Raw genomic sequence first — 144,179 nt, forward strand, 5'->3', positions numbered from 1 at the left:
CAATGACAAAAAAAAGTATGTGAACCCTTTGGATTTCTGCATAAATTTGACATAGATGAAGATCAGATACAAAGTCACAACAATAGACAAACACAGTGTTCTTAAACTAATAACACACAAATTATTGTATTTTTCTTGTCTATATTGAATACATAATTTAAACATTCAAAGTGTAGGTTGGAAAAAGTATGTGAACCCCTAGGCTAATGACTTCTCCAAAAGCTAATTAGAGTCAGGAGTCAACTAACCTGGAGTCGAATCAATGAGACGAGATTGGATATTTTGGTTAGAGCTGCCCTTGCCCCATTAAAAACACTCACAAAATTTGAGTTTGCTATTCACAAGTAGCATTGTCTGATGTGAACCATGCCTCAACCAGAAGAGATCTCAGAAGACCTAAGATTAAGAATTGTTTCCTTGCATGAAGCTGGAAAGGGTTACAAAAGTATCTCTAAAAGTCAGTCCACAGTAAGACAATTTGTCTATAAATGGAGAAATTTCAGCACTGTTGCTACTCCCAAGGAGTGGCCGTCCTGCAAAGATGACTGCAATAACAGCGCAGAATGCTCAATGAGGTTACAGTTTCTCAGTCGCTTTGGTGCATTTTTCACATCATCCCTAACATGTGCAAAATAATAAGTGCATTTCTCAGAACAATTTGTACAAACTGCAATATACAATAGATATGTTTCTAAAGCTAGTCAGTCACTAAAAATCCTTAGTACATCTCTCAAAAGTAAATATTCATGCCAATGATCATGTCAGTGTCATCAGAATGATAAGTCATTGAGTCATTGTTCACGAACAAGGTCGTCAAAATGTTTAGGCATGTTGTCAATGTAACTGTGTAATTTGACAGTATTACCTGATGTAAACTTAGGCTACAGTTTGGATGACAGTTACTGTATTGAAAATGCACAAGGCTGCACTTCTATGGCATATATCAATTTCAACAGTACTATTTACATATTACTGTATGTGGGTTATTGATTGAAAGAGACTGGACAACCCAAGGGGCACAAAGGAAAACAAACAAAATTAGAAAGAAACACAGGAAACCACCCCTAAGGCACAACTTTGCCCGCAGCACTGTTGTGCTGTCTCTACACATCCAGATGTTCCTGTCTGTCGGCCCACATATTCTCATCCACATCACACCGGATATTTTCCCTTCCAGTGCAATGTGTAAAGAATCTTTTGGAATGCCTTATCCATCCTCTGCAGGCGTCTACTGTGATGTCCTCACATGCTGCATCCATTGCAGCCAGCAGGGTCATCTGTGTGTGGCTGACGATCGTACACCTTCCACCTCCATGCTGAAAATAACTCCTCAATTGGGTTAAGGAATGATGAATAAGGTGGGAGGAATTCTTTGAGCATCCTCGGGTGGGTCACAAACCATTGCCTTATGATGTTTGATCGATGTAAACTCACATTATCACAAATGACCACATACTTTGGCAAATCCTCTCTAAACAGACCCCTCTCATCATCAGGGATGAGAGCCCTGTAGAGAGTCTCTAAAAAGTTGAGTAGATGCTGGGTGTTGTATGGCCCTATAAGGGGGATATGGGTTAGGACACCATGCTCCGAAATAGCAGCACACATGGTGATATTTCCTCCCCGTTGGCCTGGCAAATCCACAGTAGCTCTGTGACCGATGATATTCCGACCCCGCCTTCTGCATTTGGTCAGGTTGAAGCCAGCCTCATCCACGTATACAAAGTTGTGAGAGGGTTCACTTGATTCCAACTCCATTATACGCTATATCCCAGAACACAGTTGAATTTGTTTTGGTAAGGAAGAGTGACATAAAATGTACATATATTGCATGTTCCTTCCACAGCAATGGAAATGTGTGCAGTATATGCTTACTGTACTATGTATCACTAGAAAATGTTGCTGTAAAGTAGTTACATAGATATATGTTTTACCTGTACATACTGGTACCGTAGCTCCTTAACTCTGTCCTCATTCCTTTGGAATGGAACACAGTACAGCTGTTTCATACTCATCTGGTTTCTATGCAGCACCCTGTCGATGGTTGAGATGCTAACCGTATGGATGTTTTCAAAGACATCGTTGTCTTCTATAATGGTCCTTTGTATTTCCCTGAGTCTCATGGCATTGTTTTCTAGGACTATGGTGCAAATAGCCTCCTCCTGTTGAGGTGTGAAAAGGCGTCCTCTGCCACCGGTTTGAGGTAATCTTGCAGTCCTATGTGGGGAAAAATGCAGTGATGCACACTTTCACATAGACAAAAACTATGCGAACACACATTTTACTGTAAAACATACAGGTGGGTGCATGTAAGGTGCAGTATGTATCTGTATAGAGTATATTTCTGTATGCTGTGAAATACAAGTGGACTACTGTAATATGAAGCATTGTAGGAAGTATACAGTATACTGCTTATATACAGTAACAGTGCACTGTACATTGGTGGACATACCTGTTCTCTCTTCTAAACGTTTGAACTATTGAGGACACGGTTGATCTCCCAATATTCGGCTGCACCCTTCGACCCGCCTCAGCCATTGTAAGGCCATGATTGACAACATAGTCTACAATAGTGGCCCTTATGTCATCAGATATGCGCCTATGTCCTCTTCTGCCTCTTCCTCTGTTTTGCCTTCCACCACGCATCCTTGCTCCTCTTCTTCCTCCTCTTGGCTGTTGACCCTGTTCGTTTCCAGGTCCATCCATTATTGGAAAATTGCAACTCTGTGTTGTGGTCTGTCTATATATGCTTGCCAATTGATTCTTCATGAAATGCACCTTTGAGAAATTTAGACAACTGGTTGATTGTTGGTTGAACTAACACTTTTACATTCCTTCATGAGTGAGGGTCAATTTCACCTGCACGATTCATCAATTCACGTTTTTGTTCAAAAGGTCTAATAGAAATGTGTAAAACTATGCTTGACAGTTTATGACAAATAGTTCAACAACTTTGCATGTAATGGCTTATGGAAGGAACTAATTTCTAGATGTTTTGAGGGGTAAGACTATTCAACAGAGAACCATCTACTATATTTTGATCAACATGACATGAGCAATTGATAATGTGGAAAAAAGCTGACACTTGTACATTATCAATGGCAATTTGTTCAAAGGAATAAGAAATTGCTTTAATGATGTGCACAAGTGACTAGATGATTTGGAATTTGTACAAGTAGTATCAAGAATTGCACTTTTGATCTAAGAAATGCACGAAAGCGACTGAGAAACTGTAAGAAGAATCCTAGAGTGTTAGTTAAAGATTTACAGAAATCTCTGGAAGATGCTAACATCTCTGTTGACGAGTTTACAATATGTAAAACACTAAACAAGAATGGTGTTCATGGGAGGACACCATGGAAGAAGCCACTGCTGTCAAAAAAACAACTATTTCTGCATGTCTGAAGTTCGCAACAGAGCACCTGGATGTTCCACAGTGGTACTGTCAAAATATTCTGTAGACAGATGAAACTAAAGCTGTGTTGTTTGGAAGGAAGGAACAAAAAAAGGCACAGCATACCAACATCAAAACCTACGGTGGAGAGAGCATCATGGTTTGGGGCTGCTTTGCTGCCTCAGGGCCCGGAGAGCTTGCTATCATCGACGGAAAAATGTATTCCCAAGTTTATCAAGACATTTTGCAGGAGAATGTAAGGCTATCTGTCCACAAGCTTAACAGAAGTTAGGTGATGCAACAGGACAACAACCCAAAAGACAGTAAATCAGTAAATCAACAACAGAATGGCCTGAACAGAAGAAAATACGCCTTCTGGAGTGGCCCAGTCAGTCCTGACCTCAACCCGATTGAGCATGACCTCAAAAGAACGGTTCACACTAGACATCCCAAGAATATTGTGGAACTGAAGCAGTTTTGTAAAGAGGAATTGTCCAAAATTCCTCCTGACCGTTGTGCAGGTCTGATCCGCAACTACAGAAAACGTTTTGTTGAAGTTATTGCTGCCAAAAGAGGGACAACCTGTTATTAAATCAAAGGGTTCACATACTTTTTCCAACCTGCACTGTGAATGTTTACACAGTGTGTTCAATAAAGACATGAACAATATAATTGTTTGTGTGTTATTAGTTTAAGCAGACTGTGTTATTGTTGTGACTTAGATGAAGATCAGATCAAATTGTATGACCAATTTTTGCAGAACTCCAGGTAATTCTAAAGGCTTCACATACTTTTTCTTCCCACTGTAGAATTTAGAAATGTAACCTTTATTTAACTAGGCAAGTCAGTTAAAAACAAAATCTTATTTACAATGACAGCCTACACCGGCCAAACCTGGACAATGCTGGGCCAATTGTGCGCTGCCCTATGGGACTCCCAATCACGGCCGGTTGTGATACGGCCTGGATCGTAGTAAGAAAAGGCTTCAGTTCAATTTAAACCACGTAGCACTTTAAAGCTCATTTAAAGGCAACACTCCAAGGAAATGTATAATATTGTTCGACAACAACTCATTAGTGACACATTACCAAATAGTTCACTGACGGAGTCGCAGGATTCATGAATATGTCAATAAGAAGTTAATTGTAATGAACCTTTACTTACTCAACAATAGAGTTGAAGGTAGTAAGAGGGACAAAGGAGTTAGGTTACATGACAGGCTTGTTACATGAGTAAGTTGGGAAATCAAATGCATTTACTTACACTAAAGCCACTTTACAACAGTCATTTGTTCATAGTTAGTGGACCATTTGTTAATCCAGCTATAATGTAGCTGCTACATTATTATGGTCAAGCATTCTTCTGAAGTATGACCTAATCCTTCATCAGTGATAAATTAGACAAGTTTAGTGCACCTCTGCTTTTACCGTCCTCATTTGCAGACCTGGACTTTTGTGCACTGTCAATAAACTATAACGTTTTAGTAGACAAAATAGGAGCACAACACTTCCTCCAATGAAAACATTATATGGAAATGATATTAATAACATCAACCACTTATTTTACTGTACAGACTGAACATCATAAAACTAACTACATTTTTACGTTGTTTCCCCCTTGCATTGAAGTATGCTGCCTTAATATAATGTGAATAATTGGCACAAACATTAGACAACTGCAGAAGATATGGCAGTATGTATCTAAATGTGCATATTGGGAAGAGTGATGATGATGATGGGACAAAGAGGAATTCTGCTTTCAGACATTGCAGTGTGGGTCATCCTCTACTGCACTTCTTCTATGATGTTTGTTTGTTCATTTGTTTATCTCCAATGTTTCAGTACAAAGAAATTAACTTGTATCAAGTGACCACATATAACGACATCAATATCGAACTTTGTAAATGACAGACATTTCAATAAAACCTCCCACTACAGCGTATGGATCATTCACTCTCTGATGATCCAAAGGGGGGAATATGCATTTTAGGGGCATATTCCCCCCTGTTTGGGGGGAATAACTGTGCAGCTATTGCTGCTCAAATTAAAATAAAGAGCAGGTGGGGTCTTGTGTCCAATGAATGGATAATGCTTGAAAAGCTTGTTGGTGCAGCCTGCTCTCATAGGCTAGACGTAACATAGTAAACGATAAATCCCAGACACTCAAATTAGTATGATACAGGATGTTACGTTTGGTAGGTTTAAGAGGGTTTATGTTTATGTTGGTATCAAACCTTGGGTTGCACTGGCCTATTGCAACTTTCTGCCCTGTTTCTGTGTTGTACATATAACCAACCGGTCTGGAGAGGGTGGGAGAACATGAGAGGCCGAGAGCTCCGAGGGGTCACTCACAATGATTCAACAGGAGGAAGACAATTATCAATAAAAATCCATTATGTTTGGTAGGGTTTCAGAAGACAGAAAGTTACTTAAGTCAAAAATGAAAGGAGGGTGGTTGAATGGATGTATTACGCAAATGTCTAACAACCCGAAGGTTGTGTGTTCGAATCTCGTGATGGACAATTTGAGCTAATTAGCACTTTTGAACTAGTTTGATTGCAAGTTCATATCCCAGAGCTGACAAGGTACAAATCTGTCGTTCTGCCCCTGAACAGGCAGTTAACCCACTGTTCCTAGACCGTCATTGAAAATAAGAATTTGTGACTTGCCTAGTTAAAAAAATAAAATAAAGGTAAAATAACCCTAAACTTAACCACTAGCCTAACTAACGTTTACGACCTATCTAATGTTAGCGATAGCCACCTAGCTAACATTAACCAGAACAAATTGGAATTTGTAACATATTGTACGAATTGCAATTCGTAACATATCATACAAATTGTTATTCGTAACATACCTTACGGAATAGATTATGGACGTCTACACATTAAACCATACCATAAAAAACGTAACATATTCTAAAAGGAGTGTTGGCAAATTTACGTACATATTAATATGAAATTCTCTGAGACCAGGCTGGTTGGTGGATGAAGCTGACATCTCCAATTTACGGTTGAAGTCGGAAGTTTTCATACACTTATGTTGCAGTCATTAAAACTCGTTTTTCAACCACTCCACAAATTTCTGGTTAACAAACTATAGTTTTGCCAAGTTGGTTAGGACATCTACTTTGTGCATGACACAAGTAATTTTTCCAACAATTGTTTACAGACAGATTATTTAACTTATAATTCACTGCATCACAATTCCAGTGGGTCAGAAGTTTACATACACTAAGTTGCCTCTAAACAGCTTGGAAAATTCCAGAAAATTATGTCATGGCTTTTGAAGCTTCTGTTAGGCTAATTGACATCATTTGAGTCAATTGGAGGTGTACCTGTGGATGTATTTCAAGGCCTACCTTCAAACTCAGTGCCTCTTTGCTTGACATCATGGGGAAATCAAAATAAATCAGCCAAGACCTCAGCAAAGAAATTGTAGACCTCCACAAGTCGGGTTCATCCTTAGGAGCAATTTCCAAACGCCTGAAGGTACCATGTTCACTTGCACAAACAATAGTACGCACGTATAAACACCATGGGACCACGCCGTCATACCGCTCAGGAAGGACGCGTTCTGTCTCCTAGAGATGAACGTACTTTGGTGCGAAAAGTGCAAATCAATCCAAGAACAACAGCAAAGAACCTTGTGAAGATGCTGGAGGAAATAGGTACAAAAGTATATATATATACAGTGCCTTGCGAAAGTATTCGGCCCCCTTGAACTTTGCAACCTTTTTCCACATTTCAGGCTTCAAACATAAAGATATAAAACTGTATTTTTTTGTGAAGAATCAACAACAAGTGGGACACAATCATGAAGTGGAACGACATTTATTGGATATTTCAAACTTTTTTAACAAATCAAAAACTGAGAAATTGGGCGTGCAAATTTATTCAGCCCCCTTAAGTTAATACTTTGTAGCGCCACCTTTTGCTGCGATTACAGCTGTAAGTCGCTTGGGGTATGTCTCTATCAGTTTTGCACATCGAGAGACTGACATTTTTTCCCATTCCTCCTTGCAAAACAGCTCGAGCTCAGTGAGGTTGGATGGAGAGCATTTGTGAACAGCAGTTTTCAGTTCTTTCCACAGATTCTCGATTGGATTCAGGTCTGGACTTTGACTTGGCCATTCTAACACCTGGATATGTTTATTTTTGAACCATTCCATTGTAGATTTTGCTTTATGTTTTGGATCATTGTCTTGTTGGAAGACAAATCTCCGTCCCAGTCTCAGGTCTTTTGCAGACTCCATCAGGTTTTCTTGCAGAATGGTCCTGTATTTGGCTCCATCCATCTTCCCATCAATTTTAACCATCTTCCCTGTCCCTGCTGAAGAAAAGCAGGCCCAAACCATGATGCTGCCACCACCATGTTTGACAGTGGGGATGGTGTGTTCAGGGTGTTGCTTTTACGCCAAACATAACGTTTTGCATTGTTGCCAAAAAGTTAAATTTTGGTTTCATCTGACCAGAGCACCTTCTTCCACATGTTTGGTGTGTCTCCCAGATGGCTTGTGGCAAACTTTAAACGACACTTTTTATGGATATCTTTAAGAAATGGCTTTCTTCTTGCCACTCTTCCATAAAGGCCAGATTTGTGCAATATACGACTGATTGTTGTATGTCCTATGGACAGAGTCTCCCACCTCAGCTGTAGATCTCTGCAGTTCATCCAGAGTGATCATGGGCCTCTTGGCTGCATCTCTGATCAGTCTTCTCCTTGTATGAGCTGAAAGTTTAGAGGGACGGCCAGGTCTTGGTAGATTTGCAGTGGTCTGATACTCCTTCCATTTCAATATTATCGCTTGCACAGTGCTCCTTGGGATGTTTAAAGCTTGGGAAATCTTTTTGTATCCAAATCCGGCTTTAAACTTCTTCACAACAGTATCTCGGACCTGCCTGGTGTGTTCCTTGTTCTTCATGATGCTCTCTGCGCTTTTAACGGACCTCTGAGACTATCACAGTGCAGGTGCATTTATACGGAGACTTGATTACACACAGGTGGATTGTATTTATCATCATTAGTCATTTAGGTCAACATTGGATCATTCAGAGATCCTCACTGAACTTCTGGAGAGAGTTTGCTGCACTGAAAGTAAAGGGGCTGAATAATTTTGCACGCCCAATTTTTCAGTTTTTGATTTGTTAAAAAAGTTTGAAATATCCAATAAATGTCGTTCCACTTCATGATTGTGTCCCACTTGTTGTTGATTCTTCACAAAAAAATACAGTTTTATATCTTTATGTTTGAAGCCTGAAATGTGGAAAAAGATTGCAAAGTTCAAGGGGGCCGAATACTTTCGCAAGGCACTGTATATATATATATATATATATATATATATATATATATATATATATATATATATATATATATATATATATATATATATCCACAGTAAAACGAGTCCTATATCGAATTAATCCTGAAAGGCCGCTCAGCAAGGAAGAAGCCACTGCTCCAAAACTGCCATAAAAAAGCCAGACTACGGTTTGCAACTGCACATGGGGACAAACATCGTACTTTTGGAGAAATATCCTCTCTTCTGATGAAACAAAAATAGAACTGTTTGGCCACAATCACCATCGCTATGTTTGGTGGAAAATGGGGTAGCATTGCAAGCCGGAGAACACCATCCCAACCGTGAATGACAGGGGTGGCAGCATCATGTTGTGGGGGTGCTATGCTGCAGGAGGGACTGGTGCACTTCACAAAATAGATGGCATGATGAGGAAGGACAATTATGTGGATATATTGAAGCAACATCTCAAGACATCAGTCAGGAAGTTAAAGCTTGGTCGCATATGGGTCTTCCAAATGGATAATGACCCCAAGCATACTTCCAAAGTTGTGGCAAAATGGCTTAAGGACAACAAAGTCAAGGTATTGGAGTGGCCATCACAAAGCCCTGACCTCAATCCTACAGAAAATTTGTGGGCAGAACTGAAAATGCGTGTGCGAGCAAGGAGGGCTACAAACCTGACTCAGTTACACCAGCTCTGTCAGACGGAATATGCCAAAATTCAAGCTTGTGGAAGGCTACCCGAAACATTTGACCCAAGTTAAACTATTTAAAGGCAATGCAACCAATTACTAATTGAGTGTATGTAAACTCCTGACTCACCGGGAATGTGATGAAAGAAATGAAAGCTGAAATAAATATTTCTCTACTATTATTCTGATATTTCACATTATTAAAATAAAGTGGTGATCCTAACAGACCTAAGACAGGGAATTTTTAGTAGGGTTAAATGTCAGGAATTGTTAAAACTGAGTTTAAATGTATTTGGCTAAGGTGTATGTAAACTTCCGACTTCAACTGTATGGAATTTATGAAACCAACTCATGAAGTGGCACTCCTGATGGTTGACATAGCTTTATTGGGATGTGTTTGTGTCGTTATGACCAGGGGTCGGGTGAGAAATTGATTCATTCATTTTGAACTTGAAGATCTTGCCCCTGTCATTGACTTCCATTGTTTTTTGGTTAGCAGCAGCTAGTTAAAGCGATTGAACAGGATCTTAAAGATGTGTTATAAACGTTTTGTGTAATTTCAGCCTGTAGTTTTGAAAGTAGCGTTCATAACATATCATACGAATTAAATGGATTTTTGTTTTTGTATCCCATACAGTATCTTGACCAAAAGTATGTGGACACCTGCTCGTCAAATATCGCATTCTAAAATGATGACTATTAATATGGAGTTCCCCTTTACTGCTATAATAGCCTCCACTCTTCTGGGAAGGCTTTCCACTAGATGGAACATTGCTGCGGGGACTTGCTCCCTTTCAGTCAATCACAAGAGCATTAGTGAGGTTGAGCACCGATGTTGGACAATTAGGCCTGTCAGTCGACGTTCCAATTCATCCCAAAGGTGTTCGATGGGGTTGAGATCAGGGCTCTGTGCAGGCCAGTCAAGTTCTTCCACACCAATCACCATTTCTGTATGGACCTCGCTATGGGCACGAGGGCATTGCCATCTGCAACAGGACATTGTCATGGTGAAACAAACTCTTGCCACAAAGTTGGAAGCACAGAATAATCTGGAATGTCATTGTTTGCTGTAGTATTAAAGATGTTCCTTCTCTGGAACTAAGGGGCCTAGCCTGAACCATGAAAAACAGACCCAGACCATTATTCCTCCTCCGCCAAACTTTACAGTTGGCACTATGCATTCGGGCAGGTAGCTTCTCCTGGCACCCACCAAACCCAGATTTGTCCATTGAACTGCCAGATGGTGAGGATTAATTAATCAATCATTAACCCATTTCATGGAGCTCCTAACGAACAGTTATTGTGCTGACGTTGCTTCCAGAGGCAGTTTGGAGCGCAGTAGTGAGTGTTGCAACTCACTAACGCTTCAGCTCTCGGCAGTCCCGTTCTGTGAACTTGTGTGGCCTACCACCTCGCGGCTGAGCCGTTGTTGCTCCTAAATGTTTCTATTTCACAATGACAGCACTTACAGTTGACCGGCACAGCTCTAGCAGGGCAGAAATTTGCAGTGGTGCCACGTTGAATGTCTTCAGTATGGCCATTCTACTGCCAATGTCTGCCTAGCTATGGAGATTGCATGGCTGTGTGCTCAATATTTATACACCTGTCAGCTACAAGTGTGGCTGAAATAGTTTGAAGGGGTGCCAACATACTTTTGTGTATGTAGTGTATGTTAGAATTCCCATTCATACAATATGTTACAAAAAATAGAGGTAAGTCCTAGAAAAGTACAGATATGAAGTGAGGTCCAACAACGCACTTTCCTAGAAGGCCTATTGATGTTACTTGTAATATACACCTCGATTAGGCTGATAGAAATCATTATTTTGAGCTTATTTTCAATTGAGCTTCATTATTTCTATATAGCCTACACTTTCTCTTTCTGAACTTCTAACGTGAGTAGGGCGGGTGTGGCTTTGTGACAATGATCACAAGAGCAGCTGCTCCACGATTTGACAGGTCCAACACAGTTCCACCTCCGACACTGCCAAAACATCAGCTATGCATGCGGGTGTCGGCTATCGCCAGATAACGCTCGCGCTTGATCTGATTGAATCTAGGCCTAAATTTAAAAAGTTAACATTTGGAAACAGTGGCCAGGTAAACAAAACCAAAGCATGGATTGCTGTCATACCTTGCTGTCATACCTTGTCCATAGACTGCTGACAGGGTAAGGAAACCAATACGTATTTATTTAATTTGGGTGCACTATCCTTTAACGACTCACAGAACATATTCTGACTGTCTCAGTTTCACAGGCAATTAGCCTGTATTCAGACCCCTTGACTTTTCCACATTTTGTTACGTTACAACCTTATTATAAAATGGATTAAATAGTTTTATCCCTCATCAATCTACACACAATACCCCATAATGACAGAGCAAAAACAGTTTAAGAAAATGTTTTGCACATTTCTAAAAGAAAAAACATTAATATGAAATGTACATAAGTATTCAGACCTTTTACTTAGTACTTTGTTGAAGCACCTTTGGCAGCAATTACAGCCTCGTGTCTTCTTGGGTATGACGCTACAATCATACCTGTATTTGGGGAGTTTCTCCCATTCTTCTCTACAGATCCTCTCAAACTCTGTCAAGTTGGATGAGGATCGTCGCTGCACAGCTATTTTCAGGTCTCTCCAGAGATGTTAGATCAGGTTCAAGTCCGGGCTCTGGACCATTCAAAGACTTGTCCCAAAGCCACTCCTGCGTTGTCTTGTTCACCTCCTGTTGGAAGGTGAACCTTCGCTCCAGTCTGAGGTCCTGGGCATTCTAGAGCAAGTTTTCATCAACAATCTCTCTGTACTTTGCTCCATTCATTCATCTTTACCTTGATCCTGACTAGTCTCCCAGTCCCTGCCTCTGAAAAACATCCCCACAGCATGATGCTGCCACCACCATGCTTCACCGCAGGGATGATGCAAGGTTTCCTCCAGACATGACACTTGACATTCAGGCCAAAGACTTCAATCTTGGTTTCATCAGACCAGAGAATCTTGTTTCTCATGGTATGAGAGTCTTTATGTGCCTTTTGGCAAACTCCAAGCTGGCTGTCATGTGCCTTTTACTGAAGAGTGACTTCCGTCTTGCCGCTCTACCATAAAAGCTTGATTGGTGGAGTACTGCAGAAGGTTGTCCTTCTGGAAGGTTCGTCCATGTCCAGAGGAACTCTGGAGCACTGTCAGAGTGACCATCAGGTTCTTGATCACCTCCGTGACCAAGGCCCTTCTCCCCAGATTTGACCGGGCGGCCAGCTCTAGGAAGAGTCTTGCTGGTTCCAAACTTCTTCCATTTAAGAATGCAGCAAATATTTTTGGGTACAATTCCCCAGATCTGTGCTTTGACACAATCCTGTTTCACACCTCTACGGACAATTCCTTTGACCGCATTGCTTGGTTTTTGACATGCAGTGTCAACTGTGTGACCTTACAGTGCCTTGCGAAAGTATTCGGCCCCCTTGAACTTTGCAACCTTTTGCCACATTTCAGGCTTCAAACATAAAGATATAAAACTGTATTTTTTTGTGAAGAATCAACAACAAGTGGGACACAACCATGAAGTGGAACGACATTTATTGGATATTTCAAACTTTTTTAACAAATCAAAAACTGAGAAATTGGGCGTGCAAATTTATTCAGCCCCCTTAAGTTAATACTTTGTAGCGCCACCTTTTGCTGCGATTACAGCTGTAAGTCGCTTGGGGTATGTCTCTATCAGTTTTGCACATCGAGAGACTGACATTTTTTCCCATTCCTCCTTGCAAAACAGCTCGAGCTCAGTGAGGTTGGATGGAGAGCATTTGTGAACAGCAGTTTTCAGTTCTTTCCACAGATTCTCGATTGGATTCAGGTCTGGACTTTGACTTGGCCATTCTAACACCTGGATATGTTTATTTTTGAACCATTCCATTGTAGATTTTGCTTTATGTTTTGGATCATTGTCTTGTTGGAAGACAAATCTCCGTCCCAGTCTCAGGTCTTTTGCAGACTCCATCAGGTTTTCTTCCAGAATGGTCCTATATTTGGCTCCATCCATCTTCCCATCAATTTTAACCATCTTCCCTGTCCCTGCTGAAGAAAAGCAGGCCCAAACCATGATGCTGCCACCACCATGTTTGACAGTGGGGATGGTGTGTTCAGGGTGTTGCTTTTACGCCAAACATAACGTTTTGCATTGTTGCCAAAAAGTTCCATTTTGGTTTCATCTGACCAGAGCACCTTCTTCCACATGTTTGGTGTGTCTCCCAGGTGGCTTGTGGCAAACTTTAAATAACACTTTTTATGGATATCTTTAAGAAATGGCTTTCTTCTTGCCACTCTTCCATAAAGGCCAGATTTGTGCAATATACGACTGATTGTTGTCCTATGGACAGAGTCTCCCACCTCAGCTGTAGATCTCTGCAGTTCATCCAGAGTGATCATGGGCCTCTTGGCTGCATCTCTGATCAGTCTTCTCCTTGTATGAGCTGAAAGTTTAGAGGGACGGCCAGGTTTTGGTAGATTTGCAGTGGTCTGATACTCCTTCCATTTCAATATTATCGCTTGCACAGTGCTCCTTGGGATGTTTAAAGCTTGGGAAATCTTTTTGTATCCAAATCCGGCTTTAAACAGTATCTCGGACCTGCCTGGTGTGTTCCTTGTTCTTCATGATGCTCTCTGCGCTTTTAACGGACCTCTGAGACTATCACAGTGCAGGTGCATTTATACAGAGACTTGATTACACACAGGTGGATTGTATTTATCATCATTAGTCATTTAGGTCAACATTGGATCATTCAGAGATCCTCACAGAACTTCTGGAGAGAGTTTGCTGCACTGAAAGTAAAGGGGCTGAGTAAAGGGGCTGTTCCACTTCATGATTGTGTCCCACTTGTTGTTGATTCTTCACAAAAAAATACAGTTTTATATCTTTATGTTTGAAGCCTGAAATGTGGCAAAAGGTCGCAAAGTTCAAGGGGGCCGAATACTTTCGCAAGGCACTGTACATTTACTGAACTATTCGCCGCATTTGTTGATAAGGAAATCTGAAAATACTCTGGAAACATTCAGTAACATGATAAGAATATTCTTGAAACATTTTGAGTAGGTGCAACATAAGACCTATAAATGACAAGGGTTTGAGTGAGAGGTCTAACTGGTGTTTCCAAATGGCCACACACCTCTCCAAAGTGTGCACGGCTTCCTAAGTAACTTCAATGCACTTTTATGACTCATAGCACTTCATAGTTGACTTTTCTTTTTCGAGCTCTCCTAGCTGTGCCATTGAGGAACTAGAGCAAGCACACTTGCAGTTGTTTTCTTTGGAACACACCCCTGCCTTCCCGCCTTTACACAATAATTGTTTATGCAATCCAAATACGATCCATTATAAATAGCAATCTGGGTCAGGTGGGTATCATTTGAAAGCCTGTTCTATTGTCAACATGACTAGCTAAACTATAAAATTACAAGACAATTCAGAGAAGTAGATCGTCATTTCGGTGCACATAGAATGGAGTTGAGTTCATTCAGATGTGTGGTCCGCTGAAAAATGTTCTTCACAATAGAACAAACAATACTCATTCTGTTCAGGACAACCCAGGGTATAATGCCATGGCATCTTGTAACTGTTCGTCAATCATAGTGATCATAAACATTGACTCTGTATATGCCAAGTTTTATGATATGGAAGTGAATATTTGGACTCACAGGTGTTTGACTTGCTTGTATGACATCATCAAAGTGGTATTTATTATAATACTCCGTGTTTTAGCTTTCAAAATACATCAAGTCCTCATAATTTAACTTGTTCAGGGACAGAACAACATATTTTTACCTTTGTCAGCTCGGGGATTCGATCTAGCAACCTTTCAGTTACTGGCCCAATGCTCTAACCTGCTGCCCCAAATAGTGTGGTCACTATACCTCAGGTGAGCAAAACCTTGAGACTTCCTTAATAATTGATTATTGACTACTAGACCGAGAACCCTTGTCTTACCAGAGGCGGTTGTTCTGTCTTGCCGATGCACGGAAAAACCAGCCAACTGTATATTATCAATGTTGTCGTTCAGCCACGACTCGGTGAAACATAAGATATTACAGTTTTAATGTCCCGTTGGTAGTTGTCTTGAACGGAGCTCATCTAGTTTATTATTCAATGATTGCACGTTTGCCAATAGTACAGATGGTAGAGAAGGGTTACCCACTTGCAGACAAATTCTCACAATTTGGACCTGCGTCCCCTCCCCTGTATCTGCCTGGTCGGGTATCTGGAGTAACTGCTTTGCATCTGACTCGTTAAAGAAAAAACATTTGTCCAGTTCGAGGTGAGTAATCGCTGTTCTGAAACCCAGAAGCTCGTTTTGGTCATAACAGACAGTGGCAAAAACATTATGTACAAAATAAGTTACAAATAACGTGAAAAAAACCCCACACAAAACAGCACAATTGGTTAAAAGCCCGTAAAATGGCAGCCATCTCCTCTGGCACCATTATGATTATTTTAAATATTTAATAATGTAATTAACTCCTGCAGAATTAAGCAGTTCTTGCAGTAAAATTATACACCAATGTACATTTTGACTCAGGAACAGGAGTGGAGAAATATGATTTAGCAGACCTGAAATTTTATCAGAAACATGTTAGGTCATTTTCAAAGCTTTTAATTCCCGTCAAACTGATGTCATGTGTAAATTTTGCACTGCATTTTCATTTCATCACATAGTGGACAGTTGCAGGTGGGTTATTAGCAATTGAGGGCGGGTGTGGTTAAACAAACAGCTGATTCCACGCATCACTACCGGAGTGCACCTTTAAGCCTACTGTCTAGTAGTGCTTCTACAACTGGGCCTTTAATATGTAGGCAAAATGTATCTTCCAAGTTAGAGAGGACACATCCTCTCTACTATCATCATACACATCCTACCGGCATACCACACACTTGTTTATGCCAGGACAGGAGCAAATGTTTTTAACCTACAAATGGAATAAGCATTTGGTCATGTTCAGGTCAGGAAGAGCTTGCAATTGACCGTTTGGAGCCGACTGAAAGAGACACTGATTTCAAGAAGGAAGGTGAAAGGAATTCAAGTCTTATTTCTGGAGAATACATTTTTTTTACAGGATAGTTTCTTTTACAGTACAACTATAATGGACCTAAACAATATCCTGCAATTTAAAAAAAATATATAAACAATTTAAACCAACACAAAAGACAAACGTAACATAATCCCTTGAGGAATGCACTTTGACTACTCATTCAAGTATCCAACAAAATGTATGTGTAGTTCTAGACATGGTAAAAATAATAAAATAAAATGTTTAAATAAAACTGTATGAGAAACCTGAAGAGGGAGAATTGCTGGTGCTTGTAGACGAGTTGCACATCCATGATTTGATTACAACACACTACACCTGCAATCTACTCCCAAAACTTTATATACATCATCTGTTAAACTTAACACAAAAGGGATCATTCAGTAAGAAACAGGGTTGGGGTCAATTCAACTTTCAAATAAATCAGTACATTTAGAAAGTTAATTCAATTTTTCAATTCCTCAGTTGACGGAATTGAAGCGTGAACTGACCCCAACCCTGAAGAAAAGTCAACTTCTCTGTGCATGACATCAGGATGAAAGCATGACAGAGGTTTCAACCTCCAACATAAAATGTAATACTTAAGCCTACAAGTTTAAACCAAGTCCAACTTGATCCAGAGTGATTGAGCAGTGGTGTTAAAAATTCAGCTAATTACAATCCACAACCAAAACACACATCTATTGCCCTCACTCAGATAGAAGCTAGCCTGATCCCAGGTCTGTTTTTCCTCTCTTGCCAACTCCTATAACAGCTAAAATCGATCTGGGACCAGGCAAATGAAGAGCTTCTTCACACCTTTCTCCTATCATGGTGTAAAGTACATCTCTTTGGTCAGCATTGATACGATGCAGGGGATCTGCTTCTTGGCATCGAAACCAGGAGAGTTTGACGCGGACTCAAACTCTGTCGCCACTTTGTGGTTGACCCGGGTCAGGATGTGTTGGACCTCCAGCTCTTTGCTGTACTTGCCAATCATCTCACACAGCGATTGGATGAACCAGGAGCCAGTCTGAGTGTTCCTCCATGAGTAGTAGCCTGTGGGAAGACGTGTGAGAGTGCATAAGAGTCAAGGGCCTGGTTTGAATAATTCAGAAAATGCATCCTTGCTTGAGATAATAACAGATCTTAATTGGATGGATTGGTAGAAGTAAAAGGGTGGTAGCCTTGCTTTCACAGATCCAACTACTTATAGATCCGTGCATACCTCATGGAAACAAGGCAACTTGACTGGAGAGTGCTTCTATGTATGTATGTGTGTGTGGCTTTGGAACATGTCTTGGACCTGGAGCTGTGGAGTAGGCATAGAGGAAGTCTGCTTCCACAGGGATCCTGGTCGAGCTCCCGTCTGAACTGCTGTCTGCCTCGATGCCCACGTCCAGATCAGTACCTCTGCAAGCCTGCATGTCACACACACAGGGAAACAGTAGACATAGTCACAGTCACACACACACACACAAACGCACAGGCTAACTTTTGAACCATCCCTCACCTCTTGACTTCCGAATCGTACTATCCGGCTCTAACGCTTGTCGGACGTGGCAGGGCTTGCAAACCATTACAGACTACAAAGGGAAGCACAGCCGAGAGCTGCCCAGCAACACAATCCTTCCAGATGAGCTAAACTACTTCCATGCTCGTTTTGAGGCAAATAACTCTGAAACATGCATGAGAGCACCAGCTGTTCGGGAAGACTGTATGATCCCGCTCTCCGCAGCCAATGTGAGTAAAACCTTTAAACAGGTCAACATTCACAAGGCCGCAAGGGCAGACGGATTACCAGGACATGTACTGCGAGCATGCGCTGACCAACTGGCAAGTGTCTTCACTGACATTTTCAACCTCTCCCTGTCAGTCTGTAATACCAACATGTTTTAAGCAGACCACCATAGTGCCCGTGCCCAAGAACACTGAGGTAACCTGCCTAAATGACTACCAACCCGTAGCACTCACGTCTGTAGCCATGAAGTGCTCTAGAAAGGCTGGTCATGGCTCACATCAACACCATTATCCCAGAAACCCTAGACCCACTCAAATTTGCATACTGCCCCAATAGATCCACAGATGATGAATCTCTATTGCACTCCACACTGCCCTTTCCAACCTAGACAAAAGGAACACCTATGTGTTCAGGGTTCAGCTCAGCGTTCAACACCATAGTGCCCTCAAAGCTCATCAATAAGCTAAGGACTCCGAGACTAAACACCTCCCTCTGCAACTGGAACCTGGACTTCCTGACGGGCCTCCCTCAGGTGGGAAGGGTAGGTAACAACACATCAGCCACGCTGATTCTCAACACAGGGGCCCCTCAGGGGTTCGGCTCAGTCAACTCCTGTACTCCCTGTTAACTCATGACTGCATGGACAGGCACAACTCCAACGCCATCATTAAGTTGAAAACCCAACAGTGATATAATTGATCAGCGACAACGACGAGACGGCCTATAGGGAGGAGGTCAGAGACCTGGCCCTGTGGTGCCAGGACAACAACATCTCCCTCAATGTGATCAGGACAAAGGAGATGATTGTGGACTACAGGAAAAAGGAGGACTGAGCAAGCCCCCATTCTCATCAACTGGGCTGCAGTGGAGCAGGTTGAGAGACTCAAGTTCCATGGTGTCCACATCACCAACAAACTAGTGTCGTGTCTTTGGCATCATTAAAAGTGTAGACTTATTTATCAAATAACTCTCTGTAATTATTATTACGTGATTAAACTGATTAATCATGTAACTGTAATTAACTAGGAAGTCAGGGCACCAAGGAAAATATTCAGATTACAAAGTTATAATTTTCCTAATATAACTTTCAGATATTTTAATATCTGATCAATTTGTCTTCGAATTAATGAATTATTATTTACCTCACGTCAGTCTCATTCCAAACGTCGTAAATTGTTGGTTATCTGCACGAACCCGGTCTTCACTATGAGTCATCCATACATCAATTGTCTTAATAAAATATTTATTTACTAAGTACTCACAGAAATGCATAACAAACAGTAGATATGGTTACAAGGAAATGATAGCGGATGTGCCCTAGTGGGCTAAACCGGCATCGCGGCTTGGTGGACAAAAAGTGAAGTGGGGTTCGACTGAGATGAGACACTACAAAGTTGATAATTATAACAATTGAAATGCTAATCCTTTGCACATGAACGCTCACTCATTCGGGAATAATTGCAATCAATATATAGATTTACGCTCAATGTGTCGTCTGGATCTCTGTTGAAAAGTTTGTTTCTGTTGGAAGAGTTTGTCCGCTCTCTCTCTCTGTCGTGGTTAGGATGGATAGTTCAGAGTGACATTCATTCATGTAGTTATAGAATAGATGTTTCGGTGGTTGTCGGTCTTCGCGTTGAATGATACCGAATTCCTAGCTGCAGACTACTAATTAATATCAAAGACTTGTTCTTATTCTGTCGGTATCGATAGTCTAAGAGTTTAACCATGTGGTATGGTTAAAAGATTCAGCCATCTACTCAAACCTTTGCTTATACTCAGGTTTATGGTCTCTACTCAAACCTTGGCCCTCTCGTGGTAAGCTGGTCTGCAACCTTTAGCCATCTCGTAATTGAGGTAAACTCGGTCTCCTCTCAAACCTTGGCCCTATAGGTAAGCTGGTCTGGTGATAGAAAACCTGGGTGGGGGTCTTATTCGGAAGAGCAGAAAAGGGCCTGTCCCAGGACGCCAGACCATAACTGTGCTCATGGGCGGTCCTCTGATTTAGTTAAACTCCAAAGGGAATTGGAGTTTCCTTCATTAAACAGTCCAAAATCACATTACACAATTTCACAAACAGTATCATCCTCACTCATTCATCTTATACAACAATTAGATGTTATCCTCATAACTGAGGCTATTGTATAAACAGCGTTATGGTAATGTGGCCGTATTGTCTCCCAAGAGTTTCACAAAATTGTACCAAATGGACCAGTTCGTAGCTGGATTCTTCACCGATCTTTTATACCTTCTCCAGAACATAAATGTCGTTCAGTTCTCCAGTTCTGTGAGGTGGAAGAAATTACTTTGTTCTCTCTATGAAACTCACTCTCTCTCTATACTGTGGCCATGAGGAGATAATTTCCTCCAGGAATTTACGACCTCTCTGACCACAGCAGCCTGGTTGGAGGAGACAGAGAGAGATGGTGCCGTGGTAGGGGGATGGTGCTCGCGGTGTCGCGGTGTCCAAAGAGGGCAACGTCATGATACTAGCATGGTCCAAGCACACCAAGACAGTCGTGAAGAGGGCACGACAAAACCTATTCCCCCTCAGGAGATTGAAAATATTTGGCAAGGAGTCCTCAAAAAGTTCTACAGCTGCACCATCAAGAGCATGCCTGGTTGCATCACTGACTGGTAATGGCAACTGCTCGGCCTCCGACCGCAAGGCACTACAGAGGGTAGTGCGTACAGCCCAGTACATTACTGGGGCCAAGCTTCTTGCTATCCAGGACCTCTATACCAGGCGGTGTCAGAGGAATGCTCTAAAAATTGTCAAAGACTCCAGCCACCCTAGTCATAGACTCTTCTCTCTGCTACCGCACGGCAAGCGGTACTGGAGAGCCAAGTCTAGGTCCAAGAGGCTTCTAAACAGCTTCTACCCCCAAGCCATAAGACTCCTGAACACCTAATCAAATGGCTATCTGCATAGTACCCCCTCTCTTTAATACCGCTGCTACTCTCTGTTGTTATCATCTATGCATAGTCACTTCAATAACTCTACCTACATTTACATATTACCTACACATTGACTCTGTACCGGTACCTCCCTGTATATAGTCTCGCTATAGTTAAACTGCCTTGTTGGTTATGGGCTCGTAAGTAAGCATTTCACTGTAAGGTCTACACCTGTTGTATTCGGAGCATGTGACTAATAAGATTTGATTTGACTGTGGACGAGACTGACCTGTTTTGTCAGTAGGGGATTAAATTAACCTCTATCTTATACCTTAACTTCATATTGTTGTTCTAGTGCTTTTGTTTCACTTTAATTCCATCTATAAAACAAAAACCCCAAACAGGTGCAACGGCTTTGTAAATCTGCTACTGTGTAGTTTTAAAAGTCGGATCTAGGAATACACGTGATGGCCACAGTACCTGAATGAAGAAGAGTTTGGGCTTGCCCACCAATGAGTTGCAGCGGTCGCCCCGGAACAGGCTGGTGAGGCTCTTGAGCTCGATGGAGGCATCCGTCCCGAAGAACACACTATCGTCCCCGTGACTCAGCAGGACACACACGAACGAGGCGGAGCAGCTGTGGTCCTCCTTGGAGGCTGGAAACACAACATCAAGTTTTAGATTGGTCCTTCACAGAATTGACAAGACACTTTAAAGGAGAAATCTGCTGTTGCTACATCAATTTTTGGACTTAGAAAGAATTGATGTACTCTTAGTTAAACTGTTGTACACCATCAGAACCCAAAATATAAGCTTGCATTACTTCAATGTTTGTAAACAAAGTAAATGTAAACAAATACTGTACAGCATTTTAAAACATGGTTAAAACTAAAATGTTGATATCATGGATGGTCAGTCCTGTCTATGAGTTTGAAAATGGTTACATTTCTTCAGCCTCATCTCTCAGCTTTTTACCAAAACATGGAGGGGTGCGTTTTGTTATTGTTTCAACTGCGGATTGCCCCTTTAAAAGGTAGATGAGCAGTATTGGGACGATTTCCAGAACAACAAGAAGTGGGAAGCGAGACGCTCATTTTCTCCACCATTGTTTTCACACAGCTCACGTTGCAGGTGAGTGAATGAAGTGCAACAGTGCAGATAGTGTGAGAGCGGATAGTTTTGCATCCCGCTCATCTGCAATGTCTTTGGTTAACCCTGTTGATCGTGGCAACATCATATTGTTGATTCTCAGTTCAAGTACAGGAGACCATGTACCTTTACCGGTTTTTATTGTGAATGGGCTGCTTTTAAAACTGAATTTACTGAATGTCTTCTGTGTATGATCTTCATACGAAGACAAACTGTCACGCCCTGGTCTTAGTATTTTGTGTTTTCTTTATTATTTTGGTTAGGTCAGGGTGTGACATGGGTTTATTATGTGGTGTGTTTTGTCTTGGTTTTTTTTGTAGGTATTAGGATTGTGATTAGCAGGGTTATCTAGAATAGTCTATGGCTGTCTGGAGTGGTTCTCAATCAGAGGCAGGTGTTTATCATTGTCTCTGATTGGGAACCATATTTAGGCAGCCATATTCTTTGAGTGTTTCGTGGGTGATTGTTCCTGTCTCTGTGTTTTGTTTGCACCAGTTTAGGCTGTTAGGTTTTCGTGTTACGTTTCTTGTTTTTGTATTGTTTGTTTTTCATCTTTATTAAAGATGTATGAAAATTACCACGCTGCATTTTGGTCCGACTCTCCTTCGACGGAAGAAAACCCTAACACAAACCTCTCTCTGTAGTGGTTGTCAGTGGTGGTGCTGATTTCCGAACATGCTTACCTGTGGTTAAAACATATTTGATCTGGTCCACTGTCTGGTCGTTGTAAATCTTCACCTTATAACCCAGTTTCCCAAACACCTTAATCACATTGCCTGCATCCACATCTGTGCCATTGCGTACATTCATACCTTTAAAAACAAAGTCAAGTTATTAGACTAATTCTATATGCTTTCTGGATATGCAATGTGTCATCATTGTGTACATACAGCCTTTACACAGTAGTGGAAAAAGTACCTGATTCTCATACTTGAGTAAAAGGAAAGATACCTTCATAGAAAATTACTCAAATAAAAGTGAGTCACCCAGTAAAATACTACTTGAGTAAAAGTAAAAAAGTTGTTTTAAATATACTTAAGTATCAAAAGTAAAAATCTAAAAAATGTCAAATTCCTTATATTAAGCAAACCCAATGGAGCCATTTTATTTGTATTTTATTTACAGCTTGCCAGGGGCACACTCCAACAGTCAGACATCATTTTCAAAAAAAGCATGTGTGTGTAGTGAGTCCTCCAGATCAGAGGCAGTTGGGATGACCAGGGATGACCAGGGATGTTCTCTTAATAAGTGCGTGGATTGGCCATTTTCCTGTTCAGCTAAGGATTCAAATGTAACAAATACTTTTGGGTGTCAGGGAAAATTTATGGTGTAAAAAGTACATTATTTTCTTTAGGAATGTAGTGAAGTAAAAGTTGTATAAAATATGAATAGTACAAAAAACTACTTTAGTACTTTAAAGCATTTTTACTTCAGTAATTTAGACCGCTGACTTTACACATATTCTTACAGTAGTAACCCAGCAGACAAAGCTGGGTGAGGTAAAGTCATTACAACCAGTTTACATAATAAAAATATATAAAAAATATTTAACCTTTATTTAACCAGGTAGGCCAGTTGAGAACAAGTTCTCATTAACAACTGCGACCTGGCCAAGATAAAGCAAAGCAGTGCGATAAAAACAACAACACAGAGTTACACATGGAATAAGCAAACATTCAGTCAATAACACAATAGAAAAATCTGTGTGTGCAAATGGAGTAAGGAGGTAAGGCAATAAATAGGCCAAAAGTGGCAAAGTAATTACAATTTAGAAATTTACACAAGAGATATATGTTCAGGAAAACAAAAACAAATATGGGGATGAGGTAGGTAGTTGGTTGGATGGGCTATTTACAGAGGGGCTGTGTACAGCTGCAGCGATCAGTAAACTGCTCTGACAGCTGACACTTAAAGTTAGTAAGGGAGATATAAGTCTCCAACTTCAGTGATTTTTGAAATTCGTTCCAGTCATTGGCAGCAGAGAACTGTAAGGAAAGGCGGCCAAAGGAGGTGTTGGCTTTGGGGATGACCTGTGAAATATACCTGCTGGAGCGTGTGCTACGGGTGGGTGTTGCTATGGTGACCAGTGAGCTGAGATAAGGTTGGGCTTTACCTAGCAAAGACTTATAGATGACCTGGAGCCAATGGGTTTGGCGACGAATATGTAGCGAGGACCATCCAACGAGAGCATACAGGTCGCAGAGGTGGGTAGTATATGGGGCTTTGGTGACACAACGGATGGCACTGTGATAGACTGCATTCAATTTGCTGAGTAGAGTGTTGGAGGCTATTTTGTAAATGACATCGCCGAAGTCAAGGATCTGTTTGATAGTCAGTTTTACGAGGGTATATTTGGCAGCATGAGTGAAGTGCTTTGTTGCGAAATAGGAAGTCGATTCTAGATTTAATTTTGGATTAGAGATGCTTAATGTGAGTCTGGAAGGACAGTTTACAGTCTAGCCAGACACCTAGGTATTTATAGTTGTCCACATATTCTAAATCAGAACCGTCCAGAGTAGTGATGCTAGTTGGGCGGGCGGGTGCGGGCAGCAATCGGGTGAAGAGCGTGTAATTAATTTTACTAGCATTTAAGAGCAGTTGGAGGCCACGGAATGAGTGTTGCATGGCGTTGAAGCTCGTTTGGAGGTTTAACACCGTGTCAAAAGAAGGGCCAGATGTATACAGAATGGTGTCGTCTGTGTAGAGGTGGATCAAAGAATCACCCGCAGCAAGAGCGACATCATTGATATGTACAGAGAAAAGAGTCGGCCCGAGAATTGAATCAGGTTATAATGGTGTAATTTCAACTAGTTTCACCCACTGGGAAGAAGCTGAACAACAAGCTTTATGCAAATACAAAACAGAAGTATTAGTTACATAGACTAGACAAGGTAAAACATCACCCTATGTCTACAAATGAACAAACACAATACCTGTTCTTCTGTCAAAGTTCTTGTTGTTGATGATGATACACTGGCCAATGCTGGGGTAACTGAGACTGTACCTGAAGCAATGGGACTGAGGTTTGGCATCCACCTGCATGGACCCAGAGCCACCACAAGGGCCCTCGCACCTAATAAATAATAAAACAGATGCCACTTAGCAGACACTTTCATCCCAAAGTCCCTTGCAATCTAGTGATTGCATAGCCTACATTTTTGTGTATGCATGTTAACCCTCTGAGAATCGAACCTACGACTTTGTCATTGGTAGCTCTTAACAACTGAGCCACACAGGACTAGTTAGATCACAGCAATACACCAATCTGATACTCTGTAAATCAGATCTCGGACTGGGATTTGAGTAAGGATACACGTGAACTGTTGAAATACTTTTGAGCATCCTTCCCTCCTACTTTCCTCAAAGTAATTACTGATCAGACATGTGGATTGTGTGGAAGCTATGAGGTGGTACCCTTACTTTTCACCTGCAGAATCATCAGATTGGTGATTACTTTAAGGAAGGGCTGAAGAACGCATTTCAAAAGCATTTCCCAGGCAGGCCCTTAACTCAAAATTATCCCTCAAAACCCAGGGATGTTGCCATGTGACTGACTCTGTGCCTTCCCCCTCCCTTGGACTGGTAAGCCATTTCTATGACTAAAAAGAGAAGACGTTTTACATAAGAGATACAATAGATCGCCTATTGTAAAACGTCTATTTTTAGTCATAGATATGGCTGTGTGTGTGTCAACTATAGGCGTGATACAAAAACAATTTTGCCAATTTCCTGTATGTGGTCTAGCTATACTGGCCATGGACCAAATTTGGCATCAGACTCCACGACCATAAGGACCGCAACACGATGATCAAGTAACAATGTAGCCGGATGTCCTGATTTCATTACAATTATTTGTAATAACATTTGAAGGTCCGACTGTCTGGTAAATATCGACACTCAAACCAACTTTACCACGGTTGGCTAGGCTACTTCTTAAAATGCATGCATTGTGATAACAAAGAATCTCACTCTTGTCCATCGCCCCGCCTGGCGTCAATGCAGTCCCCAGCACTCAAATCGTTTGCTACTGACATGGTATTCTGAGAATCGATTTCAAACAAATGTCAGTTATTATATAAAAAATAAAATATCGTAGTTTTGGTCAGACCGTGCAAATTGCCACACTTCTATAAAGCCAATATACTGTATGCGAATGTCTTCCTGGAGTTCTTTGTTACAAACAAGTCAGCAACCAACCAATAGTAGCTTCCGGAGTAAACAATATTAGATTACGTCACCATCAAAACCAATGCAAGGGGGCGTTCGGTTTCACCACCACTCATATGATCCCATCTAAAAAATAATATTAATAATACACGTAACTTGTGGCTCCATATTGGTGGGCTATATGCATTTGTAATATGTAATAGCCATATTGCACGAATTCGGCTTATGAGACAAAAGTACAATGTTCTCAACTATTTGGATAGTAAGTCACACTTGTGGCGCACTAGAAGTACGTCACTTGTCGCAGCAAATCAACGTTTTCAACACGGGTTCCTGCAAGTAGATAGATTCAGTTCCTGCTGTAAATCGAATTCAGTAACGTTAGCTTAGTTTAGCAAACGTTAAGCAGATTTTACATCTTAATATACATTTTAGTGGTACTAGCATTAGCAACATTACTGGTACATATTACACTCAACTCTGGTTAAATGTGTAGTGTGTATGGCTAGTCTGATTTAAATCAGGCTGTAATACACAATTAATTAGTACCAATTCATACACAATTGAATGCTTGTAAACAAAATTATGAATTTCGCGAAAACAATCTTGTCATTCTCATGGCCTGTCAGTCCTTGCATCCAATGTGTCTGAATCTGAATGTTGGCCCTAGCTACATTTCTCCAGCCACATCCCATCCATTCTCTGCTAGGCCTAATAATGATGGGGCTTCACAATCATATTCTTGTGAATGAAAAATCAGAGATGGATCCATAGGTCTATAGTAATGCCTTCAGTATTGATCATTGTTAAAGTTAGATATGAAAAACACTGACACAACTACATTAAAGTATTCAAATAAAAATGTTTTTCTTCTTACATGCAGAAATGACTGGTGGCAGCCTGCATCACATAGAAGATGAACAGGGGTGACTGGGGAAACAGATTGAAGAAGGTGGAACAACTAGCTCAGTCCTTCCAGCAGTGGCCTTTGTCCTCTCGCTTCAAACCAAGGCTGTCCTGGCCATCGCAGCCATCCTCCATATGGAAGCTCTTCCCCCGTCAATGTATGGCTATCACCTTTGCCCAGAGTTGCAGAGAGGTACGCACCGGCATCTCTGCTGTAACGTGGTGCCATATCGGTTTGTGCTGTCATGTTTGACATTGACCATAGGATTTGACAAGACGACACAAACAGATCTGTGAGCAGGCTACTTACTGTATGTCCGGAGGACTTTGTTCCCTTTTGTGTGACGTGTGTGTTTCATTGCACTTCCATGTGTCATAATAACAAAAAAAAAATGACATTTGTTTTCAGCTAACTGTAGTTTTGACTGCCCTCTACTTCAAAGGACGTACACGTGTTTGCACTTGAGAAGGAACAGGCCAAGATGGGTGGGAGGATCTTCCTGGTCACCAGTTACAGTGAGCTATGGCATTACTACAGGTATGTATAAGGTTACACCATTCACTTCAATAGAACTTTATTTATACCTTCAGAGGCAGTTAAGAAATAAGAAAGTCATATTTGTCATAACTGAAGATTGTTAACCAATGGTACTACTTTTCAATTTCAACTGTAATCAGTACCTACAGGCAACCTCTGATGCATTGCTATGAGGTGATCCCAGAGGGGGCTATTCGCGAGCTGTATTTTGACTGGCTTTTTTGTCTTTGATGGGAGGTGCATGGTGGACTCCCTCATCCAAACATTAAATGCTTCCTTCCCTCTCAAGTGCAAAATATACCTGGGTCAAATATGTTGTTTATGCTGTTATTTATGTCATTGTTATGACAATTGACTTTACACTGACATGACACACAATGTTTAGATCAGCCTATTGGCTAGGCAAACTGGCTAAACAAATTCATGGTTTGTGTGGACTCATCAGTCAATCAAGTATGTATTTAGTCTTTAAAAAAAGGGCAATTTATCCATTTATTCTGCAGCCAGTGATGAGTGTGCATAGGAGGGGAAGTGAATTTGAGAATGACGTGAGTGGAGTCACAGAGGACAGTGGCAAAAGGTCTGTCCTTTGATGTTCTAAAACAAATTTCGGTTACACTTTATCTTATAATTCCAAAAGATTTAACGCAATTAGTAACTAAGAAACAAATTCAGAGTTCAGAGACACAAAAATAATAGGTGTCTTTTGGGGTTTAGAAAAGTCAGGTCCATAATTATTGGCAACCCTTGATAAAGATGAGCAAAAAAGACTATAAAATAAATAATACAAATACTGAGATATATTGCATGTTGCAGAAAATGGGGAAATTATATTTTATACTAATACAATTGCTCAGTGAAAGAGTATTTGTTTAACAAGTTATACAACATTTTTCAAATTTAGGGGATCAAAGTAATTGGCACCCCTCTTTTCAATACTCTAGCATCCTCCCCTTGTGAGGATAGCGACACTGAGCCTCATTCTAAAAATGTTTAATAAGATTGGATTGAAGAGGGCAGTCGATAAGAGCAGACAAAGGATATCAAGGACCTTGAAAGATTCTGTATGGAGGAATGGTCTAAGATCCCTCCCAACATGTTCTCCAATCTCATTAAACACTCTCAAAAGGCTCAGTGTTGTTATCCTCACAATGGGAGGGTGCTAGAGTATTGAAAACAGTTGTGCCAATCATTTTGACCCCAATCTTTTTTTATTAAACAAAAATATCTTTCTCTGTGCAGTTGTATTAGTATAAAATAATTTCCCAAAAATGTTGAACATACAATATAGCTCAGTATTTGTATGATTTATTTTATAGTCTTTTTATTGTCATCTTTATCAAGGGTACCAATGATTATGGACCTGACTGTAAATCCCCACAGAAAGAACGGGAGTTGTCCACTTCTTTGTGGGGAGAACACTGGTAGCCTCCCAAAGAGTCTTACATTGAAGGATGACAAACAAAACAATATCTTTCATAGAAGACAGAAAGGCTATTCAGTTCAATAACACCTGTGTTTTTCAGTCAAAACTAGTTTCAGCCAGCAGTTTAACATTGGCAGAGAAATCTCCAGAACTGGGTCAAATACATATGTCATATTCCTTAAAATGCTTGAGGTCAGCTTGACGAAGCCTACATGGCCCAATGGAATAGTCCCAAAAGTGCAAACTCAAAGTTGTGTTCATTCTTGTGTGTACAGTACCAGTCAAAAGTTTGGACACACCTACTCATTCCAGGGTTTTTCTCTATTTTTACTATTGTCTAGAATAATAGTGAAGACATCAAAACTATGAAATAACACATATGGAATCATGTAGTAGCCAAAAAAGTGTTAAACAAATCTAAATATATTTTATATTCTTCAAAGTAGCCACCCTTTGCCTTGATGACAGCAAAGGATGGCATCTAAGGAAGTAAGTTTTCAGCAGCTGTTAGATAAATACTGTATATGTATTATTTTAGATGCACTGTATGTAATAAAACAATCAAACTGCTGCTGAATTACAAAGATATGTAAGTGTATCAAATTAACCAAGTTGTTGTGTTGAAATATAAAAGTTTCCAATATTTTCTCCAACAGGCATATAACGGTGGAACTACTTTGTCTCAGAGCAGTTACTTGTCTACGGCATCCTAAAGTAGAGCTGATGTCAGAGTGTGGACCGGTTCCACAAAAGCAACAACATCATGTGAGTGTCTAGTTTGGAATTGTTGGGATCTATTTGTCTTAGTAGTCCAAAGTGTCATCCTTCTTTCCTCTCATTTTCTCCTTACTGTATTAAGCATTGATCTAGAAGAACTGGACAGGTGAAAGCAAATGGCCCTATAGGTGGCCACCATGTTCTTTCCACCTATCCTGTTCTTTCAGATCAGTGAAGTTGAAGGAGAGGAAGCCATTTAAATGCATCCTGATAAAGCCCTTTGTGAGTGAATCCAGAGAGGAAGAGGCGAAGCGAGATATCTGTCCGTGCGAAAATATAGCGTTAAGCAGTGGAAGTGGGGATTTTTTGTATAGAGGTCAATGGAAGAGTGTTGAGTTTAGTCAACATAAAATGTAATTGCTAATTTGCTACTTGAGTTTTATTTGATCGAATAGAAGTTTCGTAATGTTTTATTTGTTACAAATGTACTGATATACTGTGCATTAGGAAGTATTCAGATCCCTTCCCTTTTTCCACATTTTGTTACATTACAGCCGTATTCTAAAATGGATTAGATTAGAATGTTCCTCATCAATTTACACATAATACCCCATAATGACAAAGTGAAAACAGGTTTTTACAAATTAAAAACAGAAATACCTTATTTAAATACGTTATTTATAAACCCTTTGCCATCCTGTTTCCATTGATCATCCTTGAGATGTTTCTACAAATTAATTGGAGTCCACCTGTGGTAAATTCAATTGATTGGACATGATTTGGAAAGGCACACACCTGTCTATTGTGATTGAAAAATTACATACAGTGGGCCAAAAAAGTATTTAGTCAGCCACCAATTGTGCAAGTTCTCCCACTTAAAAAGATGAGAGAGGCCTGTAATTTTGTTTGAACTTGTTATCAGTATAAAATACACCTGTCCACAACCTCAAACAGTCACACTCCAAACTCCACTATGGCCAAGACCAAAGAGCTGTCAAAGGACACCAGAAACAAAATTGTAGACCTGCACCAGGCTGGGAAGACTGAATCTGCAATAGGTAAGCAGCTTGGTTTGAAGAAATCAACTGTGGGAGCAATTATTAGGAAATGGAAGACATACAAGACCACTGATAATCTCCCTCAATCTGGGGCTCCACGCAAGATCTCAACCCGTGGGGTCAAAATGATCACAAGAGCGGTGAGCAAAAATCTCCCACCTAGTGAATGACCTGCAGAGAGCTGGGACCAAAGTAACAAAGCCTACCATCAGTAACACACTACGCCGCCAGGGACTCAAATCCTGCAGTGCCAGACGTGTCCCCCTGCTTAAGGCAGTACATGTCCAGGCCCATCCGAAGTTTGCTAGAGAGCATTTGGATGATCGAGAAGAAGATTGGGAGAATGTCATATGGTCAGATGAAACCAAAATATAACTTTTTGGTAAAAACCCAACTCGTCGTGTTTGGAGGACAAAGAATGCTGAGTTGCATCCAAAGAACACCATACCTACTGTGAAGCATGGGTGTGGAAACATCATGCTTTGGGGCTGTTTTTCTGCAAAGGGACCAGGATGACTGATCCGTGTAAAGGAAAGAATGAATGGGGCCATGTATTGTGAGATTTTGAGTGAAAACCTCCTTCCATCAGCAAGGGCATTGAAGATGAAACGTGGCTGGGTCTTTCAGCATGACAATGATCCCAAACACACTGCCCGGGCAATGAAGGAGTGGCTTCGTAAGAAGCATTTCAAGGTCCTGGAGTGGCCTAGCCAGTCTCCAGATCTCAACCCCATAGAAAATCTTTGGAGGGAGTTGAAAGTCCGTGTTGCCCAGCAACAGCCCCAAAACATCACTGCTCTAGAGGAGATCTGCATGGAGGAATGGGCCAAAATACCAGCAACAGTGTGTGAAATCCTTGTGAAGACTTACAGATAACGTTTGACCTCTGTCATTGCCAACAAAGGGTATATAACAAAGTATTGAGATAAACTTTTGTTATTGACCAAATACTTATTTTCCACCAGAATTTGCAAATAAATTCATAAAAAATCCTACAATGTGATTTTCTGGATTTTTTTTCTCATTTTGTCTGTCATAGTTGAAGTGTACCTATGATGAAAATTACAGGCCTCTCTCATCTTTTTAAGTGGGAGAACTTGCACAATTGGTGGCTGACTAAATACTTTTTTGCCCCACTGTATGTACCTGGTTTATTTGATATTAATGGTTAACAATTGATATTTAACTAATAGTAAGACATTTCTGTCCTGCTAGTGTCTGTGTATTCATGGGCTCCACTCTAGTTCCCTGCAGCTAATCTGGGCGTATGGTCACTGGAGATGGCTTGAGCTGACAAATGGGTTAAAGACTGCATTACAGAGACAAGAATGGGTTTTACTAGAGATAGCTTAGGAGTAGAACAATCCCTCATTGTCTCAAAATCATCCTTGCATCTGGGAAACTAAGTCAGTAAGACAACAACCCACATGCAGATAACGGCAGGATGAAGCCAGAGTGGTTTAAGATGCTCCTTGATCTGCATAAGGGGGGTTGAACTAACCACGACTGTGCATTGTTAGTGTCAGCTAAATATAGTACTCTGCATTTGTGTAAAGGTTAGGTTACTCGGTCCAACACTCAAGGGTGGGGGGGGGGGGGGGGGTCGACCAGCCTCATTATTGCATTAATTAACCTATATTAAATAAAGATGATTGTTTGAAGAAATTACCAAATCTCTCTCGGTACTGAATTTCCACGACATATAAAATGTCCAACATTTGACAGTGCATGTCAGAGCAAAAATCAAGCCATGAGGTCGAAGGAATTGTCCGTGAAGCTCCAAGACAGGATTGTGTCGAGGCACAGATCTGGGGAAAGGGACCAAAACATTTCTGCAGCATTGAAGGTCCCCAAGAACACAGTGGCCTCCATAATTTTTAAATGGAAGAAGTTAGAAACCACAAAGACTCTTCCTAGAGCTGGCTGCCCCACCAACTTGCGCAATTGGGGGAGAAGGACACCAAGAACCCGATGGTCACTCTAACAGAGCTCCAGAGTACCTCTGTGGAGATGGGAGAACCTTGCAGAAAGATAAGCATCTCTGCAGCACTCCACCAATCATGGAAGCCACTCTTCAGTAAAATGTACATGACAGCACGTTTGGAGTTTGCCAAAAGGCACCTAAAGAACTCTCAGACCATGATAAACAAGATTCTCTGGCCTGATGAAATCAAGATTGAGCTCTGTGGCCTGAATGCCAAACCTGGAAAAAACCTGGCGAATCAAATGTTATTAGTCGCATGCGCCAAATACAACAGGTGTAGTAGACCTTACAGTGAAATGCTTACTTACAAGCCAACAACCAACCAACAATTCAGTTAATAAAATGATGAATAAGAATAAGAAATAAAAGGAACAAGTACAGTGCCTTGCGAAAGTATTCGGCCCCCTTGAACTTTGCGACCTTTTGCCACATTTCAGGCTTCAAACATAAAGATATAAAACTGTATTTTTTTGTGAAGAATCAACAACAAGTGGGACACAATCATGAAGTGGAACGACATTTATAGGATATTTCAAACTTTTTTAACAAATCAAAAACTGAAAAATTGGGCGTGCAAAATTATTCAGCCCCTTTACTTTCAGTGCAGCAAACTCTCTCCAGAAGTTCAGTGAGGATCTCTGAATGATCCAATGTTGACCTAAATGACTAATGATGATAAATACAATCCACCTGTGTGTAATCAAGTCTCCGTATAAATGCACCTGTACTGTGATAGTCTCAGAGGTCCGTTAAAAGCGCAGAGAGCATCATGAAGAACAAGGAACACACCATGCAGGTCCGAGATACTGTTGTGAAGAAGAAGTTTAAAGCCGGATTTGGATACAAAAAGATTTCCCAAGCTTTAAACATCCCAAGTAGCACTGTGCAAGCGATAATATTGAAATGGAAGGAGTATCAGACCACTGCAAATCTACCAAGACCTGGCCGTCCCTCTAAACTTTCAGCTCATACAAGGAGAAGACTGATCAGAGATGCAGCCAAGAGGCCCATGATCACTCTGGATGAACTGCAGAGATCTACAGCTGAGGTGGGAGACTCTGTCCATAGGACAACAATCAGTCGTATATTGCACAAATCTGGCCTTTATGGAAGAGTGGCAAGAAGAAAGCCATTTCTTAAAGATATCCATAAAAATTGTCGTTTAAAGTTTGCCACAAGCCACCTGGGAGACACACCAAACATGTGGAAGAAGGTGCTCTGGTCAGATGAAACCAAAATTGAACTTTTTGGCAACAATGCAAAACGTTATGTTTGGCGTAAAAGCAACACAGCTCATCACCTTGAACACACCATCCCCACTGTCAAACATGGTGGTGGCAGCATCATGGTTTGGGCCTGCTTTTCTTCAGCAGGGACAGGGAAGATGGTTAAAATTGATGGGAAGATGGATGGAGCCAAATACAGGACCATTCTGGAAGAACCTGATGGAGTCTGCAAAAGACCTGAGACTGGGACGGAGATTTGTCTTCCAACAAGACAATGATCCAAAACATAAAGCAAAATCTACAATGGAATGGTTCAAAAATAAACATATCCAGGTGTTAGAATGGCCAAGTCAAAGTCCAGACCTGAATCCAATCGAGAATCTGTGGAAAGAACTGAAAACTGCTGTTCACAAATGCTCTCCATTCAACCTCACTGAGCTCGAGCTGTTTTGCAAGGAGGAATGGGAAAAAATGTCAGTCTCTCGATGTGCAAAACTGAGAGACATACCCCAAGCGACTTACAGCTGTAATTGCAGAAAAAGGTGGCGCTACAAAGTATTAACTTAAGGGGGCTGAATAATTTTGCACGCCCAATTTTTCAGTTTTTGATTTGTTAAAAAAGTTTGAAATATCCAATAAATGTCGTTCCACTTCATGATTGTGTCCCACTTGTTGTTGATTCTTCACAAAAAATACAGTTTTATATCTTTATGTTTGAAGCCTGAAATGTGGCAAAAGGTCGCAAAGTTCAAGGGGGCCGAATACTTTCGCAAGGCACTGTAATTAAAGTGCAGCAGTAAAATAACAATAGCGAGACCATATACAGGAGGTACCGGTACAGAGTCAATTTGCGTGGGCACCGGTTAGTCGAGATAATTGAGGTAATATGTACATGTAGGTAGAGTTATTAACGTGACTATGCATAGATGATAACAGTGAGTATCAGCGGTGTAAAAGAGGGGGGGGGGGCAATGCAAATAGTCTGGGTAGCCATTTGATTAGATGTTCAGCAGTCTTATGGCTTGGGGGTAGAAGCTGTTTAGAAGCTTCTTGGACCGAGACTTGGTGCTCCAGTACCGCTTGCCGTGCGGTAGCAGAGAGAACAGTCTATGACTAGGGCGACTGGAGCCTTTGACAATATTTAGGGCCTTCCTCTGACACCGCCTGGGATAGAGGTCCTGGATGGCAGGAAGCTTGGCCCCAGTGATGTACTGGGCTGTACGCACTACCCTCTGTAGTGCCTTGCGGTCGGAGGCCGAGCAGTTGCCATACCAGGCAGTGATGCAACCAGTCAAGATGCTCTCGATGGTGCAGCTGTACCTTTTGAGGATCTGATGACCCATGCCAAATCTTTTCAGTCATCTGGGGGGGGAATAGGTTTTGTTGTGCCCTCTTCACAAGAGGTGTGCTTGGACCATGTTAGTTTGTTGGTGATGTGGACACCAAGGAACTTTAATCTCTCAACCTGCTCCACTACAGCCCTGTCGATGAGAATGGGGGAGTGCTCGGTCCTCCTTTTCCTGTAGTCCACAATCATCGGTGAAGCATGGTGGTGGCAGCATCATGCTGTGGGGATGTTTTTCAGCGGCAGGGACTGGGAGACTAGTCAGGATCAAGGGAAAGATGAACGGAGCAACGTACAGAGAGTTCCTTGATGAAAACCTGCTCCAGAGCGCTCAGGACCTCAGACTGGGGAGAAGTTTCACCTTCCAACAGGACAATGACCATAAGCACACAGCCAACATAACGCAGGAGTGGCTTCAGGACAGGTCTGAATGTCCTTGAGTGGCCCAGCCAGAGCTCGGACTTGAACCCGATCGAACATCTGGAGAGAACTGAAAATAGCTGTGCAGCGACACTCCCCATCCAACCTGACAGAGCTTGAGAGGATCTGCAGAGAAGAATGGGAGAAATTCCCCAAGTACAGGTGTGCCAAGTTTGTAGCATCATCACCCAAGAAAACTTAAGGCTGCAATCACTGCCAAAGGTGCTTCAACAAACTACTGAGTAAAGGGTCTGAATTCTTATGTAAATGTGATATTTCATTTAGAGGTCGACCGAATAATCGGAATGGCCGATTTAATTAGGGCCGATTTCAAGTTTTCATAACAATTGGAAATCGGTATTTTTGGAACCCAATTTGGCCATTTTTTTTTTTTTTACACCTTTATTTAACTAGGCAAGTCAGTTAAGAACACATTCTTATTTTCAATGACAGCCTAGGAACTGTGGGTTAACTGTCTTGTTCAGCTCGGTGATTCAATCTTGCAACCTTACGGTTAACTAGTCCAACGCTCTAACCACCTGCTTTACATTGCACTCCACGAGGAGACTGCCTGTTACGCGAATGCAGTAAGAAGCCAAGGTAAGTTGCTAGCTAGCATTAAACTTATCTTATAAAAAACAATCAATCAATCATAATCACTAGTTAACTACACATCGTTGATGATATTACTAGTTTATCTAGCGTGTCCTGCGTTGCATATAATCGATGCGGTGCGCATTCGCGAAAAAGACTGTCGTTGCTCCAACGTGTACCTAACCATAAACATCAATGCCTTTCTTAAAATCAATACACAACTATATATTTTTAAACCTGCATATTTAGTTAATATTGCCTGCTAACATGAATTTATTTTAACTAGGGAAAATGAGTCACTTCTCTTGCAAAAGAGTCAGGGTATATGCAGCAGTTTGGGCTGCCTGCCTATTTCTTCCTAACAAAGACAGCCAACTTCACCAAACGGGGGATGATTTAACAAAAGCGCATTTGCGAAAAAAGTACAATCGTTGCACAACTGTACCTAACCATAAACATCAATGCCTTTCTTAAAATCAATACATATTTTTAAACCTGCATATTTAGCTAAAAGAAATCCAGGTTAGCAGGCAATATTAACCAGGTGAAATTGTGTCAGTTCTCTTGCGTTCCATGCACACAGAGTCAGGGTATATGCAAAAGTTTGGGCCGCCTGGCCAGTTGCAAACTAATTTAACATTTAACATAACATTGAAGGTTGTGCAATGTAACGGGAATATTTAGACTTATGGATGCCACCCGTTAGATAAAACACGGAACGGTTTCGTATTTCACTGAAAGAAAAAACGTCTTGTTTTCGAGATGATAGTTTCTGGATTCGACCATATTAATGACCTATGGCTTGTATTTCTGTGTGTTATTATGTTATAATTAAGGTTATGATTTGATAGAGCAGTCTGACTAAGCGGTGGTAGGCAGCAGCAGGCTCGTACGCATTCATTCAAACAGCACTTTTGTGCGTTTTGCCAGCAGCTCTTCACAATGCTTCAAGCATTGAGCTGTTTATGACTTCAAGCCTATCAACACCCGAGATTAGGCTGGTGTAACCGATGTGAAATGGCTAGCTAGTTAAGCGGGGTGTGCGCTAATAGCGTTTCAATCGTCACTCGCTCAGAGACTTGGAGTAGTTGTTCCCCTTGCTCTGCATGGGTAACGCTGCTTCGAGGGTAGCTGTTGTTGATGTGTTCCTGGTTCGAGCCCAGGTAGGAGCGAGGAGAGGGACGGAAGCTATACTGTTACACTGGCAATAGTAAAGTGCCTATAAGAACATCCAATAGTCAAAGGTATATGAAATACAAATTGTATAGAGAGAAATATTCCTATAATAACTACAACCTAAAACTTCTTATCTGGGAATATTGAAGACTCATGTTAAAAGCAACCACCAGCTTTCATATGTTCTCATGTTCTGAGCAAGGAACTTAAACGTTAGATTTCTTACATGGCACATATTGCACTTTTACTTTCTTCTCCAACACTTTGTTTTTGCATTATTTAAATCAAATTGAACATGTTTCATTATTTATTTGAGGCTAAAATAATTTTATTGATGTATTATATTAAGTTAAAATAAGTGTTCATTCAGTATTGTTGTAATTGTCATTATTACAAATATATTTTTTTAATCGGCATCTGCTTTTTTTGGTCCTCCAATAATCGGTCGACCTCTCATTTTTTTATACATTTGTAAACATTCCTAAAAAAAAAACTTTTTGCGCATATATTATGTATAGATTGAGAAAAAACAACAATTTTATCAATTTTAGAATAAGGCTGTAACATAACAAAAACGTTAGCTAACAGTACACTTTAACTTGACATTAGGTTTATGCTGGTTACTACGCGGTACATTTTTTTTAAAAAAACAGCCGCGTTCGACACAATTACCTAAACATACTGATCAGCTCCAATAGATAGCCCAGCGCTATATGGCAAACCAATTCAAACTCATCTCTCGGCATGTCCAGCCCACTCATTATCTCAGCCAATCATGGCTAGCGGGAAGGTTGCTCCTCTTTGTCTGTGAATAAACCAACTAGGCTCCTAATTTAACAATTTTATTCGTATTTACACATGGCATACAAGTTTGATATTAGGCACATGAAATTTCACATGTTCGAGAAGGCATTTCTGCCAAAAAACACATTTTGATTAAAACATTTTTTTAAACATTCAAACAGCCCTCCTGTTAAGTCGTGACTTGCAACATACGCCTAGTTTCCTGAATCGGGTTACAAAGGTGGAAAAAGTCAAGGGGTCTGAATACTTTCCGAATGACAATGCCCCCATTGTTAGAGCACTTAATCCAGTCTCTTGTCAGTATATTGATACACTTTGGTGAATTTCAAATGTTTTCTTGATTCCTCCTTTCCTTGATTCCTCAACCTCCTTCTCAAAATGCATCTGAGGAGAAGATCCTTGGTTCCTCCACTAGGACCTTCTGCAATGTGTTGTGAGGAGGACGCAAGAGAACATAACGAATTTAGGGTAGACTTTTGAGATTATGTTTAGATATTTTATCAAGGTTGAAGATAAATGATTAAACACTTCTACCCAGAAACTTAACCATTAGGGATTAGAGGTTATGTAGCATGAACAAGGTGTAATTAAAAATAATAAACACAGCTCCAACTAGGTTGGAGAGGGGAAGAGAGCAATGCATGTGTGTGCCTTACGAAAACAAAGAGGGTCCTTAACCTATGTTTGAACCGACCCAGCTATAACTCTGGAGAGATAAGATAGGGAGAGCCCCTCCAGGTTTTCCGTATCTGGGGGGGACTGGAACTGTCAGCTAAGTGGTAATAAACTGTGGTGAGACTTCAGTAGAAAAAGAGAGAACCCAAATGTTAGTGTATGTATGTGCGTAGGTTAGAATGGTATATAAACTAATGTACATGGTATTTTGAGCAGAGCTCTTGGAAATAAACGCTACTGATTAATTTTGAGACTGATCTTTGTCGATTTTATGCAAATAAGAACCTTACAAATTCTTAGAAACGGACAAAAGTGTTTTTCTTTGTTACAATTGAATTGGTTAATGAACATATAGGAATTAAATTCCTCTACTAGATGAACACCCTGCTTTTGTCCCCCTGACTTCTCTGGCCTTTCTTCCCCCCAGGATTCTGGTAGATCTTAGAGGTCTGGTACCAGAAGTGTCCCGACCCTGTTTGCAAGAGCTTCCAGTACACGCTGGTTAACACTAAAATAGTATTGACTTTGATTAAATAGAATAGATAGTATATACTAATAATAGTTTTGACACAAGTCATCTTATAACCACAATCGAGAGCCTGTGTTTTAGGTGAATGGTATACCAGTATGTCATTAATTGAAATAACTTTGGAACCCATTATCACAGGACATTTGCGTCAGCTACAATGGTGAGTTCTGCACCTGTTCCCCTCACTGCTACAAAAGTCTGATTCACCTCAGTCACACTTGTTGCCATTTTAATAGAAAATTACATCTCCAGTACCTGACTCTGTTGGGTACCTGACTTCCTCTGGCTACATGAATTGGTAACTCAAAAAAGAATCCCACAGTAACATAAAACATGTAGAAGGTAATAAGTTGTGTGTTTGTTTATTTGGCGGCAGGATGAGGAGGACCAGGCGTATCTGATGGACGATGTGGGGAACATTGAGCTCAGCTAGACACCCCCAGTGGAGAAGTACCAGGTGGGCTCAGCAGCAACACTTCCCCAGGGAGAAGGATGCGATCCTTGGGGAGATGAGCTAGATGACCAGGCCTACCTGGAGGCCCTGGAGGATGTCGAGAGAAGATCAGGCGATTTGGCAGAGGATGATGTCCCAGATGAGCTTCTGCTCCAAACCATGACTGAGTTTCAGTCCCTCAAAGATTTGTGCTTGTCAGGCCACTAAGTGCTAAGTGCATTTTCCTTCAGTTATGTTCATGGAGACAAAAGGTGAGCAGGCTTTTGCTCCAGCTCAGACGGAACCCACCCCATTCAACTACTATGTCTACAGTATATTAACTCAATTACCTTGACTAACCGGTGCCCCAACACATTTACTCTGTACCGATTCCCCCTGTATATAGCCTTGCTTCTTATTTTACTGCTGCTGTTTAATTACTTGTTACTTTTAATTTCTATTTTTTACTTAAAGCATTGTTAGTTAAGGGCTTGTAAGTAAGCGTTTCACTGTAAGGTCTACACTTGTTGTATTTGGCGCATGTGACAAATAAGATTTGATTTGATCCGATTCAAGGGCTTGATGCTTAGTTGAATTAAGCCTGCCAGCCTGTGAATCTCCAGGAGCAGCATGGAAGAATGGATTTCACATGACTGTATCTGTTGGTCACAGATACCTTAAGGTTGTCAGTATCTGGTGTAACCACCATTTGCCTCGCATTAGAGGGCGGTTATACTTGTCCAACAGTTCATTTCTAATTTGAAATACAGTAATTCAGTACAATCCTCAATTACTGGCTGTTAATGCACTTTATAAACAGAGTTTTTTCCCAATGACCTAGGCCTATTCAATGCAAGGTGTGTTATAGCAGGGTTCTCCAACAGGTCGATTGTAAGCTACCAGTTGCTCGCAGCCCACCTGTGAGTAGCTCGCCAAACAATTCTGAAAGTACATGCAATTTTCACGTGTTCCTCGCAAACTGTCAAACAAATCTCACAAGTATCAGACACCACAAGCTCCCAGCTACTATCTAGTCGATGCAACATTGACAGTATCCCACCCCTGGTCAGCCACTACTGGCTTAAAAACCCAAACCTAACAATATCTGCCAAATTAATTTCCAGGAATATTGCTAGTCTGTCAGTGTCGTGCGTTTGTCTGTAGCCAGATATAACTGTCTTGTGGGTTGACAAATACTTTCCCCCAACCCTTCTCAATTAACAGTAGTATATAATTTGTATCAATTACAGTGCCTTGCGAAAGTATTCGGCCCCCTTGAACTTTGCGACCTTTTGCCACATTTCAGGCTTCAAACATAAAGATGTAAAACTGTATTTTTTTGTGAAGAATCAACAACAAGTGGGACAGTATCATGAAGTGGAACGACATTTCTTGGATATTTCAAACTTTTTTAACCTGTTGATCCTATTTGAGACGCAGACGTCTCAACTAGGCACCTGGAAATGCAAATGCGCTACGCTAAATGCTAAATGTACTCGTTAAAACTCAAACGTTCATTAAAACACACATGCAGGGTATTGAATTAAAGCTACACTCGTTGTGAATCTAGCCAACAAGTCAGATTTTTTAAATGCTTTTCGGCGAAAGCATGAGAAGCTATTATCTGATAGCATGCAACACCCCAATATACCTAAAGGGGACGTAAACAAAAGAATTAGCGTAGCCGGCGCTACACAAAACGCAGAAATAAAATATAAAACATTCATTACCTTTGATGATATTCTTTGTTGGCACTCCTATATGTTCCATAAACATCACAATTGGGTATTTTTCCCGATTAAATCCGTCCATGTATGCCCAAAATATCCATTTGTATAGCCTGTCTGGTTCAGGAAAAAAGCTCTCTTCCAACACGCAACATCATTTTTTAAAATTATATAAGTTGCCTATATTCTTTGACAAAACACTTCAACCTACTTTTGTAACCCAACTTTAGGTATTTGTAAACGTTAATAAGCGATCAAATTGATCACTGGGCGATCTGTATTCAATAGCAGCTACTCAAGAAAACAATGTCCCTTTTTCTCTCTTCCAAAATCAATTGCTGTAGGCTGGATGGAATGAAGGATCTATTTGTCATGACACAAAGGATTTTTGTCAATGAAAATTACGTTTTTGGCTACATCGTGTGGAAGCTGTAGGAATTGCAACCTCCGCCCTATTTAATTTGGTGCCCCTTAAACAATACATGCAAGTGGCGCATGGATATTTTTTTCAGTTTTCAGTGACCAGTTTTTCTTGCGCTTTTCGATGAAACACACGCTCTGTTATAGTCACAGCCGTGATTTAACCAGTTTTAGAAACTTCAGAGTGTTTTCTATCCACACATACTCATCATATGCATATACTATATTCCTGGCATGAGTAGCAGGACGCTGAAATGTTGCGTGATTTTTAACAGAATGTTCAAAAAACGAGGGGGTAGACAAATCAAAAACTGAAAAATTGGGCGTGCAAAATTATTCAGCCCCTTTACTTTCAGTGCAGCAAACTCTCTCCAGAAGTTCAGTGAGGATCTCTGAATGATCCAATGTTGACCTAAATGACTAATGATAAATACAATCCACCTGTGTGTAATCAAGTCTCCGTATAAATGCACCTGCACTGTGATAGTCTCAGAGGTCCGTTAAAAGCGCAGAGAGCATCATGAAGAACAAGGAACACACCAGGCAGGTCCGAGATACTGTTGTGAAGTTTAAAGCCGGATTTGGATACAAAAAGATTTCCCAAGCTTTAAACATCCCAAGGAGCACTGTGCAAGCGATAATATTGAAATGGAAGGAGTATCAGACCACTGCAAATCTACCAAGACCTGGCCGTCCCTCTAAACTTTCAGCTCATACAAGGAGAAGACTGATCAGAGATGCAGCCAAGAGACCCATGATCACTCTGGATGAACTGCAGAGATCTACAGCTGAGGTGGGAGACTCTGTCCATAGGACAACAATCAGTCGTATATTGCACAAATCTGGCCTTTATGGAAGAGTGGCAAGAAGAAAGCCATTTCTTAAAAATATCCATAAAAAGTGTTGTTTAAAGTTTGCCACAAGCCACCTGGGAGACACACCAAACATGTGGAAGAAGGTGCTCTGGTCAGATGAAACCAAAATTGAACTTTTTGGCAACAATGCAAAACGTTATGTTTGGCGTAAAAGCAACACAGCTCATCACCCTGAACACACCATCCCCACTGTCAAACATGGTGGTGGCAGCATCATGGTTTGGGCCTGCTTTTCTTCAGCAGGGACAGGGAAGATGGTTAAAATTGATGGGAAGATGGATGGAGCCAAATACAGGACCATTCTGGAAGAAAACCTGATGGAGTCTGCAAAAGACCTGAGACTGGGACGGAGATTTGTCTTCCAACAAGACAATGATCCAAAACATAAAGCAAAATCTACAATGGAATGGTTCAAAAATAAACATATCCAGGTGTTAGAATGGCCAAGTCAAAGTCCAGACCTGAATCCAATCGAGAATCTGTGGAAAGAACTGAAAACTTCTGTTCACAAATGCTCTCCATCCAACCTCACTGAGCTCGAGCTGTTTTGCAAGGAGGAATGGGAAAAAATGTCAGTCTCTCGATGTGCAAAACTGATAGAGACATACCCCAAGCGACTTACAGCTGTAATCGCAGCAAAAGGTGGCGCTACAAAGTATTAACTTAAGGGGGCTGAATAATTTTGCACGCCCAATTTTTCCGTTTTTGATTTGTTAAAGTTTGAAATATCCAATAAATGTCGTTCCACTTCATGATTGTGTCCCACTTGTTGATTCTTCACAAAAAAATACAGTTTTATCTCTTTGTTTGAAGCCTGAAATGTGGCAAAAGGTCGCAAAGTTCAAGGGGGCCGAATACTTTCGCAAGGCACTGTATTTGTTATTTGCAAACTTTGCCATGAAATGAGCAGCAGCAGTACAGAACCGTCGCTAGACCGACACATCCTCACGCTTTAGATGCACAATTAAAGGGTAAATATTTGTTTTCTTCCAGATTTAAGCATTGACATAGAACATACAATTTTGTTGTTTCTCTATGAACAATTGTAATTGAGAATGAAAACAAAAAATCTATAAAAATAATTTAAAATAAAGTAGCTCTCATGGTAGAAAAGGAGGGAGACCCCTGCGATACAGCGTGGCGCACTATAACATACTTTAAGGTAATTTACGGTTAAGCTGGAAATCTCCACAAATGTCTGTGAATATGCTGTTAAAAAGAGCATTATCGGCTGTGTAGGGTGTTGCACAATAATGCACCTTGCATTGAATGCCAGCCCTACTAGTTGTTCTGATAGCGTATAATTGTATATAGCTTGGTAGGATGTTTCTGATAACTGGACATTGATAAACTACCAACTCCTTAACTGTTTTCTGGTACTTGTTTGTTCTGGATTATTTTGTGAGTGATTTTATAATAAACATATGACTGCAAACCATTTATCTGCAAATGGAGTCATCAAGCATGTGTCCACAGGCATGGAAGGAAGCGAAAGTAATTCCACTGCCTAAAAATAGTAGAGCACCCTTTGCTGGCTCTTACAACCGTGCAATCAGTTTGCTGCCTGTTCTAAGTAAACTGATGGAGAGATTTGTGTTTGACCAAATACATTTGACATTTAATCATTTAGCAGACGCTCTTATCCAGAAAGACTTACAGTAGTGAGTGGATATTTCATTTAATTTGTACTGTTTCCCCGTGGAAATCGAACCCACTTTTTCAGAGAACAAGTTAACTTCTGAATTTCAGAAATAGGGCACTCAACTTGTACTGCACTTACTCAAATGAAAGATTGGTTAAAATAAATGAATAAGATAGTTGGAGCTGTATAGTTAGATTTCAGTTCAGCCTTTCTTATTGATCATAAATTGTTATTGAAGAAACTCACTTGCTATGACTTTATATCACCTGCGATCACATGGTTGGAGAGTTGTTTATCCAATAGAACCCAGTGTTCAAGGCAGTTGCCTTGGGCCGTTACGCTTCTCTATTTTTACAAATGATTTGCCACAGGTCTTAAACGAAGCTAAAATTACTATGTATGCGGATGATTCCACACTTAACATGTCAGCACCCAAAGCCAGTGAGCTCACTGACATTAAAGAGTATCAGAATGGGTGGTCTTAAATACATAAAACTAAAGCATTTTATTTGGTTCAGAACCTAAGACCTAAACCTCAACTGAAGTTGCTCAGTGGTGACACCCTTTTATGCACAAGTTGAGGAAGCGAACTCCTAGGTATTATAACATCGGATGTCAATTATCATGGTCAAGTCATATTGACAAAGTTGTGAAGATGGGGAAGGGGTGTGTCTGTTATAAAAATAAGTTAGGAGTTTAATACAAAAATCTAACTGTACTAGTTGTTAAGGCTCTGGTCTTGTCCCACCTTGATTACTGTGTGTCCGGTAATATGGTCAAGTGCGGCAAAGACAGACCTAGCAAAGCTGCAGCTGGCTCAACACAGAGCAGCACATATAGAACTAACACGCCAGTCCATCCTGGTCGAGGGTTCATGAGAAGTATTACTGCAATGAAAACTCCAGATTGTCTTCATAATCATATAACATCCATGTTTATCCCACAAGACATGCCACCAGGGGTCTCTTCACAGTCCCCAAGTCCAAAACGAAATCACGGCAACGCATAGTATTATACAGAGCCATGATCGCATGGAACTCCAAACACTCAAGCAAACAGTAAAATTACCTTTAGGAGCTGGATTAGACATCGTGAGGTAACAACATTGTGTTGTATTTCTTGTGTGACTGTCCTTGTCGATCAGTGTTACTGGCATGTATTTTTTGTGGACCCCAAGAAAAGTAGCAGATGCTTCTACAAAAGCTAATGGGAATCTAAATAAAACCATGCATCTTATAAAGTTTAACATTTTTGTGATGACTTAAATCAGTTACCGTATTGCGTACATCACAAAGAATGTCCGTATACAAAAAAAAAAAAGAAGATGAATCAGAGAGAGCAGGGACAGTGTTTATTTGGTACAGTCAAGTAAATGAAAAAAGGTATGGTTTCTACTCCTGTACAAAACACATCGAAACCGAACACGGTTAAGTCGATTTAAAGAGAGGTCAAGTTCCTAGTATTGGCCATCTGTGACCGTGTCTCGATAACGTGATCCAAGCAGAAACCCAGTACAGAACAATGTTAACAAACAGGTCAATGTGTATCATGAACACTTAATTCATTGTTAAATAACCTGAATTCGCAAAAGGAACCTTGCTAGATTGCAAAGGAGACAAATGTCTATAATGTGGTTCCTTATATAGAGGTAAATGGTTGGTTAGGCCTAACACAAATCACTATTTTTGTCCACAAAAGCAAGCTTGCAAGGGGCCAGTGAGCCATGGCTTGGTACTGGTCTAAACCAGCTTAACCTGATCATTCTCCAGGGTATCCTTCATTAGGCATCAAATGGGAGCAAACATCTTCAAATGGATGGTGAGTGTGCAGTTCAATTGGACAAAGGTCAGTTTTACCACCTCCATTTGAAAACATTGGATGTGTAAGCATGGGCTAGCTAGAGACCTTGCATCATTTCTTACACCCAATTATTCCTTTTATGTGAACGAGTGCACATTTTGGAAAGAGAATCGGAATTGGGCAGCTGGCTACTGATTGTTGACTTCGGAATTACGACCCAGGTTCCATTTGGCCGACAGGACTAAGTGCTGTGGATAGGACAGGTACCAGCGTGTGCATTTTGGCACATTGAGGCCACTGAGTTTTAAGGACACTTACGGAATAAATGTTTCTGTGTAAGAGCAGAAACATCGGTGGCACTTTGCATGTACAATACCAGAACGAAAACACACAACCTAGTTTTTTTTATCCCTGCTGTGTGGGAGGCTTGTTTCCTTTGCCAGGCTTTTGTACCATTAGCGGGTCAGAAAATCACAACACCTTTCTGAATGGACGTCTTCCTACTTGTCGTGTGTGTAAAATAGATCTGGAACTGTTCAGAAAGGTTCAGACTAGGCCTTCTGACAGTACAACATTGGTATGCAGAGAAAGGGAATGCAGAGAAAAAGAAAACATGGCACTTGTCCTGTATCAACCATGACCCATTGATGTCCTCATGATTTTTTCCCCCTTATACAGACACACTACTTACAGTAACATTCAATGATATTAAATATCAAATTAAATTAAGAGACAAACATTAAATAGACTGCTATAAATAGCTATTGTATTTCTCAAGTTGAACAAGGGTGATACTGAAACATCTGCATGGGTGTGGTATTAACATAAAATAATAATCTAAAGTTTGTCAGAATTTAGAGATGATTAGTAAAAATTAGTTAATTGAAACTGACAATTGAGTGATTACCGACCGTGAGATGGCCGAGAAACTCCAAACAGACGACTCGATAGGCACTTGAAATGGATGACAGGAATGGTTGACACAGAGTGTCACATGGACAGTAAGGCATGAATCTCTCCCTCTTTCACTACGGCCTAGATATAAACAAATGTAGATAAACAACCCGGTCTAGGCCTCTAACATAACCGTCTCCCTCCCTCTCCATCGCAAGGGGACCAAAGACACTGTCACAGTAGACAAGGGAGGGCACAACCGTCATCAATCATCACATCCGAGGAGCATTACATTCAAGTGGAGCGGGCTATGGTTTCCAGATGATAGTCACCCTCTGCTTCCCTTTCCCCTCAACCGGGGGTTCACATCTTGATCTTCGCATAGAGCAGGTCAATCTGCTCTTGGAAGTGACTGCGGAGGTCGGTCCTCTTGGCCTTGAGCGTGGGCGTCAGGAGGCCGTTCTGGACAGAGAACATCTCCGTGTGAAGCGAGATATCTCTCACCTGCACGGGACAGAGAGTATGTTCATTATTCCGCTTATTATGTAAGCCGTGTCCCATTGAGATGCAAATGTCGTTGTTTTTTATCCAAGAGTACTCTGGGCTAGAGACAGCATTATAATCATGCACATTTTGGCACCAACATCGCTTGTGAGTGTTATCTTGTCTAAATGGTGCCTAAGGAGAGTGTGGAGATTTAGGAAGGTTGCCTTACCTGCTCAAAAGACTTCAGCCCCCCTTCTTTCCCCAGCCTCAGAATGTCCTCCAGAATGGCATTTTTCAACTCCTGGAAAGACAGGCAATTTAGACAATTCATCTTAATGGCTGTACTTAAAAGGGATCGTTCACTCAAACTATCTTGAAGTATTTTGTTCATTAGTCTATTGTTAATACAATCTCCCCCCCAAAAAATGTGCATGTCAGCAGTCCCATTTTCTTGGACACTTTCAGTACAAACAAAAACTGTGATGAGTGTTTGAGATGAGATTGGCCTTGTTCCGATATCCACGCTAGCATGTCCAATACATTGCTTTATTCTAAGGCTTTACACTCCAAATGAAATTGTATTTGTCACATGCGCCAAATACAACAGGTTTACCGTGAAACGTTTACTTACAAGCCCTTAACAATGCAGTTCAAGAAATAGAGTTAAGAAAATATTTACTACATAACCTCTTGAAACTCTAGGGGCAGTATTTCATTTTGGGATGAAAAACGTTCCCGTTTTAAACAAGATATGTCACATAATTGTCAGCTTTGGAAAGAAAACTGATGTTTCCAAATCTGCAAAGATATTATCTGTGAGTGCCACAGAACTGATGCTACAGGCGAAACCAAGATGAAATTTCAAACAGGAAGTACCCCAGATTTTGGAGGCGCTGTGTTCCAATGTCTCCTTATATGGCTGTGAATGCGCAAGGAATGAGGCTACACTTTGTCGTTTCCCCAAGGTGTTTGCAGCATTGTGACGTATTTGTAGGCACATCATTGGAAAATTGACCATAAGAGACTACATTTACCAGGTGTCCGCCTGGTGTCCTCCGTCGAAACTATCTCCAGGTGCCTGCATGTTTCCATTTTGAAGAGAGGAGAAACTAAACTGCCACGAGTGACTTATCATCGAATAGATATGTGAAAAACACCTTGAGGATTGATTCTAAACAACGTTTGCCATGTTTCTGTCGATATTATGGAGTTAATTTGGAAAAAAAGTTTGCGTTTTAATGACTGAATTTTCGGGGGTTTTTCTCAGCCAAACGTGATGAACAAAACGGAGCGATTTCTCCTACACAAATAATATTTTTGGAAAAACTGAACATTTGCTAACTAACTGAGAGTCTCCTCATTGAAAACATCCAAAGTTATTCTAAGGTACATGATTTTATTTGAATGCTTTTCTTGTTTTTGTGAAAATGTTGCCTGCTGAATGCTAGGCTTAATGCTATGCTAGCTATCAATACTCTTACACAAATGCTTGTTTTGCTATGGTTGAAAAGCATATTTTGAAAATCTGAGATGACAGTGTTGTTAACAAAAGGCTAAGCTTGAGAGCCAATATATTTATTTCATTTGCGATTTTCATGAATAGTTAACGTTGCGTTATGCTAATGAGCTTGAGGCTATACTTAAGATCCCGGATACGGGATTGCTCGTCGCTAGAGGATAAACTAAAGAAATAAAATTAAACCAAAATAACGAGGCTATATACAGGGGTTACCGGTACCGAGTCAATGTGCAAGGATATGTACATGTAGGTTGGGGTAAAGTGACTATGCATAGATAAAACAGCAAGTAGCAGCGGTGTAAAAGGGGGGGGGGGGGGTCGTCAATGTAAATGGTCCAGGTGGCCATTTGATGAATTGTTTAGCAGTCTTATAGCTTGGGGGTAGAAGCTGTTAAGGAGCCTCTTGGACCTAGACTCCGGTCTAGGCACTCCGGTATCGCTTGCCGTGAGGTAGCAGAGAGAACAGTATGACTTAGGTGATTGGAGTCTGACAATGTTTTGGGCCTTCCTCTGACACCGCCTAGTATATAGGTCCTGGATTTTTTTTATTTCTTTATCCGTTATTTTACCAGGTAAGTTGACTGAGAACACGTTCTCATTTGCAGCAACGACCTGGGGAATAGTTACAGGGGAGAGGGGGAATAATGAGCCAATTGTAAAATGGGGATTATTAGGTGACCGTGATGGTTTGAGGGCCAGATTGGGAATTTAACCAGGACACCGGGGTTAACACCCCTACTCTTACGATAAGTCCCATGGGATCTTTAATGACCTCAGAGTCAGGACACCCGTTTAATGTCCCATCCAAAAGACGGCACCCAACACAGGGCATTGGGATATTTTTTTAGACCAGAGGAAAGAGTGCCTCCTACTGGCCCTCCAACACCACTTCCAGCAGCATCTGGTCTCCCATCCAAGGGACTGACCAGGACCAACCCTGCTTAGCTTCAGAAGCAAGCCAGCAGTGGTATGCAGGGTGGTATGCTGCTGGATGGCAGGAAGCTTGGGCCCCAGTGATGTACTGGGCCGTATGCATGCACTACACTCTGTTGCGCCTTACGGTCAGATGCCAAACATTTGCCATACCAGGCAGTGATGCAATCGGTCAGGGTTCTCGATGGTGCAGCTGTAGAACGTTGAGGATCTGGGGACCCATACTGAATCTTTTCAGTCTCCTGAGGGGGGAAAAGGCATTGTCGTGCCCTCTTCGACTGTCTTGGTGTGTTTGGTCAATGAGTTACTGTAGAGGCTCTTCAAGCTTCAGTAACATTTTTCTGAGGACAACACTTGAAGTTTAAGAGCGTGGACTGTGGAAATTAGCCACTGAATTCACTGTTAGTTGATGGTAAATCTGCCATAACATTGAAGCTAGCTAACCTTGCTTGCGCACATCTCCAAATAAGAACCCTCGATGCCCTTCTTCTTTGCCCATCCTGGTAAGAAGTCTGGATCAGGCACCACAATGCCCACCAGGCATGCCTGTGCCAAACAAGACATTGTCAAACATTTGTTTTTACAATTCATAAGCATTTATACTAATTTACAAATGTATCAACATTTACAACCAGTGGCTTATACATGAAAGTCATAAGTGTAACCCAAACAAGTTTCAGTTAAATGGTGAATACAGCCACAACAAACGTTATGCACGTTCATACCCAACCACAAACAAAGTGCTTCAATAGAAAGTATTTGGTTTGTCACACACCTGCAAGCTATCACCATGGACAAAGATCTGGGCCACCGGGTCACTCCGGATGTAGATGTTCTCGACCTTCTCCGGGGCAACGTACTCTCCTTGAGCCAGCTTGAAGATGTGCTTCTTCCTGTCCACAATCTTCAGAATGCCATTCTGAAAGTAGAGTAAACAAACTTAACTCTGTAGTGATCAACTACATCAGATTTAGCCCCATTACTACTTTCCTACTCTTAGTCAGTCATATATTGAGGCCCAATAGCAGGGGTGGGCCAGTGTCTGCTCTTTTGCCTGGTACCCATGTCATCATCTAAGCAGGGTCAGTTCTGATTGATCCCTGGATGGGATACCAGATGCTGCTGGCAGTGGTGTTGACGCGCTAAGGCGATCCAATGTCCCAGGGCAGTGAAGGGGACATTGCCCTGCATAGTGTGCCGTCTTTCAGATGGGACGATAAACGGTGTCCTGACCCTCTGGTCATTAAAAATCCCATTGCAATTACCGTAAGAGTAGAGGTGTTAGCCCCATTGTCATGGCTAAATTCTCAACCTGGCCCCATTCCATCATAGCCACCTTATCATCCCCTTATTCCTAATTGGCATATTTCACTCCTCACCTCTCCACCTCATGTGTGGTGAACGTTCTGGCACAACAATTGTCACTGAAAGCCCCACCATCGGACAATTGACAAACGCTGTCTTATAGGCTAGCTCAGTGTTTCCCAATCTTGGTCCTGGGGACCCAAAGAGGTGCACATTTTTGTTTTTGTCCTAGCACTAACACTTGATTCAACTAATCAAGTCAACATCAAGCCTAAAAAAATGACCAGAATTGAGAAACACAGAGGTGGCTGAATGTAGAGTTGACAGTACTTACAGGCAGCCACTTCCCAATATCTCCCGTGTGGAGCCAGCCATCCTGATCCAAGGCCTCCTTCGTCTTCTCCGGGTCATTCAGGTAGCCCTTGAATACGTTTGGTCCTTTTACACACACCTGCGAAGAAGCAGAATTTTATACACAAATAAACATGAGACCAGGCTACACACCCACCTCCTCAAAGGCTATTGATTAAATTGTGAAGTATCAAAGCAAGCTCCCGAGTGGTGCAGTGGTCTAAGGCACTGCATCTCAGTGCAAGAGGCATCACTACAGTCCTTGGTTTGATTAAAGGCTGTATCACATCCGGCCGGGATTGGGAGTCCCTTAGGCCAACGCACAAATGGCCCAGCGTTGTCCGGGTTTGAGCAGGGTAGGCCGTCATTGTAAATAAATGTTCTTAACTTACCTAGGTTAAATAGATGTTAAAGAAAAAAAAATTCAACTGGGACAACCCCCACCCCAATAAAGCAAGCTAGGGAAAACCCCCATCTCAGTATTCCAGTAGGTCCCAATACATGCGTTAAAGAGATCAATGGAAGGCAGACCAAGGACACTGCCATTGGAGGTCATTCAAAAAACCTTATCTAACAATGTGGATATTTGTCAAATCCGTCATGATTAATGTGTTCTAGCAGGCACATAATGTGATTACTAAAATCTGATTTGGTCGTTTTTTCATTGCATAATATTTAGAAGTTGTACAAAAGGGTTTAGAAAACACACTACATGACCAAAGGTACAGTTGAAGTCGGAAGTTTACATACACCTTAGCCAAATACATTTAAACTCAGTTTCACAATTCCTGACATTTAATCCCAGTAAAAATGCCCTGTCTTAGGTCAGTTAGGCTCACCACGTTATTTTAACAATGTGAAATGTCAGAATAATAGTAGAGAGAAGTGAAGATTCCAGCTTTTATTTATTTCATCACATTCCCAGTGGGTCAGAAGTTTACACACACTCAATTAGTATTTGGTAGCATTGCCTTTAAATTGTTTAACTTGGGTCAATGTTTCAGGTAGCATTCCACAAGCTTCCTACAATAATTTGGGTGAATTTTGGCCCATTCCTCCTGACAGAGCTGGTGTAACTGAGTCAGGTTTGTAGGCATCCTTGCTCGCACACGCTTTCTCAGTTCTGCCCACATATTATCTATAGGATTGAGGTCAGGGCTTTGTGATGGCCACTCCAATACCTTGACTTTGTTGTCCTTAAGCCATTTGCCACAACTTTGGAAGTATGCTTGGGGTCATTGTCCATTTGGGAGACACATTTGCGACCTTGAGATGTTGCTTCAAATATATCCACATAATTGTCCTTCCTCATCATACCATCTATTTTGTGAAGTGCACCAGCCCCTCCTGCAGCAAAGCACCCCCACAACATGATGCTGCCACACACGTGCTTCACAGTTGGGATGGTGTTCTTCGGCTTGCAAACCTCCCCTTTTTTTCTCCAAACATAAAAATGGTCATTATGGCCCAACAATTCTATTTTTGTTTCATCAGACAAGAGGATATTTCTCCAAAAAAGTACAATCTTTGTCCCCATGTGCAGTTGCAAACCGTAGTCTGACTTTTTTTAATGGCAGTTTTGGAGCAGTGGCTTCTTCCTTGCTGAGCGGCCTTTCAGGTTATGTCGATATAGGACTTGTTTTACTGTGGATATAGATACTTTTGTACCGGTTTCCTCCAACATCTTCACAAGGTCCTTTGCTGCTGTCCTGGGATTGATTTGCACTTTTCGCACCAAAGTACATTAATCTCTAGGAGACAGAAAGCGTCTCCTTCCTGAGCGGTATGACGGCTGCGTGGTCCCATGGTGTTATACTTGCATACTATTGTTCGTACAGATGAACGTGGTACCTTCAGGCATTTGGAAAGGTTGGCTGATTTTTAAATGTTTTTCCCATGATGTCAAGCAAAGAGGCACTGAGTTTGAAGGTAGGCCTTGAAATACATCCACAGGTATACCTCCAATTGACTCAAATGATGTCAATTAGCCTATCAGAAGCTTCTAAAGCCATGAACATTTCTGGAATTTTCCAAGCTGTTTAAAAGGCACAGTCAACTTAGTGTATGTACATTTCTGACCCACTGGAATTGTGATAGTGAACTATAAGTGAAATAATCTGTCTAAACAATTGTTGGATTACTTGTGTCATGCACAAAGTAGATGTCCTAACCGACTTGCCTTAACTATAGTTTGTTAACAAGAAATGTGTGGAGTGGTTGAAAAACAAGTTAATGACTCCAACCTAAGTGTACGTAAACTTCTGACTTAACTGTATATGGATACCTGTTCGTCAAACATCTCATTACAAAATCATGGACATTAATATGGAGTTGATCCCCCCTTTGATGCTATAACAGCCTTCACTCTTCTGAGAAGGCTTTCCACTAGATTTTGGAACATTGCTACAGGGACTTGCTTCCATTCAGCCACAAGAGCATAAGTGAGGTCAGGCACTAATGTTGGGCAATTCTCCTGGTTGCAGTCGGCCTTCCAATTCATCCCAAGAGTAATTGATAGGGTTTAGTTCAGGTCTCTTTGCAGGCCAGTCAAGTTCTTTCCCACCAAATCGACAAACCATTTCTGTATGGACCCTGCTTTGTCATGCTTAAACAGGAAAAGCCTTCACCAAAACTGTTGCTACAAAGTTGGAAGCACAGAATCGTCATTGTATGCTGTAGCATTCCATTCACTGGATCTAAGGGGTATTAGCCAGAACCATGAAAAACAGCCCCAGACTACTTTTCCTCGCGTTCTCCTGGCATTTGCCAAACCCAAATTCGTCCTTCGGACTGCCAGATGGAAGTGTGATTCATCACTCCAGAGAGAGTTTCCACTGCTCCAGAGTCCAATGGCGGTGAGCTTTACACCACTCCAGCCGACACTAGACATTGCGTGTTGTGACCTTAGGCTAGTGTGCGGCGGCACGGCCATGGAAACCCATTTCATCATCTTGTGCTGATGTTGCGTCCGGAGGCAGCTTGGAACTCGGTAGTGAGGGTTGCAACTGAGGAGAGACGATTTTTACGCACTACGGCGGTCCTGATCTGTGAGCTTGTGTGGCCTACCACGTCGCGGCTGAGCTGTTGTTGCCACTAGGCATTTCCACTTCACAATAGTAGCACTTACAGTTGACTGGGGGCGCTTAAGCAGGGCAGACGTTTTCCGAACTGACTTGTTGGAAAGGTGGCATCCTATGACGGTGCCAAGTTGAAAGTCACTGAGCTCTTCAGTAAGGACATTCTACTGCCAGTGTTTGGCTATGGAGATTGCATGGCTGTGTGCTTGATTTCATACACATGTCAGCAATGGGTGGGACCGAAATAGCTGAATCCACTCATTTGAAGGGGTGTCCACAAACGTTTGTATAAATAGTGTGTGTTTGCTAACTTGGGTAAGTTCGGATAAGCTAGTAGCATAGCTAACCATACAGAAATCGATGGTGATATTTGAAGTCGTTTTTAAGTGTAATGCAGTTGATTGGGGCTAGTGTCTCCTGACCCCTCCTGTCTCAGCCTCCAGTATGCTGCAGTAGTTTGTGTCAGGGGCAAGGGTCAGTCTGTTATATCTGGAGTACTTCTCCTGTCTTATCCGGTGTCCAGTGTGAATTTAAGTATGCTCTCTCTAATACTCTTTTGCGGAGGACCTGAGCCCTAGGACCATGCCTCAGGACTACCTGGCATTATGACTCCTTGCTGTCCCCAGTCAACCTGGCCGTGCTGCTGCTCCAGTTTCAACTGTTCTGCCTACGGCTATGGAACTCTGACCTGTTCACCGGACGTGCTACCTGTCCCAGACCTGCAGTTTTCAACTCTAGAGACAGCAGGAGCGGTAGAGATACTCTTAATGATCAGCTATGAAAAGCCAACTGACATTTACTTCTGAGTTGCTAACTTGTTGCACCCTCGACAACTGTGATTATTATTATTTGACCATGCTGGTCATTTATGGTCATTTGAACATCTTGGCCATGTTCTGTTATAATCTCCACCCGGCACAGCCAGAAGAGGACTGGCCACCCCACATAGCCTGGTTCCTCTCTAGGTTTCTTCCTAGGTTTTGGCCTTTCTAGGTAGTTTTTCCTAGCCACCGTGCTTCTACACCTGCATTGCTTGCTGTTTGGGGTTTTAGGCTGGGTTTCTGTACAGCACTTTGAGATATCAGCTGATGTAAGAAGGCCTATATAAATACATTTGATGATTGGTGACAATGACATGAACATGTATTGGAGTTGATAGGCTAATTTTGATGGGTGGCAATTCTGGCTCTATCCCCACCAGGGGGGACCCATGTGTGTAATTTCCATGGTGTTTACATTGTTTTGGTCAAACTCCAAACATCTCTTTACCGCATGTATTAAAGCCTGCACTTGGCCCTTATCTTTCAATGTTTGCAGATCAGTAAGGTGGAAGCTTTACCACTATAGTGATTATACCCATTCAGACCCTTCAGATATGCTAACATTGACTGGTTAGGGCCAATGGGGAGGGACAGGGAGCAATTTGAGACTGGCTGTTCCAATCAAAGGCACACAAGGTGGGACTTCCAATGGTCTTTACACCTCACCTCTCCTTCCCCATTGGCAGCAAAGTAGTTCATCTCAGTCACATCTGCCAGCTTTACATAGTTGCAGGGCAGTGGAGCCCCCACATGACCTGGGCAGAAAGAGATGCGGTCACATTTCAGTAACACTTTGTCTGTTCTTTCATAATGCCAACATGATCTCATAAGGTTTCATGAAGATTCCAGTGAGCCACAAGACAGAAGTAAAACTGTTGTTGTATAATCAGAGTGTAGAGAGGGTGTAGAGCCATGTGTGACTTGCTTGTTGGATTAAGCATGTGGTGGTATGCGTTGTGTGATGTGGTAGTAATTGAATGTGTCGGTAACGCTTGAATGTGTGTATTACCTGCTGTCCAGTCCCCAGGCACGGACATGGTACACCCAGCTGTGCACTCAGTCTGACCATAGCCTTCGTAAAACTGTCAAGTAGAAGCACCAGACATTGATTTGAAAGCACTAATGGAGTAACTTGTGTTTCTGATGCTAGTATTATCTATCTTCGGCACCACAGCAGGCTGGTTGGATAGGAGGTTGATTCCCAAGCATGACGTGATTGTTTTGACTGAGAAAGAGAACATGATTGAACAAACAGGAAGTGTCAAAAGAGGGAGCTACTTCTCTAGGGTGTTAAACGGGCTACATTCTGATTCTCTACCTTTCTCCCAAAGAGTGCGCCTGTAAACTCCTAAAGGATTTAAAAGGAAAGGACTAGTGTGTTGGATATGGGGGAAATTCCTTCCAGCCATGCTTGTACCAATCCAATGCTTTTAAATGCATTAGGGGGAGTGAATGAGTGCAAACCTCTTTAGAAGGTTAAAGAATTAGAATGCAACCAGGCTCTGCATCCAAATTCTCTGGGAAAGGGGGCATTTGTGCAGTCTTCCCCACACATTTAGAAGCAATGGGTTGGTGGAAGAATTGAACTAGAGAGTTTATCCTTTTGTTCACCTGTTATTTAAATTAGTAAATCAATGATGGGCAGTCTCACCTGACAGCCAAGTGCGGCACGAAGGAACGTCAGGACGGTCGGAGAAACTGGGGCCGCTCCTGTGATCATCAGCCTCACACGACCCCCAAGACTGTTCTGGAGAGCACAAAGGAGAAAAGACGTTATTGACAGCCATGGTTGTACCTCACACAATAGACCAGCGATTCTCAAATTTGGGTTGAGGGAGGTTGAGTGGGTCGCATGTGTCTTGAGTAATTTTCTTTAATATATTTTTGGTAAATTAATGGAAGAAAAAAATACTCCAGCCTGAACTTAAACTAGGAAGAAATTATGACTTTACATTTAAATAATTAGCAGTGCCATTTTTGGTTGATTTTCTGGTCTCAAACCAGTGAGTTAATTAACCTTCATAAAGAACAGTGGCGACCCATTTTGTACCCCACCAGTTCTTTTAACGTTGCCTGTTTTACATTAATACATGTCTCATCTGTTCGCAAACAACTTACATTTTTAAAAAAAAGTTAAAATCATTGAGTTAATAAAGCCGCATACAAAATAGTCTCTTTTTTGCTTTCTGAACACAGCTCCAAAATGCAGGTATTTCAGCCTTGCTCAGTGCTTTCTGTGGTGGTGGGGCAGCCAGCGGAAAATATGGAGTGTAGGGGTTGGTAATGTTCTCTAGTTGCGACATGATTTGCTCAGTGTTCCGTCACTGACAGGGACACTGCGTCCCCGCAAAATCTACAGGGAGTGCTCAAGCCCCTTGGGTGCTGCCATAGAGTTACATTAAAAGTGCCCATCCATGGCGGCTCAAGGTCATAAGCCACAGATAAAAATCACGTTATATTTACCGTAGCTTTGATTGGACTGATCATGTCAACATAAAAGTTTCAATCTTAACTTGCAGTCATCATGAATCAAGTCGACAATCTACTGGGAAATCCATTTAAATCCTTGTTATAGGAAGAGAAATTATAGATAAAAACCTATCGGTGCTCATTGGCCATAAACATTACACAACTCAGTGGCTAACTGAAAGCATTGCAAAGCAATCACTAGCCTGCTATTCAGTGGAGTGGGTGTGGTCCAAATCTGGGTTTAAGGGTCTCTTTTCCAAGCTTAAAAGGATTCAACATTGGCCATGCTGTCAATCCAGCAGGACTTCTGGCGCACTCGGAAATCTCAGACTTCAGTGAGTTCAAGACAACTGGGAACTCTAGAAGAAAGAGAAAAAAAGGCTCCGACTGGGAAAATACGTTTTGAACGGTAATCCAACTCGGAATTTCGAGTCGGGAACTCTGGCATCTTTCTAGAGCTCCAACCTGAAGAACACCGACGTCATGATTCGACCTTGTCGTCACCACAGAAATGTTCCATACACACAAAAAGCTTCGCTCTCAAGTTGTGCAAAAATTAGTTTACATCCCTGTTAGTGAGCATTTCTCCTTCGCCAAGATAATTTATCCACCTGACAGGTGTGGCATATAAAGAATCGGAATAAACAGCATAATCATTACACATGTGCTGAGGCCAAAAGGCCACTAAAATATGCAGTTGAGGGTGTGTGCAATTGGCATGCTGACGGCAGGAATGTCCACCAGAGCTGTTGCCAGAAAATGTAATGTCAATTTCTCTGCCATAAGCCGCATCCAATGTTGTTTTAGAAAATTTGGCAGTACGTACAACAGGACTCACAACCGCAGATCACTTGTAATTTTGCATGTGCATTCCACCCCCCCCAATAAGTTAAGGGTTTTTTATTTTTATTTTTTTTATTTCACCTTTATTTAACCAGGTAGGCAAGTTGAGAACAAGTTCTCATTTACAATTGCGACCTGGCCAAGATAAAGCAAAGCAGTTCGACACATTCAACGACACAGAGTTACACATGGAGTAAAACAAACATACAGTCAATAATACAGTATAAACAAGTCTATATACGATGTGAGCAAATGAGGTGAGATTAAGGGAGGTAAAGGCAAAAAGGCCATGGTGGCAAAGTAAATACAATATAGCAAGTAAAACACTGGAATGGTAGATTTGCAATGGGAGAATGTGCAAAGTAGAAATAAAAATAATGGGGTGCAAAGGAGCAAAATAAATAAATTAATTAAATACAGTAGGGAAAGAGGTAGTTGTTTGGGCTAAATTATAGGTGGACTATGTACAGGTGCAGTAATCTGTGAGCTGCTCTGACAGTTGGTGCTTAAAGCTAGTGAGGGAGATAAGTGTTTCCAGTTTCAGAGATTTTTGTAGTTCATTCCAGTCATTGGCAGCAGAGAACTGGAAGGAGAGGCGGCCAAAGAAAGAATTGGTTTTGGGGGTGACTAGAGAGATATACCTGCTGGAGCGTGTGCTGCAGGTGGGAGATGCAATGGTGACCAGCGAGCTGGGTTGCATTATAATACTTCATACAAAATTTGCCAAATGCTAATGTGTGGCACTTTCTTACTACCAATTGTTTTACCATTAACCCTAGTCTTTACAATACCCACAATCCTAACTAAATTAAAAAAACACCTTAACCCTCACCCAGAACCCGAAACCTAAACTTAGCTCATGTAAGTCGCTACATTAAAGTCAACATTGTCCTTTCTAGCACGATCTGGTTCCTATCCATGGGTACCTGGACTTTTTGGAAGATGAGCTTGTCCCACAAGCTGTCCTTCCTGACCACACCATTCATCATCTCCGCATGCTTCCTCCTGGAGGCAAAAACCAACAGCCACCTCTTCAGTGGCGTGTTGGCCTGTCCGAAGATCTATGAAGGAGAGACAGAAAAAAATCTTAGTTGTCCATCTTGCAAAGGATATTTGTCTCTTACCCTGCTCCCAACCTTGTGCCTCCGTCAAGGGCAAGACTGGAGTGGATGGGTAGCTACAATCTGTAAAGCAGCAGCTCGTTGGTTGACAGTTTAGTTTGCTCTTTTATTGCCCAGCCCAGGATTTGAACCAGCGACTGTCCGGCTACTGGTCCGCCTGTCTGACCTCTGGGCTACATACCGCCCCTTCTCCAAAGAAGAAAGTATTCAACAACATATCAATCTAGGCCACTGAGCTATTTGAAATCTGTAGTTTAATTCAGTCCAACACACCTTTAAATGGTTTTTGAAGCATCTTGATTTACAAACCTTTGCCCACACCCACCCATGCTTTAAATAAGGTTTCGATACACATGTACAACTGTTCTAAGAAATGGTTTGTATTAGTCTTTTGTGTATGTCCAATTCAAATAAATCCAGCTACCGGTACTAAGTGATATGGTCATATTATTGTTGAAAACATCCCTCAGGGTCTACAGTATATCTGACCTTGTCAAACATGCGGTTGAGCAGGCGGGGGACGACAGGGAAGACTGTGGGCTGCAGGGTTTTCAGGTCGTCCATCAGGAGCCGGATGTCCCCCTGAAAGTAGCCAATCCGGGCACCGTGCACCAGGATCACTCCCTGGCGAACGGAGGTGGTGTGAGGGGGAGGCAGACGAAAAGGAAGAGTGTCCGTTAACTGCCAAGTACAGGTGTCAAATATGTTCTTTATATTTTAGGTGATTTTGCTTAGAGTTCGCACTTGTGGCTATTCCATTGGTTCCATGGTACCGGAAAAACTAAATCAAGCTAAGCCCAAGTATGACTTGTGTATTAAACAGGGGCAATTTACAATTGCTACATCAATTTTTTTTCATACCCCATCAGAACCCAAAATATAAGCTTGTTTTACTCTGTAAACAAAGAAAATGTACAATATAGCCACAAAACAAGGCTAAAAGTATAATGTTGATATCACGGATGCTCAATCGTTACATCCAAAGCAATCTATGAATCTGAGAACGATTCAATTTCTACAGCCCCATCCCTCAGCATTTTACAGAACCAGGGGTGGGGAGAAAGCTTTGTTATTGTTTATACTGCTGATTGCCACTTTAAGGTCAAATACACAATATGTATATATCCGAAAGCACACCCTAAAAAAATAATTTAGCATGTTTTTTTCTTTCATACAAAACGTTGTGCACTGGGCCTTCACTAGTCCTGTATTAGCAGACCGATATAACACTCTGTAGCATGGGGCAAAAAATGTTTGTCCCCCCTGTCAAAAAAAAAAAACTCTTAGTATTAACAAGGGTGAAATGAAACGAGGGGTTCCTGCTTCCTCATTCTATCAGTTTCAGTACATACCTCCACCACCCTCTCAAACATGTGTGCTAGAGGTAGGTAGGACATGTGAATGTCGTGGAGGTTCAGCATGCAGTGCACCTACGGAAGACACACACACACATCAGGCATTACATTACCTCAAAAACCTTCTCAAACATGTGGGCCAATGGTAGGAAGGAGATAAGCCCAGCACTAAGGATGTGCTCGAGTATGCTCTGAGTAGACACTGGGCAGAAAAATACATGGAATGGAAAAAAAGAGGGAACAGATAGGACAGACAGGAAAGTCAACACAAAGATTGAGGAACAAAAGCAAGAAAACAAATAACTGGCTTGATTTTAAAGGGCATTTAGCAGGGCGGCGGCAAGGCTTGGAAAATAGCAGCTTTATACAGTGTGGAATACAACAGTACATATTAACATGACACTAATCATAATAAATTTTTTTTACCTTGATTTAACTAGGCAAGTCAGTTAAGAACAAATTCTTATTTAAAATGATGGCCTGGGAACAGTGCGGCACTGTTCAGGGGCAGAACGACATTTTTACCTTGTGAGCTCGGGGATTCAATCTAGCAACCTTTCGATTACCCAATGCTCTAACCACTAAGGTACCAGCCGCCCCATAATAAGTCCCCATTCAAATACGTGATCTGATTGGTCAAAAGACCATGTTGGCAAAATATCAGAATTGGGCAGCCATAGACAATACACGAGCACAAAACTTGATTTGTTGTTTTTATACGTGTCAGCTGCTTGTTATTGCGTTTACACACCTTGCTCAGATTCTCGTGTTAGTTCTCTAACTAAGAAGATTGCAGACCAAGGAGCGTCGGTTTGGAGAACTTTGGGGGTATCTAGGTTGTTAAACTAGTATCCCAATGCCCCAAACAAGGCTTTTCATGAGAACAAACAGTATGCAATCTGCCTTCTGTGAGAATATGCAGTGGCAAAATTTAAAATATGTTGTCATGCAAATCACGTGTCATGATGCCTATATTTTTTGATATTCACAATGCTTACATTTCCTGTGATATGCCATTCGGGGAACAAATTAATCAAAAGGGTGGTTAGTTTACCTCTGTTATCTTGATGAAAGCAGCACAATTGGCGATAACATTGCCATGTGTAAGCATTCCACCCTTTGGGTTTCCTGGGAGTAAAAGAAAACAAGTGACCGTTTATTAAATCTTGATGGTTAGATGCATCATATTTCCAGTACGCAATATCACTAATAAAAGAGTCAATAATTAACGTGGGAATCTCCATTCATGGAAACACAATGAATTAGTACCGTTTTTTATCAACTGGATCATTCTTGTCACGAGGGTCCAAGTGTAACACACATCCTCCTGATCATGCTTGCATATACACAGTGTGTTACTTCACACTTGACTATCATACTATTTGTATTAAATGTTTAACACGACATGTCAGTGTACTGGCCTATTTTTTCTACTGTGTTGCTTTCCAGTAAGACTGTTCATACTTTTACAATGTCTACTCTCCCTACTTTGAAACTTTGAAATCCCTGACTATGAAAAGTCTGACCTTAGCATCTTGAAGTGTTTGAACCCTCTATAGCCATTATGGTTATTTTCTGGCCCTGCTGGTCCTCTATGAACATATTAAAAAAAAACAATCTGGCCTTAAATGGTACTGTTAAATCTCTACCCGGTACAGCCAGAAGAGGACAGGCCACCCCTCGAAGCCTTGTTCCTCTAGGTTTCTTCCTGTTCCTGCCTTCCAAGGAGTTTTTCCTGACCACTGTGCTTCTACCTCTGCATTGCTTACTCTATGGGGTTTCAGGACAGGTATCTCAAATCAATTATTTTATTTGTCACATGCGCCAAATACAACATGTTTAGAGCTTACTGTGAAATGCTTACTTACAAGCCATTAAACCAACAATGCAGTTCAATAAATAGAAGAAAATATTTACTAAATAAACTAAAGAAAGAAATAAAATAAACACAATAATGAGGCTATATACAGTGGGTACCGGTACCAAGTCAATGTGCTGACGACGTCATTTGTACGTAGGTAGGAGTAAAGTGACTATGCATAGATAATAAACAGCGAGTAGCAGCAGTGTAAAAACATAGGGCCTTATAAAATACATTTGTTTTAATGTGGGATATCTACATTGTGAAATACAGATGACATGATCACAAATACATAATGACATGAAAGCAGAATGAATGCACACCACACACACCTGTGGTTCCACTAGTGAAGCAGATGAGTGCCAGGTCATCTGGTGTTGGGGGCTATAGCAGACCACAAAGAGATTTAAGATCTAGTAGCATGTTACTTTAACAGTACAGACATATCAGATAAACAAATAACAAAGACAGAATAATAACCTATTACTTGTTTCTTTGGGAGTCATCAAAATCACCACTGTTTGAATTAATCGCAATATGGCTTTGTGCAGTCCTACTTACCAATGGCTGCTGGTGGTGGGCTTTGCCAACAGCCTGAGGATGACAAAGAAACCATAAAGAAAACACGACACATCATTCAGTTTCATTTACCCCGCATTGAAACATTAACTCGCTGGGATAAGCATAATCAAATAAAACTAGAGAACATTGGAGAAAACCAGCGTGTTCGAGCAGAGTGCTCGTTTTGATCTATGAGCCTCTGGATAAGAGCCTTCGCTAAAACGCGTCTACCCTAAACATAGAAGTTCATGACATTTTAGAGCTTACCTCCACTTCCTTCAGGCTAAGGATCTCGATGCCGCTCTGCTGTCCGCGGGCCACAAGCTCCTTGTCGAAGGCCTCCATGAGCACGATTGTCTTCAATGTGTGCTCCTTGCCGCTCACGCAGTCCAGGATGAGCCGCACTTTGTCCACCAAGTCACAGATCACCGTAGAGATAGCGGCTGAAAACATGGGATGGCACTGGGTTATTTTACTTTTATGGTCAACTGTTATTTTTGAATGCTCTGTGACGGTCGTAATGGTGTGAGGTATAGTCCTGTCTTTTGTCCTGAGAAATGTACTTAGTTACACATAAATGTAATGTTTTTGTAGAATGCCTACAGTGACAACCATGACTTGTCATCTAAATGACAGTTAATGCAGATTACATTTCTTTTATGTTTTCAGTGTTATTGTGAGAGTTCAGTGCTTTATAAACTTATGTTCAAATGATAACTTCCATATCATGAACAAATCTTTGAGGGCCGCCGTGTCTGCTGCTTGATACTGCTTGATACGTTTGCCAGTGTGGAATGTAGCTACTGTAGCCCCTTAGCACACTGTGTAGATCTGGAAGGATTCAATAGGTGTACGATCTATGGTAATAGCCGCACCTTGCTTTCTGAATTGGAACTTCAGCCATAGTACTTGCAGCTCTCCAACCCATTCAGCTCGAAATAACTGCCGTAATATAGCATCTTGAGTGTGTGGTACCCATGAGTAAAATTGCCATAATCTAAGGGGCTTTTCCTGTTCTAGTAATTCTATTTCTATGGAAAAGTCTAGGGGTCGATTTTGGATATCAGGCCGCACTAGTGTGACCTTGTTCCAAATGGCGTTTGTGGTTGCCTTGTGACATACCTTGGTCGATGATGTATTCAATGGCCTCGAGGCCTAGCGTGTCATACAGTGGTACACACACCAGGGAGTATGTGTAACAGGCCAGCTCTGAAATGGTCCACTGTAGGAGAGGACAAGGATAACATCAGTATGGGGGTCAAATTTTCACACCGGATCCGAAATCATTCTTGCTAAAAGTATATACACATTATGTACAATCCATACTATTTATCAGACGGTTTAGTAAATATGTATCCCGTAAGCAACAAATATCAACATATTTATGTACTGAGGTGTCACCTTATCAGACTATAAGCTGTTGTCAAACACACCTGGGTCTGAAAAGACCATGCACTTTCTCAATAGTGTGGAGCAAATTCAGATGAGAAGCCAAAATATGACATCCTGGAAATTCTCTTCCTCAATAGAGCGGAGGAAATTCATACTAGATCCTAGTCAAAAAGTACATTTTTGAAATATTACATGCTAAACTTTATTTTAGTATACACAAGTACAGGTATTCAGACGCAGCCAGTGAATGTAAAAGGGGATGTGCGCACAAGTGAAAGCAAGAGAGTGTAAGAAAGAGGGCGAGAAAGAAGAATTGTTGCTACTCATTCCTCTTACCTCTGGCCTGTTCTGGGAAAAGATGCCAATATGCTTGTCTCCAGTCTGGGAGTGCCCTCTGTGGAGAAGAGCCGAGCCAATGCACTCGGCTTTGTCTGCCACCTTCACAAAACAAATAGCAAAGATGCTCAGCTTTTTCCCCATTTGAACAACTATACCGGTTTGAGGGAATTCACTGATATGAATTTCAAAAAAGGTAAAAAAATATAAAAATTGGCACATCGCTCATTTGTTAATGGCGTATATATCCAATTCAGTTAATTGCTAAAAACTGACTGACTGAAGAATGAACTAATTAACAAAATAAGCTGTAAAATGTCTAAAGTCCGTTGCTCAAAGAGAAACCAACTGCAACTACTTTTTCCATCTAACCAAAAATTGGTAGTATAGCTCACCTCTCGGTATGACAGCCACTTGTAAGGCTGGTTGGGTTTTCTTGATCCTAGACAGGGCCTATCAACTGGAAAGTAAAAGACAGTGCCCTGGTGATAAACTCTGCGGTTCTCTACATGCTTACTAACGGAAAACCATGGTCCTTAAACAATATTCTTCTCACAACTTAATATAAAAGTTTTTGAATTTGTAGATGTGTGTATTGCTAAATATTACTCCAGTGTTACCCCTCAAAACATAAGCATTTTGCTGCACCTGCGATAACGTGCCAATCTGTGTACGTGACCAATACACATTGATTTGATGATAAACCACAAGTCAGTTACAACTAGACCGGGGTTAAAATCCTTATTTGAAATTATTTAAAATACTTTGTCTGTACTTAATTGAGCTTGCCTGGTGCAATGGGACCAATTTGCACATGTGCAAATCCTTCCATCTGGAACTCCAGACAGACAAAAGCAAAGGCTAAAAGTATGTGAAAGATTTCAAATAGTATTTGGTTACAAACCTAGGTCGGCAGGTATGCACCAATTTTGCAGATAATGCACACATCCCAATAGAGTGTGCTGCTAGAAAGAATAGCATGATGCAGACAAAGTTGTAAGAAAGCCTGAAATTTAAAGGTAGGATGTGTATAATATGGTATGTGGTGATTTTCAATTGAATTAGGCACATTATCATTAAATCATTGTTCCCTCGTTTTTGCAATATACAGTGCCTTGCGAAAGTATTCGCCCCCCTTGAACATTGTGACCTTTTGCCACATTTCAGGCTTCAAACAAAGATATAAAACTGTATTTTTTTGTGAAGAATCAACAAGTGGGACACAATCATGAAGTGGAACGACATTTCTTGGATATTTCAAACTTTTTTAACAAATCAAAAACTGAAAAATTGGGCGTGCAAAATTATTCAGCCCCTTTACTTTCAGTGCAGCAAACTCTCTCCAGAAGTTCAGTGAGGATCTCTGAATGATCCAATGTTGACCTAAATGACTAATGATGATAAATACAGTCCACCTGTGTGTAATCAAGTCTCCGTATAAATGCACCTGCACTGTATTAGTCTCAGAGGTCCGTTAAAAGCGCAGAGAGCATCATGAAGAACAAGGAACACACCAGGCAGGTCCGAGATACTGTGAAGAAGTTTAAAGCCGTATTTGGATACAAAAAGATTTCCCAAGCTTTAAACATCCCAAGGAGCACTGTGCAAGCGATAATATTGAAATGGAAGGAGTATCAGACCACTGCAAATCTACCAAGACCTGGCCGTCCCTCTAAACTTTCAGCTCATACAAGGAGAAGACTGATCAGAGATGCAGCCAAGAGGCCCATGATCACTCTGGATGAACTGCAGAGATCTACAGCTGAGGTGGGAGACTGTCCATAGGACAACAATCAGTCGTATATTGCACAAATCTGGCCTTTATGGAAGAGTGGCAAGAAGAAAGCCATTTCTTAAAAGATATCCATAAAAAGTGTTGTTTAAAGTTTGCCACATGCCACCTGGGAGACACACCAAACATGTGGAAGAAGGTACTCTGGTCAGATGAAACCAAAATTGAACTTTTTGGCAACAATGCAAAACGTTCTGTTTGGCGTAAAAGCAACACAGCTGAACACACCATCCCCACTGTCAAACATGGTGGTGGCAGCATCATGGTTTGGGCCTGCTTTTCTTCAGCAGGGACAGGGAAGATGGTTAAAATTGATGGGAAGATGGATGGAGCCAAATACAGGACCATTCTGGAAGAAAACCTGATGGAGTCTGCAAAAGACCTGAGACTGGGATGGAGATTTGTCTTCCAACAAGACAATGATCCAAAACATAAAGCAAAATCTACAATGGAATGGTTCAAAAATAAACATATCCAGGTGTTAGAATGGCCAAGTCAAAGTCCAGACCTGAATCCAATCGAGAATCTGTGGAAAGAACTGAAAACTGCGGTTCACAAATGCTCTCCATCCAACCTCACTGAGCTCGAGCTGTTTTGCAAGGAGGAATGGGAAAAAATGTCAGTCTCTCGATGTGCAAAACTGATAGACATACCCCAAGCGACTTACAGCTGTAATCGCAGCAAAAGGTGGCGCTATAAAGTATTAACTTAAGGGGGCTAAATAATTTTGCACGCCCAATTTTTCAGTTTTTGATTTGTTAAAAAAGTTTGAAATATCCAATAAATGTCGTTCCACTTCATGATTGTGTCCCACTTGTTGATTCTTCGCAAAAAAAATACAGTTTTATATCTTTGTCTGAAAGCCTGAAATGTGGCAAAGTTCAAGGGGGCCGAATACTTTCGCAAGGCACTGTATATACACAGACTATTTGCATCAGCGTACTACACATACAGTTGAAGTCGGAAGTTCATACACTGAGGGTGGAGCCATTAAAAACTTGTTTTTCAACCACTCCACAAATTTCCTGTTAAAACTAGAGTCTGTTAGGACATCAACTTTGTGCATGACACAAATAAATTTTTCCAACAATTGTTTAGACAGATTATTTCACTGTATCACAATTCCAGTGGGTCAGAAGTTTACATATACTAAGTTGACTGTGCCTTTAAACAGCTTGGAAAACTCCAGAAAATGTCATGACTTTAGAAGCTTCTGATAGGCTAATTGACATAATTTGAGTCAATTGGAGGTGTACCTGTGGTTGTATTTCAAGGCCTACCTTTAAACTCTGTGCCCCTTTGCTTGACATCATGGGAAAAATCAAAAGAAATCAGTAAGAAATAAAATAAACACAATAATGAGGCTATATACAGTGGGTACCAGTACCGTCAGAAAAAAAATTGTAGACCTCCACAATCTGGTTCATCCTTGGGAGCAATTTCCAAGCGCATGAAGGTACCACATTCATCTGTCCTAACAAGTACGAAAGTATAAACACCATGGGACCACGCAGCCGTCATTACCGCTCATCCTAGAGATGAACGTACGAAAAGTGCAAATCAATCCCAGAACAGCAGCAAAGGACCTTGGGAAGATGCTGGAGGAAACCGGTACAAAAGTATCTATAGCCACAGTAAAACGAGTCCTATATCGACATAACCTGAAAGGCCGCTCAGCAAGGAGGAAGCCACTGCTCCAAAACCGCACCGGGTGGCAGCATCAGGTTGTGGGGGTGCTTTGTGCGCGAGGGACCGGTGCACTTCAAACTAGATGGCATCATGAGGATGGAAAATTATGTGGATATATTTGAAGCAACATCTCAAGACATCAGTTAGGAAGTTAAAGCTTGGTCACAAATGGGTCTTCCAAATGGACAATGACCCCAAGCATACTTCCAAAGTTGTAGCAAAATGGCTTAAGGACAACAAAGTCAAGGTTTTGGAGTGGCCCACAAAGCCCTGACCTCAATCCTATTGAAAATTTGGTCGGAACTGAAAAAGCATGTGCGAGCTTGGAGGCCTATAAACCTGACTCAGTTACACCAGCTCTGTCAGGAGGAATGGGCCAAAATTCAGCCAAATTATTGTAGGAAGCTTATGGAATGCTACCTGAAACACCAAAGTTAAATTTAAAGGCAATGCTACCAAATACTAAATTGAGTGTGTGTAAACTTCTGACCCACTGGGAATGTGATGAAAGAAATAAAATCTGAAATCTATAATTCTATTATTCTGACATTTCACATTCTTAAAATAACGTGGTGATACTAACTGACCTAAGACAGGGAATTTTTACTAGGATTAAATGTCAGGAATTGTGAAAAAAGTTTAAATGTATTTGACCAAGGTGTATGTAAACTTCAACTGTATATCTCCCTCTCTCAACTGTATATTATTCAAATGAACTATCAAAATATTGATTTACTTATACAGTTGCTTACTTTTAAGAGTATTTGTCCATTTCTGCATACCCGTTGTCCTTTGTCTATAACTCAACTAAATAAAAAATGGTAAAAAAATATATACCCCCACAAACATTGTTTGTGGTTGAGTACTCACTGGACACCCGCATGCCTCGGAGGAATACCTCGTACATGGTCCGTGCGTCACTGTAGTAGTGAGTCATGTGCTCGTCGTTGTTATTCAGAATGGACCGCCTGACGTAACCATCACCCTGTGAGGAGAGCAAGGCATCGTTAAGTTAGGTTTTAAGAATGTTTTGAAATGAAAAAAATCGCGCCCCCCCCCCCCCCAATGAAATAACTGATCCACTTAGAACTGGGGTGGACAGGACAGTCTTACCCTGTGAGGGCTGGTGTGTGTGCAGACTTCTGTTCTAGCCAAGCAGCAAAGCACCTAATTCAAATAATCTTCAATCAAGAATTTGGTTATGATTAGGTGATTAGTAGAATAGTAACTGCTTGGCTGGAACAAAGGCATGCATCCACACCGGTCCTTGCAGGGGGGAGATTTATTGCCCATCACTCAGAGCAGTTTTAATCAATCTTGGTCTTGGTGCCCACAGGGTGTTCCAGCTTTTGTTCCAACACAGTATAAACACACCTGATTCAATTAATCAAAGCCTCGATCCATTGAAATGAAAGTGTTACTGCTGGGCACGAAAAAAAATGCTTGCTCACTGTGTATCCCAAGGACCATGGAAAAAAAGAACTGAAAGAATCGGTTAGTCTGAACAAAGGCAATAACTGTTTTACCACGCTTCTTAACTTTCTGCACTCAAACCAACCACTAACATGTCTTAGCTAAAATAGAGTGTAACTACGTTTGTCATGCTCTATATGTAACCCTTGTGTTAAAATATTGCAAGTGGCATAGCAGCTACACTCAGGAATCACTTTTGGGTAGCTTGCTGAAATGCCCAACATCCAAAAGGCACTCCCCAGATCCTATTTCGGCCACAATGAGACAATTCAGGCTGACTTGACACACACACACTTGGTTATCGTGGTTGTGTGCCATATTTATAATGGCAGTTCAGTCACACGCGCACATTACCTTTCTTATGGATAACCAAAAAAGTATTCTATAAGCAAGAGAATCAGCACATATTTCAGGTTATTTATTTACTTGGCTGCAGAATGGTTTAGTGCAAAACAATGGGTACGGAAGGACCCATGTTAGCATTCTCCAAATAGCATGGGTTCACGTTTTATTAGTCATATGTATGGAAAACATGTTATACATCAAACAAAATGCTTACTTGAAGGTTCCTTCGACATGCAACAATAAAAAACAAGATAATATGAACAGAAAGTAAATGGCATAAAGTATAATACAGGAAGGCAAAATGTATAGTCCATTGTTTACATGTGTATTGGAGAAGGATGGGGCAAGTATATAAATTGAGCAGTATAATAAGAGCCTGGTAGCAGCAGTTGTGATCTGTGAGTGTAGCATGAATATAAACTGCATGAATGGAGCCTACAAAACATTAAGACCTGCTCTAACCATGACAGACTGACCAGGTGAACACTATGATTCTTTATTGAGGTTACTCATTGAATACACTTCAAATCAGTGATGAAGGGGAAGAGACCGGTTAAAGAAGGATTTAAGCTTTGAGACAGAGACATTGATTGTGTATGTCTCCAAGATTGCGCAACAGTCGGACGTGTGTTTTTTTTCTTGTCCCATCCGGTGTATATCGTTTTTCTCTAATATATATATTGTGAACAGAAAGTTCACACACATATATATATATATATATATATATATATATATATATATATATATATATATATATATATATATATATATATATATATATATATATATATATATATATATATATATTAGAGAAAAACGACTAACAATTGGATACCAAGAAATGGTGGGGAAAAAACATAACTACACAATCTCACATTCCATCTACGGACTGAATACTCTCCTGCAACCCGCCTCACCCAATGTGGTACAGATCTGCTATTTTTATACTTTAGAACCGGGAACCCCATCAGAAGCTAGCCAACTAACTAGATACAAGTCAGTTAGCCACTCAGACATCAGCCAGCCTCAACCCGGTCAATTCCTGCCAGTCTGCACAGCACTATATCAACCAAGAGCATATCGGACTGCTTTTCTCCGGATCCCTCCTGCAAGCTCTGAACCGGATCATCACAGCTAGCTAGCTAGCTGCTATCCGAGTGGCTACTACTGGCTAACATCTGTCCCGAAGCAAGCACCAGTTAGCCTGGAGCTAGCCACGAGCTAGGCCCATCTCTCGGCTAGCCAAAGAGGTCAGAGAGCTTGGGCTACAATACCTCTTTGCCAATTGGCATGGACCCTTTTACTGACGACAGAGCCCCACCGATCCATCACGACTGGTCTGCTGACGTAACCGTCAGAGGTGGTTTCAACAGGCTGTTCCGTTGCAACGTCGCCGGATGCCCATCTGCTAGCCCCAGCCTGCTAGTTGTCTGAATCGCCGTGTCTCCAGCTTGCCTAACGTAGTAGTGACTACGGAATTGGCTCCCTGACTAATCTAGTGCAGCTCATTGGACCCAATGATTACTCAGCTACACATGCTTCTCCCTAATGTCAATATGCCTTGTCTAGTGCCATTTTGGTTAGTGATTATGGTCTTATTTCACTGTAGAGCCCCTAGTCCTGCCCAATATGCCTTAGATAGCACTTTTGTTCCACCCCCCACACACGCGGTGACCTCACCTGGCTTAACTGGTGCCTCTAGATACAAAACCTCTCATCACTCAATGCCTAGGTTTACCACCACTGTACTCACTTCCTACCATACCCTTGTATGCCTTGAATCTATTCTTCTGCGTCCAGAAATCTACTCCTTTTACTCTGTTCCGAACGCACTAGACGACCAGTTCTTATAGCCTTTAGCCGTATCCTTACCCTACTCCTCCGGTGATGTAGAGGTTAACCCAAGCCCTGCAGCCACCAGCACCACTCCCCAGGCACTCATTTGTTGACTTCTGTAACCGTAAAAGCCTTGGTCTCCTGCATGTTAACATTAGAAGCCTCCTCCCTAAGTTTGTTTTATTCACTGCTTTAGCACACCTCCGGCCAACCCTCCTGGCCGTGTCTGAATCGTGGCTTAGAAAGGCCACCAAAAATCCTGAACTATAACATCTTCCGACAAGATAACTGCCAAAGGGGGCAGAGTTGCAATCTACTGCAGAGATAGCCTGCAGAGTTCTGTCATACTATCTAGGTCTGTGCCCAAACAATGAGCTTCTACTTTTAAAATTCCACCTTTCCAGAAACATGTCTCCGACCATTGCCGCTTGTTATAGACCCCCTTCAGCCCCCAGTTGTGTCCTGGACACCATGTGTGAATTGATTGCCCCCCCATCTATCTTCAGAGTTCATACTGTTGTTAGGTGACCTAACCTGGAATATGCTTAACACCCGGGTCGTCCTACAATCTAAGCTAGATTCCATCGATCTCACAAATTATTAAGGAACCTACCAGGTACAACCCTAAATCCATAACCATGGGCACCCTCTTAGATATCATCCTGACCAACTTGCCATCTAAATACACCTTTGCTGTCTTCAAACAAGATCTCAGCTTTCACTGCCTCATTGCCCGCGTGCGTAATGGGGCCGCGGTCAAACGACCACCCCTCATCACTGCAAAACTTCAGTGAATAGACCTTTCTAATCGACCTGGCCCGGGTATCCTGGAAGGATATTGACCTCATCCCGTCAGTAGTGGATGCCTGATTACTCTTTTGCAATCTTAAATAATCATGCCCCGTTCAAAAAAAAAATGTAGAACTAAGAGATATATATAGCCCTTGGTTCACTCCTGACTTGACCAGCACAAAAACATCCTGTGGCATTATGCATTAGCATGGCTCTGGCCCCCACGATATGCAACTTTTCAGGGTAGTCAGGAACCAATATACTCAGTCAGTTAGGAAAGCTAAGGCTAGCTTTTTCAAACAGAAATGTTCATCCTGTAGCACTAATTCAAAAAGGTTTTGGGACACTAAAGTCCATGGAGGATAAGAGCATCTCCCAACAGCCCACTGTAGTGAGGCTAGTAAACACTCACCACTGATAAGTCTATGATAATTTCAATAAGCATTTTTCTATGGCTGGCCATGATTGCCACCTGGCTACCCCGGCCAACAGCTCAGCCCCCCCCCCCCCCCCCACCCGATTCTCCTTCACCCAAATCCAGACAGCTGATGTTCTGAAAGAGCTGCAAAATCTGGATCCCTACAAATTAGCTGGACTAGACAATCTGGACTCTCCCTTTCTAACATTATTAGCCGAAGTTGTTGCAACCCCCATTATTAGCCTGTTGCAACCCCTATTACAACCTCTTTTGCATCGTCTGAGATAGCCAAAGATTGGAAAGCTGCAGCGGTCATCCCCCTCTTCAAAAGGGGGAGACACTCGACCAATATCCATCCTGCCTTTCTAAAGTCTTCGAAAGCCAAGTTAACCAGATCACCTTCACTATGCAATCTGGTTTCCGAGCTGGTCATGGGTGCACCTCAGCCACGCTCAAGGTCCTAAATGATATAACCGCAATTGATAAAAGACAGTACTGTGCAGCCGTCTTCGACCTGGCCAAGGCTTTTGACTGTCAATCAGTATTCTTATCGGCAGACTCAGCCTTGGTTTCTCAAATGGCTGCCTTGCATGGTTCACCAACTACGTCGCAGACAGTTCAGTGTGTCAAATGGGAGGGCCTGTTGTCCGGACCTCTGGCAGTCTATGGGGGTGCCACAGGGTTCAATTCTCAGTCCGACTCTTCTGTGTGTGTGTGTGTGTGTGTGTGTGTGTGTGTGTGTATATCAATGAAGTCGCTCGTTGCTGGTGATTCACCTCTACACAGACGACACTATTCTGTACACATCTCTCCCTTTCAAAATAATGGTTGGTACGGAGGAATTGGAATGGCATCAAAACACATGGAAGCTGTGTTTAATGAACTTCATACCATTATTCTGCGCCAGCCATTACCACAAGCCCGTCCTCCCCAATTAACTGTGCCCTAGACACTGAGCCATGGCCAGTTTTGTATTTGGTTAACTTCATATGGCTGCAGGGGCAGTATTGAGTAGCTTGGATGAAAAGGTGCCCATTGTAAATGGCCAGCTCCTCAGTCTCCGTTGCTAATATATGCATTTTATTATTGGATAGAAAACGCAAGTTTCCAAAACTGTCAAAATATTGTATGTGAGTATAACAACTGATATTGCAGGGGAAACCCTGAGGAAAATCAAAACAGGAAGTGGCTTCTATTTTGAAAACTCCATGTTCCATAGCCTCCCTTTGCTCCATTTAAAAAAGGTATATCAACCAGATTATTTTCCCCATCGCGTCCTCAAGGTGTCAATTTCAGGCTTTTATTTTGAAAAATTAGCCAGAACGATAACATCGTGTCAAGTGGTCACATGAGTTTTGCTTGCGCAACAGAATTTGGACAGCCATTGTTTTCCCCTCTCCTGTGAAAGACATTTGCGGTTGATATATTATCGATCATATATTTAAAAAAACCTGAGGATTGATTATAAAAAACATTGACATGTTTCTGTGGACATAATGGAACCTAATTTGGAATTTGTCTGCGTTGTCGTGACCGCTCTTTCCTGTGGATTTGACCATAACGCGACAAACTGAGGTATTTTGGATATAAAAATCATCTTTATGGAACATTTGTTGTCTAACTGGGAGTCTCGTGAGTGAAAACCATTAATTTGATTGCTTTTCTGATTTGTGACTGAGCTACATGATGCTAAGTGTACTTAATGTTTTATTGTGCGATCGATAAACTTAAACGCTTGGATTGCTTTCGCTGTAAAGCATAATTTCAAAATCTGACACGACAGGTGGATTAACAAAAGGCTAAACTGTGATTTCCTATATTGCACTTGTGATTTCATGAATAAATATTTATAGTGATATTTATTGTATGTAGCGCTATGCTATTCAGCGGTTGTTGATGACACTTAACCCGATAGGGGGATTGCAGCCATAACAGGTTAAGGTCTGAATTGTTGTGTAATTGATCCTAGATCTGTTCCTACAGGGAACTTCTACCCAGAGTGAAACGGGAGGCTGATACAATTATCTTCCACAGTAAAAAAAACAAAACAACGGAGTACCATAGAGCTCGCACATAGCACGACAATGTAACCTAGCCCACTAAGCCAGGCTAACCAATGACAGAAGACTGTTGGACTACAGACACAGCTAAGGAAACTGCACTACAGACCTGTTAGGTCACTCAACTCCTTAAATGCAAGACAAACAAATCAGTTTCAAAAATGTACATTGGTATGTGTCCTTATAGGGTATTTTGTGTAGATTGTTGAGGATTTTTAAAATTTATTTAATACATTTTAGAATAATGCTGTAATGAAACAAAATGTGGAAAAGAGGTCTGAATATTTTACAAAGGCACTGTATATACACGCAAAAATGTGTGGACACCCCTTCAAATGAGTGGATTTGGCTAGTTCAGCCACACCCGTTGCTGACAGGTGTAGAAGAAAAAAAAAACTAATCGAGCACAGCCATGCAATATCCATAGCCAAACATTGTCAGTGACTTAATTTAGGGATAGGTCGACAACATCCGGCGAAAATTGGACGGCGCGCAATTCAAATAAATAATTGTAATATTAAAGCATATATAATATATAATTATATATTATATAATTTAAAAGCTTACATTCTTGTTACAGCGAAAGCATACCATGCGATTGTCAGAGGACGGTGCCCCACATCCCCCCAAAAATTCAACAAGCACAGGCTTTAAAAAGAAATTACAAATAACAATTAAATAAACACTGCTCAAAAAAACTAAGGGAACACTAAAATAACACATCCTAGATCTGAATGAAATATTCTTAAATACTTTTCTTTACATAGTTGAATGTGCTGACAAATCACAAATTATCAATGGAAATCAAATTTATCAACCAAAGGAGGTCTGGATTTGGAGTCACACTCAAAATTAAAGTGGAAAACCACACTACAGGCTGATCCAACTTTGATGTAATGGCCTTAAAAACAAGTCAAAATGAGGCTCAGTAGTGTGTGTGGCCTCCACGTGCCTATATGACCTCCCTACAACGCCTGGGCATGCTCCTGATGAGGTGGCGGATGATCTCCTGACAGACCTGGACTAAAGCATCCGCCAACTCCTGGACAGTCTGTGGCGTTGGTGGATGGAGCGAGACATGATGTCCCAGATGTGCTCAATTGGATTCAGGTCTGGGGAACGGGCGGGCCAGTCCATAAGCATCAATGCCTTCCTCTTGCAGGAACTGCTGACACACTCCAGCCACATGAGGTCTAGCATTGTCTTGCATTAGGAGGAACCCAGGGCCAACCGCACCAGCATATGGTCTCACAAGGGTTCTGAGGATCTCATCTCGGTACCTAATGGCAGTCAGGCTACCTCTGGCGAGCACATGGAGGGCTGTGCGGCCCCCCAAAGAAATGCCACCCCACACCATGACTGACCCACTGCCAAACCGGTCATGCTGGAGGATGTTGCAGGCAGAAGAACGTTCTCCACGGCATCTCCAAACTGTCACGTCTGTCACGTGCTCAGTGTGAACCTGCACAGGGCGCCAGAGGCGAATTTGCCAATCTTGGTGTTCTCTGGCAAATGCCAAACGTCCTGCACGGTGTTGGGCTGTAAGCACAACCCCCACCTGGGGACGGCGGGCCCTCATACCACCCTCATGGAGTCTGCTCAAATGGTCAGAAACATGCACATTTGTGGCATGCTGGAGGTAATTTCGCAGGGCTCTAGGCAGTGCTCCTCCTGCTCCTCCTTGCAAAGGCGCAGGTAGCGGTCCTGCTGCTCGGTTGTTGCCTTCCTACGGCCTCCTCCACGTCTCCTGATGTACTGGCCTGTCTCCTGGTAGCGCCTCCATGCTGACAGACACAGCAAACCTTGCCACAGCTCGCATTGATGTGCCATCCCGGATGAGCTGCACTACCTGAGCCACTTGTGTGAGTTGTAGACTCCATCTCATGCTACCACTAGAGTGAAAGCACCGCCAGCATTCAAAAGTGACCAAAACATCAGTCAGGAAGCATAGGAACTAAGAAGTGTTCACCACCTGCAGAACCACTCCTTTATTGGGGATGTCTTGCTAATTGCCTATAATTTCCACCTGTTGTCTATTCCATTTGCACAACAGCATGTGAAATTTATTGTCAGTGTTGCTTCCTAAGTGGACAGTTTGATTTCACAGAAGTGTGATTGACTTGGAGTTACATTGTGTTGTTTAAGTGTTCCCTTTATTTTTTTGAGCAGTGTAGCTTCCTTTTGATAATCTTCCTGTTTGCAATACCAAGGGTCCCAGCTACAACATGGTCATTTTGTTAGATAAAATCCTTCTTTATATCCCAAAAAGTATGTTTAGTTGGCGCCATCGATTTCAGTAATTCACTCGTTCAACATGCAGACAAAAAGCTACCACTGAACTTAGTTCAAACAAGTCTAGCTACATTTTTATTCCATCCTCAGGTCTCCTAAAATGTAAATAAACTATAATATTTCATACGGAGAGTAGTATGTTCAAAAGAAAATAACAATTAGTAAGCGCGCGTCCTCTTCCTCACACGCCAACAGACTGGTATTGTACTGGGAGTCTATGTACAAAAACTCAATTCTTGCTAGTTTTTGAAGAAACAAGCCTGAAACCTTAACTTCTTGGTGACAGGGGGATTCCTGATGAAGATCAAAGGTAAGTGAATATTTATAAATGCTATTTCTGACTAAATGTTGACTACACAATGGCGGATATCTTTTTGTCCGAATGCTGTACTCCGATTATTGCATGGTTTGCTTTTTCCGTAAATTGTTTTTGAAATCTGACACAGCGGTTGTATTAAGGAGAAGTATCTAATTCCATGTATAACACTTGTATTTTCATCAACATTTATGATGAGTCTTTCTGTAAATTGATGTGGCTCTCCGCAAAAATCACTGGATGTTTTAGAACTACTGAACATAACGCACCAATGTAAAATGAGATTTTTTGATACAAATATGCACTTTAGCGAACAAAATATACATGTATTGTGTAACATGAAGTCCTATGAGTGTCATCTGATGAAGATCAAAGGTAAGTGATTCATTTTCTCTGCTTTTTGTGACTCCTCTCTTTGGCTGGAAAAACACAAGCCTAAGATCACCATGTGCAATGCCCTGGTCAATACTCAGAAACCCATTTCATGAAGCTCCTAACGAACGGTTCTTGTGCTGGCGTTGCTTCGAGGCAATTTGAAACTTGGTAGTGAGTGTTGCAACCCACAAGTGGTGTAAAGCTCACCGCCATCGGACTCTGGAGCAGTGAAAACACATTCTCTGGAGTGATGAATCACCCTTCACCATCTGTCAGTCTGCCTAATTGTCCAACATCAGTGCCCGACCTCACCAGTGCTTGTGGCTGAATGGAAGCAAGTCCCTGCAGCAATGTTCCAAGATCTAGTGGAAAGCCTTCCCAGAAGAACAGAGATGAAGGGGGAACCAACTCCATATTAATGCTTATGACTTTTGAATGCGATGTAGTGCAATTCAAATCAGTCCTGCAGCATTAGGTAGCCTAGTGGTTAGAGCATTGGGCCAGTAACCGAAAGGTTGCGCGATCGAATCCAAGCTGACAAGGTAAAAAAAAAAAAAGTCGTTCTTCCCATGAACAAGGCCGTTAACCCACTGTTCCCAGGACGTAATTGTAAATAAGAATTTGTTCTTAAACTTGCCAAGTTAAAAACATTTTTTTTTGCATGATGAGGGCGGGAGAACTGTAGTGTGTACATCAAAAACTTGAATGCAAACTCCTCTCTATCGATACCAACTCCTCATTCCCGATCATTTCCCTCCAGGGACCAGAAATTGGCCCAGGTACTCCGACACCAGCTTCCCCAACACCAGCTTCCCCCTTCGGGCCGGTCATGCCAAATAATGTCCCCTGGCCAAATAGTGTCCCCCTCTACGTCACAATGGGATTCGATGAGTTCAAACTTCTGTTCCTAGGGCTGTTGCAAGAAATTGCAACATTCTGACTGGATTACGTAATGAACCAAAGCGTCCGTTGCTATGCTGGTTGCTTGGTTACCTCATAGCGGTCGCGAAGGAAGGTGGTTCTACTTCACCTCAGAAGCACTCGATCAGTCCGCGCAAAATTATTACGAGCTGTTTTTAAATAGACTATATTGGCATTGCTAGTTACTTATTTACCTCAGCTAAATAACTAAACATCTGTCTGGCTAAGTTGGCTTGCTAGCTGTTATTGTAGCCGCTTTCTGTTCGTATTATAGTAGCTTGCACTTTAAATGGCATCCCGTGTGGAGATTCTTTCATCTTTCCAACTGGGCGAAGTCACGTAAACTCACTTTTGTACATCGCCTTGGTCCGTACAATTGACCTTATTTTTAAATCGCCCCAAAAACGTAATACTTCCAGATCAACTGTAATGTCAATAGCATTGTAAAGCACAATTTCTCCCCTTTCCAACAGAATCAATTACATGGCCCCCACGCTGCCCGTTTCTGCAGGACTCAAGGCAATGAGCCCCGTTGTGTCTTTTTAAAAATGGCGGGTGGGGAAGAGAAACTAATGCGTGATAGTGAGAAGGAAAGAAATTGCTTTTTTCCCCCCCACTCGATCTGTCCAACTTATCACTTTATCGCCTCTAAAATGTAAATAAAAACACGATAAAGACATTATATAATGTGTCATTACATACCTATTGGAAGGTTTGTCGAATTTGAAATCTGGTTTAGGGCGGTGCTAAAGTGATCTTAGAAGTAAACCGCGGCTCTGAGAATGACGATCGCATGCTATGACGCAAAAAATTACTATCCCCCTTACCCCAGTCACTGTCCATTTCTTGTTTTTAAAGGATGAGAGGAGTGCTACACCTGGTGGAGAGAGATTGTAAGACAGAAATATTTGCTTTATGTGTGTTGTACGTTACGGCATGAAACGTCACGATGTAATGGAGGGTCAGTTCTCAACTTTTCTCCAATACTATAGAGCCATTACCATGTCCATCAACGCTTGAATAGAAACCTAGTTCACACCCCCAATTGTGAAGTCAACAGTCGCTACAGTCCCATTAGTTTTCTTTGTAGCCTCCTTTGAATGTTGCGGTTTCGCACATTTGTACGCAACCTTACTTAGAAATTTGTATTTCAACAACTCGTCTTCAAACTTGTTAGGCAATCACATGTACCTATGGGGGATGGATGGCCAGCCACACAGGAGGGTGATTTTCACTAAGGAGAAGGAGGCTGTGCTGACAGATGCATGCTGGACATTTTATGAAATATATTTGTTATCAATCAAGATGAGACTGAACATCAAGAAGGCACAGGATAAGCAGAGTTAAAGACTTGGTTTGGAAGAAGGAAGGACGAAAGGAAGGCGAGACCTGGGAAACCTCGCTGCTCCTTAGCTCCAAGCTGGGGTCATCATTCGTTAAAGTAAATATTTAAAATTCTCAGATAATAACTATTTGAATTTGCACACAAAATAACCTGAAGCTAGTTTTGGTTTTCCTAACACTGACATTTCTCTTCATAACGGCTACCTCGGTGGAAGCCAAAAACATTCTCCAGTTGGGCGGTCGAACACAAAGCCCTGACGCCCTACATGTCGGTGAAGCCAGTGAGACAAAGTATGTTAAGCTTTGGTTGACATATGAGAAAGCAAGAAATGGTAGTTATGCTGAGCTCATAAAAATTTACCTCAAATCTCCCCAAATGACTTTAGGACAGTCAACTGTCCGAGCCACCCAGGAGGTGTCCCATCCACCAGAGCCAGTGAGTTCGGATCAGTCTGATTCTCTGTGCTCTAAGTCAGAAGGGGACCAGCTTGAGGTAGGCAATACTTTCAAAATCTGTTGAAAAGTACATCTCCCCTTCATAACACTGCACTAATCCGTCAAATGTTCTTCCAGGTGGCTTGCGTCAGACTGGAGGAACAGGGGCGGTTAAGTCCAGACTAGAAGACACTAGTGAGGTTCACATCACTAGTGTCCAACAGGGACAGGTAAGGCCAGCTGCTCTCTGTGTGTGTGTGTGTGGGGGGGGGGGGGGGTGTCATTCTTCCATCACACTCCTGGTTAGACAATTTTACAATTGATAATGCTCAAGCTCTTTTGTAGGTGCAGTATCCAGAATTAGGAGGCCTCCTCACAGTGAGCGGCATCACCATGCTGTCAGCAGTACCAACACTGGCTCAGGGGTTTGTCCAGATAGTCAATCTCAAGGCTAACCACTGGGTCACAGTAAATAACCTTCGCTGCCAGGTAGGTATGTGGTGGTGTATGACTCCAGTGGTTACAACACCACCCCAGAGTTTCTCACAACTCACCTCTCCCTTATCTTTTCCAGGGACCTCTGACTGTGGAGTGGCTGAGTCCAGTAGAAGGGGGCACATATTGTGGGCTGTTTGCTATTGCAAACACTTACTCTCTGCAGAGATGAGGAACGCTCCATGGCACGATACCATCAGAACACTCGTTTTCAGGCTGGGCACATGGCACCATTTCCCAGTCCCGATTCCATTCCCCGTCCAGGAGATGCGGTAAGTATTTTCATGTGTGTTGTCACATCTTGTCAATGTGAGTGAATGTCTGTTCATCGTCCGTCATCGGTTTTGTCTGATATTTCCCCCACACTTGTTTTCACTGCTTGGCCAGCTCTCCACCTCAAGACAGTAGGTATTTTACTACATTGCATCTTGTATGTTATTGTAAATAACCTGTTGTATTGTATAAAGATGTGTTTTATTGCAGACATTGGCTGTGAAGTTGGTAAGTATATAGCATATGTATTTGTCTTGTATTCTAAGTAACGTTTACAAGCATGTAAATATTTGTATATTTTTCCATTTGTTTGCTGATAAATATTTGAAACTTGCTCAAATTGGCTGTAACTGCACACATTTGCGTATTCATTGCAAGTAAAATTCTCAATTGACAGTTCAATTGCCCAATTACTTACTGGTCCTTAACCCCTTCTCCCTAACCATTCATCTTTTGTGTCCAATTCCAAATTAACATTAGGCCAAGGTTGGTATGGAATTGGACATTGGTTTCTAGTTAGTGTTTGCATATCTGGAGGTTCTAGATTTGTGGATGTATTATGGCATAAGTCTCCCGGAGTCCATTACACAGCGGGGTTGACTCATCACCATATTGCTACACCTATCCAAGCCCCATCAGGTCAATCACTTCAAAGATTAGGGGGTTAAAGGCCTCAATTATAAACTAAATAATTATCTTGGCCTGTACCTTGACGAGGTGAGAGGGCTTCCAACTAAACCAGGCCCATGTTATTGAACCCATGACTGAGATTGGCTGCCTGTCGAGGGCAAGTGACAGGAAGAACTAGCTGCAGCACCTGATCAAGCAATCTCGATTCTGCCCCTTTCCTCATCCTTTAACTCTCCTCTCCCTGCAGATTAAATTCTACATCTGGTGACTTCTGATTGCCCAACAATCTTCCCATCCCATCATCTAAAGCTACTGTTAATGTCATGTTCTCTCTGCTAATGAAGTTTGATAGCCATATCATACAGGGCACATAATGTGAAATACACTGAACTAAAAACCACTAGCACTGCAAACACTCAGAACAAAGAGAGCAGGAGTGCTCCCTTCCAAGACTGCATGTTGAAAACAAGTGACAGGCAGAACCTCCCAACCACACAGCACCCACGCCTTTATTCCACACATCAGAATGCAGTATTTCAGTCTGATTGCCACAAAAAAAAATCTAAAAATAAGAGAACTGTACCCCAAAAAAAACGATTAAAGTTTGTATTAAAATCAGGTTGCCAGGTTGGTCTTCAAAGCGGTTTCAGAAGGTGTTCATTATTGTAAGGCATCTTTTGATGGTATTTATTTGTTCCACATTATTCCTTGTTGTATCCTAGTACACATACATATTCAACAAGGGTGTACCAATGAGCTATGAGAGAGAAGAAAAAAAGGAAAAAAATCAAGACTACTGAAATTATATTATTTCAGTGTAAACAAGGGCATGTTAAAATAAAAGATTGACAGCCAGAGTGTATGAATCAAATAGATTTGAATATGGAGTGGAAATTAGCCGACTGATCTGTAAGGTAAGTAACATTAACGTGTCAAGCAGATTACATTTGGCCATTTCTGAAATGTGGCAACGTTCAAGACATGGATTTCATGTAGTAATGTTAAGGTACCAAAAAGTAGCTAAAATTTTTTTTGGGGGGGGTTTAAACAGCAGAATTGTGGAAATCAGCCTTGTTTGCATAGCGATGATGAAAAGAATGTCATTTAGGCTTTAATGAGATCCAAAATCATTAGGTCGTCACACCGTTGATATAGCAACAGACGCTACTAGTTTGTTCAATCCCATTGTGACAGAGGGGGACATTATTTGGCCTGACAGGCCCCTACTATTAACCAAACTGGGATCATTCTATGCAAAAATATTTACACATGGACTGGTCCATATTAAGCCTGTGGACATCTGGCATTTGTCTTAATTGCCCTATAGCCAGTCCATTCTTGCAGCCGTGAACCACAGAGCAAAAATATACTCCACTACCATGTGCTCTGCGAAGTTGGTCACTGCTGCACTAGGCAACACAGCAAGCCTGCTTTTCATTGCAGAAAGTTCTCCTAGCCCATTCCCCCTTTGAGGATCTGAAATGACTCAATAAAGCTAGCCTACCTGGGGTGGCTGAGGTTAGAGAAACTGGTCACCTTCCACCTCACAGTGAATGAGTGTGAAGGGGCAAGATCTGCTTTTCAGATTTAAAAGGATCGCTTTCACCAGTCAAGTTGTAGCTGGGTGAAGTGAGAAGGGGTGGCTAATACTCTGGAATGGAACACAGCCTAGACTGTTGCCATGGTGATGAAGGGGCCCATACTGACAAGCCCAGTCACATCCTTGTGGTCTCTCTGGGTGAAGTTTCCTCAAGGCACAGATCTAGGATCAGCTTCTTTCACCCAATCCTAACCTTAAATATTTGTATGGAAAATGCTAAACTGACCCAAGATCAGCGTCTAGAATAGGGTAACTGTAAATCATTAGGGTTTGTGTAGTGTGTGTTCAAAGCCACTGCTACTTCTCAAACAAGCAGAAAATAGACATAACATTTTCCAACTTTTTAAAAAAACAGGCCATTTCAAAACTTCACTTATAAACAGGCAGTAGATGCTAGACGAGAAGACTGTCCATTCCTGTATTTTCCATTAGTCATGAATCATGATGAGTATCTGTCTGCATAATGACTTTGTACTGTACGTCAAATAGAGGACTGGCTGAAAGGACAAAGACACTAGTTACACCACGCACACACACAACGCAGTTCTATTACACATTTTCCTTGTCTTCAGCACACAAAGAAAAATAAGAGATGAGGACTGGAGGAATGCAGTGCTGGCACAGCGAAGAACTTCGTGTTTACGTCGGCCAGAACAGCTTTCTCAAGTCCTCCCACTGCCAGCACCGGGGTGGGGTGTGTGCGCTCACACACACACACACACTAATCTCACTTCTTAAACAAGATAAATACAGGGACTTACTTGGTATCCAATCAAATCAGGGGAGTCCATTAAAATGCGTCAATCTGTACTGGTGCTCATGCAGACATTTAGTGACTCACTCAAAAATGTAAATAGTCAGACTACATGCTCAGACAAGCACAATTGTTGTCTGGCCTCCTACTCCGTTACTGAGATGGAATATTTTGAAAGTTGAAATGGAAAAATCTGGTCCAAACGCTTCAAAGTGTTGTTAACAAAATTAACCTGTATATTAACCTGTGCAGACAAACAGGACTAAACACATGGGACACATTGTCCAAAATACCCATGTTAACTGTCAACTGTTGAACTTCCTTAAACCAAGTTAACATTAGAACACTCTTCAGAAAAGCACACAAGAATAACTTACTGTGGACAAGTACAATGCCATACAGTAATGAAGACTAATGCATCTATAGACAGTTCTTGTAACATGTAGCCTTTTTTTGTTGACAAATCCATAGCTGTTATTTCCTCATCACTTCCTCCTATGCGGTTACACAAGTTGTCTTAGAAACTAAGGAAACCTATGCTCTTTGGACTTGTGCTGGAACATTAATATGTGCAATCTGGGATTTGAACATAAATAAAACTAAAGTAACGAAAGCATTCCCTTACCGTCATGGCCACTGACTGCATGTTGAGGTCGCAGGGCGGCTTGAGGGCCTTGGGCCGCGTGGCGTACCAGTAGGTGGTGAGGGCGGCAAGGGCGCCCACGCCCATCAGGATGTTGGCGGGCAGGCTGTGCATGTACTGGCACACATCCTCCAGCTCTGGGATCTGCAGCTGTCTCAGGAGGTCCTGGGCTTGCATCACGTCTGTTGTCTAGAGAGAATTTATTTTTAAATGACAGTGTAACACTTACATATCTGTAGTCTTTGGGCACGAGGGAGAAAGTTACATTTCCATACTAGACACCACCCATCTCCCTAGCTACCCCGTCAATATATAAGAGATGAAAGAACTGCATAGGGGAAAGCAATAATCGCCACAGGATGACTAGTGCCCAGTTCCTTTCTCCCACCCTGTACACTGAGGATATTTTGGGTGACATGTTTGACTGCAAGGAGCTTTGGTTGAGGGTGGAGCTACACTATTATTGCCAACATAGTTTGTACCCATCTTAACCCCTTGGTTCTGCAAACATTAAAATAGCAGGTACTAGTGAAAGTGGTTGGTCCTATTATTCTCAAATAGCTTATTTTTTGTCCACTCACCTACAATAACTAGACGTCTGAAAGCGACAGTAATAGTAGGCTTTCTTCATCTCATGCAATCTTAGACCAGTGCAGCTGACGGAAATAACACTAGAGGAAACCACTTCAGAACATTGAGACAGAGGGCCACACATTTCATGTGAAACGTACACAAGATGTGAGAGAAAGGGTTTAGTGCAACACCTCAAACTGAAACCAAGTAAACCAAATATAGCTCCTCGTATTATATTATTTTCCCATCGCCATACACTTGACTTGCAAACATAACGAATGCCTTAAGGGAGGTAATCTGACACTCAAAACAATCCTGAACACAGGTTTCCATGACAATATCAGCACACCGACACATCTCGTTTTAGTGGGGAAGTAAGACATGGTGACATTTCCTGTTTGAGGTGTTTTGATAGTGAGCCCACTGGAATCCTCTCTTCCCTGCACACAAGGCCAGGGCCCTGTATAAACACTTCCTTGAAGTCAGCATTGATCTCATAATACAGCACGGTTTAATTGATCCAAGCAAAGAGGGTGGGATTGATAGTCCAGGGCGTGATGCAAAAACTGTAAGGGGGTGTGGATACTTTCTACAGCATGGATCACCAACAAGAACCAGCCGCAGGTCGATTGTTTCTTGAGCGACTCGTCGGGGACTGGAGCATAAAAATTTTTTTTGTAAATTGACCACGAAGCCCAAACAGTTATTTTACTAAAACATTTCAAACCTTGCTTACATTTGTATGCGATCTCGCTATTGAAGGTGGGAATACTTGGGAGCAGATTACAAAATTAAAATAGATTGTGTTGTTAAGTCTTATGAGCAAAAAATGAAATGGCTAAAAAAATATATTTTATAACAGTATTACCGTCAGGAAGTATTTTATAGTACAAGGTTCTGAGGCTCTAGTCACTCAGTCGCCACATGGAGACCAGTGTGACCGTCACAGGTCACCTCAACATGTTCTCTCAATGTCAACATCTCTTCTGTCAATACAATAGTCAGCCAAACTGAATGTTGCATTACTTGTTTATACATCACCTTTTAGCATTAAAACCGTCGAGGGTCTTTAAAACTAAAGACGACTACACATCTACTCTCATTTTAGTTCAATTGTGACAGAATATTTTTTGACGAGCCTGTTGCTCTTAAAAAGCACTTTATAGGACAGAGGTGTTTTACCATTGTAACTGCACTACAGTCTCAGAGTCTTCATCCTGTCCTACCATATCCTCCATAACAAATGGCACAATTACAGAAATCAGAGAGAGCGATAGAGAAACAGGAAAGAGTGAATAGGTCGCCCTATGCTCTTTGTCCCCAGACTGCCTGCCACTATTGATGACTGAGAAGGGTTATTTCAACAGGGAGCTGGCTCAATTTTGACTTCCAACAACAGTGGCAGTCACATTTAGCCTAAGGCATTTTTCTAAATATAAAAGATTTGCTTCGTTCACATTTCCGAGTCAAAATTAGTGGGAGGAATAATTTCTAATCAAACTTTCATCTAATACTTCACCTGGTTATGAATCATGAGTCAAAAAGCAATTCATCACTTGAAATGCAAATAATCACTTGAAATAGACCTTAATCTTTATTTCAAGTCAATTTAAGTCAAATGACTAAGATGCTGTCCTGAGGTTAAGCAGAGGGCTCATCAAATTATTAAAACACTTCAGTACATACATTTCCACCCTTGGTACAAAAACCTGTTCAACCTCTCTTGGCCCTTAGGCTGCTGCCCATAGGCCTTACATTTGACTTCACACTTTTTTTATTATCCCTCAAACAATATGTCCCAAGAGGCTTTGTTCTAACTTGATCCCTGCTGTCGATATCAGACCAATAAAACGTCACACTTGGAAGACTTGCTGATCGTAAAGTTTCACAATTAATAACCAAATGTGCGATGATGCATAAGGTTTAACAGATAATTTGATAATGATAAAGGATGAAAGTGTGGCCCATATAGAAATACCAAAATCAGTAGTGTATGTGTAAAGCCTGTTCCATTGACCAAAATTATGTTCTAACTAATCATTTTACGTTAGGTTTGTCGCATCACACGACTTAACTAGCCAAATGAGATGACTACACTTGATCAATTCCAAGCATGAATACAATTACTAAAACTCCAGTTCTTTGAAGCTGTAATACTAGGAACTAGGTGGCTAATGCCGAGGTGACAAAAACCCTGAGAGATTCACATTATGCGATAATCATTGAAAAATAGCCACAAAAAGAAAAAGACAAGTAACTGCTTTGTATCAGCATAGCATACAGTAGAGGTACCTTTCTTTACCTTGTGTCCCTGAAGTAGTAGCAGTTGCTCCCAGAGGGGACTGAGCTACAGTAGACCTCTTAGTTCTCACAACTATGAATAGTAGGGCGACGCCCCCTTTCAAACAGGGGGGGTTGCCTAAGCAACCAAAGTCTCAAATCAGAGACTGTTTACTTATAGCTAAACTGACAGCTTGGGGTTAGTTAGCCTAACTTGCTGATATACATCTGTCAAGTGACAGTGTGCCCCATTTGTGGTAAGCCATTGGGTGCATTATTTGCTGATGTTTGCTACAACACTGAGCTAAAACAAGGAGCAGCAACGTTTCATCACGTTGTAAAGAGTCCATGTTACCGTGGAAATGGACTCAACCACACGTCTTGTCTTTAATGCCTGGCCATCTTCAGTCACTACATTACTAGTCATCACTAGACCCTGGTTTGTTCCCAGGCTGTGTCACAACCGGCCCTGATCGGGAGTCCCATAGGGCGCTGCACAATTGGCCCAGCATCATCCGGGTTAGGGGAGGGTTTGGCCGGGGGGAAATAGGCCTTCATTGTAAATAAGAATTTGTTCTTAACTGGACTTATCAAGTTATGTATTTAAAACACGTATTATTTTTATTTTCATGTCTTCATCCATTATCGTCGGTTACACGATTACTGTGGCAGCCCTAACCATGAAAGCCCTAATAGATCCCCATCATAGTGATTTGAGGATTTAGTCCAGAATGTTAATGGCAGATCCATCACATCTGAAACATGTTAATTACGAAGAATCTAATCTCACGTAAACTGGCTCTGAGGTAGACCATTCCCGCACTGGTAGCTTGGCACACACACACACTGCCAGTGACAGGGAAATGAGATTGTAACAAGGAAGAGGTAAATGTTGCTGTATTTACAGAACAACCTCCAGATATGGAACACCTTTCAGGTCAAACAAAATGGTGGAATTCTTAAGACTAGGGCAAACAAGGAACAGTTTGTAACTAACCACAGCCGAATGCTCGATATACTTAAAACCATTGACATCTCCCTCTCAGCCCCCCTCTGATATCATTGTTTCCATACCAACCTGCCCACACTCCGAAGTGTGTGGTATGTGCATACAAGCGTCTGTATATGCATGTATATACTCCCCCCACACACACGGTGCATGTGTGTGCTCGTCTCATTCAGCTGGCCGGGGAGAGCAGGGAAAAGGGACACGGCACAGGCGTCACATGGCTTGGCTGGGACTCGTTTCCAGGCTAAAGGTAAACCCTCCACTGCTGCTCCCCCTCCAGCCAGCCCCTCCATAATAGGCCTGGGAAGATGACAGGCCAATGGCAGCGCTCGGCCACCAGTCACCCCACTCAGCCAGAAAACGGAAGTGTGGGGGCCACAATCCAGCTGGATTTTGGCCCCCCCAGGCCCAGCTAAAAAGAAAGTGGTTGTCATTTCAGGGCAAGTCAAGTGCATGAGTCAGACTAGCTAGGTTTATGCAGAAACATTCTTGGAGATCCCTGGATATGTGATGTTAAAAGATGGAGTATTACTTATTAGCTACTTTCACTTAGTTCCTAACTTGCTTAAAAAGAAAAGTGGTTAACCTGAGCCATGTTCAAAATAAAATAGTTTTAAAAGGTTGTTAAACGGTAGGCTACTTTGAAAATGTGCAGGGCACAAACAAGTACTACAGTTTTGAATATGCTGCAGCAAACAAAGTATGCACATACAGGACAACTGTAGGGGATAAACAGACAGTTTACAAGAGAAGGGAACTGAACAATATTTTAAGAGGAAAGTGTTAGTCCCATATTTCATGAGCTGAAATAAAACAAATGTTCCATGCGCAAGAAAAGCTTTTATTTCTCTCAAATTATGTGCACAAATTTGTTTACATCCCTGTTAGTGAGCATCCTTTGCCAAGATGATATGCCACACCTGTCAAGTGGATGGATTAAGATGCTGATGAAACAGCATGATCATTACACAGCACCTTGTGCTGGGGACAATAAATGGCCACTAAAATATGCCGTTTTGTCACAACAATGCCACAGATCTCTAATTTTGAGGGAGTGTGCAATTGACATGCTGACTGCAGGAATGGCCACCAGAGTTGTATCTCGAGATTTCTCTACCATAAGCCGCTGCCATAATTTTACCCCCTTTCTCATCATATTGGTAGTTAGTCTGGTCCTTTCACTGCAACTCCCGTACAAACTCGGGAGAGGCGAAGGTCGAGAGCCGTGGGTCCTCTGAAACACAACCCGCACACTGCTCCTTGACAATGAACGCTCTACCCGGAAGCCAGCCACACCAATGTGACGGAGAAAACGGTACACCTGGCGACCATGTCAGCATGCATGTGCCCGCCACAGGAGACGCTAGAGCGCGATGGGACAAGGACATGCCGGCCGGCAAAACCCTCCCGAACCCAGACGACGCTGGGCAAAATGGTTCTCCTGGTTGCGGCCGGCTGCAACACAGCCCGGTATCGAACCAGGATCTGTAGCCGATGTCATTTTAGAGAATTTGGCAGTACAGCCAACCGGCCTCAAAACGCAAACCACATGTAAGCAGGCAAGCCCATGACCTCCACATCCGGCTTCTTCACCAGTGAGATCTGAGACCAGTCACTTGGACAACTGACGAAATTGTGGGTTCTCACAACTGAAGAATTTCCGCACACTGTCAGAAACCATCATGGAAGCTCATGTGCATGCTCGCCGTCCTCACCAGGGTCTGACCTGACTGTTCTTCGGTGTCATACCAGACTTCAGTGGGCAAATGCTCACCAGCACGCTGGAGAAGTCACATCACGGATGACTCCCAGTTTCAACTATACCACCATACAGCGTGCATGGCGTCATGTGGGCAAGCAGTTTACTGATGTCAAAGTTGTGAACAGAGTGCCCCATAGTGGGGGTGGGGTTATTATATGGGCAGGCATAAGCTACGGACAATACCGTGACGAAATCCTGAGGCCGATTGTCGTGCCATTCATCTGCCACAGTCACCTCATGTATCAACATAATAATGCATGGCCCCATGTCGCAAGGATCTGTACACCATTCCAGGAAGCTGAAAATGTCCCAGTTCTTCCATACAGATGTCACCCATTGTTTACGGCAGTGTTCCAATTAGTTATAATTTCTACCCATTTTTCTCCCCAATTTCGTGATAGTTAGTCTTGTCCCATCGCTGAAACACCCTTACAGACTCAGGAGAGGTGAAGGTTGAGAGCCACGTGTCCTGCGAAACAACCCTGCTAAGCCACACTGCTTGCTTAACCTGGAAGCCAGCCGCACCAATGTGACGGAGGAAACACCGTACAGCCGGCGACCAAGGTCAACTTGCAGGTGCCCGACCTGCCACAAGGAGTCGCTAGAGCACGATGGTACAAAGAAAATCCAGCCCACCAAACCCTCCCCTAACCCGGACGACACTGGGCCAAATTGTGCGCCGCCTCATGGGTCTTCTGGTCACGAACAGCTGTGCCCCAGCCTGGGATCAAACCCGGGTCTGTAGTGAAGCCTTAGACCGCTGCGCCACTCTGGAAGCCACAATATCCAGCAACTTCGCACAGCCATTGAAGGAGTGGGACAACATTCCACAGTCCAAACAGCCTGATCAACTCTATGCGAAGGAGGTGTGGTCACACCAGATACTGACTGGTTTTCTGATCAACTTTATTTTTAAAAAGGTATCTGACCAACAGATGCAGATCTGCATTCCCAGTGATGTGAAATACATAGATCAGGGCCTAATTTATTTCAAATGACTGATTTCCTTAAACTTTGAACTCTAAAATCTTTGCAATTGTTGCATTTATATTTTTGTTCAGATCAGTATACCTTTTCATAAAAGTTTAGTTCGCTATGATGTATACAATTTCAAAGAAAGCACTTTCTAGAAACTCTAGAAAGCACATGTCACGGAGCAATGATACCAGATCACATCACCAATGAGATCAGGACTAAAAGAGATGATCGAGCGATGTAAATGCCATGTATACATATTTTTTTTTTTAACTGCGAGAACGCAGTGCGACATCCCATATCTGAAAAGGAGATTAGACTTGAAACAGTAACACTTCCTATGAAGCTACTATAAGTGCCATATACAGTGCCTTGCGAAAGTATTCGGCCCCCTTGAACTTTGCGACCTTTTGCCACATTTCAGGCTTCAAACACAGATATAAAACTGTATTTTTTTGAAGAATCAACAACAAGTGGGACACAATCATGAAGTGGAACGACATTTATTGGATATTTCAAACTTTTTTAACAAATCAAAAACTGAAAAATTGGGCGTGCAAAATTATTCAGCCCCTTTACTTTCAGTGCAGCAAACTCTCCAGAAGTTCAGTGAGGATCTGAATGATCCAATGTTGACCTACATGACTAATAATAAATACAATCCACCTGTGTGTAATCAAGTCTCCGTATAAATGCACCTGCACTGTGATAGTCTCAGAGGTCCGTTAAAAGCGCAGAGAGCATCATGAAGAACAAGGAACACACCAGGCAGGTCCGAGATACTGTTGTGAAGAAGTTTAAAGCCGGATTTGGATACAAAAAGATTTCCCAAGCTTTAAACATCCCAAGGAGCACTGTGCAAGCGATAATATTGAAATGGAAGGAGTATCAGACCACTGCAAATCTACCAAGACCTGGCGGTCCCTCTAAACTTTCAGCTCATACAAGGAGAAGACTGATCAGAGATGCAGCCAAGAGGCCCATGATCACTCTGGATGAACTGCAGAGATCTACAGCTGAGGTGGGAGACTCTGTCCATAGGACAACAATCAGTCGTATATTGCACAAATCTGGCCTTTATGGAAGAGTGGCAAGAAGAAAGCCATTTCTTAAAGATATCCATAAAAAGTGTTGTTTAAAGTTTGCCACAAGCCACCTGGGAGACACACCAAACATGTGGAAGAAGGTGCTCTGGTCAGATGAAACCAAAATTTAACTTTTTGGCAACAATGCAAAACGTTATGTTTGGCGTAAAAGCAACACAGCTGAACACACCATCCCCACTGTCAAACATGGTGGTGGCAGCATCATGGTTTGGGCCTGCTTTTCTTCAGCAGGGACAGGGAAGATGGTTAAAATTGATGGGAAGATGGATGGAGCCAAATACAGGACCATTCTGGAAGAAAACCTGATGGAGTCTGCAAAAGACCTGAGACTGGGACGGAGATTTGTCTTCCAACAAGACAATGATCCAAAACATAAAGCAAAATCTACAATGGAATGGTTCAAAAATAAACATATCCAGGTGTTAGAATGGCCAAAGTCAAAGTCCAGACCTGAATCCAATCGAGAATCTGTTGAAAGAACTGAAAACTGCTGTTCAAATGCTCTCCATCCAACCTCACTGAGCTCGAGCTGTTTTGCAAGGAGGAATGGGAAAAAATTTCAGTCTCTCGATGTGCAAGACTGATAGACATACCCCAAGCGACTTACAGCTGTAATCGCAGCAAAAGGTGGCGCTACAAAGTATTAACTTAAGGGGGCTGAATAATTTTGCACGCCCAATTTCAGTTTGATTTGTTAAAGTGAAATATCCAATAAATGTCATTCCACTTCATGATTGTGTCCCACTTGTTGATTCTTCAAAAAAAATAGTTTTATATCTTTATGTTTGAAGTCTGAAATGTGGCAAAAGGTCACAAAGTTCAAGGGGGCCGAATACTTTCGCAAGGCACTAATATATATATATATATATATATATATATAATGCATTGTGGTGCATTATGCAGTATAAGACAAATGCATTAAACATGGAAAAGTACAGTATATCTTACTAAAAAAAGGAATGATAAAATATTGAACATAACACAAGGTGTAAACTGTGGTTTCCATCTCACACCCAGTCAAACTCAGAACTAAAAGACACAAAACACATTGAATGGAAAGTCTCCATTGAGTATGCTTATGTTCAGGAATGAGCATATTCTGAACCAAGTAAACTCCCCTACCCCTGAGACAGACCAACAGATAAACTGACAGGCACCACACCTGGGTTCAAATATATTAACACTTTTGAGAATTTGATTGAGTCTGCCTGGAGTGCCAGATGGGCAGGATTTGCAGTTTTGGGGCTTTTCTATTGGTTTATCAAGCCAGGCAGGCTCAAACAGGTACAGATTTAAATTATTTTTCAAGTACTTGAAACCCAGGTCTAAAAGACACGCATACACACCAACACACCTCTCCAGTCTTGGCTTGCTTCAGATACAATGCCTAGCCCATTCCCACTCCTAGGCCTGGTCCAGAAACACTAAATCCCTAGTCTAAAGAATTCTGTTAACTTTAGCTTTAAGCTGCTAAAGATGTGCGAAAGCAGCGTTCTAGCCCAGTTTGTTGTTTACAGTTAGAAATGCCTAGAGGGCTTACACTGTCACAAAACCAGCTAATCCACTTCTAGATATACAGTGTATTCAGTGAAGTGGGACATTCTGAACCTTGCAATTGCAGATATAAAATCTTATTCAAATAGATCTCACTTTAGTGAGATCGATGCAATTCTGTAACATTGCACCCTCCTGAAAAGCCCCTCCTTAAATTCACCTTGAATTCTCAGGATCAAAGCCACCAGGCTTCCAGTCTCAGTGATGTGAGAAAGGCCATCAATTGGAGGAAAACGTCAGCAGCACCATCCCTGTAGCATATTGATTCACTCCTGAATTAGCACAGTATGGATACCCTAGCCTAGCGCAACAACCTTTGGCATACAGAAATACCCCTCAAAACTCACAATTTTTATTTTACTGTTGCTCTTTAATTATTTGTTACTTTCTTACTCAGATTTAACTGCACTGTTGGTTAAGGTCTCATAAGTGAGCATTTTACTGTAAGGCCTACCAACACCTGTTTGTATTAGGCACATGTGACTAATAACATTGTTTGAAACTGCCATGCACTATTCAGTTATTGAATAGGCTGTGTTCGTGCGAGTGTTATGATTTGTTAAGTGCGGATGCCTCATTGATAATTCAACATTAGCTACAAATAGTCCTGGAAGATGTTGTAGTAAAGGGGCAGCAGGGAATCGTAATTCTATTCATAAAGTTGTTAACATATGACACAGAAGCATAACAGAATGACCTCCCTGCTCCCTTGCAGTGAAATAAATCTAGACTAGCGTGACTGAGGTGGCTAGCTGTGGACTGAGTGTAGGGTGCGGGGGAGGTGGAAGTCACTGCCAAAGGATCAATCTGCGATAATTAGCCCCACACGGACGCAGTCTCACCTCTCACCCTCAATTCCCACGCCGCTTTGTACACAAAGGTGACTTTGGTGGGAGGGCTGCTTTCAGGACAACAGGTGACCCCTGAGAGGAAATCAACCACGCTCAGAAACATGTCCTCACTGTACAGGGTCATATAGAGTTGGGACATTGGGGAGGGAGAGGGGTGAAGTGGAGCCAAGGTTGTCCGCACTGCAGGTATGGCTTGGTGACTGCAGCCTCCCTCTCAGCCCTGTCAACAGGACCTAATGACAGTTAAGTACCCTTAGCCCGGTCCCAGATCTGTTTGTGCCATCTTTCCAACTCTTATGTTCATGCATAAATGTAGCCATATAGCACAAACATATGGGAACAGGCTTTCCTAACCCACCCATACCCTGTCAAGATTCCATGAGGCTCGGACCATCACTCTGCACTGCAGAGTCAACCACTGTTAGTACTGATGGTGCCACCGACTGCTGATAAGCGCCACAGTTTTGAATTTTGGGATATGAGCACCCAAAACCAAAGATTTGCCAAGAGCCATCACTCCAGTTTTACAAACAAAACCAGGGTCAGCACATTTAGATTGCACCTAAGAATCTGAGTCTGGGCTATGAATCCTAAAAACATGGCAGAGGAAAATTTCAAAGTAATACGTCAGACCCAATTTTCACCTAGTTTAATTTTAAACTGCATGTGCGTTTGTCAAAAAGCCATTTATAACCATGATCAGTAAGAGAATACTAGCTTTCTCTACGCGTCGCTCTACATCTAACTTCATAAACAAAGCGTCAAACCTGCTGTCTTTTCATTCAAATAAAATGTAGGGGTGCAAAGGTTTACTAAATCCATGTGTCAGTTCATTAATCGTTTGTGTCACGGTTCGGTTGATACCTCGGTTCAAAAATACATAGTGTTACAGGATACAATTTGGCATCCAGTGGTGAACCAAATATTTTATTTCTAAAGCCATTTTTTTTTTTACACCAACGGTTCTTCACAGCACTGGCTACACATAACCGAAAATAACTTCTGGACATCAGAACAGCGATTGCTCACTTTAAACTGGAAGAGGCACTACAGAGGGTAGTGCATATGGCCCAGTACATCACTGGGGCCAAGCTTCCTGCCATATAATAGGCTTTGTCAAATGAAAACCCCAAAAATGGTCAGAGACTCCAGTCACAGACTTTCTCTGCTACAGCACAGCAAGCGGTACAGGAGCGCCAAGTCTAGAACCAAAAGGCCCCTTAACAGCTTCTACCACTAAGCTATAAGACTGCTGAACAAATAATAAAAATGGCCAACGGACTATTTACATTGACCCCCCCTCCATTTCTTTTGCACACTGCTGTTTATCATCTATGCAGTCACTTCACCCTTAACTACATGTACAAATTACCTCGACTAATCTCTACCCCCCCCCCCCCCCCCCCCACACTGACTCGGTACCCCCTGTATATAGCCTCGTTATTGTTTTACTCTAGTTTATTTGGTAGATATTTTCTTAACTACTCTTGAACTACACTGTTGGTTAAGGGCTTGTAAGTAAGCATTTCACGTTAAGGTCTAAACCTTAGTGTACACTATTTGGCATGTGACAAAGTTTGATCTGATGCCAATGTGGCTATACATTGTATTTTTTTTTATAGGGACTATAGAATTGTTGTTTTCTTCCCGCAAACATTTTAATCACCACGCCATTATACTGAAATGCTACAAACTCAAAACAATTTAACCATCGATGGAAAGTATTAAATATCCTAATCTCATCAGCTTTAGCTCATTTAGCTGTTTAAAAGAGAAAGTTTAGCACTAACTTCCCGCTCAACGGAGTGGGGCTCTCAGTAATAGTAACGCCTGCCAAAGACAAGCAGAGCAGGCGGGTCGCAGCGGTGAGGCAGTGCGCCCTTGGCCCAGTTCCACAGAGTGCGGTGAGAGAGCTCCGTAATCTGTAGTAGAAAATGCTAGATTCTCATGTGAGATACTCTGAACATTTGAGACGACAGCGAGAGAGGACCAAGAGTTTTTCCCCACACCACAAGCCTCCATTTTCAGATTTCCTTGAATGGCTTGGTATGAATGCTGTCATTGTACTTCAAAGCTGACAGGACAAGAATCCTCCAATGCGCCACATGATATTCACAAGTTTGTTGAGTGGAGAAATTGGTCTGTGTCAGTCGCAGCAACCCGTGTTACGGCATTGCGTTGTGACTTAAAACGTATGGCAAACAAGGTAACGAACCATACAACTCCACGCACAAGGACTACTTAATTTACAGACATTTTTACAAAAATACATTTACTGGAAGAACCGTGCCGATGCAGTTTGGTAAAATTCTGAGACCATGTTTTCCATAAACTCTTAAATATCTGCTCCAAATTAAGAATAAAAAAAATGTCTGCAGAAAGAATGTTGTGTCAGCTATTACAAAAGTTACATTTTTTTATTTAAATACAAATAAAATGGCTTTTGTTAATTGAACCACAGTAAGTGAAGTGGGACCCTGATCTATACTACACAGAATTTCATTATGATGGCTATGAATGCCATTCTCTTCATGGTGATGTTTATTTTTTTTTTTATTTCAACTTTATTTAACCAGGTAGGCTAGTTGAGAATAAGTTCTCATTTACAACTGCGACCTGGCCAAGATAAAGCATAGCAGTGTGAACAGACAGCAACAGAGTTACACATGGAACAATAAACAAAGTCAATAACAGTAGAGAAAAAAAAGTATATACAATTGTGTGCAAAAGGCATGAGGAAGGCGAATAATTAGAATTTAGATGATTAACACTGGAGTGATAAATGATCAGATGGTCATGTGCAGGTAGAGATACTGGTGTGCAAAAGAGCAGAAAAGTAAATAACTAAAAACAGTATGGGGATGAGGTAGTTAAATTGGGTCAGTTTTATGGCGTGAGTGAAGGCTTTGTTGCGAAATAGAAAACCGATTCTAGATTTGATTTTGGATTGGAGATGTTTGATATGAGTCTGGAAGGAGCGTTTACAGTCTAGCCAGACACCTAGGTACTTACAGATGTCCACAAATTCTAGGTCGGAACCATCCAGGGTGGTGATGCTAGTAGGGCGTGCGGGTGCAGGCAGCGAACGGTTGAAAAGCATGCGTTTGGTTTTACTAGTGTTTAAGAGCAGTTGGAGGCCACGGAAGGAGTGTTGTATGGCATTGAAGCTCGTTTGGAGGTTAGATAGCACAGTGTCCAAGGAAGGGCCAGAAGTATACAGAATGGTGTCGTCTGCGTAGAGGTGGATGAGGGAATCGCCCGCAGCAAGAGCAACATTAATATATACAGAGAAAAGAGTTGGCCCCAAGAATTGAACCCTGTGGCACCCCCATAGAGACTGCCAGAGGACCAGACAACATGCCCTCCGATTTGCCACACTGAACTCTGTCTGCAAAGTAGTTGGAGAACCAGGCAAGGCAGTCATTAGAAAAACCAAGGCTACTGAGTCTGCCACGGTGATTGACAGAGTCGAAAGCCTTGGCCAGGTCGATGAAGACAGCTGCACACTACTGTCTTTTATCGATGGAGGTTATGATATCGTTTAGTACCTTGAGCGTGGCTGAGGTGCACCCGTGACCAGCTCGGAAACCAGATTGCACAGCGGAGAAGGTACGGCGGGATTCGAGATGGTCAGTGATCTGTTTGTTGACTTGGCTTTCGAAGACCTTAGGCAGGATGGATATAGGTCTGTAACAGTTTGGGTCCAGGGTGTCTCCCCCTTTGAAGAGGGGGATGACCGCGGCAGCATTCCAGTCCTTGTGGATCTCAGACGATATGAAAAAGAGAGGTTGAACAGGCTGGTAATAGGGGTTGCGACAATGGCGGCGGATAGTTTCAGAAATAGAGGGTCCAGATTGTCAAGCCCAGCTGATTTGTACGGGTCTGTTGAGAAATGCTTGTTGAAATTTGATTATCATGGATTTAAAAAAAATAAATAAAAAAATAAAACGGTGGTGACCGTGTTACCTAGCCTCAGTGCAGTGGGCAGCTGCTCTTGTTCTCCATGGACTTTACAGTGTCCCAGAACTTCAGTTAGAGCTACAGGATGCTAATTTCTGCTTGAAAAGGCTTGCCTTTGCTTTCCTGACTGACTGCGTGTATTGGTTCCTGACCTCCCTGGACAGTTGCATATCGCAGGGACTATTCGATGCTATTGCAATCCACCACAGAACGTTTTTGTGCTGGTCGAGGGCAGTCAGGTCTGGAGTCAACCAGGGGCTATATCTGTTCTTAGTTCTGCATTTTTTGAACGGAGCATGCTTATCTAAGATGGTGTTGAAGTTATTTTTAAAGAATGACCAGGCATCCTCAACTGACGGGATGAGATCAATATCCTTCCAGGATACCCGGGCCAGGTAGATTAGAAAGGCCTGCTCGCAGAAGTGTTTTAGGGAGCGTTTGACTGCGGACCCGTAGCGGATACAGGCAATGAGGCAGTGATCGATCGCTGAGATCCTGATTGAAGACAGCAGAGGTGTATTTGGAGGGCCAGTTGGTCAGGATAACGTCTATGAGGGTGCCCTTGTTTACAGATTTAGTGTTGTACCTGGTGGGTTCCTTGATGATTTGTGTGAGATTGAGGGCATCTAGCTTAGATTGTAGGATTGCCGGGGTGTTAAGCATATCCCAGTTTAGGCCACCTAACAGAACAAACTCTGGAGAGATTCATTTTTAAAATTAGAAGTACAAACTGTTTGGGTATGGACCTGGAAAGTATGACATTACTTTGCAGGCTAACTCCTCCCCCTTTGGCAGTTCTATCTTGACAGAAAGTGTTAGTTGGGTTTGGAAATCTCAGAATTTTTGGTGGCCTTCCTAAGCCAGGATTCAGACACAGCAAGGACATCAGGGTTGGCAGAGTGTGCTAAAGCAGTGAGTAAAACAAACTTAGAGGAGGAGGAGGCTTCTGATGTTGACATTCATGAAACTAAGGCTTTTTCGGTCACAGAAGTCAACAAATAAGGGTGCCTGGGGACATGCAGGGCCTGGGTTTACCTCCACATCACCCGCGGAACAGAGGACGAGTAGAATGAGGGTGCGGCTAAAGGCTATCAAAACTGGTCGCCTAGAGCGTTGTGGACAAAGGATAAAAGGAGCTGATTTCTGGGCGAGGTAGAATATATTCAGGGCATAATGCTCAGATGGTGGGGTGCGGGTACAGCGGAGGTAAGCCCAGGCACTGGGTGATAAGAGGTTGCATCTCTGGACATGCTGGTTGTAATGGGTGAGGTCACCGCATGTGTGGGAGGTGGGACAAAGCAAGTATGAAGAGTGGAATTAGGGGGTCCATTGTAAACTAAAACAATGATAACTAACCTGAACAGTATACAAGGCATATTGACATTTGAGACATACAGCGAGGCATAAAGTAATCACAGGTGGTGATTGGGAGAGCTAGCTAAAACACCACGTGAGACAACAGCTAATCAGCTAACACAACAGCAGGTAAAATGGCCATGACTAGGCAGAGCGGGTCGGATTAACTACACACAGCCTGAGTTCGCAGCTGGGGCCGACAGAAAAAGAAAAAAAATAAACAGAATGGAGTACCATGATTAGTAGGCATGAGCTATGTAGCCAGGTGATCATAGTGTCCAGGGGGCAGCAGTAGATGGAACAGGGGAACCCCACTACGCTAGCGACACAGCGTTTAAAGTTAGTAGCCCTGGGCTAGAAGGAGCGTCTGCTCCGACGGAGGCCGGATGAAAGCACAGTGGATGGAGTATTCGTCGGCAGACCAGTCGTGGTGGTGCACCGTGTCGACAGAGAATCCAAGCCAGATGGCGAAAGAGGTATTGTGGAATTTAGTTTGCTAGCCGGGAGATGTGCCTGGCTCACGGCTAACTGGTGCTAGCTTCGTGGCAGTGGCGTTTGCCACTATATCCAATCGGTAGCAGCGGTGATCCGGTGCCAAGGTCCAGAGTTTACAGTAAGGATCCGGTGGAGTTTTGGGCTCGAGCCATGTATGAGTGGGGTTCGGGTGAACAGCTGAGTAGGCCGGAAGGTGGGCCTAAGGGAAAAGCTTCGGTACTGGGTGCCACGGTGAGTGAAAGCTAGCTGCGAGCTAGCTAGCTGCGAAGATCAGAAGTAGTGGTCCAGGAATTACAGCAGGAATCCGGTGTTGTTGTGGAGAGACAGTCCGATATTGGTAGACAAGCAATATTGGTAGACAGGCGAGTATTATCCAGGCTAAAAACAGGGCTGGTATCTGTGCAGAACGTAAAAGCCGCTAGCAGTGGCTAACAATGACTAAATAGCTTTTAGCTAATTAGCTAGTTAGCTTCTGGAGATTCTTTAATGTGTTCTAAAATTGATTCCGTATCACATTGAGTGAGGCAGGTTACCGGAAGGTATAATCGAATAAAATAAAAATCGAGAAGAGATTGAAATACTGTATATATATACACATACACAAAAAAAATACAAAAGTACACGAAAGGACAAAACAAACACGTCTTCACTGCTACGCCATCTTGGACATGTATCCTAAATAGGTACACCAAGCTAGAAGTAGGCAATATCCCCTTTGTATATGTGGGTATTATTCTACACATTCTGTATTATTTTAATGAGCTCCACTAAACAAAAATGGTTGGTCCAGACCAAATCTGTACCAATATTTGATGTCCAAACGTGTGACTTCTAAGTACAGCACAGTAGAGCAAAGCAGAGTATACACACAGTAGTGTAATCCACTTGTGTGCGCTAATGTACTAAACGAGACAGTACAGTACTAAACCCTTTACTGTACTCTGTGCTTCACAATACTCTACTTTTCTTTACTGTACTCTGCAAACTTGTGAAACAGACATCTATGATTGTTTCAGATTAGGTCCGGTCCAAATCTGAATGGACGTCTGTTTGGACCAAATGAAGGCCGGTCCTGACAACTGTGGACGTTAAAATCAAGGCCAGGGCAGATTGACCAAATTTTAACATCCATGGACGTCCGGTGTCAGTCAGTGCACAGTGGGTGAGGATGCTGGTTAAATGGAAAGGTGCTCATGGGAGGACTACAATCTACACCATCACAATAAATCCATTATTTATTTTAGGAAAATTCTAAAGAAGCTGTAGCCCATTTCAGAAGAACAGAATAGCATATTCTGAGTTTAACTTATGTTAGGCCCCGATCTGGCTGTGGGCTACACTAGTTAATTTAGCAGACAAGGTTTGCTTAGAATTCTGTGGCACTAATTTACAGTATGAGGAATACAATTAAACACAGCTGAATAGAAAGGATATTTTCTCCAAATGATTTCCGAGGGAGCGCACACATGCGGCTATTCTGTGTTGCGCAATTAACGAAAGAAACCGGTCCTCCTACTGGCTTCATTTAGAGTTCTTTATGAAACTTCAGTTGTGATACAAACATTAGGCTATACGTTTAGATGTTTTTTTTTTTTAATACTTAGAGCCTGCATGATGCGACTAATGATGATTTGAAGAAAGGCATGAGCTCTGCTTCTTGCGCAGGCTGCACACACTTCAGTCTCATTCACAATTTAACAAGCACTTGATAATATTCTCACCAATCAGACTATTCTTAATTTAATATGGTCCTTACATATAGCCTATGGATAGATTTTTAAAATGTATTTAGAATGGCTTAAACAAATGGAATCCGTAGCCTATACTCAAATAACGAATGAGGTTACGTTTTTCATATGTAAGCATAGGCAGCGCATGCATAAGGCTAGAAGAAGCTTTTCCTAAAGTAAATTGAATTTTTTTAAAGTGCCAAAATTATATAGCCTAATCCAGTCTACACAGATGTAAATAAAGTATTCAAAATAGGCTACGAAAGCATGATTTGGCCACAGAGAATCATTCAATTATTTTAAAAAAAGTTATGGATTGTTTTAAAATCATATTGTACACAGGTCAGAAGGAAATGCAGCAGACGCAATCTGCCCAAATTGGGGCAGGTCTAGGGTTTCTAGGATAATGGTGTTGATGTGAGTCAGGACCAGCCTTTCAAAGCACTTCACGGCTTCAGATGCGAGTGCTACGGGGTCGGTAGTCATTTAGGCAGGGACTATGGTGGTCTGCTTGAAACATGTTGGTATTACAGACTCGGACGGGGAGAGGTTGAAAATGTCAGTGAAGACACAAGCCAACGCATGCTCAGAGTACACGTCCTGGTAATTCGTCTGGCCATGCGGCCTTGTGAATGTTGTTTAAAAGGTCTTGCTCACATGGCTACGGAGAACGGGATCACAGTCTTCCGGAACAGCTGATGCTCTCATGTCACTGGGCAGCTCTCGGCTGTGCTTCCCTTTGTAGTCTGTAATAGTTTGAAAGCCATGCGCCTTGAAAGCAGCAGCTCTACCCTTTAGCTCAGTGCGAATGTTGCCTGTAATCCATGACTTCTGGTTGGGGTATGTACAAGGTCACTGTGGGGACGACATCGTCGATGCACTTATTGATGAAGCCAATGACTGACATGGTGTACTCAATGCCATCGGAAAAATCTTGGAACATATTCCAGTCTGTGCTAGCAAAACAGTCGTGTAGCTAAGAAGCTGCTTCATCTGACCACTTTCTTATTGACAGTGGTCACTGGTGCTTCCTGATTTAATATTCCACCTAGTTTCTCAGAAACGTGGTAATTAACTACAATAACCATAATCCATTGCTTCGGTTTCTGGCTGACGAAGATGGATCAGACGGGAAGAGAGTGAAACCTCTGCAAAATCTGTCCTAAATAAGCCCAATGTGTTTCATCGGATGTAAGCTTGTTGCCTGCCTTCCCACCTTTGGGACCACGGCCCCCATTGTTATGTCGGCAACATGAGCATCTCGTCATTATACACAGATCTCTGGACAGATACAGACCGCATGAGAGGAATGTACACAACGAAAAAGGGACAATTTGAAAGTATGCCTTATGTACTTTGAACTAGTCAAATGATTGTCAGACAGCTCTGAAGCATAGTCTACTTAGGCAGGCTAGCTAAATAGGATGCCTAAAGACAGTACCGTATGGGGAGTGAATAGATAAGGTTAGGTCTGACTGGCAGACTGTTACTGCCTGAGCAGAGATTAGATTTAATGTTTTAAATGATATTGAAACCAAACAGACCTAAAAAATAAAAGCACTAAATCCCTCAACACTACTTTGTGATCCTCAAACAATGATATCCTCAGGGCATTGGATTCTCATAGCAACCGATGGATTCCCATATATTATCAGTGCACAGAAGTCTTTCAAATGATGCCCAACGAAGAGAAGACTGTGCTTCTGTGTCTGGACCCTTCTAGAACATGACATTTCCATACAAAATATAGATTGTGGTAAAAAAGAAGTTTAAAAGGGCAATCTATAGTTAAAACAGTAAAGTCTTCACCCCGCCAGTGTTTTGAAAGTGAGAGATACAGTTGAAAGTCGTAAGTTTACATACACCTTAGCCAAATACATTTAAACTCAGTTTCACAATTCCTGACACTTACTCATAGTAAAGAGTCCCCGTCTTAGGTCAGTTAGGATCACCACTTTATTTTAAGAATGTGAAATGTCAGAATAGAGAATTATTTCAGCTTTTATTTATTTCATCACATTCCCAGTGGGTCAGACGTTTTCACATTCAATTAGTATTTGGTAGCATTGCCTTAAATTGTTAAACTTGGGTCAAACATTTTGGGATGGCCACTCCAATACCTTGACTTTGTTGTCCTTAAGCCATTTTGCCTCAACTTTGGAAGTATGCTTGGGGTTTGAAAGACCCATTTGCAACCAAGCTTTAACTTCCTGACTGATACCTTGAGATGTTGCTTCAATATATCCACATAATTTTCCTACCTCATGATGCCATCTAGTTTGTGAAGTGCACCAGTCCCTCCTGCAGCAAAGCACCCCCACAACATGATGTTGCCACCCCCATGCTTCATGTTTGGGATGGTGTTCTTCAGCTTGCAAGCCTCCCCCTTTGTCTTCCAAACAGAACGATGGTAATTATGGCCAAACAAGGACCTTTCTCCAAAAAAGTACAATCTTTGTCCCCATGTGCAGTTGCAAACCGTAGTCTGGCTTTTTCAAATGGCGGTTTTGGAGCAGTGGCTTCTTCCTTGAGGACTTTCATGTTACGTCAATATAGGACTCGTTTTACTGTGGATATTAGATACTTTTTTACCCGTTTCCCCCAGCATCTTCACAAGGTCCTTTACTGCTGTTCTGGGATTGATATGCACATTTCGCACCTAAGCACGTTCATCTCTAGGACACAGAACACATCTCCTTCCTGAGTGGTATGACGGCTACATGGTCCCGTGGTGTTTATACTTACCTACTACGGTTTGTACAGGTGAACATGGTACCTTCAGGTGTTTGGAAATTGCTCCTAAGGATGACGCAGACTTGTGGAGGTCTACCATTTTTTTCTGAGGTCTTGGCTGATTTCTTTTGATTTTCCCATGATGTCAAGCAAAGAGGCAATGAGTTTGAAGGTAGGCCTTGAAATACATCCACAGGTACACCTCCAATTGACTCAAATGATGTCAATTAGCCTATCAGAAGCTTCTAAAGCCATGACAACATTTACTGGAATTTTCCAAGCTGTTTAAAGGCACAGTCAACTTAGTGTATGTAAACTTGACCCAATGGAATTGTGACAGTGAATTCTTAAGTGAAATAATCTGTCTAAACAATTGTCTGAAAAATGACTTGTCATGCACAAAGTAGATGTCCTAACCGACTTTCCAAAACTATAGTCTGTTAACAAGAAATTTGTGGAGGGGTTGAAAAACAAGTTAATGACTCCGGAGAGATGTTTATTCCTGTCGGCACAACGTACAAAGAATCCAAGTGGCTGTATCGACTCCGACAGCAACAAGTCATTTTCTGTGAAACAGAGTATGTTACAATCCCTGATGTCTCACTGGAAAGCAACCCTTGCCCTAATTTCATCTACCTTTGTTATCTAGAGACAGTCGCAAGAAATACACGCGAAAGCGGTGGGTGGTGTGCGCGCCTTCAAAGTCTGACCAGAAGACTGCTCCGTCTACATCTTCTCTGGGGGCGTTGTTTTGGATCAGCCTCTGGAATCATCTCAAATTCCCTGGGTAGTCCGGACAAAGGATCCGCTTCGGAACAGTCGTATTCCTAGTCATAGTGCTGGTAAGTTGACACCGCTCAGCTATCTAATTCTTCCCAGCTCTATGTAACAAGATTCTGGGCTAACAATGTAAGAAATAATACATTTAAAAAAACAAAATACTGCAAAGTTTCCTAAGGACTAGAAGCGAAGCAGCCCTCCGTCGGCACCATTTTGCGGCACATTTGGAGAGATTTTTTATTTTACCTTTATTTAACTAGGCAAGTCAGTTAAGAACAAATTCTTATTTTCAATGACAGCCTAGGAACAGTGGGTTAACTGCCTGTTCAAGGGCAGAACGACAGATTTGTGGAGGGGTTTGAACTTGCAACCTTCCGGTTACTAGTCCAATGCTCTAACCACTAGGCTACCCTGTCGCCCCACCTGATGTAACATAGGCAAATACAAACTAGACTTCGTAGCAGAATACCTTTGTAATATATAGTAAAAGCCATGTGAAGATCTTCTGTAGAAGTTGCCACATGGCTGTCAGTCAACACATCCGTTCATATCTGCATTTGACATGAATTCAAAGACATGAACGCATGCTACTAAAAAAAAAGTTCCATAGGGGTTGGTTTCAGACCAGATCTAGGACCTTTAGGCAAAAAAAGCTAGGGTGGGATTGGGAACCAGGCAACAGGTGGCACACAGCCTGGCTGGATGATGAATGGGTGTAAACAGGGACCAGTTCAGGATGGTGCAACGTTACAGAAACGTTCATATATAAAAGCGTTGAGTAGAACAGATATGGTTGTCTGTCAAGTAGAATAAGAATCCATGTTACCTGTATTTGTTACACTTCTATCTGCGACATTGTGAACATTTCACCTCACTGAAACACATCACAGGTGACCCCTTCCATGTGTTCCATAAGTGCCAGCTGCCTACTTTTAAGGCATCTACTTAATTGACTAACAAATTGGTGCACATCAGATGCAACTAAATCTGATTTTGAAGGGCAAACATTTTTGCAGGGGGGCATGCCACCACTCCCCCTTAGCTGGCAACTTTTTTTATATAATGCAGACTACTACAGAGTTTCAGGAACACACTGCCCCTGGGGGTTGTAGTCAATAAGAGACATTCGCCTTTCACCTAAACCTGACCGTCTTTATCAGCAGTACTGTAATCCACTGACAAAAATACTCTCCCCTTTGTAGTATATGAAAAAATGCAACTCCATATGATAACCACACGGCAGACCAATCCAGTGAAATAGGGTTCACATCTCAAGAATATTGTCAACAGGAGAGGCAGTTAAAACCAGCGCACTCAGTAAGTCAATGTCAAAAACAGACGCCAGGCAACATTCCACACAATTCCTCTGTGGTTGTCTGCTGTGCCACATTGAGCCAGGTATAGGCCTAGCTTATAAACGTCAAACGTTCAGGTGTTCTACCCAACCAAGTTTCAAAGGCACTCGTCATTATTTGAACTTGGGCTTAATAAGTAGGCTACAACCATTGGTAACAAGTGTACGTCTTTGAAATAGCTGTGAACTTGCAGCCACCCTGAGCAGGGTTAAGAAAGTGTGCATTACAGATTTCTGGCAAAGAACATTGACGATTTAGTAACACCAATAGGTCTAAATCTTTGCCACCTGTATGTACTAAGCTTAACGCTTATGAACTGTTTAGCAAGACCAAAAATAAACCTTCCTTTGAAAAAGTTACCAAGACCGGAGTAGGCCAAATGCAGCATTAATATACAACAAGCTACTCCATGAAAATATATTGCTACATTGCAATTAACAGAACCTGATCACTTCAACGGGTATCACCCTTTCCATTTAAAAGCAACGTGATAAAAAATGACTGTTAATCCCAAAATCAAATCAAAAGTATTTCCTTTTCGGAGTAGCCTATAGTTTTTGCTTTACTAATGGAAATAGTATTTTATATTGCTTGTTTAAATCGGGTTTTTTTTAAAGCATAAGAATATTTTTCGACAATCACTGATAGCATCTCAGCAAACAGTCTCGATACAAATGACAAGGCAGGGGATGCCGCAGCACGAGTTTGACAATGGATACATTGTATCATTTTAAACTTGTATTACAATATTAGCTAACTAACAACGGCGTCATTCGGGCTCTTTTCACAAGTCCTAACAGCGCGCATCACGCTAATAAACGTTTCGAAACAAAGTTGAGTGTCGCACAAAACGTACTATTTCCTCATACGACCTTTTTCCTTCAACCTCTTCCACTAGACTGCCTCGGATATTTCGTTTTACAATTTGAAAAAGTTATACAGGACATAGCTATTTTAATGACTACGTGTTGATTCACCAAGCACGTTACGAAATAGGGAACGCCTGTAAAAGAGAACTATTGTTTTCGTGATGTTTCGAGTATAGGCCTACGTCTTAAAATCCGTACACTATCCAGCCTGCGATATCACGTAATCTGTATTGATAATATGATGGAGGTTATCTACATTTACAAACGAATGAATCCACCAGACATCTACACCTTTTGAGAATTGAGCGATTTATGGTGACTGGTGGGGTTTTTAATGACCCAGTTATCAATGTTATTGCGCTAAAATCTCAATGTATTCATTATTTTTTTACATAGTTATTGAGCAAACCTGGAACAATATAATTGAATAGGCAAAGCATAAAGTTAAACAGCCAACAAACCTGTGTCAAGCAGCCTCCTAGGAGTGAACCATTCAGAATCTTTAAAGTGGATGTAGCGCTAAACAGTGCATCTCACCGGTAAAGCAGCTGCTTGGCCAATCAGTGATGCTGTCTAATATATATTTTTTTCTCCCATATATTTTCAAAGGCGTGTTTTCATTGGTCAATTTCTATTGAACGTTAACGTACACCCACATTTTTTTGCACATTCCATCACACTTCATTTACGTCACATTATTCAATACACATTCAATCACCAAAAGATTTTCAGATCATATTTGATCAAACCACTTGAATTAGTTTATTAAAGATGCTTTGACTGCAAATTTGTTCAGACAAGTTCAATTTTGTTCCAAGTTCAATTTCAACGCAATCTTTATCAAAGCAATTCATGTAACCTAGGATTTTATTACATTTCTTGTTGTTTTTGACAGCACAGTTTTGCCACATTATCAGACAATCGCTAAATTTTATCAGCATATCGAATGCACGACCCAGGCTGGCAAAATTCTGGATCATTGTTACTCTAACTTCCGCAACACATTCAAAGCTCTCCATCGCCCTCCTTTCGGGAAATCTGACAACTACTCAATTTTGTTTGCCTATAGCCAGAAACTGAAACAGGAAACGCCCGTGCTCAGGAATGTTCAGCGCTGGTCTGACCAATCTGATGCCACGCTTCAAGATTGCTTCGATCATGTGGACTGGGATATTTTTTATTTTATTTCACCTTTATTTAACCAGGTAGGCTAGTTGAGAACAAGTTCTCATTTGCAACTGCGACCTGGCCAAGATAAAGCAAAGCAGTTTGACACATACAACAACACAGAATTACACATGGAACAAACAAACATACAATCAATAATACAGCAGAAAAATCTATATACAGCATGTGCAAATGAGGTAGGATAAGAGAGGTAAAGGCAATAAAGAGGCCATGGTGACAAAGTAAATACAATATAGCAATTAAACACTGGAATTGTAGGATGTGCAGAAGATGAATGTGCAAGTTGAGATACTGTGGTGCAAAGGAGCAAGATAAATAAATAAATACAGTATGGGGATGAGGTAGATTGGATGGGCTATTTACAGATGAGCTATGTACAGGTGCAGTGATCTGTGAGCTGCTCTGACAGCTGGTGCTTAAAGCTAGTGAGGGAGGTAAGAGTCTCCAGCTTCAGAGATTTTTGCAGTTCGTTCCAGTCATTGGCAGCAGAGAACTGGAAGGAGAGGCGGCCAAAGGAAGAATTGGCTTTGGGGGTGACCAGTGAGATATACCTGCTGGAGCGTGTGCTACGGGTGGGTGCTGCTATGGTGACCAGTGAGCTGAGATAAGGCAGGGCTTTACCTAGCAGAGACTTGTAGATGACCTGGAGCCAGTGGATTTGGTGACGAGTATGAAGCGAGGGTCAGCCAACGAGAGTGTACAGGTCGCAGTGGTGGGTAGTATATGGGTCTTTCTTGACAAAACGAATGGCACTGTGAAAGACTGCATCCAGTTTGCTGAGTAGAGTGTTGGAGGCTATTTTGTTAATGACATCGCCAAAGTCGAGGATCGGTAGGATAGTCAGTTTTACTAGGGTAAGTTTGGCGGCTTGAGTGAAGGAGGCTTTGTTGCGGAAAAGAAAGCCGACTCTAGATTTGATTTTAGATTGGAGATGTTTGATATGAGTCTGGAAGGAGAGTTTACAGTCTAGCCAGACACCTAGATACTTATAGATGTCCACATATTCTAGGTCGGAACCATCCAGGGTGGTGATGCTAGTCGGGCGTGCGGGTGCAGGCAGCGAACGGTTGAAAAGCATGCATTTGGTTTTACTAGTGTTTAAGAGCAGTTGTAGGCCACAGAAGGAGTGTTAAAGCTTGGTCACAAATGGGTCTTCCAAATGGACAATGACCCCAAGCATACTTCCAAATTTGTGGCAAAATGGCTTCAGGACAACAAAGTCAAGGTATTGGAGTGGCCATCCCGAAATGTTTGACCCAAGTTAAGAAATGAAAGGCAATGCTACCAAATACTAATTGAGTGTATGTCAACTTCTGACCCACTGGGAATGTGATGAAAGAAATTAAAGCTGAAATAAATAATTCTCTCCAATATTATTCTGACATTTCACATTCTTCAAATAAAGTGGTGATCCTAACTGACCTAAGACAGATCATTTTTACTGGGATGTCAGGAATTGTGAAAAACTGAGTTTAAATGTATTTGGCTAAGGTTTATGTAAACTTCCGACTTCAACTGTATGTGGTTGCAAAGGGTCTTAAGTGTCTTAACAGCTCGATTTTCCAAGGCAGGTTACTCTGAGAGGAGGCCAATCCAGAAATCTGGCAGTGGCTTCTGATTAAAATAGATTTTCACAGAACTGCTTGTTGCAATTTTCGGTTCAGATTTCGGTGGACTGGAGGCAGGGCATGAAAAGGATAACAAATCCAGTTGTTTGTGTCATCTGTTTCGGGAAGGTACCTGCGTAATTGCGCACCCAACTCACTCAGGTCCTTCGCTATATCACATTTGACATTGTCCGTAAGCTTGAGTTAATTTGCGCACAAATCATACATTGATGGAAAGACCTGTGTGTTGTCCTTTTTAATGCAGACAGAGAAGAGCTCCAACTTCTTAATCATTGCCTCAATTTTGTCCCGCACGTTGAATATAGTTGCGGAGAGTCCCTGTAATCCTAGATTCAGATTCTTCAGGCAAGAAAAAACATCACCCAGATAAGCCAGTCGTGTGAGAAACTCGTCATCATGCAAGCAGTCAGACAAGTGAAAATTAGGGTCAGTAACGAAAACTTTAAGCTTGTCTCTCAGAAACATGTCAATACTTTGCCCCTTGATAACCAGCGCACTTCTGTATGTTGTAAAAGTGTTACATGGTCGCTGCCCATATCATTGCATAGTGCAGAAAAAACACGAGAGTTCAGGGGCCTTGCTTTAACAAAGTTAACCATTTTCACTGTAGTGTCTTAAACGTCTTTCAAGCTGTCAGGCATTCCCTTGGCAGCAAGAGCCTCTTGGTGGATGCTGCAGTGTACCCGTGTTACCACTCCACTATGTCTCCCTGTCATGGCTTTTGCACCATCAATACAGATACCAACATGAGCAGCAGCTATATACGGACCGTTAGTGGAATTCCCGCGAGAGAGTAACGGTTAATGTGACTGGATGTTTATTATTTGACTAGGCTACCTGTATTTGACATTGTGTTGTTATTTCGCTGAACACTAGATGGTTTTATTTTATTTTTGGCAGTGAAACGAGGCTACACAGGTGAGGAAAAAAAACTCACCCAAATGTATAGCCCCGTTGTAAAACATCAATGGACTGTTTGAAAATGTGAAGAAAAAAAAAATTATTGTTTCAAAAACCTTTTTTTTAATGTGAATCACATTTTTATTTGGCGCACCCCAACAACATTGCGCGTACCTCAGGTACGCGCCACAGTGTCCAGATCTCAAATTCAATAGAGCAATTGTGGCGTGTCGAGTAATGGAAGCAAGCATTCAACAAAAGAGCACAGAGAAATCTGAGGGAGCTGGTGACATTCCCTAGGATTGGTCAACAACATTCCGAGCAGGTGCCTCAACCAAGCCAATGGCTGATCCTGATGATGGGGAATGAATGTAAAGTAAAAAATGTACTATTGCACAAATACGTACATTAAGGGCAGATTAAAAACAAATCTGAGTACAAGCAAAACAACACTGGATGTCTGAGAAAAGGATGTTCCATGTCCACCTGTTTTATGAAATAATACAATAATAATAATAATAATGTATGCTATTTAGCAGTCTTACAGTCATGCATACAATTTTTTACGTATGGGAGAACCCAGGAATTAAACTCACTATCCTGGCGTTGCAAAAGCCATGTTCTACCAACTACTAGCCGCAGAGGACCGAACATAAAGGACAGTACAAAAATAGCAAATAAAAGTTTAGTGAAAGAATACGTATGTGTGTAGTAATAGTGTAGATGAAGACAGTTTCATAATTGTTATTTGTTTTTGGTGTTTTATCCATTACTGAAGGTGCCAATTTGGCTTCTGCACTCAAAAAATGAGGGGTTCAAGAAGGGTTCTTCTAAGATCCTCAAAGTTCTTTGAAGAACCTTAAGGTTCTTGGCACTGAAAAGTGCCCCAAAAGGTTCTTCCAAGAACCCCATAGGAGGTGGGGTTCATCAAGGAACCTCCAGTTAGGTTCTTGCAGGAACCTAACTGCCCAACTGAAACATTTGGATTTGAATTTGAAAGGACAGCAGGTGCAGGTACTTAACTGAAACATGTAAAGATCTACTCAATTTAAGGTAAGGCTTGTACCTTGTATGATCTAAATTGATATTGTTTCCTATTTGTGCAAATCTTTCTAAAACTGAAAATGGACACAATTCCATGGATATCAATCAACAAAGAGGTAAGAATATGTACTGCAGGCTATACAAATATGTTGAAAGCTAGCTGTATTGGGTGCAGATGACTGAACTGATCACTTTTGTGTCTGTGTCTGCAGGTATACTGACGAGGAGGCATACAAAGGTACGTATGTCAACTGGTATTGGTATGTTATGCAGATCACATTACCATCCTCCTCCCTTACCTCTTCAATTAATATCCTATAGGCCTCTACATTATAGACAAGGTATGTCCATAATACAGTTTTTTTCATTCACATTTACCACACAAACCAAGGTATGAATACTGTCGTGTGCATGTTTTGTTAATCAATCACCATGCACCATCTTCATCTACACTATTACTACGCATCTACACACATACACATAAAGGGTTCTTCAAATAACTTTAACAGTTTCAACTTGAATAACCCCTAACAAATACTCCAGGAACCTTTTATTTTTAGATTGCTGTGCAAAGCTGGGTAAATCTGGCCAATAGTTCTGTGCAGAACCCAGTCTGCAGCCACAACCGCAAAGTAATAAAGCAATCCACTACTAGATCCCATCTCTCATTTTTTCCCACTTGGGAAAAACGGTAGGCTGAAACGGACTGGCCATAAGCAGTTCAGGTAAAAGGGGAAAACATGGGCTGATGTGGCAGTAGGACTACATGCTCTACCCCTTTAAGCTGATGACAAACAATAATTATGAACATAATGGATTGGATTGCTATAGTGCTTTTCCACCAGGTGCTCAATGCACTTTGAATTGAATGGGCGTCAACTCAACTCATCCACCACCAAGGTCTGCCTTCTTATGACAGACAAGTATAATGTCTACAATGTATTTATGCTTCCTATTGTGGTTTTAACTGGAAAGGGTTCATTCTGTAATAACAATATTTCATATGCAATAATGACCATAACAGCGTCTTTCATACATCATCAGTAGTACACTGTGTTTTTTCAATCAACTTTTTATGTTCAATTACAGACTTTTAATTTTAATAATTGGAAAGCTTTGCCTTTCTTTCAAACCTTAAATGTTTGATTATGGAAAACTGTTATTTGATAAAATGATGAACCCAATTATTTGTTTTGCTCATTATTTAATTTGACCAGACCAATAGCGCACTACTAGATGTCCAATGTCCTACTACTAGAGTAGGACACATCAAAGTGAGACTCTGCAAATCTTTGTTTGATGTCACACTATCAGTTATGTTATTCAACGAAATCTAAAGCTTAGAGCTACAGAGGATAGTCATTATTTCATTGTCAATTTGAAGAGTATCAATTTGAATGGCTGACTACATATTACTATATTCTGTATTGCAATAAAATGCATAACTTTTAGAAACGTGAATGCAAGAATTGTTTTATTCCATAGACCCCCACGTATGGTAGTGCAAACACCAGTTCTAACTGCCCCCTGGTGGCGATTCTAAATATTCAATATTCATTCAAATCCTCCTACTGCAGGTTAGTTTTCCCCCTGAAACAAAATAGGTCATATTAAGATCGGACATCGATAGGCTACAAAATAGGCTTATATTATTTGTCTGATGAAAAATTGTCAACACTTCAATTATATGTGGCATTGCAGTTTTTTGCAATCACTTTGGTGCAATTTTCACAACTCTCACAACAAAACTTTCACAACAAAATTCTAAACATCAAAATGGCTTATGTTTCAAAACTAAGCACATTTGACTGAGTACAACAAACACATTTACAAAGTCACTTTGTAAATGCACCAAATCACTCTTTCAATTTGGATAGTCTACATATTCAATCAGTATCTGCTTTTCAAAATGCAATATTCACATTACTTTTGATATTGTTGTAATGTAATTTGTTAACAATACAATTCACTATCACCTAATCAAACTGCTCTAAACAGATAACTACTGAACTAAAATAAAGTGCTTAGTTAACGTATAGTTTGATAAATGCTGAACACTGTACATTTCTATATTTTATCTCATAAATGTATCAATTTGACATGAATTTATGTGTGAAGGAAAACCAAATAATATATGTATGTGGCTGTAAATTCTACATCATTATTCTCCGTCAACCAGTGTGCTTCAATAGGACAACGTGGAGTCACTCTACATTCTAAATAGAAAAAGTTCATGGAGTATCCTTTAGGGATTGAAATTGAAAAATTTGAACTGTTGGGGAACCCCATAAAAGGGTTATCCAAAGAACCCCTTTTAATGGATCCTCAAATAACGTTTTGAAGAACCTTTTGAACTATCCCCCCTTCTTAATATTAATAATATGCACAGCAATAGCAAAATATTTTTGTTGTCAGTGTTTATTATGATTTTAGTGCCAAATTAGAATAAAATATCCAAATATGCGGTAAATTCCCAGCAGAGCCCCAAGTCCAATGGGTATATCCTCTGGTGTGTGGATGTTAATGTGTTGATGTTCTCTGTATCCATAGCCAGAATGATTTTGCAGTGTATGGTGATCGAACAGGTTTCCTGTTATATTTATCAGAGGTGTAGGGAGGGTGAAGTCTGTGAATCAAAAAAATAGTAATTACAGAGATGTTTAACAAAACACGCACACGACAGTAATCATACCTTGGTTTTAGTGGTAAATGTGAATGAAAAAAATACTGTTTTGATAATGGTTTTCATACACATGCCTTGTCCATAATGTAGAAGCCTATGGGATTGTCATTGACAAGGTAAGGGAGGATGGTACATGTGATCTGCACAACATACATTTGTATGCCTCCTCCTCTGTATACCTGCAGACAGACACAAAAGTGAGAAGTTCAGTCACCTGGACCCAATACAGCTAGCCTTCAACATATTCTTATTGCCTACATATTCTTACCTCTGTTGACTTTTTATCCATTGAATTGTGTCCATTTTCTGTTTTATCATTGACATTTAGATAATGAGTGGAATATATTAAATACAACCCAGGTTTTTCAGCAGTGCACTACACTATAATTCCAAATGTACAAGATTTGTATGAATTTGAAAAGATAGATGGTACCATCATAAAACAATATCAATTTAGATCATATAAGGGACAAACCTTATCTTAAATTGAGATCTTTACATGTTTCAGTTATGTCCTTTCATATTAAAATCCAAATGTTTCAGTCGGGCAGTTAGGTCCCTGCAAGAAGCCCAACAACTAAGGAGGTTCATCAATGAACCCCACCTCTTATGGGGTTCTTGGAATAACATTTTGGGGGTAATGTTCAATGCCAAGAACCCTAAGGTTTCTCAAAGAACTTTGAGGATCTTAGAAGAACCCTTCTTGAACCCCTCATTTTAGAGTGCATGCACTACCATTTGGAATTATAGTGTAGTGCAATGCTGATATACTTGGGTTGTATTTAATTATATATTCCACTCATGATCGAAATGTCAATGATACACTAAAAGCTGATGAATTTCAAGCAGGGGATATTGCATCAGTTGACAAGTCACGTGGAAAAGGTGATTTAGTACAATGTTGCATGGGGCGGCAATGGAATACAACACTGTTCTACGTTTTTACAGTAGCCAATACCCATATTTCTGATGATTTGTCTTACGTATGTACTGTATAAGGATAATGAAACTGTAAGACACATATTTCTCAACATGCTCACAACCTGCCATTACAGGCAGCAGTAGCCTAAATGGTTAGAGCATTGGGCCAGTATCTGTAAAGTTACTGGTTTGAATACCCGAGCTGAGGATGTGAAAAATCTTTCAATTTGGCAATATAACTTTTTTCTTTTTACAACACAACCTGCCAAATTATAAAACAAATTGTGGATCAAGTTCTAAAATAATATGTCCCATTTACTCAACTGACTAAGTACAACCCATTAAATAATACAGTCACTTTTTCAGCAAAGTTAATCAGTTTCATCTTGAAATACATGTTTCACCTTACAGTATGTTCACATAAAGTAATTGCTTTCACAATGCAATGCTCACATTAATTTTGATATGATAGTCTGTTTATTTGTTAAAATACATTTTACTATTACTCTGACTGCTCTTAATCGATAATCACTTAACCGTTTGGTAAACCTATAGATTTTAAACTGGTTTGTCTACTACTGATTTTGAGAACTACATAATGAAAATGTATGATATGGTATTATGATGATCAATCAAACAATGTATTTATAAAGCCCTTTTTACATCAGCCGATATCACAGAAACCCAGCCTAAAAGCCCAAACAGCAAGCAATGCAGGTGTAGAAGCACGGTGGCTAGGAAAAACTCCCTAGAAAGGCAGGAACCTAGGAAGAAACCTAGAGAGGAACCAGGCTCTGAGAGGTGGCCAGTCCTCTTCTGGCTGTGCCGGGTGGAGATAATAACAGTACATGGCCAAGATGTTCAAACGTTCATAGATGACCAGAAGGGTCAAATAATAATAATCACAGTGGTTGGAGAGGGTGCAACAGGTAAGCACCTCAGGAGTAAATGTCAGTTGACTTTTCATAGCCAATCATTCAGAGTTAGAGACAGTAGCTGCGGTAGAGAGAGAGTCGAAAACAGCAGGTCCGGGACAAGGTAGCACGTCCGGTGAACAGGTCAGGGTTCCATAGCCGCAGGCAGAACAATTGAAACTGGAATAGCATCACGACCAGGTGGACTGGGGACAGCAAGGAGTCATCAGGCCAGGTAGTCCTGAGGCATGGTCCTAGGGCTCAGGTCAGGTCCTCTGAGAGAAGAGAGAAAAGAGAGAGAGTTAAAGGGAGAATACTTAAATTCACACAGGACACCGAATAAGACAGGAGAAATACTCCAGATATAACAGACTGATTCTAGCTCCCGACACATAAACTACTGCAGCATAAATACTGGAGACTGAGACAGGAGGGGGTCGGGAAACACTGTGGCCCCGTCCGACGATACCCCCAGACAGGGGCAGCCAAGCAGGATATAACCCCACCCACAGCCCCCACACCACTAGAGGGATATCTTCCAACCATCAACTTACTGCCCTGAGACAAGGCAGAGTATAGCCCACGAATATCTCCCCCACGGCACGAACCAGAGGGGGGCGCCAACCAGGACAGGAAGATCACGTCAGTGACTCAACCCACTCAGTGACGCACCCCTTCTAGGGACGGCATGGAAGAGCACCAGTAGGCCAGTGACTCAGACCCCGTAAAAGGGTTAGAGGCAGAGAATCCCAGTGGAGAGATTGGAACAGGCCAGGCAGAGACAGCAAGGGCGGTTCGTCGCTCCAGTGCCTTTCCGTTCACCTTCACACCCCTGGGCCAGACTACACTCAATCATACGACCTACTGAAGAGATGAGTCTTCAATAAAGACTTAAAGGTCGAGACCGAGTCTGCGTCTCTCACATGGGTAGGCAGACCATTCCATAAAAATGGAGCTCTATAGCCACCGTGCTTCTACACCTGCATTGCTTGCTGTTTGGGGTTTTAGGCTGGGTTTCTGTACAGCACTTTGAGATATCAGCTGATGTACGAAGGGCTAAATAAATAAATTTGATTTGATTTGATTTGACCTCCACCTCTGCGGGATGCGCGAGAGATATGGTCACTAGTGTATCCAGGAGGAGAGGCATCATTTAACACAGTAAATTCATCAGGCTTAAGCCATGTTTCAGTCAGGCCAATCAAATCAAGATTATGATCAGTGATTAGTTCATTGACTATAACTGCCTTGGAGGTGAGGGATCTAACATTAAGTGGTCCTTTTTTGAGATGTGAGATATCACAATCTCTTTCAATAATGTCAGGAATGGAGGTCTTTCTTCCAGTGAGGTTGCCTGAGCGAACACTGCCATGTTTAGCTTTGCCCTACCTAGATCGAGGCACAGACACAGACTCAATGGGTAAGCTGACTACACTGACTGTGCTGGTGGCAGACTCCACTAAGCTGGTGTAACAGATGTAAATCGTACTCTCCTTGCGTTGTGTTTTGTCCAAGTAAATCACATCAGCCAGTGGTCCCAGTTGAACATAATTTATTTCTGTTGCTGTTGTTAAATAGGAAACAGCACGTTAATTTTGCAGGGCTTAACGGTATTGATGACTGTCGATGGCAAAACCTGTAGCATGAAGACAACTGTGTTAGCAGTTGATTGGTTCGGACACAAGAAGGCATGGGCCATCTTAATAAAATGATCAGTGACGACCAGAACATCCAAGGACTTGTTGTTGGAGTCTTCAGCAGACCAGAAGTCCACACACATGAACTCGAGGGGCTCAGTCGTGATGATGTTCTCCAGTGGAGCTCTGGCCTCTGGCTCGGGGGCCTTACTGAACACATACCTCTTGCAGGTCTTGACATACTCTCTCACATCCGACTCCAGACCATGCCAGAAGAACCTCTGTCTTGTCAAGTTCAACGTCCGCTGTTGCCCCTGATGACCGGCTTCATCGTGGACACCCTTCAAAACTGTCACCCTTATTGAGGTGGGTACTACATACTGGTACGTCTTCTTCTTTGACAGCAAACTTTTTGGTATATAGTACACCCATTTTCAGAGTGAGCTTCTCCCAGGTCTTCAGAGTCCGCAGAGCCTCGATTGGTTCATGGCCACGTTCCCTCCTAAAAGGTCTACGGCCCCTGTAGAAGACAACTCTGGCGAGTGCGTCATCCTGGCGCTGCTTTGATATCAGGTCGTCACGGGACAGCACTCTCACATCTGACATCTCAGATGGCACCAGTGATTGAGTGAGCTGAGGCAGTAGCAGCGCACAGTTCTGTAGACCAGCCTCCCCTTGCGACCTCAGGACTGCTGACACCGCTTCCTTTGACAGTGAACCAGGAGAAGGATAGGAGGTGGTTTGGCAGTCCATGACAATTTCACAGGCATCTGCCTCAATTGATGGTGAGCAGCTTACGAGGTTGAATGGGTGATTCAAACAGCGGAACACATCTTGCACCTTCTCAGCATGTACTCCCGCAGCTTCTTCCATCTAGGCCTTGTATGGAACCCTTGTGATGCGATAGAGAGCGCCGGCTGCACAAATGGCTGTCTACTGAGTGCATCAGCAATGACATTTTTGGGACCGGGGATGTACTTGATGTCAAACACGAATGGAGCGAGTTTAGCAACCCATCTCTGTTCACAGGCATCCAATTTGGGCTTGGACAGGATGTACGTTAATGGGTTGTTTTCTGTTCGTACAGTAAAAGGCTTGCCCCTTAGCCAATGACTAAACTTCTCACAGACGGCCCAGCGTAAAGCAAAAAACTCTAACCTATGGGCAGGATACTTTGACTGTGCAGTAGTAAGTGATTTGCTAGCGAATGCTACGGGTCTGGCCGCAGACCCATCCTCTGGCACCTGGGAGAGGACAGCACCCAATCCATTACTAGATGCATCTACAGACAGCAAGAAAGGTCTACTAAAATCAGGGTGGGAAAATGTCAGATTATGGGTTTTGAGACACTCAAAAACTGACTCCAAGCGTTGCATTCCAAGTTATTCAGTCGGGGCAAAAACCAGCACATCATCCAGGTAGCATAGAAGGCTAGAAAAATGTTGATCCCCAAAAATGCTCAACATCATCCTCATGAATGTTGCTGGGCTGTTGCATAGTCCTTGTGGAAGACGGTTATATTCATATAACCCAAAAGGAGAAGTGAAGGCTGTAAACTTCTTGTCGCCTTCATGCACCTCCACATTGTAGTAGCCTGAGGTCAAATCCATTGTAGAGAAGAAGGCATTACCACCCAGGGCCGCCAGAGCATCAGCTTGGTGAGGTAGAGGGTGAGCATCCTTTACGGTGCGAGCATTGAGCCATCGGAAGTCTGTACACAGTCTCAGATCGCCAGACTTCTTCCAGACCAGCACGAGTGACATCTTCTCCCAGAAGTCATCGGTCGTCTTCAGCTCCCTGATGAGGTGTTTTATCACGTTGCTGCCTAGGATGAGCTCATCACTACTAGAACAGGGACAGAAACACTGCTGCCATACACAGACAGATTCAATTCACACACACCTACAGGCTTGGTCTTCAACACCCCACAGCCAACCAACACCACTTCATGAGGGAGCCACACTTGAGCACCCCTGCTTTCTCAAGGCGTCTGGCGCACCACTGTTGAGCTCAATGTGCATGCCATAGAACCGCTGTCAATCATAGCGCACACCTCTATAACATCCCCCAGTAACACACTAATATAATAATAATAATAATAATAATATAATAATAATAATAATATAATAATAATAAAGAGTTCATCGTTGTGGAGCACTCTCTGTGTATTTTGCATAATGACTTTTTCGTTCGACTTGACTTTATCACAAACACTTGAATATATTGACTCTAAATCTACACCACTATCTGATTGGGGCACCTCACAAGGCCCAGCACTTCCCCCCCATCCCATGCGGGCCAGCTAGTTTTCCTGCCGCTGTGTCGTGTTGCTTTTTGATGGAGCGACGGGAGTTACCGATGAAGTGCGAGGACATTCTTGACGTGTGTGCCCAGCTGCATAACAGAGGAAGCAGAGGAGGTGTGAATAACAATGATCCATTTTGCTGTGATTCGCATCCCCACACACTTTGCATTGCAAAGACGGGTTCTCCCTTCTCCGGGGCTTCCTCTGGAAACGGTTATCATAGCCGCCTACAGGTTGCTGTGGCCTCTGCTCCAAGAGCAAGCATGGCAATCACACGATCCAATGCCTCGGATGAGCCATTTGTGGGCTGCTGCAAGGGGTCTGGGCAGTTTGCAACAACCGACACTGGCCTACTTACTTCCTGCGTCAGTGTGGTGACCAGTGGGGCCAGCCGCAAGGGACGTGGAGCCTTGCACTTCCTCTGGTACTCCTCCAGCCTGCCATGGACCTCCAGCCGTCCAGTCATGCAATGGTTTGCACATGAATATCAATGACAGCTTTGAGTTCGGACAGTGCTTGATGAACATGACAGTCAGAACACGTGATGGATTGTCTAGCTTCAAACAGTCCTCTGCCACCTCTATGGCCCTGTTCAGTCTGATCCAGTAATCAAATGGAGTCTTCCCTTCCATTGGCAAAGTAGAATAAACATCAGCTAGGGGCATGTCAGAGTTGATTGTGTTGCTAAAGTGATGCTTCAGAATGTCAAAAACCAGTCTAGGGCCCTGGCTTAAGTCAACTGGGTTACTGCGTAGGCTTACTTTCACCACGTTACTTGCCCGCCCTGTCAGCTTACCCAAAACTTCATCTGACCTCTCCTGCCCACTATGGCCCTTCTTCTGCATGGTCTCCTCCCACTCATGCAGTGTGCATTCCTCTAAACCATCCCCCCTGAAACACACTGGTTCTCTGACATCATTTTCACCACTACATTTAGACTAGAGCTGGCCCCAACCTTGGTACCACCAACATAACCTTCTGTCCCACCCCATATCCTTTGATTCCAAACAAGAGGCAATATTGTCACCTATGGAGTAACCTATCTGCTTAACAATGTCTGCCCGGAAATCTATAGACACATCCTCCTTCCTAGGACTAGGTAAAACTGTCTCGAATGCACTGAGTTGAGGTAGCTCTAAATCATGTGGAAAGCGCACACTTGCCTGTGTAGTTGGCCTGGCCAGAGGTGTGTAACTGGAGAAAAAGCTGCCCCCCTTACCCACTGGCGGTGAAGGTTTAAACATGAGAACTCCCCTACCTCTCCCAAAAAGGATTTTTATTTTGTATTTTTTAATAAATATGTAGCTATATATATATTTTTTAAATTTAAATATTACGTTTTTTAAATTTTATATCACAATCAATATGAACACTTCTATAAAATCAACCCCCCCCCCCCCCCCCCCCCCATCCTGGGAAAAATATGATTTGTCCCCGCCAATGTATCACTGTAAACATAACTATGTAATTTCAATAATATTAATAATACGCAATGAAAGCACTTGTGCTGATTATAGACACTTAATAGCGCGTTTTTAAATTTCAAAAGATTGCGACCCCCCCGCCCTTTGCCTCACAATGGTTTGATCCACTGCCAGTTCCTTAGCAGGCAAGGTAACAGAGTATCTACTGTCTGAAAGGCACTCAATGCACGTAACTGATGTGAGGTTAATCCAGTCAATCGTGACATTGCAATGTTTTTTTTTTTTTATGTTGGCAGGGTTCACACATACACTAGCTGCATTTGCAGAGCTAGCGCGCAAACATTAACTATCAAGCAAGCTAGTACCTATTCCATTTATGTGGCGTCGTCAAATATGGAATCTTTGCTATCGTCAGTTTATTCCAAGATCAGCATGCAGCTGTAGTGCTTCAAAGTCCCTGTGATAAGGTTAGCGATAAACTGAACTACACTCTCCTCTACCATTGCCTTAAATATATTTAATGGTCTCGTTGCAAAAGCTAAATTGTCGCTAGGGAACGTATTTTTTTTTTTCACCTTTATTTAACCAGATAGCAAAGATTATAGCAAACACCACATAGTGCTCGCTAGTTTAGCAAAATCAGTTATTGTTGGAAGCCAGCCAACATGAAACAAACTATATTAAAATTACAAAAGGTTTCAGCATATGTTGCGTAAATGGTGGTAAACTCATACAGCTGTCAACTCATCACTGCAATCCGTTTCACATTTGCTAGCTACCTTTTAGATCGAAGCCCATATAGAATGATAGAAGATAAGATGATAGAAGCCCATCTCCTACTGTAAATATCCTACACACTGTGTAGCCAGCCAGCCAGCCAGCCAGGTAGAAAAATGGCAAAAAAAAGACGGACATCAGAGTATTTCAGTACACCAAAATGCAAAGTAAGAACCCTAGTAGCCTAATATCTCAAAGACTAGTTGATAAAATGTTCATAGGAAAGAAGTGAAATGCTAATAGAAAAATGTTTCACAATGATGTCATTAGGCAGAGCAGGCAACAGATGGCACACAGACGGCAGAGCTGGGGACAGATGGGCAGGGACAGGCTGGCAGAGACAGGGAGTCTCAGGTAAGTTTGTTGAGTCTTTGTTGGGCAACATTATAAAAGGTTCTCAATTTTTTTGACTTGTAAAATAGGGACATAATTGGAAAATGCCATGGATACCCCCACTCTCAACTTAAACTGGTGACTGAACTAAGATTTGTTTAAGGCAATGGTATTGCTGTTGTGATTAATTGTGTAGTTTCGGGTACCGGTAGTTAGGAGTACGGCAAACACCTTATTTATTTTCTAGGAGACAGACTGTGAGTCAGTGAGGGTGGTGAAAGGGAAAGAGCCACGGAGAGAGACTTTAGAGGACAGTGTCACAGCCACGGCAGGACCAGGTGTCAACCTTGTTGCCAGCAGCACCAGTATAGGGGACAGTGGCACAGCATTGTCCAGTTACCTCAGTGATGGCACAAAACCATATCAGCCACACCCACAATTTATAGAACCGCAAACTCTTGCCAACAGAGTGTTGACGTTTCAAGAGAGATGGTTTTGTGATTTCCCCTGGCTAGATTATAATCCATCAATAAAAGGAGTGTTGTGTTTTCACTGCAGCCAAGGGTTTTCAAGCCAGCCATCTTTTGGCCAAAGGGCGGATGCTGCCTTCATTAGTGCAGGATTTAGGAACTGGAGAAAAGCCATTGAATCACTGCACATCAAAAGTGCCAAACCCACCGCCACTTTGTAACTGTAACAGCACACCAGCTAAATCCAATCAGTGTCCAGTTATCCAGCGTGTGGGGTAAACAGCAGGTGGACGCAAGGCATTGCTTGATGACAATTGTTAGTTTGGTGCGGCATGTAGTAAGACAGGGACAAGCCTTTAGATGCCACACGGATGACAGTGGGAATTTATACCAGCTTTTGAAATTTAGGGCAGAAGAGGATGATCCCATTTTACTGAAGTGGTTAACAGAGCGTACCACAATGTACCCAGGCCCCAAAGCACATAATGAAATTCTGAACATCATGGCCAATACAGTCAGCTGAGCAGCAGCAGTTGAGATTAGGTCTCTTCCGATTGTACAATTTTCAGTAATTGTTGATTGTACTCAGATGTCTCTGGTACTGAACAGGAGAGTGTCTGTCTGCGTTATGTTGACCATGACCTTGTCCCTCACAAGGATTTTATTGGGCTATACAGGGTGTCGGAGACAACAGGCGAGGGCATTGCGAAAGTGGCAACTGATGTGTTGTTGAGGCTCAATTTGCCCATGTCTGGCTTACGTGGACAGAGTTACAATGGTGCCTCAAACATGGCAGGAAAATACACAGGTGCACAGGCAATTGTGAGGAAGCAGCAGCCATTAGCCCTCTATGTGCATTGTGGAGCACACTGTGTAAATCTGATTACACAGGCTGGACAGTCTCAAGAGGGAAAATATCTGCAGGCAATTAGTTGGATCCATTGAAACCCACAAACATATGCTTGGTTATTTTGTTCAGTAGTCTGTATAGCAGTGGTTCTCAACCTTTTGGGGGTACTGGAACCCCTGCATATTTTGAGGCAAGGCGGGCAAGGTTTTGAGCGGTCCTCGGGGACCTCCACCCCCTCTTTATTGCATGTAAAGTTACTGGAAACCTTGTGGTACTGAATACATTCATTACACTTTTTTATTTCACGGACCCCTTGCAATTACACCAGGGACCCCTAGGGGTACATGGACCCATGTTTGAGAACCCCTGGTGTATAGTATGATATTTGTTATTTTGTTTAGTAGTTTTCAGTTTTTAGTACATGACAGTACACTTACTAATTATTTATTTCATGTTAGTTTATTTACAATTGCATACTTTGTGTGACATACTTGTCCATAGCTGCTGTTTGAATAGTTGAGACACTGACTGAAGGATATTTTGGTTGATTTATTTGGGTTATTTATTGAAGTAGTTACTTTGCTTTTAGAACTATACTTATTTTTAGCTTTTTGTTCTTGTAAAGCTGTTGTAGTAGACTCAGGCCAGTGGCACATATTTAATGACTATATAAATGTATCAGAAAAAGTCAAATTAAAAGGTCAATTCAACACAGAGACCAACTTTGTGATGGTTCTCAATGGAGATTATTTTAGACGAGATCACACCATGTTCATTGTATTTTACGAAAACTGCACCCATACAGTGTACAGTTCCATTGCCACCCACTGGCCTTTCTTGGTATTGCTGGTTGTAAGTACAAATACCTGCATACATACTGGACTGATAAGGAACACTGCTATAACTATTATTATTAGTAGTATTATAATGATTTAAACATTTGAACAAGTTGGGACAACCCTTCAGGTAACTACTGTACGTATCAATTATCCAGTAGTAATGATTATGGTTCCTCATAGTGTTACAGCACTACTTTTGGTGTCCCCCTCAGGAATAGGTCTTGAGAAAATCTCATGTAATTGTCCCCTCCAAAGTTGATATCAGATTTTCGCCCCTGAATTACATCACTAAATAATCATACCATCACCACATACAAGTAATAAACCGGATATTATATTTCCCCCACTCACTCATGCTACCAGGAGCTCCCTGAGAATTCCACTTGTGCAGAATGCGAAACCTAGGCCTCTGGCCTGCATCAGCAACCGCAGTACTTCTTGAAGCCGGGTCTCCGATCCCTCCACGTGACGTCCAGCGAAGACAAGAAGACTAGTCACGGCACCAGTGTAACAGATGTAAATCGTGCTCTCCTTGCATTGTGATTTACTTGGACAAAACACATCAGCCAGTGGTCCCAGTTGAGCATAATTTATTTATGTTGTTAAATAGGAAACAGCATGTTAGTTGTGCAGGGCTTAACGATATTGATGGCTGTCATGGCAAAATCCCTTGCATCACATTTTCATACGGGGACAAACAAAATACAAAAATACAATACAAAATTTAACATGTGTAAATACCTGTTGTTAAATAGGAAACAGCACGTTAGTTGTGCAGGGCTTAACAATGTTGATGGCTGTCAATGGCAAAATCTGTAGCATGAAGACAACTGTGTTAGCAGTGGGCTTATGTGACCATTACATCGGTGTATGCTAGCTAACACACTTATTTACAGCAATCATATGCCAAAACACATCCCTAACACGTACCATATACCCACACATGTATAAATTAGTAATGTACAGCAAACTTGTACACATTGTAAAATAGAAAATAGTATTCAGAACGTGACCAACCCATTACTGACGTTCGCGATCTCCCCCTATCTGCAAGCGGGGCCAATCACAACACGCCTTATTGTCATCAGAGTTGAACCAACCAATAAGAATGCCTAAACATTAAATACACCTTTCTTTAGATGCAAGTGGAAACTTAACCAACCCTGCACCCTATCTCATTGTGGAGCTAGAGGAATTAGAGCCCTGTTCATAGATAAGATGAGAGCACCCATCCAGCTAGGATGGAGTCCGTCACTCTCAACAGGCCAGCATTGGTCCTGTTTGTGGGTGAGTCCCAGAAAGAGGGCCAATTATCTACAAATTCTATCTTTTGGGAGGGGCAGAAAACAGTTTTCAACCAGCGATTGAGTTGTGAGACTCTGCTGTAGAGCTCATCACTCCCCCTAACTGGGAGGGGGCCAGAGACAATTACTCGATGCCGACATCTTTCTAGCTTATTTACACGCTGAAGCTATGTTGCGCTTGCTGACCTCTGACTGTTTCATCCTAACATCGTTGGTGCCGACGTGGATAACAATATCTCTATACTCTCTCTACACTCGCCAGTTTTAGCTTTAGCCAGCACCATCTTCAGATTAGCCTTAACGTCGGTAGCCCTGCCCCCTGGTAAACAGTGTATGATCGCTGGATGATTCGTTTTAAGTCTAATACTGCGCACAGACGCTGTTTCATCCTTTCACACACTGAAATTACCCTTACCCTAACGATTGCGTCTGAAGCTGGGCTTGCAGCACAGCTATCCTCACCGTAAGGCGATCGTTCTCCTGTATATTATGAGTACAGCGACTGCAATTAGAAGGCATCATGTTAGTTACTACTTAGCTTCGGCTGGTGGAAGTCCTGACGAACCATGCCCAGATAAAGTGTCCAGGGTGAAAAAGTTGAATGAAAAAAGTGTAACGAGGGAAAAAATAAAAATATAAAGCGGTAATTAAAAAGTAAAAACCGTAAAGTTTGCGGTAGCAAAGTAACGTTAGCAACAAACCGCACAGCATCGAGTAAACACCTACTTCACAGTAAGTTAAATATTTATATATATTTACAAGATCAGAGATATAGCCTACTGTACTGTACGTAACAATTGCATCCCCTATACTAAGGGGTACTCAACTACTATTTGAGAAGATTCGGTCACACACATTTCCTAGGTAGCAAAGGTATGGATGGATATTGTAATTTCTCGGTTTAGTTACAAAGCCCCACCTCGCGACCCATGCAACCCCAAACTGCATTAAATTGAAAGCCCGACTGAGTTGCTAAAAAAATCATAAAATAGTTACATTCGGGACACGGGGTCCGGCTCTGGACCGCGATCTGCCTGTTGAGTATGGCTGCCCTAAAAATAAAGCTAACCCTCCGGTGTTGCTAATCCTCAAGGTAGGCTTGTCAGGTATTCATTTATTTCATTTGATTACAATGCACCTATGTTGTCATTATATCTGAACAATACATTTATTTTGTTGCGTCATTGATTATGAATGATGTCTTCAGTGATCACACCTTTAATGGGATATAAATTATGGAAATTAGATTTCCAGTGAATGTTTATGGGTAGTGCAATTGTATAATTTGAAAATAGTGTAATGTACTGTAATTTACAGTACTGTTACATATTATATTCAAAGGGCAATTTTTAAACATGTGTTTTTTGCTATTGGATTAAATGGTTGTTAAAATGACTCAATTGAGAATATATCATTATGTTGTGTTTTGGTGATTAAATCAATGTTCTTATGGTATTTCACAGTAAATGTATATTTTGGATCAAAGGTTATGTGGTGAAAGATGTCTCCAAACAACATGAATACATAATAACGGGTTTTAAATAAGGCTTGCTGTTTTACAAGGGTTACCAGTTTGGAGTTTTGAAAATTCCCCACATAGTGAAAATAAGTGCCAAAGCCATTGAAAGAAACTGGAAATGGTAGCCTAGCTAAAATGACTAAATGGTCAGCCTATCATTCATTATCTGATGTATTGGTGACTAAACAAAATGTTCTCATGGTATATCACAGAAAACCTTGATTTTGCATGAATGACTCAGGGGAGAAAACTGTGGGAAACCGCAATCAAAGGTTCTGAAAATAAGATATAGGTGGCATTATAACAGTTATCAGTTTAGAATTTTGTACTTAGTTTTCAAATATAGTACCACATACATCTAAAAAATGTGCCAAAGTGATTGGAAAAAAACGTAATATAATATCATTGATTATTTGCATTTATCCATCATTATTTTCACCATGTATTATTTTTGTTTGTATTCCTTATTTATTTGATTTTCACACACAATGGTGAGAGTGTGAACTGAGGCAGATCAGACTCAGGGTGGCGCGAGAAGCTAAAGGATTGGTGTCGGGGACTCACGATAGGTCATTGCGGGTCACAGCGCAGCTCATGACAATGTTTAACACCTGTCCAGGGTTTAACACTTCATTACCATAAGGGCTGTAATTTATTTTTGTAATAATAAATCTTATACCTACAACAAATAATTTCGGAAATAGGTTGATAACACATTGACTACCTAATATTGGGGGGGCAGGTAGCTTAGTGGTGAGAACGTTGGGCCAGTAACCAAAAGGTTGCTCTATCGAATCCCTGAGCTGACAAGGTAAAAATATGTCGTTTTGTCCGTGAATAAGGCAGTTAACCCCCTTTTCCTAGGCTGTCATTGTAAATAAGAATTTGTTCTTAACTGACTTGCCTAGTTTAAAAAAATTAATAGGCCTATGCAGTTCTTAGAATGAGGTTTTTAACCTATATAAGTATAATATTATTGTAATGAATAAAAACAAAAATGTGGATGGTTTAGTACATTCGTTTGATGAGTATGTTAAATTGTAGTTAGTGAGAAACATTGGTTGATTCTCATTTTGCATGAGAATATTCAATTTTAAAGTAATGCATGGGGGATTAAGATACATTTAACATTTATGAAAATTAAAACACTTAGCTTCATTAGATAAGTATTCAAAGCCATGAGTCAATCAATACATGTTAGAATCACCTTTGGCAGCGATTACAGGTGTGAGTCTTTCTGGGTAAGTCTCTAAGCACTATTCACAACTGGATTGTGCCACATTTGCCCATTATTCCTTTCAGAATACTTCAAGCTCTGTCAAATTGGTTGTTGATCGTTGCTAGACAACCATTTTCAGGTCTTGCCATAGATTATTCAAGCAGATTTAAGTCAAAACTGTAACTCTGCCACTTAGGAATATTCACTGTCTTCTTAGTAAGCAACTTCAGTGTGTATTTGACCTTGTGTTTAAGGTTATTGTCCTGCTCCCAGTGTCTGGTGGAAAGCAGATTTTGCCTGTGTTTAAAGCCATTCCATTTCTTTTTTATTCTGAAAAACTCCCCAGTCCGTAACGATTACAAGCGTAACATGATGCAGTCACCACTATGCTTGAGAATATTGAACGTGATAATCAGCAATGTGTTGCATTGGATTTGCCCAATACATAACACTTTCTATTCAGGAAAAAAATAACTGCTTTGCCACATTTTTTGAAGTATTACTTTAGTGCCTTTTTGCAAACAGGCTGCATGTTTTGGAATTTTTGTATTATGTACAGTCTTCCTTCTTTTCACTATTTCAATTAGGTTAGTATTGTGGAGTAACTACAATGTTGTTGAGCCATCCTCAGTTATCGCCTATCACAGCCATTAAACTCTGTAACTGTTTGCCGGAGAGGAAGGAAATCCCTGAGCGGTTTTCTTCCCTCCAGACAACTGAGTTAGGAAGGACGCCTGTAGTGACTGGGTGTATTGATACACCATCCAAAGTCGAATTATTAACTCTACCATGCTTAATTAAAGGGATATTTAATATCTTCTTCATGTTTTACCCATTTACCAATAGTTATTTGTGACACATTGGAACACCTCCCTGGTCCTTGTTGTTGAATCTGTTTGAAATTCACTGCTCGACTGAGGGACCTTAGAGATAATTGTATGTGTGGGGTACAGAGATGATGTAGTCATTCAAAAATCATGTTAAACACAATTATTGCCCACAGGTGAGTCCATGCAACTGATTATGTGACTTATTGAAAAATAATTCACCCAACATTTTTTGCTGAATTCACGTTAGTTAATTAACAACTCAACCAAATTGAAATCAAAACGAGACGTTGAACTTACATCTGTGCCCAGTGGGATGCAACCGCTGCCAATATTATTTTATTTTACATGGATTCAGACTTTTAGGTAGCCTAGATCTTTTCTTCCTTTCACCCACTCTAACCTTCGACTTTGCAGCTAAACCGTTTACGCTTGGATCAACCCTACTCATGTTAACTATCAGCGAACATTTGGATATCATGTGGGTGCTAGCAAGCATACTAGGTAGTGTTGAATGGATTCCGATGTTTCATCGCCTGATATCGTGTAGAGTTAAGAGATACTGTGAATGCTCCGAGAGCGAAACGCTCGGAATTTTAAAAACTGACAATCCGACAATGCTCTGAATGAATGAACCGCCCAGAGCGCACTCTGACACTCCAGTGAATTTACGAACTAACCCGAACCCTTAATGGGAACACTGGAATTGTATGATGATATTCAACTCCTAATGTATAACTGTTCATAAAACATTTTTGTTAATAAAATACTATGTGTTTGCTGTTGGTGGTATTATGTTGCTTCTCAGATAATAATCTATTTGGCCTATTTTACCAGCCTGGTCTCATAGACTAGACGTAACATAGTAAATATAAATCAAGGACCCTCAAATTAGTATGATGGTTAGTCAGGGTGGATGGGTGAGCAAGTAATGTGAAAATCTAGCATCTCAAAGGTGACAAGTTCGAATCTGATCACGGACAACTTTAACATGTTAGCAACTTTTCAACTACTTATTACTTTTTAGTTATTTGAAACTACTTATGTTAGATATCCCTTCCTCTAACCTTAACCTTAAGTTAACCCTTCCCCTAACCCTTTAACCTAACTCCTAAACTTAGCCCTAACCTTAACCCTAACCCCTAGCTAACATTAGCAAGCTATCTAATGTTAGCCACCTATCTGGATTTTGTAACATATTGTAATGACCCTGGGTTTATAAGCGTGGAAATCGACTCTGCTGCACGAGCATGCTTTTGCGGCACAGTCGATAGCGCGGGCTAGAAGGTCGAGGGTTCGAGACCTGCTCCCTGCCTGTTTCATTACAATATCATATGTTTTGCAAATAACATATGTAACATATTGTAAGTTTAGCAAATTCTTAACACATTGTACATTTTACAAATTTGTAACATATAATATGAATTGTAATTCGTAACTTATCATACGAACTGGGTAATGGACATCCAAAAATTGATACATACCATACAAAACGTAACATATCATGCTAAAGGGAGTGCCTTTTACGAACAGAATAATATGAAATGCTCTGAGAATAGGTTGATTTTACATGACATATATAAGGCATTTGGTGCTCACATTTTATTTTATTTATTGCAAATACATAAATATTAGTTTTTTTATCATGATACTGCTATCTTATTTTTGTCATGGACTTGATCTGCTCTTATGCACTTATTTTTGTTTAATGCAGAACCTAATATCTAATCTGAGCTCGCTTTAATTTGTTGTCTTTTATGTTATTATTAAATAATTAGGCTTCATGCATTTAATGACTGAATATAATAGTTGTTTTATTGTGGTTAGAATACTGAACAAATAACGCCATATGAAAACATATGTGTCATTATTTTAAACATCCCACGTGATCTGAGCATTTAAAATGTGTATAGTATGGAGCATTAGGGTATATTGGAGTATACAGCATGGAGACGCAGTCCTAGTGCCCAAACATCCACCACGGCCGTTTTACATCTATGTAAATAGTACAAATGACAACAACAAAACATTTAGCAACCTCATAACTCGATTTTTACCACAGTGATTAGAAAACATGTAATTTAAAGTTTGAATAATAAAATGTAGTTATAAAACATGTCAAGGATCGGTAAGAAAACTATGACGCATCGTCTTTAACCACCGTTAATAGTTCCTAAAGTCTCGTTGTAGACTTTCGATAGGACATAGTCACACTATAAAACGTAATAAAAAGTCATAAAAACCTTGTTGTTCTTGTTTTCAAAGACCACATGTATAAAGACGTGTTAAAAAAAATCCACAATAAAAGTAATGGGATTTAATGGCCCAGTCCTGTTCACCGGCGCCTTTCTCTAGTGGTGCTCTAGTCTCCAACGCTTTAGAAGTCCTGGGATCCTTTATATTTTATTTAAGCTCCATTTCTTTTATTATTTTTTTTCTCTCAAAAGTTGCACACAGGATCAATTATATGAAACACGGCGAAACTTTCAAGATTAAAACGTCCCGATGAAAAAAAGCAGACGAGAAAACGGTTTTGGCGCATGAGACCCAAGGCTGAATCTGTGAGACGGAGCGTACACAATAAACCTGTTGTTAAACTTGCTGTGAAAATATGTTTGAAGAAAATAGACAATTGTTGTACGAAATGTATTCAAGTATAAAATAATGCCCTTTGTTGGAGAAAACTTGAGCAATGTGAGGGTACAAAAGTCCCCTGTGGTATTTACTAGGTCCCTTTGTGAAGTTTGCGCTTTGGCGTCTCCACTTGGCGCATTACCCAGGCCCCTTTAAACGCGATTGTTTCTTTCTTTCTAATGACGTTTACCGGATCAAAACATGCTGTTAATTCGATCAGAAAGCTTCACCCTTCACAACAATACCAGAATAATTTCTCCCAAAGTTTGTTAAGTTGACCGAAATTAGGCAAATGAATAGGGGTCTCTAGGCTACCCCTGACGCAGGTGACGGGGATAATGCACGTTCACACCAGCTGTATTCTTTATTTCTCCCTTTTCTTTCACAGCATTATTAAAATGTAGGCCAATGAAACTATTCACTCAACTCAATAGACATTTTCTTATAGGATAATAGGATACAAATTGAGCCTCTCCAAAGAGTCCTCGGTGGTGGGTAACCCTCTAGTGCCAAAGACTGCTGGAGACGCCGGCCGGTACGCAGGCGACGCTCGTGTGCCAGACCCATCACACACCTGCCTAGGACTCCCACGAAATAAAGAATGTAAACAAAAAGCTTGCCATCTCTCATAAAAGATGGACGTGTCATCAAGTCGTGTGAGAAACGCGGAGAACAAACGGGGGGACTCCGTCTCCAAAAGTTCTCCCTTGAACTTGGCGGAACAGCCTATTAAAGGCTTACTTAATTACTCTAATGGCACTGGACAGGCCTTAAAACTCAGACAGGGCTTGGATGGAAGTTAAGTTCGCTTGCTGGGATTTGTAAACAGGCGATCGTGTGAGAAACGCGAGTTGGAAGAAAGAGGGGTATTTTTTCGGCGGCTTTGTTTTCAGTGCGCGCACTGCGCCCGGTCGGATCAGGCGAACCCAATGCTCAGTTCACATTTCCCGCCTGAGTTGTTACTATGCAAATAATATTATAAAAATAATCACGTGCATGTCTTTTGAACAGCCACGTGGATGAACAAAGCAAGTCTTTCCCCCTGCTAGCCCACGGCTTCAGACGTTTTACTTGTTCTTTAACTGATCCTAAATGCTCACATTTACCAGAAGTTTGCTCTTTAATCCTATGGAATAATTTAGACCATGAATGCTGGAGTCCCTCGGATGATCGCTTTATAAGGGGCAGCTTCTCAGCTCACCTCTCAGTCTACCTAGTCTACAAGCTAAGGAACACACATCCAAACTGCCTCTTGGCATTAATATTTTGAATTAAAACTTTATCAGCACATTGCCAAAGGATGGCATCCAAGATGAAGGATCGCAAGGTAGGCGCTCCCTTTCTGCGCTTTGGGATGGAAACCTACTCGGAAATCGTGGCCTTTTCTAGTCGTTATTTTAATATTTATTACAATAATTTACTTTGGTACTCATAATGTACCATCATTATGGCTATGTGTAGTCAAATGCGAAATTTGGGTCCATGGAAATCGATCGGAACCAATACATTTGAGTTTGCAAAAACTACTAAAATGTAAATAATTGATTTTCAAATAAGAAAATTGTCTTAAGTTACCAGTAAAATAGTATAATGTACGGTTTGAAAACCATGTGTGCCATACCCCATGGTTGTGTTGGAGCCTTGGCACCTGCCTTGGTCCATGTGGTACTCGCAAGCGCTATTACGCTCTAGTGCACAAAAGCGCATCAAGGTGGCTAGGCAAGGCTTATGCGTCTCTTTGCCGTTTGGTTTCCAAGTAGTTTCGTCTTCATTATAGTTTCAGTCAGATTTTTATTATAGGTTTCCAGAGCTATACACGTTAGACCTGTCCCATTGTTGATTGTGTTTGTTTATCTAATCATTTGCGTTGTTATTTTTCAACAGAGAACTCCCATCTCCCATAAAGTGATAGAAAAAAGAAGACGGGACCGCATCAACCGCTGTCTAAACGAACTGGGGAAAACTGTGCCAATGGCGCGCGCGAAACAGGTAGCCTACAGTACAGTTGTGAAATTAAATAATCTTATTCACAATTCATAAAGGATAGCCTAAATCATCTTATTCGAAGTTTATATTGGCTAAATATATTTATTATTTAGCCTACTCATTGCATTAAATCCTTGCTATGCGTGACAAATAGGGTAGCCTACATAATGTCTGCCGTCTGTAGGCTCATCTGTTTGATTTAGTGTATTTAAACGACTTAATATATTTGTTCTAATAACTTTTTTTTCTGATGGTAGAACTCTGGAAAACTGGAGAAGGCCGAGATTCTGGAGATGACAGTTCAGTATCTACGAGCGCTCCACTCCGCAGACTTCCCCAGGGGCAGAGAAAAAGGTGCGTATTCCTGTTGGCTCCAATGCGCACGGACCCGGGGCTCTCACCCAGAGTGCATCCCTATCCTGTTCCACCTTCTTTTACTCCATTCCAGGTGTCTGGTTTACACATTTATCACCGTAATATCAATCATCATCACTGTAGTCTATATCGTAAACATATCCTCACATTTGAATGTAATAGCTTAAATAATAGCGGCGTTTCGGTGTGTTTTCTGATCGTCCCCTTCTTCGGATTCCTTTTAGGTGAGCTACTGGGGGAGTTCGCCAACTACTTCCACTACGGCTACCACGAGTGCATGAAGAACCTGGTACACTACCTGACCACGGAGGAGAGGGTTGAGACCAAAGACATCAAGTACGCAAGGATCCTGGCCTTTCTTCAGTCCAAGTCCAGGGTCGTCAACGAGCCGGTGTTCGGCTCCCTGGGCGCGTTGCCAGACCAGGCAGATTATCTGTGCCAGTTTCACTCCTCCCCGGAGTCACACCAGAGCCACAGCCCCAGCGACTCCGTGTTTCAGCAGAGCCCACCCGGACACTTCTCTTGGCACAGCACTGCACGCAGTCCAACCATGTCGTACCCAACTGTGCCGCTTTCCGCGCCGATGCAACAGCACCACGGTGGCTACTTGTCACCAGTGCAAGGACTTGACCATCACTACTTCAACTTCTTCAACGGCCACCCGCACGCGAATGCGTTCAGTTTGCACAGTACGCAACACGCGTTGTAAATAGAATCCGGCAACCATTTTGTGTTGTCTTTATTTATATATGTGTTCATAATAATATACTTAAAGATTGTGGATATTGTATACTGTACAATACATTTTTTTTTTAAAATAAAAGTAAATGTTTATTTCCCACAGTTTTTGGTTTTCTTGTGGTATTATAACATAGGTTGGTCATCAATTGGTGAAAATCTCCCTAAAAATCTGATGGTATAATAGCGTTGGTCTATTGATTATGAATAGGCCTAATTGTTAATTCTTCTAAATAATTTATTACAGAAGAGTTAGCCTGTTACAGTCAAACCACTCAGGCCATTTCTACAAAAATATATATTTGTATTTCTTAAAGGGATAGGCTGGTTAACTTTCTTTTACGCGTATTTTAAACTAACCAAGGGTGTTGTCCTTTCATACAAACTGTTTTTAAACAAATACAATCACATTTTATTGGTCAAATACACATATTTAGCAGATGTTATTTCGGGTGTAACGAAATGCTTGTCTTTCTAGCAGCAACAGCGCAGTAGTATCTAACAATTCAGAACAATACACACATCTAAAAGTAAAATAATGGAATTAAGAAAGTATATAACGTCCTTTAACTGGTTATTTAGCAAGTTACAGAATATCCTAGCATTTTTGGAGCATATAGCAATGTTAGTGGAAACGGATTATAGCCAGTAAGATGCTAGTTGACAAGAAACCGTGGTCCACTTATCTTTATCCTCTAGGCTACTAGTATTATGTGTCGATAGGACCTTAGGCCACTTACAATTAAATAAGCACTAAACTAACTCACTGAACTGGGACTTCCCTTCTTCTGTGAAGGATGGACTCTTAACTCAAATATGAATATATGTTGAGGTTGACAGTTAGGCTACTCTCCTCTTCATCAATTACTCATCTTCCGTATTAAAGCATATGTACCATCATAAACATGATAGAGTTTGCTTTTCTATAATTTTAAGATTTTTTATGGCTATTGAAAACTGAAAAAAATAAAAAAGTCACACACTCCCAAATATATGTTATTCATTAACTCATTGATGAACTAACGTTTTGGCACCCTCCTAAGACCTGAAACCGATCACCCTGTTGCACGGTTACAAAAACGTGTAGAGTATTTGAGGTTCACTTCTGAAGTTTGTCATTTTCACTTTTTAATTTCAGGCTTGATTTTCCCTTACAAAAATGTATCAACCCCTACCAACATTTCCATTAATTATAATCCACATAATAATTTACATTTCCTTTTGCTGCAGTACTATTTTTCAGCTGTAGCATACTGGCTCAAATTAAGATCCTACATCGGCATCAATGCTTTTACCAAGTTATTTAAAGGCAGTGACTCAGCGCAACCAATGGCTATAGTGAGAGGTGTTGTCTTGTTAAGTGATGGGATAATATATATTTTTAATCATTGAGTAAAAATATAGTAAACTATGAAATATGATTATGAAGATATTGATGCCAACCTATTAGGCCGTATACAAGCTCCATCATATACCCGATTTGAGATACAATTTTTTTAAGATGGGGTCAATAAGTTATTGTGCACACATTATCGATCAGAATAGGTGATTGGAATAAGTGTCATTTTACACAATAGTCTGTTGAACTCCAACACCATGATTGACAGTAAGCTTCTTTCCTGGGTGATCCATTAATAATGGTTCACATTCACAGTGCACCACCCATCCAGCCCTAGTTTTCTACACCTATATTCAAATAACATGCAAATAGTAAAATATAGCTGCAAGCAGCAATGTCGGGGTTCAGCTGTGGACCCGATGTGCCACCATCAGGACAAATTGGACACATTGCCCTAAATTAGCTACATCTGTGCTCCTTATCACGCTTGCCAAATATCAGAACTCAAAATTAAACACATCATGCAATATACATATTTTGGATGATTTTTTATGATGTTGACAAATTTTTCCACATTTTGTTGAGTTACAAAGTGGGATTGAAATTGATTTAATTGTATTTTTTTGACAACGATTTACACAAAATACCTTGTAATGTAAAGTGGAAGAAACATTCTGACTTTTTTTGGATGAATGGAAAATCATTTTGATTTGAGTATTCAACCCCCTGAATCAATACATGTTAGAAGCAACTTTGGCAGCGATTACAGCTGTGAGTCTTTCTGGGTAAATCTCTAAAACCTTTGCACACCTGGATATTACTATATTTGCCCATTCATTCTTTAAACAAATTCTTCAAGCTCTGTCAAGTTGGTTGTTGATCATTGCTAGGCAGCCATTTCAAGTCTTGCCATATATTTTCAAGCTAATTAAAGTCAAAACTGTAACTCGGCCCTGCTGAAAAGTGGATTTGTCTCCCAGTTTCTGTTGGACAGCAGACTTAACCAGGGTTTCCTTTAGGTCTTTGCCTGTGCTCAGCTCTATTCCTTTTCTTTTTATCCTAAAAAACAACTCCTTAGTATTTGCCAATGACAAGCATACCCATAACATGATGCAGCAACAACCATGCTTATAAATATGAAGATTGGTACTTAGTGATGTGTTGTGTTGGATTTGCCCCAAACATAATGCTTTTGTATTCAGGACAAAAAGTAGATTACTTTGCCACATTTTTTGCAGTATTTAGTGTCTTATTGCAAACAGGATGCATGTTTTGGAATATTTGTATTCTGTACAGGCTTCCTTCTTTTCACTCTGTAATTTAGGTTAGTATTGTGGAGTAACTACAATGTTGTTGATCCATCCTCAGTTTTCTCCTTATCACAGCCATTTAACTCTGTAACTGGTTTAAAATTACCATTGACCTCATTGTGAAATCCCCGATTGGTTTCCTTCCTCTCCGTCAACTGAATTAGAAACACTCTTGTATCTTTGTAGTGAATAATTGTTTACTCAAGACATTTCAGCTTTTCATTTGACTAAAAACATAATTCCACTTTGATATTATGGGGTATTGTGTGTAGATCAGTGACATAAAAAAATATATTTTAAATTCAATGCTGTAACACAACAAATTAGCTAGACTCGCATATAATATTGCCTTGAGAGAGCTTGGTCCATAGATGCTATATATGAAGTTTAATCTAGATCGGCCTAGCAGTTCTGGAGGAATTCAAAATGGCAAAAAAATACATAATGTCGGACTTCATGGGCCATTTAGGAAAATGTGTTGCTTGTGAGGAGAGGGACATGAGTATCAAATTTCAGGACTGTGTCACACAGGGTGGGGCGAGGGGATTGACCTTTCAAAGTTTGCATTTGAAATAGATTGTTATAGTTCCACCATGTGGCCAATATGCATGGCATTGCATGAGAGGGGTGAGCCCTAAAGGAAATGATTAATCTCCTTGTTTCAACACATAGAGAAGCAATGGTTTCTAGAGGCACTTCTACCTATATTTAAATATAATTCAAATAACAAACACGATTTGTCGATGCTCTCTCTCAAAGAGGAGGTCCTTCTAGGGAAGGGTTCATATCTGTGTGTTAACAACATGAGAAACAGAGGTTTCTGGGAAGGGGGGCAACTCCATGCTTTAAGCCCCTATCTTAAACAAGCTTGCATGTTAGGTCCCATTCATCCCTCGCTCCCTCAGCCAAGCTAAAGTTTATCAATGAGATCTCAATTATCAACAAAAGTATTTTGTCACAAATATCAATCCATGTCTGTATCTACACTGTTATAACATTGTTATTCATGGTTATAATAGGTGAGGTATTGTTAGTAGGGAAAATATCAGTTCTCATGCCAGTAAGAAATAAAGTGGTCACTTGATGTATTCTGACAATGAATTGAAAATGTTTCACAACACCAGTAATGCAAAATGCTTTTTAACATCATGATAAGAATTTAAGAATTTGTCCTTAACTGACTTGCCTAGTTAAATAAAGGTTAAATAAAATAAAACATGAAAGTGATTTGGGGATTCTTCATGAAGGGATTTTCAAGGACTACAGATGAAATATGAACATTCTCACACACTTTTGGCATAGGCAAGTTGCATCAACTCCATATATTTTGGCAAATTAGGCTAGACTATTCATCATTGTGGGTCGGATTAAAGTTTGCAGTTCCGAGGACAAGGTTCAGGGCCACCTTGGTTTAAAAGTTGCCCTTCATTTGCATACAATTTTATCAATTGTCAGTGAGCCATGGTGTGCATTGTTGATCCAATATTGGAGGAGGACAGTGCTCCAGTCTAATCATTTTATCAGCGGAGGATAAAGTCGACCTTGGGATTTACAAGTCGACTAAAGAAGTGCTCTTGACCCGACCATGGTCATTGCCATCATTAAAAAATACATACATTTCAATCAATCCATAAACATTTTGACAATTTTCAGCCCTGTTGCCATTCTTAAAAACATCTTTGGATCCACCATTTAAATTTAAACCATTTCAGCCTTCTTGCCCTCCTTTAAAAATATTTGGACTCATTTCAATTGGGCAAATTCTTTACCTGGACTCTGATAACTCAATTGTGGCAGGGCCTCTGACTTTCCCCCACATAGAAAATAAAATGTCTTCCGACTAGTAGGGAGTTGATTTTGTCCAGCTTGTGCCTTAAATGCTCTTCCCTTGTCTCTCAATAACTCAACTAATCTCCTCCCCAATCCCTGTCCCTTCACTCTTTCTTTAAGTAAGTTGTATGGCATTGCTTTCCAAGACAGCGGTGAGAAAAGAGAGGTAAAAAAGAAAGTGAGAAACTCATAGTGTTTTTTGCTAGGGTTGCCCCATTGTGGTGGGCCTGAATGGGAGGACAATCTCTGGTTTCTTGGGCTTTATCCTTGAGTGAATCGGAAGAAAAGTAATCACCCCCATGAAATCAAAGTGTTCTCTATGGAAGGGAAGGACTAACGCTGCTTGCTGGGCACCCCAGACCCCTCTCCCCCAGGCCCTCTCCCCTCTTCAGCCCAGGTCAGGGAGCCCTGTTACTGTTTTCCTCTCCTTCTTCCACCAACAAGTACACTTTTACACACGCACACACACTAATTAGCCAGAGTGTCCCATGGGTGCGGGTTAAAGCAAAGAGAGTGAGGAGTCTGCAGGTGTCCTTGTGTGGACTAGAGGATGGATGGATAAATGGACAACGCCAGCTACTGACCAAAAGGGGAAGACAAAGTGCCCACGCAGATGGAAAAGTGATAATAAGATAAAAGATAAAAAACAGCCCCAATATTGGTTTAAGTCCGTGCTCTAAACACAAAGTTTAGCAGAGAAAAAAAGACTCCCTGTTCAGCCAGATGAAAAAGATTTAGCGACAGCACTCACCATGAATAATAATAAATTGAACACAGAAACAAAGGATCCCCGCCAAAAAAACATTTATTGTCATGTAAACTGATTCTCAGTGATTCTGAGTGAGCTTTCAATGTCTCACTGGTTAGATAATGTTTATATTTTGCATTAATATAACACAGAACTTTCACAAACAAGAGTTCCCTCCTTACAGGAATGTTGAAACTGAACAAAATACCACTTTGAACTGATTTTAACATGAAGGAATGTACAAGTGTAAAGCACATGGAGAGTTTGTTACATATGAGCACCAAAAGCATTGGGACAGTGACATATTATTTGTTGTTTTGTCTCTGTACTCCCGCACTTTGGATTTGAAATTATACAAGCTTTAATTTGAGAGTATTTTTTTTATCCATATCAGGTGAACTATTTAGAAATTATAGCACTTTTGTACATAGTCCCCACATTTTATGGGACCAAAAGTATTGGGACAAATTCATTTATATGTGTATTCTAGTAGTCAAAAGTTTAGTATTTGGTCCCATATTCCTAGCACGCAATGATTACATCAAATCAAATC

General features: G+C 41.5%; 3 protein-coding genes and 1 long non-coding RNA gene across 14 annotated transcripts; 2 read left to right on the forward strand and 2 right to left on the reverse strand.

Annotated features, from left to right (window-relative positions):
- Positions 1 to 16,011: 16,011 nt before the first annotated feature.
- Positions 16,012 to 26,483, reverse strand: LOC110497496 (caspase-3). Of its 3 annotated transcripts, none has more exons than XM_021573628.3 (6): positions 26,197 to 26,483; positions 25,161 to 25,300; positions 22,911 to 23,039; positions 21,559 to 21,734; positions 17,746 to 17,860; positions 16,012 to 17,498 (listed from the first exon to the last, which is right to left on the reverse strand). In XM_021573628.3, exons 1-6 carry the CDS (start codon positions 26,259 to 26,261, stop codon positions 17,269 to 17,271), a joined length of 855 nt encoding a protein of 284 aa, XP_021429303.2. In that variant the 5' UTR covers positions 26,262 to 26,483; the 3' UTR covers positions 16,012 to 17,268. The 3 variants fall into 3 exon arrangements, with proteins under 3 accessions (XP_021429303.2, XP_090066903.1, XP_090066904.1); XM_090210777.1 differs by having other exon boundaries at positions 17,668 to 17,860; positions 26,197 to 26,450; XM_090210778.1 differs by lacking the exon at positions 17,746 to 17,860 and having other exon boundaries at positions 26,197 to 26,450.
- Positions 26,484 to 26,707: 224 nt separating this feature from the next.
- Positions 26,708 to 31,434, forward strand: LOC110497497 (uncharacterized). Its single transcript, XR_016488885.1, has 3 exons — positions 26,708 to 27,493; positions 27,744 to 27,838; positions 29,921 to 31,434. It is a non-coding gene; the product is annotated as an uncharacterized LOC110497497 (long non-coding RNA).
- Positions 31,435 to 46,218: 14,784 nt separating this feature from the next.
- Positions 46,219 to 110,506, reverse strand: LOC110497495 (long-chain-fatty-acid--CoA ligase 1). Of its 9 annotated transcripts, none has more exons than XM_021573626.3 (21): positions 110,346 to 110,506; positions 86,479 to 86,685; positions 70,365 to 70,479; positions 66,409 to 66,473; positions 66,014 to 66,115; positions 65,408 to 65,507; positions 64,553 to 64,728; positions 64,286 to 64,318; positions 64,057 to 64,108; positions 62,918 to 62,991; positions 61,861 to 61,938; positions 60,998 to 61,132; positions 60,314 to 60,448; positions 57,727 to 57,822; positions 57,085 to 57,157; positions 56,742 to 56,830; positions 52,161 to 52,277; positions 51,297 to 51,440; positions 50,966 to 51,067; positions 48,299 to 48,370; positions 46,219 to 48,087 (listed from the first exon to the last, which is right to left on the reverse strand). In XM_021573626.3, the coding sequence occupies exons 2-21, from the start codon at positions 86,671 to 86,673 to the stop codon at positions 47,947 to 47,949; spliced, it is 2,094 nt and encodes a 697-aa protein (XP_021429301.1). In that variant the 5' UTR covers positions 86,674 to 86,685; positions 110,346 to 110,506; the 3' UTR covers positions 46,219 to 47,946. The 9 variants fall into 9 exon arrangements, with proteins under 9 accessions (XP_021429301.1, XP_090066901.1, XP_036810357.1 ...); XM_090210775.1 differs by lacking the exon at positions 61,861 to 61,938 and adding an exon at positions 61,977 to 62,065 and having other exon boundaries at positions 110,346 to 110,436; XM_036954462.2 differs by lacking the exon at positions 110,346 to 110,506 and adding an exon at positions 109,872 to 110,004.
- A 25,452-nt stretch (positions 110,507 to 135,958) lies between these two features.
- On the forward strand, positions 135,959 to 138,504 carry LOC110497494 (hairy and enhancer of split-related protein helt-like). The gene is made up of 4 exons (XM_021573623.3): positions 135,959 to 136,627; positions 137,185 to 137,289; positions 137,544 to 137,640; positions 137,886 to 138,504. Exons 1-4 carry the CDS (start codon positions 136,601 to 136,603, stop codon positions 138,368 to 138,370), a joined length of 714 nt encoding a protein of 237 aa, XP_021429298.3. The 5' UTR covers positions 135,959 to 136,600; the 3' UTR covers positions 138,371 to 138,504.
- Positions 138,505 to 144,179: the final 5,675 nt, after the last annotated feature.

This window comes from Oncorhynchus mykiss, chromosome 19 (genome assembly GCF_057628025.1).
Source record: "Oncorhynchus mykiss isolate SJ-2025 chromosome 19, ASM5762802v1, whole genome shotgun sequence".
Lineage (NCBI taxonomy): Eukaryota > Metazoa > Chordata > Actinopteri > Salmoniformes > Salmonidae > Oncorhynchus > Oncorhynchus mykiss.

Coding starts and splice junctions, on each gene's coding strand:
- LOC110497494 (XM_021573623.3), top strand. CDS start 136,601: ATGGCATCCAAGATGAAGGATCGCAAG. Junction 136,628..137,184: donor CCAAGATGAAGGATCGCAAG/GTAGGCGCTCCC, acceptor ATTTTTCAACAG/AGAACTCCCATCTCCCATAA. Junction 137,641..137,885: donor CCCCAGGGGCAGAGAAAAAG/GTGCGTATTCCT, acceptor GATTCCTTTTAG/GTGAGCTACTGGGGGAGTTC.
- LOC110497496 (XM_021573628.3), bottom strand. CDS start 26,261: ATGTCAGTAGCAAACGATTTGAGTGCTGGGGACTGCATTGACGCCAGG. Junction 23,040..25,160: donor GAACTTTGACAGAAGAACAG/GTATTGTGTTTG, acceptor TTGTTTTTAAAG/GTATGAATGTACGCAATGGC. Junction 17,861..21,558: donor CCAAACTCTTCTTCATTCAG/GTACTGTGGCCA, acceptor TGTGACATGCAG/GCTTGCAGAGGTACTGATCT.
- LOC110497495 (XM_090210771.1), bottom strand. CDS start 90,460: ATGCACATACCACACACTTCGGAGTGTGGGCAG. Junction 57,823..60,313: donor TCATCTTCCAAAAAGTCCAG/GTACCCATGGAT, acceptor TGTGCTCTCCAG/AACAGTCTTGGGGGTCGTGT. Junction 48,371..50,965: donor TGGAGATGTGCGCAAGCAAG/GTTAGCTAGCTT, acceptor CTGTCTTTCCAG/GAGTTGAAAAATGCCATTCT.